General features: G+C 49.3%; 9 protein-coding genes and 1 pseudogene across 19 annotated transcripts in view; 6 read left to right on the forward strand and 4 right to left on the reverse strand.

The window, feature by feature from the left end:
- Positions 1 to 5,661: 5,661 nt before the first annotated feature.
- Positions 5,662 to 21,270, forward strand: EXTL1 (exostosin like glycosyltransferase 1). 5 transcript variants are annotated; one of them, XM_036351526.1, is made up of 12 exons: positions 5,662 to 5,911; positions 9,428 to 10,023; positions 14,772 to 14,862; positions 15,156 to 15,263; positions 16,323 to 16,442; positions 16,966 to 17,098; positions 17,293 to 17,399; positions 18,454 to 18,543; positions 19,111 to 19,197; positions 19,516 to 19,676; positions 20,744 to 20,915; positions 21,076 to 21,270. In XM_036351526.1, the coding sequence occupies exons 1-12, from the start codon at positions 5,852 to 5,854 to the stop codon at positions 21,238 to 21,240; spliced, it is 1,890 nt and encodes a 629-aa protein (XP_036207419.1). In that variant the 5' UTR covers positions 5,662 to 5,851; the 3' UTR covers positions 21,241 to 21,270. The 5 variants fall into 5 exon arrangements, 4 of the variants coding, with proteins under 4 accessions (XP_036207419.1, XP_036207416.1, XP_036207417.1 ...); XR_004974250.1 differs by lacking the exon at positions 5,662 to 5,911 and having other exon boundaries at positions 8,780 to 10,023; positions 20,781 to 20,915; positions 21,076 to 21,089; XM_036351523.1 differs by lacking the exon at positions 5,662 to 5,911 and having other exon boundaries at positions 8,780 to 10,023.
- Positions 21,271 to 24,543: 3,273 nt separating this feature from the next.
- SLC30A2 (solute carrier family 30 member 2) lies at positions 24,544 to 32,408 on the reverse strand. Its single transcript, XM_036352420.1, has 8 exons — positions 32,188 to 32,408; positions 31,309 to 31,529; positions 30,156 to 30,302; positions 29,515 to 29,668; positions 27,961 to 28,159; positions 27,199 to 27,304; positions 26,077 to 26,211; positions 24,544 to 25,642 (listed from the first exon to the last, which is right to left on the reverse strand). The coding sequence occupies exons 1-8, from the start codon at positions 32,235 to 32,237 to the stop codon at positions 25,497 to 25,499; spliced, it is 1,158 nt and encodes a 385-aa protein (XP_036208313.1). The 5' UTR covers positions 32,238 to 32,408; the 3' UTR covers positions 24,544 to 25,496.
- A 4,147-nt stretch (positions 32,409 to 36,555) lies between these two features.
- TRIM63 (tripartite motif containing 63) lies at positions 36,556 to 51,546 on the reverse strand. 2 transcript variants are annotated; one of them, XM_036351158.1, is made up of 9 exons: positions 51,235 to 51,546; positions 50,162 to 50,334; positions 46,301 to 46,466; positions 45,403 to 45,498; positions 43,371 to 43,604; positions 42,647 to 42,669; positions 42,184 to 42,308; positions 39,413 to 39,481; positions 36,556 to 37,062 (listed from the first exon to the last, which is right to left on the reverse strand). In XM_036351158.1, the coding sequence occupies exons 1-9, from the start codon at positions 51,391 to 51,393 to the stop codon at positions 37,052 to 37,054; spliced, it is 1,056 nt and encodes a 351-aa protein (XP_036207051.1). In that variant the 5' UTR covers positions 51,394 to 51,546; the 3' UTR covers positions 36,556 to 37,051. The 2 variants fall into 2 exon arrangements, with proteins under 2 accessions (XP_036207051.1, XP_036207050.1); XM_036351157.1 differs by having other exon boundaries at positions 46,301 to 46,469; positions 51,235 to 51,544.
- A 3,256-nt stretch (positions 51,547 to 54,802) lies between these two features.
- Positions 54,803 to 70,006, forward strand: LOC118674997 (annotated as a pseudogene).
- LOC118675003 (translation initiation factor IF-2-like) lies at positions 59,126 to 85,177 on the reverse strand. The gene is made up of 5 exons (XM_036347126.1): positions 84,983 to 85,177; positions 84,594 to 84,677; positions 83,522 to 84,512; positions 79,216 to 79,269; positions 59,126 to 59,401 (listed from the first exon to the last, which is right to left on the reverse strand). The coding sequence occupies exons 1-4, from the start codon at positions 85,175 to 85,177 to the stop codon at positions 79,253 to 79,255; spliced, it is 1,287 nt and encodes a 428-aa protein (XP_036203019.1). The 3' UTR covers positions 59,126 to 59,401; positions 79,216 to 79,252.
- On the forward strand, positions 84,066 to 94,185 carry PDIK1L (PDLIM1 interacting kinase 1 like). 3 transcript variants are annotated; one of them, XM_036349753.1, is made up of 3 exons: positions 84,066 to 84,190; positions 86,956 to 87,257; positions 92,760 to 94,185. In XM_036349753.1, the coding sequence occupies exons 2-3, from the start codon at positions 86,973 to 86,975 to the stop codon at positions 93,498 to 93,500; spliced, it is 1,026 nt and encodes a 341-aa protein (XP_036205646.1). In that variant the 5' UTR covers positions 84,066 to 84,190; positions 86,956 to 86,972; the 3' UTR covers positions 93,501 to 94,185. The 3 variants fall into 3 exon arrangements, with proteins under 3 accessions (XP_036205646.1, XP_036205645.1, XP_036205647.1); XM_036349752.1 differs by lacking the exon at positions 84,066 to 84,190 and adding an exon at positions 84,530 to 84,682; XM_036349754.1 differs by lacking the exon at positions 84,066 to 84,190 and adding an exon at positions 84,698 to 85,160.
- Positions 94,186 to 117,245: 23,060 nt separating this feature from the next.
- FAM110D (family with sequence similarity 110 member D) lies at positions 117,246 to 120,475 on the forward strand. 2 transcript variants are annotated; one of them, XM_036352678.1, is made up of 2 exons: positions 117,246 to 117,381; positions 119,232 to 120,475. In XM_036352678.1, exon 2 carries the CDS (start codon positions 119,325 to 119,327, stop codon positions 120,144 to 120,146), a length of 822 nt encoding a protein of 273 aa, XP_036208571.1. In that variant the 5' UTR covers positions 117,246 to 117,381; positions 119,232 to 119,324; the 3' UTR covers positions 120,147 to 120,475. The 2 variants fall into 2 exon arrangements, with proteins under 2 accessions (XP_036208571.1, XP_036208572.1); XM_036352679.1 differs by lacking the exon at positions 117,246 to 117,381 and adding an exon at positions 118,876 to 119,092.
- A 1,084-nt stretch (positions 120,476 to 121,559) lies between these two features.
- On the reverse strand, positions 121,560 to 125,564 carry CUNH1orf232 (chromosome unknown C1orf232 homolog). Its single transcript, XM_036351274.1, has 4 exons — positions 125,096 to 125,564; positions 123,522 to 123,605; positions 123,313 to 123,410; positions 121,560 to 121,923 (listed from the first exon to the last, which is right to left on the reverse strand). Exons 1-4 carry the CDS (start codon positions 125,177 to 125,179, stop codon positions 121,608 to 121,610), a joined length of 582 nt encoding a protein of 193 aa, XP_036207167.1. The 5' UTR covers positions 125,180 to 125,564; the 3' UTR covers positions 121,560 to 121,607.
- Positions 125,565 to 126,842: 1,278 nt separating this feature from the next.
- On the forward strand, positions 126,843 to 127,769 carry ZNF593 (zinc finger protein 593). The gene is made up of 3 exons (XM_036349658.1): positions 126,843 to 127,119; positions 127,320 to 127,382; positions 127,474 to 127,769. Exons 1-3 carry the CDS (start codon positions 126,920 to 126,922, stop codon positions 127,613 to 127,615), a joined length of 405 nt encoding a protein of 134 aa, XP_036205551.1. The 5' UTR covers positions 126,843 to 126,919; the 3' UTR covers positions 127,616 to 127,769.
- A 4,512-nt stretch (positions 127,770 to 132,281) lies between these two features.
- Positions 132,282 to 136,744, forward strand: part of CNKSR1 (connector enhancer of kinase suppressor of Ras 1) — a 12,701-nt gene continuing 8,238 nt past the window's right edge. Inside the window, exons 1-8 of one of the 3 annotated variants that reach the window (XM_036349654.1) lie at positions 132,293 to 132,415; positions 132,762 to 132,885; positions 133,578 to 133,582; positions 135,082 to 135,239; positions 135,352 to 135,533; positions 136,108 to 136,192; positions 136,601 to 136,642; positions 136,738 to 136,744. The exon at positions 136,738 to 136,744 is cut by the window's right edge and continues 98 nt beyond it. In XM_036349654.1, the coding sequence (XP_036205547.1) occupies positions 132,364 to 132,415; positions 132,762 to 132,885; positions 133,578 to 133,582; positions 135,082 to 135,239; positions 135,352 to 135,533; positions 136,108 to 136,192; positions 136,601 to 136,642; positions 136,738 to 136,744 (655 nt within the window). In that variant the 5' untranslated portion in view covers positions 132,293 to 132,363. Of the gene's footprint in view, positions 132,416 to 132,724; positions 132,886 to 133,577; positions 133,583 to 135,081; positions 135,240 to 135,351; positions 135,534 to 136,107; positions 136,193 to 136,600; positions 136,643 to 136,737 lie in introns of all 3 variants that reach the window. The other 2 variants (XM_036349656.1, XM_036349655.1) reach the window with 2 other exon arrangements.

Below are 136,744 nucleotides of genomic sequence, written 5' to 3' on the forward strand. Positions count from 1 at the left end.
TTCCATCTGCATTCCAAGCTCACTGACTCAGCCCCTAGACCAGCAGTTCTCAACCTGTGGGTGGCGACCCCTTTGGTGGTCGAACGACCCTTTCACAGGGGTTGCCTAAGACCATCCTGATATCAGATATTTACATTATGATTCATAACAGCAGCAACATGACAGTTATGAAGTAGCAACAAAAATAATTTTATGGTTGAGTCACAACATGAGGAACTGTATTTAAAGGGCCAGAAGGTTGAGAACCACTGCCCTAGACCCACTGACGACAAGAGCTTCCGGTCAGTGACTGCATAGAAGGATGAAACTTCAGCCATCATCCACCCAGTGTTTCCTTGGCTCGGTGCTGTGCAGCTCTTCCCTTTGGATATCCCATCCCTCATCCCCTTTCCTTAAATAAATTCAATTTTCTTTATCCACCATCTGAGATGGCTATTTAGCCTGCCCCGGGACCACCATGTTAACCTTTCACCTGGCACAGCGGGTTAAAAGAATGAGGGAATGTGTGAGAGGCACCCAGAGCAGGGGTTGCAAACACAAATGCCTTCAGGGTCCAACTAAGTCAGGAAAATGGTGTAAGAGGATAAGGGGGCAGTGAGTGATTTGCATAAAGGAGTTCAGATTTGGTTAGAGAAAATGGGTGGGTGGAATCCAGCCTCTGTTCAATACGATGTAATAAAAATAATAATTATTTTAGCCCAGCCTGTGTGGCTCGGTGGCTGAGCGTTGACCTACAAACCAGAAAGTCAAGGTTGGATTCCTGGTCAGGGCACATGCCTGGGTTTCAAACTCGAATCCCAATAGGAGGGCGTGCAGGAGGCAGCCAATCAATGATTCCTTCTCATCATTGATGTTTCTCTCTCTCTCCCTCTCCCTTCCTCTCTCTGAAATCAATGAAAACATTTTTAAAAAACAAATGAAAGAATAATTATTTTAAACTTACTCTGCCCCAGGAGATCAGGCGTAGTGATTCAGAGTGTGGACTGGAAGTGAGCTGCTGGGTTTGCATCCCAGCTCTCCCACCTCTTAGCTGTGGGACTTTGGTCACATCACTTAACCTCTCTGAGCCTCAGTTTCTTATTATTGTTTCTGGAAGTAATAAGACTAATACCTACCTCATAGGGTTGTTGTGAGGATTCAAAGAGTGAACACATGGAAAGTCCATAAAAGGGTGCCTGACACATGGAAAACACCCAAAAGCTGCTAGCTGTTACTTACTGTTCCTGGATGGTGAGCGCTCAGAGCAGGCCTCTCGGAGAAGAGGACATGCCAACTGAGCCCTAGATGTGAATAAGGAGCCACGATACTGGGCTCTGGGAGAAGCCTGTGCCTTGGCAAGGGAACAGCCAGGTCCTGAGGTGGAAACTGCTTTGCTGGGTCTGAGAAATAGAGAGAAGGCGGTGGGGCTGGAAGAGCCGGGGAGAGGAAAGGAGACAATGTCTGGAGGGCAGGCAGGGGCCAGATCCTGGAGGGCCTTCTAGGCCGTGGAAAGAAGCCTGGGCTTTATTCTGTATGATGGAAACCACTGGGGAGTTTGTTTTAAAATATAGATTTTATTATTATTTAGGTATGATGAGAACAGGAGATAATGCCATTGGAAAGACAGTTCGCAATACTCAGAGGTCCTAAGAGGAGGAGTCACGCCATGCTGCAGGGGCCACGGGGGCGGGGGGAGCGGGTGGGGGAGGCACCAGGTTGGTCAGGGGGCAGAGAAAACAAGGGGTAACTTGGGCCAGAGTCTTTTTTTTTTTTTAATATATTTTATTGAGTTTTTACAGAGAGGAAAGGAGATAGAGAGTTAGAAACATCGATGAGAGAGAAACATCAACCAGCTGCCTCCTGCACACTCCCCACTGGGGATGTGCCTGCAACCAAGGTACATGCCCTTGACCGGAATCGAACCTGGGACCTTTCAGTCCACAGGCCGACGCTCTATCCGCTGAGCCAAACCGGTTTCGGCGGGCCAGAGTCTTTATTGTGGTTTCCATGGTGAGAATGGATGAGGCAGGGTAAGCAGGCTTAGGATGGGCTAGTATGCATAATTTCAGTGGGCTCTGAGGCATGGGGGCCGTTTGGAGGTGAAACCGACAGGACCTCATGGGCCTCTGATGAGGACCCTGGTTGAGGCCCATCTCTTCTTCTTTCTGGGATTGGCTCCTGTGTTTCCTCCCCCGTTATGGACTGTACTATCTCACTCTTCTGAGGTTAATGGCATAGGAAAGGGATCCTAGGAAATGCTACTCCCAGGTTAGAGGAAGAAGTAAAGTGTCCAACATAGTGCCCGGCACACAGTAGATACTCAACAGATCAACAGCCTTTTCTTCCATGAGGTAAAGTAGAAAGTCTGGCAGGTCTGATGTCAGACAGACCGTGGCTTGGTCTACCACCCACTAGCTGGGTTACCCTAGACGTGTGAGTTCACCTCTCTGCATCTCCCTTCCCCAGTCTGTTCTTTACAAAAATATATTTGCATTGATTTATTGATTTCAGAGAGGAAAGGAGAGGGAGAGGGAGATAGAAACATCAATGATGAGAGAGAATCATTGATTGGCTGCCTCCTGCACGCCCCCCACTGGGGATCAAGCCCACAACCCGGCATGTGCCCTGACCAGAATCGGACTGTGACCTCCTGGTGAACCAAGCCACTGGCTGGGCCCTTCCCCAATCTGGAAGCAGAGTTAAGAGCACCTTGCCCCCTCGCCTAGTAGCTCAGTTGGTTAGAGGATCATCCTGATACACCAAGGTTGTGGGTTTGATCCCGTCAGGGGATTCAAGAGCAAACAATGAATGCATAAATAAGTGGAACAACAAATATCTCCCTCTCTCTCTCTCCCCCTCCCCCCCGCCCCCCCAAGAAAAAAAGAGCACCTAGCACTTCTGGTGGTTTTGAGAATTAAATGAGGGGCCAGGCTCCCAAGGTGGAGCCCAGAGTTCAAGAGAAATGGGACTGAGCCCCCTGCACCTCCTCCTGGGAGCCCACCTCCAAACCCAATCCCTCCCCTCAGCTCCCACCTCTCAGCTGGGTAGCTCCTCAAAGAGCCAGCAGAAAGCTGTGTTTATTCCGCCAAGTGGCACCTTCAGGGAGGGAGGAGAGGAGAAATGAATCTTTCTGCCTCTGCTTTGGAAAGCAGGCTGATCATTGTCTGCCTGCTCGTAAACATTTGTCAGCTGGCCCCACTGATTAACCCCTGGGCCCCCAGGGCTGAGGTGAAGTTGTCTGCGTGTGGTTTGCTTGGGAGGGTCCGGAAACTTAGAGGAGCCTTCAGAGAAGCACTAATTCAGGAGGAGCTAAACGGTCAGGAGGATGAGACAGAATAACTTCAAAACCAGGGTTTGAAATGGACTCTACTTGGCCTGCTGTTCGCCAGACACCTGTCTCAGCAATTCAGGCCCCAAAGGAATGGCTAGGGCTGAAACTGTTCTGCAGGTTCCAGCAGGGATGGTGTCCTGTGTGTGAGGGGCTGGACCAGCGATGCCTACTCACCTCAGACCACAGAAACCCACCCCACAGGAAGCAGAGATCTGCTTCCCACGGGAGGGGAGCCCAGATCCTGGGCCAGGTCTAGATGTGGCTGGCTAGGAGGTTGCCTCGGGCCGTCTGTAACTGTTCACATGTGAGCATACCTATCTAGCTTGCCGAGCACCTTCCCACCTGTGTTCTCATTCATCCAGCCCCACAGAAGCAGGAATTAGCCCCCTGTGACGCAGTGGTTCAAAGACAGACTTTGTTTCTCACTGGCTGTGCAGCTTTGGGGCAATCACTTCCCCTCTCTGAGCCTCACTCACCTCACCTGTAAAATGGGGAGAATCGCCATCACCCCGGCCCTGCAGTTTTGCTGCGAAGCTTAAATGAAATCGTGGATCTCAGGAACTCAGTTGTGCCTGGTGCAGGGTCGGCAAATTTGTCAGCTCCTCCTCTGAATTCCCCACTTTACAGAGGAGGAAAATGAGGCTCAGTGAGTCACCAAATTATACTTATCTGAATGTTTTTAAAAATTATCATACAAACGCATCGTGAGCACAAGTTAAAGTTGTATTTCACTTAATCATGAGGAAACTATCAGGATGATAAAGCTAGTTCAGAGGACTGACGGGTATAATCAAAGAAGCACGGAGAACACTGGAAAAAGATCACCAGTCAGATTCCAGCCCAAACGCCCTGCAGTGCGTGACCTATGACCTTTGGGTTATAACCTATAATCTCTACTGGTCAGAAATCATTTGTATCACTCTTTTTTTAAAAAAGTATATTTTATTGATTTTCTTTTTACAGAGAGGAAGGGAGAGGGATAGAGAGTTAGAGACATTGATGAGAGAGAAACATCGATCAGCTGCCTCCTGCACACTCCCCACTGGGGATATGCCCGCAACCCAGGTACATCCCCTTGACCAGAATCGAACCTGGGACCCTTCAGTCTGCAGGCCGATGCTCCATCCACTGAGCCAAACCAGGTAGGGCTGTATCACTCTTGGATATCTGTTTTCTACAAATTAGTATCTTAGTTCTCGGACCTATAAAATGTCTGGGCCTGAATCCATAGGGAGCCAGGACCCTTGGGGACTTGTTTGATGATGCCCCCTGGGGACCACAGTTTGGACTCATCTGTGCTCAAGCAAGTGAGCTGAGACCCCGGAGGCTCCTGCAGCCTCCAGCCCCTGCACTGGTTAATTCTGCAGTGAGACACCCAGACAGCTCAGAGCTGGAGGAACAAGCAGCAGCGAAGAAGCAACAGATGGGTTTCCATGGTGATTGCCTCCTAGAGCTCTAAGTGTCTTCTTTCTGAACTGAGATGGCGGTGCGGCAGGAAGAACATGGGTGCGGGAGGGAGAACCTGGTCCTGATCGACCCCAGATGGAAGCTCAGTGTCCCTTGGGCAAGTCATCTCACCTCCCTCGGGGTCTGAGGAGGAACAAAGGACACCATTTGTTAGGTGCCTGCTCTGTGCCAGGCATTGTCTCATTTAATTCTCTCCCCAGCTAGCCTTTGAGAAAGAAGCTATTATCAGCATTTTATAGATGAGGAAACAGAAGCACAGAGAGGTGCAGTAACTTGCACAGGAACACACAGCTTGTTAAGAGCACCTGAGCTGTGCTCGGAACCACAGCCCTATCTAGTGCTCCAGGCCCCTTTCTCCTAGAAGACTAGACACGTTCCTTCTGGAGATTTCATGCCCATCTCAGAAAAGGAAGGGTGGTGGGGAAGCAGAATCAGGGTGCAAAGAGGGAACACTTCTGATCAAACACGGTGAAGTTAGCTTCCATTTTCTGCCTGGGCACCTTGACCAATATGATACCTGGCACCTCAGGCAGGAAGCAGCTCCAAGCTCAGGCAGCCCTCAGACCCGCGCCCCTCCCTGTACCCGCCCCAGGCAGCATGACACCACCACAGCCACAGCCACGGAGCAAACACTGCTGAGCTCTGGGACGCCATCCAGAGCATCTCCTTATCTGCAAACCCACTTAGAGGCCTGCTTCAAACTGCCCTGCAGGAAACCAACAAGCCTTCTGCCTCCTCCCAGAAGCCTCACTTTGTTGAACTAGAGCCCGGTGCTGCCTCCTCCTCCTCCTCCTCCTCCTCCTCCTCCTCCTCCTCCTCCTCCTCCTCCTCCTCCTCTTCACTGTTGTCCTCATCTCTCCTGCCCTGTCCCACTCTCATCACCCCAAAGTGTTGGCCTCTGTTCCAGTGATCAGAGCCCAGGTATAGGACAGGCACTCCTGGTGGCTGTGATGGAGGCCCAGAGCCCTTAGCAGAGCCCGGAGATGTATTTTTAGGATGAGCCCGGCTCAGTCCTGCCTGCCAGAATGCCCTGCCTTCTCCCTTTTTCATCCAAGTCCCAAGGCAAGAATGTGAATGGCAGTTCAGACAAGCCCAGACCCAGCTGGCCTGAGAGCCTCCGCTGCAAGGATGAAGGTAGGAGAAGGTGTGTGCGGGTACTCAAGTGTGGGCGTGGGCCTGAGCCAGCCAGGGGCCCGGAGCTGGAGTAGGTGCCCCCCACCATCCTCTCAACAGCTGGCCTTGGCCTCCTAGCTCTCCCAACTTTGTCCATCCATCCATCCATCCTCTCGTTCAACAAGCTTTGGTTGGACATTTATTATGCTGGTACTGGGGATGAGAAGGATGAATTCCCAGCCTAAGAACCTGACTATCGACGTAAGAAATGTCCAAACCTGTAGAGAATTTTTGAGTTTATGTGAATCAAACTGATGACAATTGCCAGGAAGCAAAACTCAACAAATTGAGAAAATGCTCCAGAGAATGGCAGTTTTGCATCTTATTTTGCACACCAGAATCAAAGGAGAAAATGTAAGGAGGGTGACATGTAGTCCATGGGTGGTAGATTAAGGGGGCAGGAGAAGCAGAGCGGGGAAATCTCTGGGATTGGATAGAGAGTAAAAGGAAGAGACACATAACTTCTTTTACATTGGCAGGTGCAGGATAACTAATAATATTTACAGCACATGGAGATGGCATTTGGGGAACAAGAGTAACAGTGAGGGGTCTGTGGTCTCTGCTCTGGTGCAGCAGTTATGCCCTGAGGGGTCTGGAAAAGGAGATTACTCTGACATTTCAAAGGTGTGTTATCCTAGATGCAAAAAAGGCAACAGACAGGCTCACTTAAGGTAGAGATTGACCTTCGTCAAGGAAGCTACAGGCGTCGGATGTGACTGGATGTGACTATCGCCATGACCTGCTATTAGTTAGGCATTTTAACATTCAGACCATCCTCTGTGGTTACTTCCAGTCTCTGAGTTTGCAGGCCCACCATGCAAGCCTCCCCCGAGCTTGTCAGGGTTAACAGGTGGCTGCTTTTCAGTCCACATGACCTTTTCCCCAAGTCGCCCCCCCTTCCCTCCAAGTTTTCCCCATCACCCTGCCTGGGGCTCAGGCCACACCTCATGTCCCACCCATCAACAATCCCGTCATTTTGCCCTGGCTCAAAATATAGCCAGAATCTGACTACATCTCACCCCTTTCACTGTTCCCACACAGGTAGCGGCAGTGATTGTTCTAAAAAACACACATGGTCATCCTTTAGGTCTTAGGGAAGGTGTTACTGCCTCAGACGCCTCCTCTGGCCCCCTCCTTCCCTAATGGCCTGGTTACTGGTCTCTCTTTCCCGGGGACAGTGACCTAGGGCCAGGTCTGTCTTCTGCAGGAGCCAGAATGGTACGGTGGCTAAGGGAATGGGCTGTAGATTCTGGCTAAGCGATGGGAATTTAGGCAAGTTACATAAAGCTCCCTGGGCCTCCATTTCTGCATCTGTAAAATGGAATAATAATAGTATCTCCTTCATAGCCCCCATAGGGAAGGATTAAATGAAAAAAACATAGTAATATGAATGTTAGCTATTACTGTTCTCCAATGGTGTCTTCCCAGTGCCTGGCACAAAGTTTGGCCAACATTTAGTACTCAGTAAGTATTGGTTGGATGAATGAATCGATGAATGAATGTGTCTGGGTATAGAGAGATGAAGTGATGGCATGAGAAGCTAGAAGAGGGCCCAAACTCAGTTGGAGGAGAGTCAGGGAGGCTTCCCTTAGGAAGGGAGCTGATTCCTATAGGGCAAGCTTGTCAAACTTGCGGCCCTCGGGCCAAATGCCTCGTTTATCTGGCCTGTGTTAGCCTTTGAGTTTGACATGCTTGCTGTAGGGTGAGGAGTTAGCCCAGCAAACGGAGGGACGACTTGCAGGCAGGAGCAGTAAGAGCGTGTGCAAAAGCTTCTCACTTCAGAGAGAACCTGACCCATGCAGGGAATGTCTGTCCATCACTCAGTGACTGACCCTGTAATGCAAAGAGGCCAGATTCCCCCTTTGTTTGCCATCTGGAGGACGTTTTTGGGGGTAATGATAAGAAAAAGATCTGAGATGTTCTAAATTAAAATGACAGTGTCTGGGGAGTTAAAGAAAGAGAACAGTTAGCCGGTAAGAGCTGACTGTGGGCGGGCTCTGACCTGCTGCACCGATCTCAGAATTGGCCCTGCTTCCCCTCCTCCCCTCCCCTCTGTCTGTGGCTAATGTAATCCCTTCAGAGGGCTTATATCTACCTCCACTTTCCACTTGATGCATAAAAAAGGTTTGCAAAACTCCGGGATGACTAACATGCCGGGCTATCGTACCCAGCCACGCTTCTGGCGCTTTAAGCTCCATGCCTCTAAGGGTTGATGTGAGAATTCAGAGACACAGGCTGTGGTAGCTTGTGGCAAACTGAGGTGTGGTCCCTGCTGGTTATTTTTAGCAATCAAGGAAACTGGTTTGGAAGGGGTTAAGGGGAGACCCTGCCTCCCAGCCAGGAACGAATCAAGGCTGGCAGGGGAGGAGCCAGGCTGCCACTAGGAGAGAAATCTAGACTGGCCAGATGTTGCCTGGAGAGGGAAGGGAGAAGACACATAGGAAGGGCTAGGGGCCATGGGGCAGAGCCTTGGTGCAGGGTCGCTGGCCTCTGCAAGGTGATAGCTCCAAGCCAGAGGGTGCAGGGTCAGCTTCTAGGGGTTGGAGGAGGAGGGGCTGAGCTGCCTGAGCCGGGAGACAGCGGTAGGGTGGGAGGGGACCAAGACCTAGAGCCCTCCTGGCCCCCCAGGCAGGGAGCACCGGCTGCACCCAGGCCTTGAACTCAGCTGACCCTGATAGCCCACATGGGGCACAGGGTCTAATTTTAGCTCAGCCACAGGGCCCGGAGCCCAGGAGTGCCGGTCAACTGGCACAGGGGTGGCCAGGGCTACTCCGGGACTGCTCAGGCGGGTGTGTGGGGGGTGGTGAGGAGGGGGAAGGGGGCGGGGAGGTGATTGGGGAGACCAGCCCTGCATCCTGGCCATAAGCTGCCTCTTGTGGGAGCCCTGACCGGTCCCCCATGGCCTGGCAGACAGTCATTTCCATTGAGGGCCAGGTCAGGGGGTTCAGCCAGAAGGGCAGAAGGACACAGCCTAGCAGTCTGGGCAGAGGTTGCATCAGCCTGAATAGTGCCTGGAGGCAGGGGGCCCTGCTGGGAGGGCAAAGGCTGGCTCACTTGTCCAAAGACCAAGGAAGCAGAGCCCTGACCACAGGAACGCAAGGTCAGAAAGCTGGGCCCTTGCTGGCCTCCTCGTGCCTGGGTGCTGACTTGCTGTTGGACCCTACGCAGGCAGCCTGTTCTTGATGAGCCTCAGTCTTCCTATCTGTACAATGAGGGCGCTGAACTAGGTTGATCCCAGCTCCAGCGGCCCACCCTCAGGCCCCTGCTCCTCCTGCTTCCCCGGCCCTGGCTGTGGGTGGCCACATGCAGTCGTGCAGAAGGAAGTCCCTTTGGCTGGCACTGTTGGCCTCCTGGCTCCTCGGCCTCCTGGGAATCTTACCCCTTCTCCGCCTGGCGGTACCCACCGGACCTCGGGCGGGGGCCCCCCAAGGCTGGCCCCGCTGGCTGGATGCAGAGCTCCTGCAGAGTTTCTTGCAGCCTGGGGAGCTCCCAGAAGATGCCCCTCAACTTCGTCGAGCCCCCCGGGGTGGCAGCTGCGACTGGGGAGCTTGCTTTGATACCTCGAAGTGCAGGAGTGGTGGCTTCAAGGTGTTCGTGTACCCAGCGGCTGAACCCACCTCTGAGATGCAGCACAAGATCCTGGCTTCCATCGAGGGATCCCGCTACCACACAGTCAGCCCTACCGAGGCCTGCCTCCACCTCCTCACCCTGGACGCCCCGGCTGGAGCATGCAGCCTGGTGCCCCCGAAATGGAACGGGGGCAAGAACCATCTGGTCCTGCGGCTCCACCCGGCCTCCTGCTCTGGGACCTTCCAGCTGGGATGGGCAATGGTGGCCGAGGCCAGCCCCACGGTGGACACCTTCCGGCCTGGCTTCGACGTGGCCCTCCCGCTTCTCCCTGAAGCCCACCCGGTTCGAGGCGGAGCTCCTGGCCAGCTGCGGCAGCACAGCCCCCACCCCGGGGCGGCGCTGCTGGCCCTGGCGGAGGAGAGGGGCGGCTGGCGCGTGGCAGCCACCGACTCCTCGGCCTGCCCCTGGGATGGGCACTGTGAGCAGGACCATGGACCAGAGCAGTAAGTGGACCTTTCCCTTCGGGGGCTGGATGGGAGGGACTGTAATGGGAGCGAGCCCCGAGGCCAAGGTAGAGGGCAGGAGTGAGATGGGAGAACCAGCTACAGCAGGCGGGAGTCAGGTTAGACGGCAGAGAGCACTACCACCAACATGGCGACTTGCTGCAAGAGGTGTCCCAGGCAGGTTTTGGAGTCTCCCTCGGGGATCTTTAAAAACGAAAACCATGACTCGCTCTTACTCTTTTTATCTTATTCCAATTTAGTATTTTATTTGACATAAAATTCTATCGTGTGTGCTCTGTGCTAAGCACTTTCATAAATGATGATTCTAATAAGATAATACTGATTGCGATCATTGTTTGTGTACCAGCCTCTGAAGCTCAGAGAGGTCAAGTCATTTGTCTGAAGCCACCCAGCCAGAAAGAGAACAGCCAGTATTTTCATTCAGAATTGCCTTCAGCATTAGAATTCTGAGTTTTAAGGAAGAGTTTATGATCAAGCCCTCAGAGCCACAGAGATTAGTCGCAGATGGAAGCTGCTCTTATGTCTAATTTTGGGGATTAACCTCTCAGGAAACAGCCTTTGGTTGTAACAAGTATGAACTAGGCTAGGCTTGCAGAACTTCCTGCTAGTGAGAGTCCTAATACACATAAGGAGCACCAGAGCCCAAGGGTCGTGGCGGGCTCTTTAGAAACTTCTCTCTACCTGGGCTATTTGGGGTGACATACCTTAGGTCAGTGGTCGGCAAACTGCAGCTCGGCAAACCGCGGCTCGCGAGCCACACGCGGCTCTTGGGCCCCTTGAGTGTGGCTCTTCCACAAAATACCGGCTCTTCCCCAAAATACCGACTTCTGCGCATGGGCCACGAAGTTTCAATCGCACTGTACGTGCGCGCCCGCACGTGGTATTTTGTGGAAGAGCCATACTCAAGGGACCAAAGAGCTGCATGTGGCTCGCGAGCCGCGGTTTGCCGACCACGGCCTTAGGTGATAGAGCAATGAGCACCTAAATACCCTAACCCCTCTGCACCCCCAGTAAGCCAGCAGTATCCAAAGGCTGACTGGGCAGGCAAGAATATTTTCATATATAATATGAATATGTTCATTTTCATATCAATCCTGAAGTTGTCCAGGGCCCCCAAAGCAGAGGATTCCCTCTCCTTTGCTCCCTCTCCCAGGCACCTCCCTGTCCTCTCCTGGAACAACATGTGCTATTCTGAGCTCCACTTCCCTCCCAGGAATTGCTCACGTGGCCACACTCCACTTTTGCCCCTCCTTGGGGCTTTTGGGGCTTCTCTCAGCCAAAGGACACTTGTAGGAATGAATCCCTCCACCTCCTCTAGGGAGCATCCTGGCCGCCAGAATTTGCCCCATCAGCTCAGCTCCCACAGCCTTTCCTGCCAGGAGCCACCCCTGCAGTTACCTGAAAAGTCAGGATTCCCCCAGGTACCTCCAGCCCAGGTGTCACCTTTGGTGACAAGGTTCTCCAATCACCATGCCTCATGTCACTCTTCTGACTCAGCACTTAGCTACTCTTGCTTACAGAAAGTTCTAGCGGACGTCAGTTGCTGCTGAAGGCAATTGGTTATTGGTGAGTCTGAAAGCTATTGCAGCCTCAACTCTGAGAAACGGAAAGTTAGGGAACTGCACACAGTGGGTAAGTGCTCACTAAATGTTTCCCGATTGATCCAAAATTGGCCAGAACTGGCCAGCGTTTTCTAATCAGCTTTCTAACCCTCTGAATAGCATTTTTGATAAGCTTATTTCCAAGGTATGACGCCTGGCAGGCTCCAATACTGTCCTCTGAATGTCAGGAAGATCTGTCTTTGGCTTCAGCCCACCTGTAGGCAGCAGGAGTTCTAATCTCTGGGGTAGTTTGAGCCTCAGTTTCCCTGAAGTGCCGGACAGGAGAGGGACAGAGTCACAGAGAGAGGCCTACAGCCCTGGTTCAGCCCCTGGAAGGCAGCCTGAGTAAACAACCACCGGCCAGAGAAAGAGGCGACTCACAGTCCCTGCCACTGTCCCACTTTCGCTCAGCTGGCAGGAGCGAGGAGGAGGGGAAGAAGCGAGTATTTGGGGAAAGCTCGCTCTGGGCTTGGTGCTATGGGTAAGTCATGCCCAACCCTCTGAGGCACCCTCAAGGGAGGCATTCGTATTCCCATTTCCAGGAACAGGAAACTGAGGCTCAGAGAGGTGGAGGGAGCCAGCCAAGGGCCCTTGGTGACACGCTCCTTGATCCACCACGGCCTCCCTCCTGTTCTGACCAGGCGCTTGGCACTGGGATGAAACCCTGCACTCTGGCCCCAAAGCCCGTGTTTTTCCACCTTTGTCCAACAGGCTCCTGTTGCCGGGGAATAAGCCTCTACCCACTGAAATTGTTATTTACTTTATGAATAGGGAATTCATTCGCATGGCACAAAATTCCAAAGGCACAAAGGGGCATACAGTAAAAACTCCCTCCGCCCCGACGCCGGCCACCTTCCTGGAACCAAACACCGCTGCTCCTCTCGTGTCTTTTCTGAGGTGCTCTGTGTGGGTACAAGCAACATATGTCCATGCTCTCCCTGTTTTTTATTTATTTACAAGTTCAGTGCAGGTTTTAAAGTCCCCTGGGCACAGGGGGTGCAGTGCCCAGGGCCCATGATACTTTTGGGAGCCCGTGAAAAAAATTTTTTTTTTCAAAATCAGGAGAAAATGAACTTGAGGGCATCTCAAAGTAGGTAGAGCCACACTGACTCCAGCCTTGGGCACTAAGGCCCTGAGACCCTGACAAGCACTTACATGGTCACAGAACCCTAAGATTTAATTGGCAGTTACCACGATGACCCTTCCATCACACACACACACACACACACACACACACACACACACACACACACGCGCATCTAGCCTCTGCTTGTTTACCTCTATTGATGAGGAACTCACCACCTCCCAAGGCCACCCACTACTGGCTACTTACAAGCAGCTCCGTTACTAGAATTTGTGTTGAAACTGACTTTTCAGACATTGGATCCATTGGTCCCGGGTCTAGCCTTATGGCACACTGGGAATTCATTCATTTAGCACCTCCTGAGTGCCCACTCTCTGCCAGGCACTCTGCTAGGTCCCGGAGATACTGAGATGAGGGAGGCACAGCCCTGTCCTCATGCAGTTCGGTCTTGTAGGAGAGATAGACAAGCCTCTGGTTATAACACATTGTTATGCAGAGAGAAGCTATGCAAGCTGCCTGCCTGGCTCCTGTACTTCAGAGCTATGTGACCTCTGTGGGCCTCAGTTTCCTCATCTGTAAAATGGGATACTAACATCACATACCTACCATCTCATAGGGTTGCTGTGAGAATGAACTGAGATAATGAATGTAAAGCACAAAGTATGTGCTCAATAAAGGTTAGCTTGGCTTATTACTACTCCAGTGCACACGGAGGCTGTGAGGCAGAGAGGAGGGAGCCATCTCTAGAGGGATCAGGAAGGCTTCCTAGAAGAGGTGATGTCTTTGCTTAGATATTAAGATCAAGGAGGATTCCTTGGGCTGCCAGGCAGTGGAGGGGTGCTCCAGGCTGAGGGAGAAGGACATGCAGAGAGGGAACTGCTGCGGCTGATGAGGATTGAGGGGTGTAGTTCATTCTGCAGGCTCTCGGTTTCTGGGTTCTCTGAAGCCTTGACCTCAGGCATTTTCAATCCCTTAAGGCTTCACTGGGGGGTGGGGGGTGGCTATAGCTGTCTGGTGCTGCCCCTTTTAATGAGGTGGAGGGTGTTCTGTTCTTTAACTTGTGGCTTCTTCCAGGGAAAGCCTGGCGGACACCTTAGCACTGGAGGAAGAGGGCTGGGGTCTCTAGCAGCAGCTCTGAGTAGTTCAAACAACCAGGGCCCAGAGTTAGCACCTTGATTCTAGTTCCAGCTCTGCCCAACTCTCGCTGAGACCCCGAGCTCCTCTGAGTCTGACTCAGTCTCCCCATCTGTGCAATGAGAGTGGGTCCAGAGACTACGACCCCCAGGACTGCTTCTTGGAGGCTCAGACTCAGGACCAGCTAGGCTGGACGGAGGAGGATCCTGGGACCTCTGGGCCCAGCCATCAGTCCTACTCTGAGCAGGCCTATGAGCCGAGTCCTGCCTGCCCGCCGCCCCTTCCCTCCCAGCAGCTAGGTCGTGGGCACTTCCCTGGGTGGGCTGTGGCCGCCCCCTGCCCCACAGGCACTCACAGCCCGAGTGTGGCCCTGGAGCTGGGGGAGGAGGTGGGAGGAACAGAGGAGGCCTGTCCTCTGGGCTAGGAGGCCTCTGGCAGCAGCTTCCTGTGTGGTTCCAGGCTGGGGGCCCGGCCCACCTCGGGACAGAGGAGCCTTTCATGGGGCTGGTTCTCAGGAAGGGGGGGCAGTATGGGAGCCACTCAGGTGAGGGCTGCCTGAGAGTCTGCGTGGGGCAGAGCCGTGGGAGGGCTAACACGTGTATGTCCAAGTCAGCCTGGGCCTTGGAAAGTCAGGCACCACAGCCTCCCATTTTGCAAATGAGGAAACTGAGGCCCAGAGAAGAGAAGGGAGGTGACTAAGACCAGCCAGGGCAGAGGCGGAGCTAGAACCCTGGGCTCCAGGTGTGGGCGAGGGGTGAGTGTGCGTCAGTGTGTAGCTGAGTGTTTGTTAGCCTATGAGAGCATGTGTTCGTTCATGATGAATTTGGGAGTGTTGGTGTGGGGCTGGGTGTCATGAGGGAGCCAGGTGGGGGAAGGGCAGTTGTCTCAGGCCTCCTGTGCCTCCTTAGGACCCACCCTGGGGCAGCGCTGCCCAATGCCACCTTCTGCCTCATCCCGGGCCGCCGTGCTGATGCCTTGCGCTTCCTCCAAGCCCTGCAGGTACAGCCCCAACTTGAGCATTCCCCATCTCTTCCCCCCACACTCCTGAGCTGCCTGGGTCTCTGGGCCCCGGGCCAATGGTAGGGGAGGTGAGCTGCTCTTTACTCTGGGGCTCAGGTGTGCCTGTGTCCATAGTCATCTCACCCTCTGCACAGCACTCACACTCCCCAAAAAACACTTTTCTCCTCTTTGCTTCTTGCCCCCAGTAGCAGCAGCTGCTGACTTGGAACTGGGAGGCGGGTGAGGGTGTGCAGGGTGGGGCTGGGCCCTCCAGTGACACCCCTGCCCTCCAGGCTGGCTGCATCCCTGTGCTTCTCAGCCCTCGCTGGGAGCTGCCCTTCTCCGAGGTTATCGACTGGACCAAGGCGGCCATTGTAGCAGACAAGAGGCTCCCACTGCAGGTAGCTGAGGGCCCTGCCCATGGGGTGGGGACTGGACCCCGGACATGGGAGGGACCCCAGGATCCCAGCCCCCAGGCTAGCCTCAGTCCTCATCTAATGTGATATACTGACGATTCCCCTTCCCCCCCTCCCCGCCCCAACAACAAGCCTCTGGGATTCCATAGGATCAGAAGGAGGCAGACTCCTGAGGGTTCTGAGAGCAAGTCCTGAGCTGCTGTCTGCCTCAGTTTCCCCATATGTACAATGGGATAAGTTAGACCAGGTGATTTCCATGGGCTCAGCCCCACTGGTCCATGACTATTTAAATACCCAATTTAAGGGAAGACCGCATACACACACACACACACACATCAGAATCGGAGCGCCTCCATGTGGCTTTGGGTGGCAAAGGAAAAGACAGTGACTTTTCCATCGGATGAAGCTAATTTTGCCCAACTCTGAAAAACGCGTGTGAGCCTTGAATCTGCTGAGAAGTGAGAATGGTGTAGAGCAGGGGTCCTCAAACTTTTTAAACAGGGGCCAGTTCGCTGCCCCTCAGACCGCTGGAGGGCCGGACTATAGTTTAAAATAAAACTAGGAACAAATTCCTATGCACACTGCACATATCTTATTTTGAAGTAAAAAAAAACAAAACGGGAACAAATACAATATTTGTATTTGCATGTGGCCCGCGGGCCGTAGTTCGAGGACCCCTGGTGTAGAGAGTTAATAACTTCTACTCTTCACTGAGCCTCTGCTTTGTGCTCATTTAATCCTCACAACCATCCTATGAGGCAGGTACAGCTATCCCCCCCACTTTACAGATGAGGAAATAGGCTCCGAGAGGTTAAGTAAGGTGTCCACCGTCAGTTATTAAACGGCATGCACACTCAGCTCTCTGTGACCCTTGAACTCTGTATGCCGTTACCGGGGACTTGACCACGGGTGGCCGTGGCTAACGGGAGACCCACGGAGAGAGGGCTCAGGTTCCCTGACCGCCACCCCAGGCTGTCCCCACCCGAGGGTCAGCAGGGCCTGACGAGGCCCCATGCCGGCTCCTTTGCTCCCTCTGTGGCCCAGGTGCTGGCTGCCCTCCAGGAGATGCCCCCCACGCGGGTCCTCGCCCTGCGTCAGCAGACCCAGTTTCTGTGGGACACCTACTTCTCCTCAGTGGAGAAGGTCATCCGTACCGCCCTCGAGGTAAGGGGGACTCCCCTGGTAGGGGCTCCTGCCTCACCCCTCTCGGGGCACCTCCTCTGCCTTGTCAGGGCTTCCCCCTTAAAGATGCTCCTGGGATGAAGCTGGGACTGGAGCTCTTGGATACGGTCCTTCCCTGATGTTGGCCTCAGTTTCCCCCTCTGTACAGGGACAGCTGTGGCATGTACCAACTCCAGCTGATAGGTCCTGGCTGCCGGGTGCTGTGTTGGGAGGGGTTTTGGGGCTGGAGAGAATGTCAGGAGCTGTTAGTGATGTCGGTCATGAGTGAGGAAGGAGAGGGAGGCAAGCTCGCCGGCATCTGCCAACTGTGGATACCATCCCCGAGTGCCCCCTACTCTGGACCTCTGCATCTGAACCCTCCTGTCCCCAGGGATCAGGTGATGCAACTGCCACCCCCACCCCCAGCCTTAAAGGGGAGGAGAGGGAAGGCCAGGTCCTCACTTCCTCAGACCCCGCCCCTGCCGCCCCGGCCACGCCCTCTGCAGAGCCTGCGTTCCTTCTGCAGATCATTCAGGACCGGATCCTCGGAGCATCCGCTCACCCATCGCTGTTGTGGAACAGCCCCCCAGGGGCACTCCTGGCCCTGCCCACGTTCTCCACGAGTCCCCTGGACTTCCCCTTCTATTACCTACAGCAGGGTAGGTCCTGGGGGCGGGACAACCTGAAGTCCCCTTGTCAACTCTCCCCCAGTACCTCCCAGTCTCAACCACAGAGCCCCACCAGGGCCCTCCCCAAGTCCCCAGCATCTCCTGGCTCCCAGGGTCCCTAACCCAGGTCACTCTCCAGGGCATTCTGTCCCCTCCCACCCTAATAGCCTGTGTCCTTCCCCCAGGCTCTCGCCCTGCAGGCAGGTTCAGCGCCCTCATCTGGGTGGGGGCCACAGGCCAGCCCCCCCTGAAGCTCATCCAGGCAGTGGCAGGCTCCCAGCACTGTGCCCAGGTCTGCCCCCTTGCCAGCTGGGGTCCTGGGATCCAGGGTGGGGGGAAAGGGCAGGGCCCTTGAGGATACCTAGACCCCAAAGATAACCACCATTTTGGGAAGAGGAGGCACGGGGAGGACTTTCAAGTGCCCTTGCTGCCTTTTTCTGTACGCCCCAAGTTTCTTTTTTTTTTTTTTTTTTTTTAGTTTTTATTGATTTTTAGAGAGAGAGGAAGGGAGAGACAGAAACATCAATGATGAGAGAGAATCATCGATCAATGGGCTGCCTCCTGCACCCCCCTCCCTACTGGGGATCAAGCTCACAACCTGGGCATGTACCCTGATGGGGATTCAAACCGGTGACCTTTTGGTTCATGAGTCGATGCTCAACCACTGAGCCACACCGCCAGGCAAGTCCCAGGCCTCTTACACTTTCCCCCCACCCTCTTTTCTACCTCCCCATGGAAACTGATGACTTTATCTAAAAAGAGGTGCCTCTTGAGGAGGCTGGAGAAATAAACACACCTGTGTTCACTCCATTATTCACCCAGCAGTCACTTTCTGAGCACCAAGCCCTGGACTTGATGTTGAGGATACAGAGAAAAAGCAGGAAAGTGTTCGGCCCTGAGGTTCAGGTTCACTTAGCATTTCCTAGTACACTCACTGTCAAACGTCACTTCCAGAGACGCCAGATAAACTCCCTGAGTACTTGCAGAGCAGGGAAGCCGTGAGCTCAGCCAGGGCAGATGGAGTGGCAACAAAGAGGGGACACTGAGCTGGGCTGGGAATGGTAATGGAGCAGGACAATGAAAATCTTCGAGAAGATGGGGGTGGAAATGGGGTTAGGACCCCGGCCAGGGGCTACCACCGCCTGAGTTCTAATGCCACAGGCAGCTACCTCCATGTCCCTGGAATTCCTGCCCTCCAGAAGCCCAGAGGCAAGAACAGGGCAGTAAGGACAAGACCTTGGCTGCAACTAAGCTCTTCCCAAACTCACATATTTCTTCCATCTGAGAAAGGTGGCTCCTGGGACCTTACTGCCCCGGACTTCAGTAACACCCCCCTTTCCGCCTAGATCTTGGTTCTCTGGAGCAATGACAAGCCACCCCCACCCAGTTGGCCTGAGACAGCAGTGCCCTTGCTAGTCATCGAGGGGCACAGGAAGGTACAGGATGGGGAGGGGCACGGAAGAGGTGGGCTCGCCCAGCAGGAAGGCTGGGAACTGGGGAAGGCTGGACTTCACGAAGAAATCAGACAGGAGGTTTTGGCTACAGACCTAACAGGCCTGATTCTCTTCCATCCCTGGCCTTGTGAATTGTGTTTCCAGAGAACTGGGGTTTTATGAGTTGGGAGTATGTTGGATGTTTCAGATGAGGGATAGAGGAGAAGCCTGGGGTCCTGAGGAAACAGCCAGATGGCAGCAAATGGGCCAGAGCGGGTGAACCTGGGATGGTCTGAGTCACCTGCTTGCGGTGTGGTTCTGGGCAAGTCCCTTCATCTCTGGACCTGTTTCTTTCAAACAAAGGCGGTTTGACAACCCGGCTGGAGTTGAGGTCAGCCTCCAATGAGACAAGGGAGGAATTCTGAGGTGTCCAAACTGAAAGGGCCCCCAGACACCACTGTCCCCAGAGAGGAAACAACTCCAGAGGTGGAAGGAGTCTCAGGTCCGAGTGCTGCTGCGCAGGATTGTTTTCACTGCCCGCCCTTCACACCCCGCCCGCCCCCCCTGCAGGTCAGTGCCCGCTTCTTCCCGCACAGCGCCATCAGCACCGATGCCATCCTCAGCCTGGATGCCCACAGCAGCCTTTCCACCAGCGAGGTGAGGACTGGGCCCCAGAAGAGCCCAGTGTGGGTGGGGACTGAGGGCCCTGGTGGCTCCTCAGATTCCCTGAGCGGGGAGGGCCAGATGTCAAGAGGCCCAGCCTTTTGCTTTGAAACCACCCCAGCAAGTCACTCAGCCTCCACCTTAGAAACCGAATAGCTTTCCACAGACTCTTTCAAAAACATTATTTTCAGCTCCCAGCTGAAAAAGTTCCCCTAAGCATCCCCCCCCCCCCCCCCCCCCCATCAGCCAGCCTGGCTTTGCCTCCATCTCTCTGGCTGTTCCTGCTCACACCTCACTCACATATCTCCCCAGGTGGACTTTGCTTTCGTGGTGTGGCAGAGCTTCCCGGAGCGGATGGTGGGCTTTCTGACATGGAGCCACTTCTGGGATGAGGCCCAGGGGCGCTGGGGCTATACCGCTGAGAGGGTCAACGAATTCTCCATGGTCCTCACCTCGGCGGCCTTCTACCACAGGTACAGGTGGTAGCCCTGGCACCGGGATCAGAGGCTCTTTACACCAGGAGCAGGGGGGCATGGGAGCGGACACAGCAGTCAGCCTGGAGCCCAGAGATCCAGGTTCAAGGCCCAGATCTGCCATGTCCAAGCTGCGTGATGGGCGAGTCTCCTCACATCTCTCTCTCTTTTTAAAATATATTTTTATTGATTTCAGACAGGAAGGGAGAGGGAGAGAGATAGAAACATCAGTGATGAGAGAGCATCATTGATCGCCTGCCTCCTGCACACCCTGCACTGGGGATCGAGTTCGCAACCCAGGCATGTGCCCAGGACCCTTCAGTCTGCAGGCCGACGCTCTATCCACTGAGCCAAACGGGCCAGGGTCCCCTCACTTCTCTTGAGGTTCAGCTTCCTCATCTCTATAATGTATTCACCTCACAGGGCTGCTGTGATAATCACATGATAAAAGAAATTTTAATAAATTTTTTACAAAGTGTGTGTGATGAGCTGGGGAACTGCGCTGGCACCCAGTCTTGGGGCAGGGACTGAACTCTGAAGGGCTTCTTTAGAGGAGTTCCTTACACGTGTTTAAACCAAACATGGACCGTCTTGCAGGGGATTCTCAGGAAGTGAAGAATACCCCTACTGGCTGTAGGGCCGGTAGGTCCCTGGAGCGTGGGAGGGCTCATCTGGAGCCGCCTTAGCCTAGTTAGTCCACATCCTTCCAGAAGCTGGCTTTGGGCTGCCATGTTTGATGTCCTTGGAATTAGCTGCCCCCCCCCCACCCCCCAATTTGGCTGAGTTCATTCCTGGGGTGGGGGCCCAGGGAGCTGGGAGGGAGGGGCAGGAACTACATACACCACTGGCTGCAGACCAGCCACAGAGCACAGAACAGTGGAGAGCGGCTGGTACTTGGGGCGGGACCCTCTGCAGGGGCCAGGGCTCGGGGAAGGGAGCGGGGGTGGGGGGCGTTTAGCCAGAGGCTGGGAGACTGGGGTCAAAGGGAGAGTGACGTCAGGACGGGAAAAACAGAATTGGGGCGGTGGCCTCGGCTCCAGCCTCTCCCTGCCTCCCCCCGCGCCCAGGTACTACCACACCCTCTTCACCCACTCCCTGCCCAAGGCTCTGAGGCGCCTGGCGGAGGCCGCACCCCACTGTGTGGACGTCCTGATGAACTTCCTGGTAGCAGCAGCCACCAAGCTGCCCCCCATCAAGGTGCCCTCTGGGAGGCGGCACGAGGACGCCAGCCCACCGCGGGTGAGGATGGAGGGGGCCGGTCGGCACCGGGGGGAGGCGGGAGGGAGGGCTCCCTCTCACCGGCCAACAGGAACTCTTTCTGCTGCGGGGTGCGGGGTGCGGGGGAGAGGCTGGGTCCGGAAGGACGGGAAACTCCGACGCATTTCTCCTCGCATCTTAGGTGCCTGGGGACCTGGGGCCCGCAGCCCGGGACTGCATCGACCGGGTGGCGGCGGGGTTCGGCCACATGCCCCTGGTGTCCTCTCGCCTCCGTCTGGACCCAGTGCTCTTTAAGGACCCGGTGTCGGTGCTGCGCAAGAAGTACCGGGGCCTGGAGAAGCCCTAAGGGGGGCGCACCGGACCCCGCCCCGACACCGGGAGCGCCGAGTCTGCTCGGAGGCGGCGGCTCGGCTCAGGTGTCCCCTCCCTGGAGACATCCAGGGACCCAATCAGGACGCTCAGCGGCCAAACGTCAGCCCCCGATTGGCCTATCATAGAGCCGGGGGCGGGACCTCGGCCCACCCTCCAGCGTGCAGCCAGCTTCTGTTCGCAGGTGCAAGGCATTAGCTTGTGTTAGTGCCTTTGCCCGGCAGGCTCTCTGCCGAGCTGACGTCTTGTCTTCAAATCCTCGCCTCCCCCGGGGTTTGCCCGACCCCCATCCCCTCTCCGGATCGGTTGGTCTCCTCTGCGCGTTCACAGCCCGGTGTTCCTTGCCGCGTACACCGCCAGCCCTTGGACGGTCTGGACGCCCCGGACGTGTGCTCCTCTCCCTGGCCTTGCAGGTAGCGCTACGAATATTTGACAAACAGGTAACTGGAAGAGACATCAATTGCGGGCCTGCCCTCTGAGGACGGTGATGGGAGTGTGGACAGGATGTGCCGAGTGAGAAGACAAAACTCCGTGCCCACCCCCATGGTGCCTAGTCCGGCGGGAAGGCCGCTATCCGCAGACGCCGGGGTTGCCAGGCGCAATCCTCGCGTCCCAGCGATGGAACAAAGAGGCGCCGGGAAGCCCGTTTCTGGGCTTCTTTCCCGACCGGCGGAGCAAATGGGGAGGGGAAGAAAGGGACGAGAACGCAGGCGATCCGCCCCGCGGGCCCGGGACCCTCGGCTGGAGCTCGGTCGTCGCCCTGCATTACCAGCTCGGGCCACTAGAGGTCAGCGCCGCTCCGCGCTCCCTCCTCGGGGAAAGGGCTGTAGTTCTCAGCACCCGTCTGGTCCGAGAGCGAGCCCGGGCACTAGGCGGCTTGGGGTGTGCAGCCCGAAGTCTGAACACCCAGGGAGGGGGACTAGCTGGAAGAGTGGGCCTACGCTTTGGCCCACACGCTTAGGACTAAGCAGGGCCATCTCTAGGTGGGAGCAGAAACTGGAGTGCCTGTAGGTGAAAGTGCAGCGGGGAGGGGACGCTGAGTTTTCCGGGATTCATCCACCTGGAACAGGAATTACCGCTTCCGAAATACAGCGCCTGTCCTTGCCCCCTCAAGCCGAGGCTATAAATACCCCTGCAGCAGCTGCACGAGGGAGGAGACTGGGGAGGTTTGGCCGGGGGTGGGGGGGGGGTGGGGGGGAACGGCTCTAGAGAGGTGGGGGCAATGGGTCCAGCCCAGGTCCAGGGTGTCAGGTGTTTTTCTGCTTTGATGACCTCGCCGCTTTGGAAACTCCCGTGACTAGCTCGCAGGCCAGAACACGCTGTCCCCCAGGGCCTCTCCAAGGCTTCCCATCCCCACCTTCCAGCCTGACCTCTGCTCCCTGGGGCCAGTCAGTCACAGCTGGGGGTGCTGAGAAGGCTCTCCCTTGGAAGGCATGGGGCTGCTAGATTCTTGAGGTGGAGGGGGAACTGGGAGTGAGGCAGCCTGGCTCAGGATCAAGATCAGCTGCTGAGAGTGGGAGAGGGAGCACACAGCTGCAGCCCAGGCAGCCTTCCCAGGGTGGAGGGCTCTGAGTGCCAGGCCAGCCAGGGGAAAGAGTCACCTTTCTCCACCCCAATCACAGCTGCGGCAACCAAAACACTGAACTGCCTTGGCATAGCTTGCCCGTGGGGAGGGCACCGCAAGGCCCAAGGACTCACACTGTAACAACATGCAGCTCAGAACAGGTCTCCAGCCCCTGCTGTAGGGGGAGGCCTAGGGGAATGAGGCAGAAACCCCAGACCTGCCTCACACAGGCTGTGTGACTTAAGGCAAGTGACTCAACCTCTCTGAGTTTTCTCATCTGTAAAATTGAAGAATCCTGCCCAGCCGCGTGGCTCGGTGGTTGAGTGTCGACCAATGAACCAGGAGGTCTCGGTTTGATTCCCAGTCAGGACACATGCCCAGGTTATGGGCTTGATCCCCTGTGTGGGGTGTGCAGGAGGCAGCCGATCAATGATTCTCTCTCATCATTGATGTTTCTATCTCTCCCTCTCTGAAATCAATGGAAACATATTTTAAAAATATATAAAATAAAAAATGGAGCATCGCAATGACTGTCTTGAGAGTGGTGTAAGGACTTGCCATAGAGCAAAGCTCAGGATCCAGGTTGCTGGGGCTGTGGCTGAGAGGGAAGGGGGTCTGGATTCCCCAGAGGCCAGGGTGGAGTGGAGCACGCCATCAGTCATCCTCCCACCCCCAATTCCAAACCAACACAAAGTGACTCCCTGCTGATTTCAAGGGCAGAAGAACCCACTGGCCTAGGTAACAGGCAACCCTGGATGCCAGTGCTGGAAAGGCACAGAGATGTCATTTCACAGATGAAAGAGGCTCAGAGAGAAGGTGAGTGACCCGCCCGCCCCCCCCCCCCCCCCCCCCCCCACACACACACCATCCTGCCATGGTCAGGACAGAGTCAAGACAAACTCAGTGCTGCCCCTGGGGAGGCCCACCTGGCTCCTCACCCAGGCAGCCTCAGGCTGCATCTTTCCAGGATAAAGATCAAAGTAACCCTTCACTGACCAGGTGCTTCGCAGACTGGCTCCAGTCCCCACAACCTGTGAAGTAGGGGTTAACATTCTCAGAGAATCAGAGGCACAGCCAGGCTGACTTGCCTAAGGGCACTGGCTGGCTATGGCAGACAGACCACTAGGCCAGGGCACACGGCCTTCTCTGTGAGCCTGGGGACAGGTCTCCCCCTGCATCTTCTAAACGCAAGCCACCCCGAGTCAGGAACCTTCACACCCTCCAGGAAGCCATCGTCTCCTGTCCTGTCCCAATTGTACAGCCGCTCTGTCCTCCATCCCCAAGTTCAGAGTATGTCCTGTCACAGAGGAAACAGAGCTGGCCCAAGCAGGCCTGATTTCAGGACACTATCAGGCTGTGAAGTGGCCCAGGAGCTGCGGGGTGGTCAGGGCAGGACCCGGGGTGACATTCCTGCTCCTCCCCCAACTGTGGCCAGGGCATCTTTGTGTTGGCATAGCTTCCTGGGCTGGGGGAATAAGCAGAGAGGAACCCAGCCAGGTCCTTACCTAGCCAGAAGCCTCCTCCCTTCAGAAAGGGAACCATTTGGCTCACAGCTGAAGTGACTACCACACAGATGGCCCTTGGGTGCCCCGTGGCTCCCCTTCTCAGGGGGACACAGAGGAGAGGGCTGGGGCCTTATGTTAATGGTGGTGTTGGCAGGGAAACCACCTCAGTTCTTGAGTTTAGCAGAGAAGGATTTCAGAGCCAAGAACGCGAATTTTAAGAGAAAGTTTATTTAGAAACTTACAGAAGGGCCCTTGGAGCTTAGGAGTAAGGCGGAGGTAATGCATGGGGGGTGGGTCGGGGGGAGGCGAGGGAGAAAAGGCTCCTAAGTCCTTCATCTTGAGGGTTTTAAAGGCTGGGAATTTAGGGGAGGCCCCCAATAGAATATTAATCAGTTTATGCTGATGCACCAAAATGAGATTTATTCCCCTAACTTCACCTGTCCTTGGATGTGGTTGGTATAAATGGCACTCATTGGCTGTGTTATCTGTCTTCCTGAGATTTTAGCTCTTTATCCTCTGGTTGGGCAGACGTGCAAACCACTTACTCTTAAGCGTCCTTGGCCAGGGGAGATGGGATGCTGTGATTTACTCGATGGCTGGCTATAACCTGCCTGGCCATTTATCTGTCTCGGATTCCCTATTCCACTTGTCCTGGCTTACTAGTCTGTCTCGCAACTCCCTAGCCCCCATGGCCTCCTTAAATCAGATCGTGTTAGAGGCAGAGGGAGGGGGCTCAGTCCCAAGATTTCTTTACAGGTTTCTAAGGCAAAGAAGATGGGAAATGAGGCAGGTAGGCAGGGGGCGCTGCGGCCAGGCTCCCCTCCAGCATCCCTCACTGCCTCTCCCTGAGGCTGGTGGTAAGACAGCATTGGCGGCGGAGCAGGCCCAAACCCAGCCCCACCAGGAACTGACCCAGGAGCAGGAGTGGGCTTGTACCTGCTGAGTCCCCACCCTGGGGCTGCTATCGTCGGAGGGGAGGCCGGGGAGGAGCCCCATTCCTGGAGTGGGCAAGGCTCCTCCGCGCTGAGCATGGAGCTGAGGTCAGAAGAGGGATCTGGTTTATGACACAGTCAGGGTAAACAGAGTCCTGGCTGGGCCTGGGGGACACGGGGCCCCACCGTCTGCAGGTCCTGTCCGTGCTCCAGTGGGCACCTGGCCAGGCCGTCAGTCCGAGGGGCCCTGGCACGCCTGACAGTCCTTCATGTCCTCAGAGTAGTGCTCGACCTGGATGGTCATGGTGTGGAAGTTGAACTTCCCCTGCAGGCGGGCGCTGGCTGCCTTCAGCACAGCCTGGGCATCTGTGTTCTGAGCTGGGAGACAAGAGGACACACCAGAAAAGCATTTCCTCACTCGTGGGCCCTTAGAAACAATCAGGAGCCCAACTCTCATGCCCTGCCCACAGCAGAACAGGATGCCTGACCATGAACACTAAGATTCCACCCCTGCGCCAGATACCCGCCCCCACCCCCAGCCCCAGGTCCTGCCACATCCTGGAAGAACACGAAGGGCACTTTTAGGCCTTCCTCTACCCCGCCCCCCCCCCCCCCCGCCCCGGCTCCACTCCCCCAGCCTCAGTTCCTTCATGTATAAATGGGACTGTGATGATCAAATGAAATAATGCACACCAAGCACTCCGCATGGGGCCGGGTTCCAAGCATGGGCACCAGCAGCATCTGGGAGGGATGCCCAGGTCTCTCTGGCTGCCCCTTCCCCTCCCCTCACCCCCAGTGTCCCCACCACTCACCAATGGCGATGTGGACAGACAGCACAGGCTGGGTCACAGTCAGTGCCCAGATATGCAGGCTGTGCAAGGCTTCCACCCCCTCCACTGACAGCAGCAGGTCCCGCACAGCTGTGAAGTCCACGCCCTTGGGGGTACCTGGGGACAGCCAGGGCAGGGCTGAGGGGAACTGCTCCCTTCCACCCATGCTGGTTCCCGCTCCTCCAAGGTCATCTCAGAAGAGCGCCTCGGCCAGCAGACCTGCTGTTACCCCACCGTCCATGTGGTCGCCATCATATCACCTGTTGTGCTTTCCTCTTAACACTTAACACTGAAATTCTGTTTGTTGGTTTCTCGTCTGTCTCCCCCTCTAAAATGGAAGCTCCATGAAAGCAGGATAGTCTTTATTTTTTATTTACCACCCTATCCTCCCCAGTGTCTAGAACAGTGCCTAGCCCATAGTAGGTGCTCAATAAAAAGAGGTTTTTCTTTTTTCCTGGGAAGCTGCCCCTACGTTCCTGCTGACCACAAACCAGAATCCAGGTGACCCTCCCACACAGAGACCCATGACCCCAAGACCTGGAGCACAAGAAAGCCGGACGAATAGTGTGGTAACTCAGGGCAGACCATTTGCCACTCGCTACCTAGCACCCCTCCGAGTTCAGTCACATCCTCCTGATGCCGGGGCCTCGGAAAAGATGGCCCGGACTGCTCCACATGCTCAGCAGCCTTGTTCAACACTAACCGTCTTTTTCTGAGCCTCAGTCTGTCCCCCTGTGCAATGGGAAGCATGATCCTCGACCCTCTCTCTGCCTGAGGAAGGCAAATTGAGACTGAGGAAGTGTATGGGGAGGGGCTAGAGTGCCAGGGGCTAACCCAGAAACCGCCTGATTAGGCAAGAAGGACGCACCTCAGCAGGGAGGCGGCACCCTGTGCCTAGGGGGAAGGGAAGGCACAGTCCAGGGGACATTTCCAGGAATGGCCACCCTGAGGGCCCAGCTCCGTGCCAAGACCGGCCTAGGGCCCTAGGCTACACCGGCTCCAGACCCTGGCTCCCCACCAATGTGCTGGGATCCAACCCCCACCCTGGAACTTCCATGAGAGCTGGAGAGCCAAGAGCAAAAACGGAGCCCCACGCCGGGTTACCTTCCATTAGCACCAGGATCACATCTCTCAGGATGGTCAAGGTTGTCCCCAGGACCAGGATGGAGAAGATGAAGGTGCAGATGGGGTCTACGTACTTGTACTCTGGCTGCAGGAAAAAGGGAAGGCAGAGCTAGGGTTCAACATCCACACCTCGGCCTCACAGTGCGTAGGGAGGAGGGGCTCTCTCTGTACCAGGGTGGGCATGAGCCTTACCCTGGCCCTGCCTCCCAGTTTATTCCACACCCAGAAGGACAGGCATGCCAGACCACAGTTCAGATAAGGCATAGTCCCTTCCCACCTCCTTGCCACGGGGCTGAAACATGGACAGATCTGAGTGGAATCTTAGGCACCATCTAGTCCATCACCCCTATTTTGTAGCTCGGGAAATTGAGGCTCAGTTAGAGCAAGGGACTCACTCTTTGTCACACAGCTGGCAAGGGGTGGAGCCAGACTTCAAACCCAATGCCCAGCCCTTTCCAATATACTGCACTGCCTCTGTGTGATGGGCAATGCCCAGGCTTCCGCAGCACACAGTGCTGGGTTTGAATCTGGCTCCACCACTTACTAGCTATGTGACGCTGTGCAAGTCACTGAACCTTTCTGAGCTGCAGAAAACACCAGAAGTTAGAGAAATGCTCCTTCCCTCTCCCCACTCTTTTGCCAGGAGCTAGAAAGGGGGCTAGAATCTGGAAACGGTCCTGTGCAGGAGGGTCCCCTCCTACCCCACTCCCCAGCCCACTTCCCTCTGTCCCCAGCTCTGACCTTGAAGTATAAAATATAGGCTGCCACCAGGACGCCCAAACTCTGCAGCAAGTCTCCGATCACATGGATAAAGGCAGCTCGGACACTGGGGTTCTCCTGCTGCTGGGTGGTGTCTTGGCTGTGCCCTTGGCCGTGGCTGTGTCCGTGCCCTTGGCCGTGGCTGTGTCCATGGCCAGACTGGTGAAGAGTCAATCCCATTCTACGGAAGTGGAGACAACGCCAAAGGGCTCACTGAGATAGAGGGCAGAGGCTTCAGATCAGCCAGGTAAAGGCTACTCATTAGGGCTGGCCTCCCTGTGGGGCTAAAAGCCCAAAGCCCCAGACTGCATGACCCCTTTGACTATGTGAGCAGCCTGACCCAGACCCACGAGGCCTTGGTTCAGAGTGCCATAGAGAAAGGGCTCAACTCCAATGCCAGGCTGAATCTGGGCACAAAGATGCCCCAGTGCCATGTCTCAGAGCAGAACACCATGCAGTCATCAGTTCCCCCCGCTGTGCCCCAGACAGGGGAGCCGAGTCGTAGAGGAGTGGCTCACTCTAGGCCACTGAACAAGGGAGAGAGAACCCAAATAAGACTGACGCGCTACACACCCTGCCCCTCACTGAGACCAACTTCAACCACATCCACTCGAAAAAGAACTTGGACTCTTCCCCGAGGGACATCTGCTCCTGCAAGAACTAGACTAACCCCTTCCCACTTCAGGTATGAAGCCTCCCAGGTTATTCACCAACATGTGTGGGGTGGGGTGGAGTTGATGCTGCCCCAGATTTACAGTTCCTGATGGTCTGGGCCCAGGCCTAAGGCAGAACCCAGGTGTTCCAGATGCTAGAGCTCAGACCGTTAGGAAAATTCTGTTCCTGTAGCTCAAGCAGGTCAAACTTTCGGCCCACAACGAATATTTTTGCAGCCCAGCCAATATAACGGTATGTCAGAAACGTTTTAATAAAAATTCCGTAACTTAATTTTTACAATATCCTGTTATACATCATTATTAATAACGAACGAACTACAACGTTCGCTAATGACTGATTACTATAATCGTGTTTCATTCATTTCCTTTATGTGCCTTATGCACAGGCGCACCATTTCTCTCTACTAACACTAGCAGCAAATATTTTAGCAGCCAATTGCCATGTCATTACTCTTGGACTGACTTGTTTGGTGTGCGCAACAGGAAATATTTCGCTTTCGGAGAATAAGAAAAAATAGGTTTATTTGCATTATGCTTATTAATTTGTGCAGTTTCTCAGTGTCTGGTAAGTTAATGTTCAAGAAAAAAATATTAATTTTTATTAAAATGTTCTATTATTTTATGTAAACGATGACTCATTTATTTCAGCCCTTTGTGTTCAGCATGTCTCTATCGAAATGAACCTACGTTTCTCTGAAAAGTGAAGCTGTTGTTTTGTTGCAGCCCACATAAACTGAAACCTTGCTTATTTGGCCCATGTTAGCCTTTGAGTTTGAACTCCTGTACCAGAGTTCCGGCTGCCCTGTTTCCACCAGAAGGCACACAGGTACGCACGTGAGAAGTGGGAGGAGGGAGGACTCACATGATGTTCACGGCCACGGCGCAGCCCGCTGTTATCAGCATAGTCTTCCCCTCGATCTCATAGTTCCCGGAGATGAGCCGCTCTGTCGCCAGGTACACCAGCACCCCAGTCACCACCCAGATGGACAGCACAGACAGCAGGGCTCCCAGGATCTCTGAGGAAGAGCCAACCCCAACACCAATCTTAGTGTGGAGCCCGAAGGCTGAGGAGACCCCTGTCCCAAGTCTGGGCTGGGTCTGCACCTTAGCCCACCACTCAAACGTCTGACAATATCAGAGCTAGAAGGAGTTTAAGTCATTTAGCTCAAGACTTTGTTTTACATGTAATGAAAATGCCTTTTTTAAATGTATACCTGTTTAAAGCCTGTATCCTCCAGAAAGCTTTGCTGACCTTTCCTGCACCCCTCCCCCCGCCTTCCTACCCCCCCGATTTGTTCTTGAAGTTTGCCCACTTCATTTCATTGGAAGGTGAACTCTCCTTCCCTCCCAGATTGGGAGTTCCCAGAGGACAGAAGCCAAGTTTGACATTATCCTCCCCCATGAAAGTTGCTCTCCTGGCCTCACTCAGGGGATCCACCTAAGAAACCATATCTGGACCTGTCATTCTTCCAACCCCAACTCCATTCAGATCAGGGCCCTCACCAGCTCGCTGCCAGCCGAAGTTCATGGTCTTGGTGGCTGGCCGGGAGGACATCCAGAGAGAGAAGAGGCTGATGAGCATGCTGGCAAAGTCAGTGAGCAGATGGGCTGCATCAGTCATGATTGCCAAGCTGTGTGCTAGGTACCCACCTGCAGGGGGTGATAAGAATGGAGGGTCCTCGTCGGCTCCCCAAGGAGACACTGATACTCACTGCAAGTACTTTATCCGAGCCTCAATTTCTACCATCTGTGAAATGGGACGAACATCTACTTACAGGGTGAATGTGAAAATCAAGTTCAAATAGGGCCTGGGAAACATAGTAAACATTCAGTAAATGCTCTTTCCTTTCTAGGCATTCAGCCCTTCCCTTACCTACTAGTTTTGTGTAATCTTGGGCAAATTACATAACCTAAATGTACCTGTTTCAAAATCTATAAAATCAGGAGACTAACAGCACCCATGTGACAGCACAAGGTTGTTTTGAGGGTTGCATGAGATACATGTATTTAAAAGACTTAACAAAGCCTAGGAAATATAATCCATAATATTGTCCATAATAACTATACATGGTGTCAGATGGGTTCTAGACTTATCGGAGTGATCACTTTGTAAGAGATATAAATGTCTAATTACTAGGTCATATACCTGAAACTAATATAATATTGTATGTCTATAGTAATTGAAAAATAAAGTTCTTTAAAAAAAATTTAAAAGGAACAGAGTCTTCAGTCTTCAACTATGCCCTTGAACAACACAGGTTTGAGCTGCAGGGGTCCACTCCTATGTGAAATTTTTTCAATAAACACAATTAGCCCTTCATATCCACTGATTTCCCACCTGTTAATTCAACCATCCCCGTGGAAAACTCTACTTTCACATCCCCAAACACGGTTTTCTAAACACGGCTTTCCATCTGTGGTTGGTTGAATCCATGGATGAGAAGGAGCCAACTGTTGCTAAGTTTTTAGGGAGTCAAAAGTTACACCTGGATTTTTCAACTGTGTGGGTTGACGCCCCTAACCTCCCCCCTCCCGCCCCCCCGCACTGTTCAAGTGTCAACTGTATTAATATTGCTGGAACATTCAGGAGAAAAGCCTTTGGATCATCCAGAGTATCCACGTGCCAATTTCACTTAATTAGCACAAAAGTCCTTACCAACGACTTCCCCAACCATGAACACCAGGCAGATGGCAGAGGCCACATAGAGCTGGCGCCGGGCCCGCTCCTTCTCGGGGTCACAGCGGCTGCCAGGACCCTGCTGGGAGTGGCAGTAGTGACTGTTCTCCACGTTCAGCTCAATGGATGGCAAGTCCAGCTCAGGTCGTGACACAGAAATCCAGCCAGCCTCATTCTGCCACCGAGATCCCATGTAAGACCTAGCCAGAGAGGAGAGGGTAGACTCAGCTCTGCGATGGGGATGAGGAGGGCTGACCCCAATCCCCTCTCTCCGTGGGGCCTGGGCGTTCCCATGTGGACAATTAGGGGACTAGCTAGGGACACTCCAAGCTCCAAGGTCCCCAAGGGGCGACCAGAGGCCCATGTCCGCAGGTGGGTGCTGGGGGAATGACCAGTCTCCGGGAGTCTAAGGGCCGTGCCCCAGATGTTCACTTCTCCCCCATCCCTCCCAGGGCCTGGAGGAGGCCAAGACCTTGGGAAGTGGCCAAGGGGCGGAACCAGGCCAGTCGAGCACGGAGAAGGAACAGAGCTCAGGCCCTGGCAGCTGGGCAAACCCCCATCTCTGCACCTGGGGACACGGGTCCTCCCTGGGCCAGGTTGCCCCGGGGCAAAGTTCCTGGCGGTGGGCGGGGCTCTAGGCCAAGCTCTCCGAACCCCGGGGCCGTGGTTAGGTTCTGTGCTCGGCCGCCAAGGGGGGCTGATCCCCGCGCCACGCTGGGTTTCCCCTCTCCTTCACCTCGCTCCACCCCTCCTGTGTGCACAAACCATCCAGTGCCGCTCAAACCATCCGGGACGGCAAACCAGGAGGTGCGTCTGCAGCTGCTCAAATCCCCACTCCTGCCCAGGCTCTCGCCTTACCGCGCTCCGGACCCGGCGTCCAACAGACGCTGCTTGTCCATGGTCTTCATGCGGCGCCGCGCTGGGGCGGGAAGCCGCGCGCCGACTCCCGCACTGAGACCCGCTCACCTGCGGGGAGAGCCCAGCCGGACTCTCGCGTCGCCCCGCGCGCCTCTCCCGTCGCCGCCCGCTGCGCCCCTCTCACGCCCGCTCCGCCGCGCTGGGGCCGTCCCGCTGCCGAAGCCGCTCCGCTGCAGCCCAGCTCCGCGCGCGAGCCCTTTATTCGGCCCTCGCCGCCCCGTGTGAAGCGGCCCGCCGGGCGTCGTGTGCAAAAGCCCTCGGGGAAGGGGGATGGGGTGGCCGAGTGCAAAGGATGCCCAGGAGCTGCCGCCCCCTCCCCGCCCTCCCCCCCATCACCCGTCCCCGCGTCCCTGGGACCCCGGGAGCCCGCGTAGCTGGCGACGAAAAGCCGAACCGCCGCTACTGAGCTGGGACCGCGCGACGGCTGCGTGCGCTCTTCCCCGCGGGGCGTGGGCAGCCGAGAAGTTCTCGATCTTGGTTCGTAGGAATTAGCTTTGGATCCGGGGAGGGAGGGAATGTGGCTCCTGAGGCTAGGAGACAGGCGAAGACAGGGTTGTTTCTGCCCTCGGGCGGCAGCCACCTGCGGCGGGCTGCGCTCCGCCAGGCTCGGGAGGGGTTCCTGGAGGCCGGAGCTGCCTCCCTCCGGGCGGGCAGTGGCCCTCGTTAGGACTGATTGGGACTGGCCCACCCATCCTCGCCAGCGGAGCAACTCCGGTTCCTCGCTCGGCTTACAATCTGGAGTGACCGGCTTATCTCCCTTCCCTTAGGGCAGCGTCGCACTTGGGCGTCGGTCTCCATTTGGGCAGAGCTACCACCACCATCACCACCACCACCACCATCTCTTTTCCCCTGCCCGCAGCAGCTCACAGGAGCCCCAGCGAGGTGCCACGCATGGTGTTCGCCTCTCGCTTTCTGGCCTCACATTCCTTCAGGCTTCTGTGGAGGGATACTATCTTCTATTGTTTTTGTTTTTAATCCTCACCCGACGATATTTTTCCATTGATTTCTTAGAGAGAGTGGAAGAGAGAGGGGAAGACAGAGAGAAATATTGATTGCCTCCTGCACACGCCCTGACCAGGGTCCGCATGCCCCCGGGAGGATCCTGCAACCACGGTATGTGCCCTTGACCGGAATCGAACCCGGGACCCTTCAGTCCGCAGTCCGATGCTCTATCCACTGAGCCAACCCGGCTAAGGCTACTATTTTATTTTTATTGAATTTTAGAGAGAGAGGAAAGGGGGGGGGGAGAGAAATATGTGAGTTGATGTGCCACCAGCACACCCCTACCAGGGAATCGAACCCCCAAATCTGGGCACGTACCCTGAAGGGGAATCGAACCAGCAACATTTTGGTGCACCAGTTGACTCCCAACCAACTGAGCCACACTAGACAAAACTATGTGAGGATACTTTAGAGCAGTGGTTCTCAACCTTCCTAATGCCGCGACCCTTTCATACAGTTCTTCATGTTGTGGTGACCCCCAACCATAAAATTATTTTCGTTGCTACTTCATAACTGTCATGTTGCTACTGTTATGAATCGTCATGTAAATATCTGATATGCAGGATGTATTTTCATTGTTACAAATTGAACATAATTAAAGCATAGTGATTAATCACAAAAACAATATGTAATTATATATGTGTTTTCCGATGGTCTTAGGTGACCCCTGTGAAAGGGTCGTTTGACCCCCAAAGGGGTCGTGACCCACAGGTTGAGAACCGCTGCTTTAGAGTGTAAACCTATAACCCTAGCTGGTTTGGTTCAGTGAACAGAGCAGACTGAAAGATCCTGGGTTCAATTCCTGTCAAGGGCACATGCCTGGGTTGCAGGCTCAACCCCCAGTAGGGGGTGTGCAGGAGGCAGCCTATCAATGATTCTCTCTCATCATTGATGTTTCTCTCCCTCTCCTTTCCGCTCTGAAATCAATAAAAATATATTTTAAAAAAGAAAGTAAAACTATAAAGAAATTTAAGTGTATGATTATCAAAAAAGACAGGATAGTGGCTACTTCTTGACCTGCATAGTAGCAACACAAGAATTCATTTTACAATAGTTTATTAAACTCTATAACTGGTTTTGTATATTTGTATGTCTGTAATATATTACACAATTTTAAAAGAAATTTAAAAAAAAAAATGATTCAGAACAGCCCTAGCTGGTTTAGCTCAGTGGATAGAAGGGCACGCGTACTTTGGTTGCAAGCGGGATCTGCAGCCCTGGTCAGGTGAGCGTGGGAGGCAACCAATCAACATGTCTCACATTGATGTTTCTCTCTCTCCGTCTCCCTCCCTTCAGTGGGCCTGGTGGGCATGACTCGGTGCTTGAGCATCAACCATGAACCAGGGTTCCGTTCCTGGTCAGGGCGCATGCCTGGGTTGCAGAGTCGATCCCCAGTAGGGGGCGTGCAGGAGGCAGGCAATCAATGATTCTCTCATCATTGATGTTTTTATCTCTCTCCTTGTTTCCTCTCTGAAATCAATAAAAAAATATTTTTAAAAATAAATAAAAATCAATGGAAAAATATCCTCGGGTGAGGATTAGCAAGAAAAAAAAATGCTTCAGAACTTGAGGAAGAACTAGAATTGAGAACAAAAATCTGATTCCCTGAAATTCAAAGTTAGGGACTGAGTTAGCCTTGGGAAAACCAGAAGTGAAAGTGGGCCAAGGTGTGAGGGTTTCAAGCACTTTCATAAAATGAGTTCCATAGAACATTAGTTCTGGAGGATGTCACATAAATGGATAAGTTGGGAAATGGATAAATTTTTTAAAAATTATTCAGAACAGCCCTAGCTGGTTAAATATTCAATCCACCAAAACCTTACGAGCCTGCCCTAGCTCGTTTGGCTCAGTGGATAGAGTGTCAGCCTGCGGACTGAAGTGTCCCGGGTTCGATTCCGGTGAAGAGCACATGCCCGGGGTTGCGGGCTCGATCCCCAGTGGGGGGGGGCGTGTAGGAGGCAGCCGATCAATGACTCTCATCATTGATGTTTCTATCTCTCTCTCCCTCTCCCTTCCTTTCCGAAATCAATAAAAATATATTTTTAAAAAACAACAAAAAACTATTAAGAGCCTTAAAGATCAAGCAGTAGTCCAAACACCATAAACTTGATGGGCCAGTCATTGTCTAAAGTCAAATCGCTTTGTTTATGGCAGGACTACTCAGAGCCCTTAACTTTCTACTATGTTCTGAATGTCGAAATGGTGGGACAGACTCTGCAGTGTTCCTCAAATTTATAAGTCCAAGGTGTCTCAGACCCAGTTAATGCACCATCTTTTTAAAAAATATTTTATTGATTTTTTACAGAGAGGAAGGGAGAGGGATAGAGAGTTAGAAACATCAATGAGAGAGAAACATCGATCAGCTGCCTCCTACACACCTCCTACTGGGGATGTGCCCGCAACCGAGGTACATGCCCTTGACCAGAATCAAACCTGGGACGCTTCACAGCAGGCCGATGCTCTATCCACTGAGCCAAACCGGTGAGGGCTAATGCACCATCTTTGATTCAGTCAGTTTCATCTCTCTCCTAGCCCCTTGGTTCCTTGTTCATGGAAAGCCTTGGAACTACTTTGGCCTTGGCCATCGCCTCATCCCCTAGAACTGGTGGCTGTCTTGACCTCCCCTGGAGTAAATTTGGGAACCAGCAGAGCATCCATTGTGCAACTCCAGCACCCATGCCCAACCCTCTGGACCACAGAGGGTCTACTCCTCCCACCTCCCACATAGGCAATTGATGGTGTGCCATCTGGTTTAGCTTCCCCAGCAGCTGCCAAAAGGGGCCAAGTGATGCAGCCTGGAAGTATAAGAGAATTAACACTCTGGGAGACAAGCTTCAATTCTGAGACAAGAGATGAAAGGAGCCAGCAGATAAAAAATCTCCCTTCTTCCCTCTGAGGAACTGCTTTGGGGTGGCTGTGTTCTTCATGACCGGCCAAAAATATCTCATGTGACGGAGCAAAGAGCCGGGTCTCTCCGACACTTTGCTTCTCTCCTATCCTGCCTTGCCTCCACTTTCCCTCATCTGACTGCCCTGGGATTGTATCTAGACTAAAACATTGAAGTTTTGCCCCAGGTTCTGTTTTCCAGAGAGCCCGAGAACAGGGCATTACCCCCGTGTCTTGAGGATCATCTCAGGGCCAGTTTTCCATGGAGCTCTCATTGGGAAATGCTGGTGTAAAGAGCTCTTCTTTGGTGGGACAGAAGCCTAGCCTTGCCATTACTGGCTCCCTCCTGCCACACACTTCCTCTCAGGCCTCTGTCCATCTGAAGTCTCCAGAAACAAAGGCTGAATGAAACCCCAACTCTTTTGGCAATAACAGGAAGAGAGCACTGTGCATTTATTAAAACAACATATAACAAACTCAGTTACCATCCCCTCTGTCAGGGATAGACTCTGAAATACAGGACATTACCCTCTATCTAAGATCGCCAGTCACACAATGACCGGGCATTATCATACAAAAGTTCCTTTACAAAAAGCACCAAATTGGCATACATATACAAGTTTATACAAAAATCACATTTTAAAAATGTACAAAATATTCCATTTTGCACCAATGTAGAAAAGTATCCTGTGTGGTTGTTTCAAGCACATTTCCAACTCTGCTTCAGTGACTGCTGGACACAGCGGTGGGGGTCCTACTCCTAGTCTCTGCTCTTCACGCAGAGGGAAGACACACCTCCCCATTGTCCCTCAGGGGCCCCGACCCCTCCCACCCTGGGCCTGTCACCAAGGCAGCTGGGCCCATCCCACCCTTCCCAGCCTCTCTGCATTCAGAGGTCTCTTCCTCATCCAGCTCCTTACTGGTGTCCTGAAAGAAAAAGAAGAAACACCAAGTGAGACGGGGACTCGGGGATAAGCTGTAGTGACAAATGATCAAACTCCAATTCCTGCCTGGCCTCTTCCTTTTCTTTATAATATATATATTTTTATTGATTTCAGAGAGGAAGGGAGAAGGATATATAGAAACATCAATGATGAGAGAGAATCATCGATCGATTGGCTGTCTCCTACACACCCGCTACTGAGGATCAAGCCCACAACCAGCCCACGTGCCCTTGACTGGAATCAAACCTGAGACCCTTCAGCCCACAGGCTGATGCTCTATCCACTGAGCCAAACTGGCCAGGGCGACTCTTTCGTTTTAAAGAAAAATAGAATTTAGTTGCCAAAACAAAATTGGATTGCGCATTCAATACAAAATACCAAAAGACTACTCTGTATGTTTCAACTGGATTGGAATTTAGTTCCAATAATAACTTGGCTTTTAAGATAATTAGATTAGCCCAGCCGGTGTGGCTTAGTAGTTGAACATCCACCCAGGCAGCAAGAAGTCACCAGTTCAATTTCCCAGTCAGGGCACATGGGTTACAGCTCGATATCTGGTATCTGGTGAGGGGCATGTGGGAAACAGCCAATCGATGTCATGTCCTCTCTCACTGATGTTTCTATCTCCCTTCCCCTTCCTCTCTCTCGCTAAAAAAAAAACAAAAACCCAATAAAAATATGTTTAAAAATAATAATAGTAACATTAGGAAGCATGTTAATTAGCAAACATGTCCTTCCTATGTACAGACACTGTGTTAAAAGATTCTCTAATGTACTCTACATTATAATCTTTTGAGGTCAGTACTATTATGCCCACATGCCTAAATGAGTAGCCCAGAAAAGTGGTGATCTACCCAAGATCACACCACCAGCCTGTAAGAAAGCTGCAATTCAGAACTCTTAACTGTAGTCTTCCAGGTTGGCAAACTCAGATGCCGACAGGGGCCAGCAGATGACATGCATAAGAGCAGGAAGGCTGACAGTGGTGGGTCTGGGAAAATTGGCAAGCGTATGTCCCATGCAAAGGGGGCAGCCACCGCCCATCGCCAACCCTTAGAATGAGAGAGAAGGGCAAGCCCAACACTGTTAGCTCTTTCCAAAATTTTACAAGAAGGTGGACATCCAGATTCTCAGTTGAAATTTCTTTAAAAAAAAAATCTTTATTGTTGAAAGCATTACATTTGTCCCCTTTATTGATCTCTTCTAGCCCCATCTCCACCCCCAGCCCAGTCCTTCACCACCGTACTGTCTGTGTCCATGGGTTATGCATGTATGCATACAAGTTCATTGGTTGATCTCATCCCACCCACCAACCCTCCCCTGCCTTGAAATCTCCTTTTAAAAAATCCTTTAAGCCCTGGCTGGTGTGGCTCAGTTGGTTGAAGGGTCCTCCGGTACATCAAAAGGTGGGGGGCTTGGGGGGCAGGGGCAGGCTGAGAGAGGACAATGGGGGCGAGGGAGGGACATATGTAATACTTTCAACAATAAATAATTTTTTTTAAAAAAGGTGGTGGGTTCAATTCCCAGTCAGGGAACATACCAGGGTTATGGGTTCAATCCCAGGTTAGGGTGCATGTGGAAGGCAACCAATCGATGTTTCTCTCTATATTTCTCCCCCTCCCTTCCACTCTCTCTAAAAATCAATGGAAAAAATATCCTTGGGTGAGGATTCATGAAAATAAATAAATAAATAATAAAATAAAATACTCCTTTAAAATAATCTCCTAATGTTTTAAATGTTGGCAACTGATTTAAAAAAATTTTAAACATTGTGCTGGCCAAACAAAATACCTCAGTGGACCAAGCTTGGCTCATGAGTGCTCTGTCATTTATGTCTGTTATGCTACACTGCTTTCCATATAGATATAGGTCATTTATTTAATTAATTAATTTATTTATTTATTTTATAATATATTTTCATTGATTTCAGAGAAGAAAGGAGAGGGAGAGGGAGAAACATCAATGATGAGAGAGAATCATTGATTTGGCTGCCTCCTGCACACCCCACACTGGGAATCGAGCCCAAAACTCGGGCATGTGCCCTGACCAGGAATCAAACTATGACCTACTGGTTCAGAGGTCGACACTCAACTACTGAGCCACACTGGCCAGGCTAGATATAGGTCATTTAGATATAAAAAATGGGAGCTTTTTATTATAAATGGTTTAGAGTTTTTTCTCTAAGGGTATAGGGAGCAGGACTTTATCCTTAGAAGGTTTACACATATTGGGAACATCATCATATTATTGGCATCATCCCCAATGTCCAGCACAGCACTTTGCACACAGTAAACATCTCATGTTGAATGAATGAATGAAGATGGATTTCTTACCTTCTTCCTTTCCCTCTGTGGACTCTTCCTCTTCCTGATCATCTTCAGTGAACTCTTCCTCTTCCTCATCTGTGTGTGACAAAGAACAACAGTGTTAGGATAGGCTGGTTTCTCAGAGGAGCTGCTCAGAGGGGGACTGGCTGGAGACAACACTGATCCTAATCCTTTCTTTAAAAAAAGAAAAAATATAGTTTTAATTGATTTCAGAGAGGAAGGGAGAGGGAGAGATAGAAACATCAATGATAGAAAATCATTGATTGGCTGCCTCCTGCATGCCCCCGACTGGGGGTTGAGCCTGCAACCAGGGCATGTGCCCTTGATCAGAATCGAACCCAGGACTCTAGTCTACAGCCAACGCTCTATCCACTGAGCCAAACCAGGTAGGGCCATCCCAATCCTTTCTGATGCCCACTCAGGGTCAACTGGCCATGCAATGACATCAGTAGCCCAGGAGGTGATGGGTTTGCCAAACCCCAGCTGCACAGAGGCGGGCTTCCTCCTGTCTCTTCCCGCCCCTTCCCTCCTGCACCTCCATGGAGGGAGGTTCAAGAGGCTCCTTTGTTCCAACAGCTGCAGCAGCTGCTGTCACCTGATCTGCCTGTGACCAAAGGGGACTTTGGTAGGCACACTGTACTTCTGTCCACCTCTCAGTTAGACAGGTAAACATCACCCGTGGAGATGGGACAAGAGCACCTGAATTCTCAGCAATCAGAGTCCTTGTCTTGAAGGAATTTACCAACCTTTGGAATCTGCTAGCCTAGCACTCCCTGTCCATCTTTCCTCATTCCTCAGCCTACTGGGAGTGGCTGGGGGTGGGGAACACTTCTGGGGCCTCCTGCTCCTTGGCTCTCTGAAGCTGAGCCCAGACAGACTGACTGAGCTGCAACCTGTGTCCTCACTTTCCTCTCCTGGGATATCACCTTCAAGCTCTGCCAGCAAGGAACATGGCTCTTGCCTGTCCCCTCTCCAAAGCCATTCCTTAACCCTTTGGGGCTGTGAGGGGGTCACCACAGAGTCAGAGTATTTGTCCAGAGTGTCTGGGAAGAGGCTGGAAGGAGGAAATGCCTCCAAAATGACAGCTCAAAATTTCAGCCACCTACCTGGGACCTATGCACAACTACTCATAGCAGCTTGCGGAGGACTTACTATGTGCCAAAAATTGTGCTAAGCGCTGGACAGGCATTGTCTCATATAATCCTCATGAGGGCCTCGTGAGCCAGATGGCCCTTGGTGGCATCCACGTGGGCTACTTACTAACTAGCTGTGTGGCCTCCAGGAGACCTTACCCTGCCTTGGCTTTCACAGTGGAGATGACAACAGAACTACCTCATGAAGTTGCACTAAATGATAGAATTTATGTCAATGGCTTAGTGCCTGGGACATAGAAAGTGCTTAATAAATGGTAGCTGTTGGTGTGGTTCTCTCCCCGTTTTCCTCTCAGGAAACTGAGGCTTGGGGAGATGATAGAAGGCAGTGAAGGTCTTCACAAAGCCATGCTGTTCACACAGCATGATCCCCTCTTGAATATCTTAGCTTCGGGAGGGAAGAGCGGAACAGGTGATCTACAGCAATGGCTATACCCAAGTCTGCCAACATTTCAGCTTTGGGACGCATTTTTGTCCTCACCCACAAACGAGGTGCATCTGGTGCTCTGAGAATAGATGCAACACCAGATTCTGCAAGCTTGTGGGAGAGCCAAGCTTTCTCATGCCAGCCCATGTACAATTCTTCCCTATTCCTGTCACCTCTCTGTCCTGGTCATTGAAGCATCACCTATCAGAACAATGCAACATTTGGCAGAATTGGATCCCATTCTCTCTTTCTCTATCGCAAAATAGCTACCTTTCACTTGTGATCTTGAGCTAATTATTAACATCTTTGTTCTTCATTGGGTTGCCTGAGTTTCCCCTTATTACTATTATGGTTACATTGTTACAATTATTATAGGTACTCTATGGAAGAGTAATTATAAACAGAAGTGAGGACATGGTACAGATAAATTAAGGTACCTGAGTATTCATAGATGATAGCATGAAAAAGCTGAAGCTAAGGCTGGCTTTAGGCACTAACTATAACTAGTATGTGTTTAGTACTCTATAAACTCTTTCCTATCAATGTCTTACAGTAGTTGTTGCAATAGCACCAAGAGGTAGTCATTATTAGCAGGCCCACTTCTAACCTTATTTTCTTTAATCCTCACCTGAGGACATTTTTCCATTGATTTTTAGAGAGACTGGAAAAGAGAGGGAAAGACAGAGAGAAACACTGATGTGAGAGAAACACATCCATTGGTTGCTTCCTTCACGAGCCCCAGCCAAGGCCTGGGCCAGGGAGGAGCCTGCAACCAAGGTATGTGCCCTTGACCAGAACTGAACCTGGGACCCTTTGGGCCACAGGCTGATGCTCTATCCACTGAGCCAAACTGGCTAGGGCTATCCTAATTTTTAAAGTTAGAAAAATGAAGCTCAGAGAGGTGGAGGGGTTCGCCAAAGGTCACACAGATAACAAACGGCAGCTCCAGATTCAAACTTGGGTGTGCCTGTCTCCAGACGCCATGCTCTTCCTACAGCCCAAGACACCTCCCTGCAAGGATAATTCACTGAGCAACAATTATGCACCAGGCATTGTGCTCAGCTCTCAGCTCATCCAGAAGTTGGCTGATACCTGGGCATCTTTGCTAGTGTATCTGTTTCCACATGGGATGCAGTGGAAGGGAAGCTGATTTCCAGGGGTCGAGCAGGGAAATAGACAAGTGCACCTCTCCCCCTTACCTGTCCCGAAGTCGATGGTCCTCAGGGTGTCTGCTATGTGCTCTAAATCCAAAGTGAAGTAGTCCATGTTTTCAAAGCCCTGCTCTGTCTTCCCCAGCTGGCAACCCTTGGAAGCTTCCACAATGCTGTAGGGGACGTGGGGTGGAGGGGGTGGGGGGAGAAAGAGAGCGATATGAGGGGGAGTGAGATCTCTGGGGTTTAGTGCAGGGATGGGGTGTTTTAGCTCCAAGCACACCAGTGCACATGCTCATGCCCACACCCAGGCCTTGCACCTAGAGGCTCCCCCTGGGGTGTGGAGTATTTCCTCTCCAGTCACAAGCAAGTACAGGTCCAAGAAAGCAGGGAATGATACAAAGGCCAGGAAAGCCAGCCTGGGCTGAAACCCTCCCAGCAGCCTGAATGTAAAGCGGGAGGCCCTGGTGGGAGCGAGGGCCTTGGATCACAGCCCTGGGGAGACACTGACCTTTTGATGAGTTTCTTGGCACTCTGTGGGGGAGAGAGAGCAAAGGGTTAGGATTGCATTAGGGGCAGTTCCAGGAAATCAGCAAAACCAGAGACTGGCTGCTGCAGATGGGCCCTTGGTGCCATTCCCTAGCCTAGTCGTGACCTGCTCCCCACCCTGAGCTGAACAGAACTTGGATCTTTCCTCTGTCCATGGTCTGCACAGGTCTTGGTGATCACTCTAGGCCCGTGGTTGCCAACCTTTCGGACCTCATGGACCACCTGTGGTCCGCGGACCACCGGTTGGCGACCGCTGCTCTAGGCCCCTCCCATTGTCCTGGCAGGAAGCTGGGATTTTAGGGATATCAGTCTAAACACCTAATCTCTGGACCCTCCAAGATGAGACTCTTACCTAATCACTTTTTTATAGCCGATGCCTAGCACAAAGCCTGGCCTACAGTAGGTGTTTAGGAAATTTTTACAAAAGAACTGAACTGTAGGGCAGGGCTGCGACTCATACATCTTTGTGTCTCTACCTCAGTGGCTGACCTACAGTAGGTGCTCAATTAATAGGTTTAAGTAGGGATTGTCTCAGGCTCCTTTTACAGAAGAGGAAAATGGGCCTAGGGAGGTTTCAGCGACTTGCCCAAGGGTATATGGATGGTCAGTGGAGGAGCATGACCTGAACTGTAGACAGAGCGGTTGAGTTGAAGTGATTCTGCCCACACCCTCCTAGTCCTGCTCACCAAGAGGAAGATGGCTCCACCAGGCTCGTCCAGAGACTGGATGGCTGTCTCCACCAGCTTGGTGGACTTGTCCAGCTGCTCCCGGTACTGCTGGATGAGGGCCTCAATGAAGCTGAGCTTCTCCTCCTGCTCCTGCGTGATCCGCTGCAGCAACTCACTCTTCTTCTCATCCAGGATGGCGTACAGCACGTCAAACTTCTGGCTCAGCTCTTCCTTCACCTGGTGGCTGTTTTCCTGGGGACACACATCTGGGAGTCACACCCTGTGGGGCCCTCCCTATCCCCAACACTTCCTTTCTAGGATGGATGTATTAGGAACAAAGGCTCTAAAGGCAGAAGAGGTCTGCCCTGGCTGGTGTGGCTCAGTGGTTGAGCATAGGCCTGTGAACCAGGAGGTCACCGTTCAATTCCTGGTCAGGACACATGCCCGGGTTGTGGGCTCCATCCTCAGCAGCGGGACGTGCAGGAGGCAGCCGATCGATGTTTGTCTCTCTCTAAAAATTAATTTAAAATTTTATTTTTTAAAAGCTGGAAAAGCGCCGAAACCGGTTTGGCTCAGTGGATAGAGCGTTGGCCTGCGGACTGAAGGGTCCCAGGTTCGATTCCGGTCGGGGGCATGTACCTGGGTTGCGGGCACATCCCCAGTGGGGAGTGTGCAGGAGGCAGCTGGTCGATGTTTCTCTCTCATCGATGTTTCTAACTCTCTATCTCTCTCCTTTCCTCTCTGTAAAAACTCAATAAAATATATTTAAAAAAAAAAAAAAAAAAAGCTGGAAAAGGTCTTACTATACCTTCATTGTACACACGATGAAATGAAGGCTTAGTAAGAAGAAAGCCCTTGCTAAGTTTTCATAGCTACTCGGTACATGTTTGGAGTCTGGTGTCATGGAGAAAGCAATCCCCTTCCTCAAAAAACAGAGACTCTAGGGTCAAATGAAATAATATATATTCTGGCCCTCCTGTGTGTCTCCAAATCACGCTCTTCCCCCCATTTTAGGACCAAGACTGGATTCAAGAAGCTCTGCATCATTTGGTCCTCAGTTTCTTATCTGTAAAATGGGTATAATAATAGCATCTCATCAGACTCGGGTTCTAGCATTACTTATCAGTCTGGGAGTCCCATCACGGGTGGTAATAATGTCCCCTTCCTTCCTTCGAACCTATCTAGCACATACTTTTTGTCTATCAACAATACAATGATCCCTCCCCCCGTGTGATTTCCAGGGCCCCATCCCAAGTGAAGAAAAATCATAGATGCTTTTGCAGAAATAGAAGCTCCCTTCTGCCTCTACAGTCTTGCTACTCAAAGTGTGGTCCATGGACCAGCAACTTGGGCAAACCCTGAGAACTTGTTAGAAAAGCAGAATCGCATGCCTCATTCCAGACCTACTGAATCAAAACTTAAATTTTAACAAGACCCCAGGGTGATCTGTACATACTTTAAGGTCTGAAGCCTTGGTCTATAGCACACCAGAGAACAATGGCCTAAACACTACCAATGCTGACCCTGGCAGGTGGGGATCGGCTGCTTGGGCGTCGTCTCATGCTTAGTACAGTTGCTGGTTCCATTCCTGGCCAGGGCACATGCCCGGCTGCAGGCTTGATGCCCAGTAGGGGGCATGTAGGAGGCAACTGACCCATGTTTCTCTCTCACATCGATGTTTCTCTCTCTCGCTCCCTTTCTCTTTAAAAATCAATTAAAAAAATAAAAACTACCAATGCTAACAAAAGACTACTGAGAATTATTGATGGGATGGGGGTCTGTCTTATTCACCACCCCATCCCCAGAGCCTTTGGAAGGGGCTGACACAGCTGTGCTCAAGAAACATTTGTTGAATGAGTAGATTAATGGGTCAATGTATAATGAATTAATGGATTAGTGAATTAAGTGGATTAGTCCATCCCTCCTCACCATTCCTGCTTGAACACCCTACTCCAGGCCCCAACCTTGAGTCACAAGCCATGGGTGAGCCTTTGCCCCAGGTTGCACTGGAGGCTTCAAACCCCCAGGCAGAGCTACTCTGTCCCCTCACCTTGGTCACTCGACTGGAGTCCTCCAGCTGCGTGATGATGGTCTGCACTCGGTCGTTGCCCGCCACCAGCATGGAGATACAGTTACTCAGTTCAGTCTAGATGGGAGGAGGGGTGGGGGTCAGGAGAGGAGAGGAGAGACAGAAATAGTCTCAGGGCCTGCCCTCTTGGGATTTGGCAGCACAATGGCACCCTCACTCCCTCTCTGCTAGAAAGAGCCTGCAGTAGCTGTCTGGCCCCTCTTTCTGAGGTCCAGAGCAGGGAATATCAGATACTGTTTCCTTTATTTTATAGATGAAGCACAGAGAGGGGAAGTGAGCTGCTTAAAATACACAGCAAGGTACTGTTAAGAGGAGTGGCTTGTTTCTAAGAAGGGAGGGATGAAGAAAAGAAATACAGTTGGGAGTTCTAAAAGAGAGAGATCAGATGTGAGGGCTATCTGGCTGCGACATCTGTCACCCCATTGATCGCCAGTGTTGATTCGGCTGATCTGGCTGGCTAGACGGGTGTCCCCCTCCTCCCTGACCGATCCATGTGCATCCCTCCCGAAGCTCGGTCCTAGAGGACGGCCTCAGTCCAGAGGAGGGGACCGGGACCCAGAGCACACTGGGATGTAGAATTCATGGCCCGAGACGTTCCCTGGTGGCCTGGCCCTGGGGTCTGGTCTCTCCCCTGTGGCCACACCCAGGTGCTCTCAAGTGGCTCTAAGTATAACCCATGAGCTCAGCCGCCTCCCCCAGGAAGGCAAGAACTGCTGTCCCCGCAGCCTGGGAAGTCCCTTTGGAGGGACCATTATTGAAAGGCCGGCTCAGCAGATCTGCAGGGATCAGATCCACAGCCTGAATCATGGGGTCATGCCACCAGGCCCAGGCTGGGGGTGGAAGTGGCTGTGGCCAGTACCTTTTGTCCCTGGAAGACACTCTGCAGTGGGGCCACCTCACAGGCCTGGTGGGCTCCAAACACCTTGCACATGGAGCATGTGGGCATCTCACACGTGAGGCAGTAGATGTTGATCTTCTCATCTTCATGCTCCTTGCACATGGGGTGGCTGCCCTTCTGCAGGGGCCTACTGAAGTGGAAGAGTCACTAGTCATCAGGGGGCGCCCGAGTCACTGCCTCCTCCCTCAGCTCCAATCACAGCTCCACCTCAGATCTATGGCCCAAGTTCTCAGTGGTTAGATGTCCTTAATCCTTTTTGTTTAATCCTCTGGGGACCCAGGACCGGGGAAGCCAATGACCCCAAGGCTGTCTCTGTAGACTGGGGCTCAAACCCTGGTGATGGAGTTGGCCTGGACATGGGAAGGGTGGTAGAATCCCCAAGTCATCAGGTCTAGAGACATTTTCAAGAAGAGGAAACTGGGCCTCAGAAAGGTGAATTGACTTGCCCAAGGTCACTCAGCAAGTCAGGGTAGGGGAGGCTAAAGCGCATTTGCTCTAATTATAGTCACCGTAGCTCTCGGTTTCTGCAGGCTGGGCTCTAAGTGAAGCAATTTATTCTCGTGGCCTCATTGAATTCTATATTTAACCCACCAGACTGTAACCGCCATTAAAGCAGTTACGCTCTTCACTCCTGAATCTGCAGTGTACAGCGCCTTGCACAGAGGAGGGAGTAGATAAGCAAGCATGCCAGGAGGGTGTCCTGAGGCTCAGAGAAGATAGCAGTGTGTGTGCCCCAAGTCACACAGCCATTACATGGGCAGCTCAGGGCTGTCCAACAGCCCAGCACAAGCCTGACTTCTAGCCCAGAGATTGTTTCCAGGGTAGTCTCTTCCTTCTCTTTCTTCCCAAACATCCATTCTTAGAATATCTTTCTTCCTTTTTCTCTCTCTCCACTCAGGGTCTCTGGCATGTTATTTATGCCTCTCAGGAAATTGGTTACCTCATACCCAAGATTCATTTGAGGAGAGTCTAGCTCTTACCTCTCCAGCTAGACTACACACTCATTTAGTCAACACTGTGTCTGTACTACCTCTGATTTCCCAGCCCCTAGCACAGCAGGCACCTCCCAAGCCCGAGCTTCCGCGTCTGGGTTTGAATCCATATTGTCCTGAATGTATTCATTCTGGGACCTTGGACAAGTGCTTTCACTTCTCTGAGCTTTGGTTTCCTCCCAGAGCTTCTGGGATCATGGCAGAAGTTGTCTGTAACGAATGTGTAGTGCCGGGCACAGGGCAGACCCCCCCACCAAGAGCAGCTATCATGGTCATCCAACTATGCAGAAAGGCCTCGAAGGGTTCAAACACAGCATGATCTTCATCGGTCAACACTGGGTGGGCTAATATTTTGGTACAATGTTGATTTTATCTATATATATAAAAGGCTAACATGCAAAGTGACCCCTTGGGAGTTCGACCAGGAGACTGGGAGTTCGATCGCTCGCTATGATGTGCACTGACCACCAGGGGGCGGCGCGGAACGAAGAGAGGCCCAGGCCAGCAGCCAGAAGGCCCGATTGGCCCTGATGGCTGGCCAGGCCTAGGGACCCTACCCATGCACAAATTTTGTGCACTGGGCCTCTAGTTATGATTATAATGATCAAAAATATATTTGCATTTTTATAGTGTTGAGCCCTAGCAATGTGAGAGACAATAGCAGTTAGAAGTATTCATCATGGAACACTCCCTCTCAGCTTCACCACTTGCAAGCTTGAACAAATCTCTGAACCTCTCTGAGCCCCCTCATTGTAAAATGAGGGTAAGAATGTCTTACAGGATTATTGTAAGAATTAAATAGTGATAATGCATGGGACATACTTCGTACAGAGCCTACACACAGTAGGTGCTCAATAAATATTTGATATTTGTAACATTTCCCATCAAAATGCTATTCAGTTGCCCTAACCGGTTTGGCTAAATGGATAGAGCGTTGGCCTACGGACTGAAAGGTCCGAGGTTCGATTCCAGTCTAGGGCATGTACCTTGGCTGCGGGCACATCCCCAGTGGGGGGTGTGCAGGAGGCAGCTGATCGATGTTTCTCTCTCATCGATGTTTCTAACTCTATCTCTCTCCCTTCCTCTCTGTAAAAAATTAATAAAATCTTTTTAAAAAAAGAAAAAAAAGAAAATTAAAAATGCTATACAATTACAAAACAAATCTTACTGTTCCTTCTGCAAGCAGGGGAAATGAAGGCCCAAAGACTTACCCAGGATCCTACAATGCGTTAGTAACAGAGTCAGACTAGCAAACACAGTTCCCCAGGCCTGGCTTTTTTCAGTAGGACTGGTCTGCCACCTTTTCTTGGGCAGGACACTGCCTGCAAGCAAGCACTTGATGACAATTTTGGATCATAAGGGCTGTGAGGTCAGCAGCCGGGAAGCCTTGTCAGGATGTCCTGATTTGTAAAGATCTCCCTGGTAGCTGTGTCTCTCTCTCCAATTTGAGGCCCAACACTGCACAACCTCCACCACTCACAAATTCTGCCTGAGAAAGAACCGCTATTCTAAAATTAGGGAGACATAGAGCTCCATCACTGGTCCCACTCCCAGTTCTTACACATCCCAGCGGGACAACCTTGGGCAACTGACTTCACCTCTTTGAACCTCAGCTTCTTCATCTGTGAAATAGTCTTGCCTGATCCATAGGGGTGCTGTGAAGCAGCAGGAAGAAGCATTCCCAGCCCTAACCAGTTTGGCTCAGTGGATAGAGCGTCAGCCTGCAGACGAAAGGGTCCCAGGTTTGATTCCAGTCAAGGGCATGTATCTTGGTTGTGGCCACATTCCCAGTAGGGGGATATGTAGGAGGCAGCTGAATTGATGTTTCTAACTCTATATCCCTCTCCCTTCTTCTCTGTAAAAAATAAATAAAATATATTTTTTTAAAAAGAAAAAAAAAAGAAGAAGCATTCCCAGTGCCTGGTGCTGTGCCTCCCAGCACATGGAACCTTAGCTGTTGCTATCACTATAGAGCAATGATTTCAACCTTTTTCATATATATATATATATATATATATATATATATATATAAAATTTTTTTTTTTTAGAGAGAGAGGAAGGGAGACAGGTAAGAGATGGAAACTGCCTCCTGCCCGCCCCCCACTGGGAATCGAGCCCAAACTGGGAATCGAACGGGGAACCTCTTGGTTCATAGGTAGATACTCAACCACTGAGCCACACTGGCTGAGTGATTTCAGCCGTTTTCATCTCATGGCACATACAAATTAATTACTAAAATTCTGTGGCACATCAAAAATATATATTTTTTGACAATCTGACCCAAAAAAAGGGTATACTTTTGATTCATTAATACCAGATGGCTATTGTTGTGTTGGCTCTTGTCACCTTTTATTTGACAGTCTAAGGGAAAAGAGGTCAGGGCCCCTGACTAAGTAGTCAGGTACTGCATGTCTTAAAAATTCTTGTGGCACATCAGTGTGCCATGGCACAGCAGTTAAAAATCGCTGCTATAGACAGACTGACTACGTTCTCACTGGGGCTTTCTCTGCTTATCAGGGCCAGTTAGCTGGCCCTAGTGCCCCTCTCTGTCCCTCTCACAGCTTGTCTTGCCTCTGGTTCCTACCGTATCTTTCAGGAGGACAGCCTGGGCCCCTTCCCATTCGCTGAGTGACACGGAGAACCAGGGTTGGGGGAGAGAGTAAGCCTCTGCTCCTGCCTGAGGGTGAGGGACACGCTCTCTGGACTGGCTAGTTAACTCATCCACCCAGGGGACTGGATCCGGAGCAAATGAAGGAGGAAGGAGCCTGGGAGAGCTGGGCACAGAGCGGCTAGGGGAGGAGGCCGGCCTCCCAGCAGCGGGCGAACTGACCTTGAGCACTCCTGCTTGTAGATGTCAATGATGTTCTCCACCAGCAGATTCCTCTGGAGGCCGTACACGCCGTGGCGGTCCATGATCACCTCATGGCGGCAGGTCGGGCAGCGGAAACGGCCTCCAGACATGGACATCGAGCCACCCCGGCTGGACCAGTAGGGGTTTGCGGCCTGTGGGTGGCAAGGGCAGAGGTGAGGCCTGGGCTCGCTCCTCAGCCCCTGCCCTTTCTCATCTCCAGGTTATCCTCCACACTGCTTACATCAACCATTCTCTTGTCAAACCATGAACTGCAGTCCCCTTTCCTGCGATGAGAGACGGCTCACTGACACAAGGAGCACCTGGTAAGCACTAAGCCATCAGCAGGTTTGAGAGTCAGCAGGCCTGGGTTCAAGTCACGGTATTGTCCGAGTGACTTTGGGCAAGCAGCCTTATCCCTCCAAGCCTCAGTTTGCCCATTCATCAAATGGGCATTTTAATTAGAGCTAGTGATTAGGGCCGCTACTTTAAAGATAAAATAGTGAGAGAACATTTATCACGTGCTTCTGGGAAACCTTGAGTCCTGCTTCCCAGCCAGGACATCCATTCTCATTCCTTTCTTAGGAGAGGAAGCCCCTCCTGCCCTATATCTGAGGGCACAGCCTCGAAAGGGAAAATGCCTCTACTGCTCAGTGCCTCCCACCCTCCCTCCTCCTAGAGCTCTGGGCCCCCTTCCACCAGGGAGCTGGCTCCAGCCCCCGGGTCTGGTTTCTTTCTCCTCTCCCCTGCTTCCCCCACTTATCACTTGTGGTATTTGACTCCTGATTGAAGAGTCAACTGCGGTGCTCAGGACAGAGGTGGCGGGTGGCAGAGCTGCCGGCAGGGTGGGGAGGGGAAACATGCGTCATGGAAATGGAATTGGGCAGCCAGAGCCACCGCCCCAGCCCCCTCAGCCCAGTCCAGAGGCCTTTGCAGGGGAAAGAACCTGCCCGGCCCTGGCTTAGGAGCGTCCTGGGCTAAGAGAGAAGAGCTTTCATCACAGGAAAGCTGAGGCGCCCCCTGAGCCCCCGGACTAGGCCATGCCCAGCACTGACCTGGAAGATGTCATTGGCACACTTCCGGCAGAGGTTGTGCTGACAGGGCAAGATGACCACCGGCTTGGTAAACATCTCCAGGCAGATGGGACAGATCAGCTGCTTCTCCAGGTTCTCCAGGGGGTTCCCATCCTGGATCAGGCTTGATTTATAATCCATACTGTCCAGCAGTGTGGGGCCCACCTGGCTGCCTCCTTTACCTGCCTCGCTCTAAGCAGACCTGGGGTCTTGCCTTTGTCACAAAACACCCGCCCGGAGCCTCTTGGCCTTCTTCTCCTGGCGCCCAAATTCTGTCTTGGTCTGAGGCCCCTCTGATATTTATAGCTGGACCCTGGTCACATGAGCCCCAGGAGGGGACCAGCTGAGCATTCCGGTGCCAGCACGGCTGGCGGGGCTTGAGTTTCCTCCAGGCCTGCAAAAGCGGCCTCTCAAATCACATGTGGGGATGAGCAATCACTGTTCCCCTGAGATGGGGGTCGTAAACAAGAACAGCTTGTTCGTGGGCAGACTTGGGGGAGGACTGGGGAAACAGAGTTTCCTCCAGAAATTAGTCGCCTCCCGCATCAGGCTGGTGAGCCAGGGATGGGACCCAGAGAATGGGCCACTGGGATTTTCGGAGTTAAGAGACAGTGCCCCCTCACCAATCATAATCAGGTCCATTCCTCCTCTGGAGTCCTGGGCGGCTCCCAGGACAGGGGCAGGGCAGCCCCTCTCTCTGAGCCCATCCCTCTGCCTCAGATCTGAGATATGTGGGGAGGGACATGGAACTTCCATGCCCTCTCCAGGGGCACTATTCTCCTGAAAGGGGGCAGAAATAGAATGTTGGGGAACCAGCTAGTATTGTAAGAAATATTAATCATGCTGATAACTGTGATTGTTTTATTCTGATTAAAGAAAGCACATTATAACTTGGCTGGCAGCTGCACTCAGGACCTGGGAGCTTCACCTGGAAATGCAGCCCACCCTGCCCATTTGGAGCTGCCCATTATCATGGAAAGATTAACAATTTTTAAAAATATTTTTTAATTGATTTCAGAGAGGAAGGGAAAGGGAGAGAGAAAGAAACATCACTGATGAGAGAGAATCATTGATTGGCTGCCCCCTACTGGGGATTGAGCCCACAACCCAGCATGTGCCCTTGACTGGAATCGAACCCGGGACCCTTCAGTCTGTAGGCTGACGCTCTATCCCCTGAGCCAAACCAGCTAGAGCAGTGGTTCTCAACCTTCCTAATCCCTTGACCCTTTAATACAGTTCCTCATGTTGTGGTGACCCCCAATTTCATTGTTACAAATTGAACATAATTAAAGCATAGTGATTAATCACAAAAACAATATGTCATTATATATGTTTTCCGATGGTCTTAGGCGACTCCTGTGAAAGGGGTCGCGACCCACAGGTTGAGAACCGCTGAGCTAGAGTAAGATGAACAATTTTGTTGTAGAAGTCAGAGCCAGGAGCCAGAATCACTAAGATCCCCCAGCCCTTTTTGCATACCTGCGGGCCTTTGCAAATCTCCAGGCGGCTTACCTGTTAACTGTCCCTTTGGCCTACCCTTTGGCTATTTCCCCAGGAAACCCCAGCCCTTGCCTATCACTAAGCCCTTTTGCATATCTGTAAACTGACCATTTGCCTGTTTGCCTACTTTCCTTTGTACTTCTACCTGTATAAGCAGCTGGCTTATTGGGGGGCTGCAGAGCAGATTTTTGTGGATGGCCTACTGCTCTCCCATATTGCTGGCAGTATTGGAATAAACGCTCATATATGATTCAACCCTGTCTCTGCTTAATTGGCTTGAGTAGTGACAGGCAGCATGGACCCACTGTTTGTCCCGTTACACTCCCAGGACCTCCACCTGTTCATAAATCTGGAAGCTCTCCAAACCCCATCCTCTTGAGTTTTTATGGAAGCTTTATTATGTAAGTACATTGATTAAATCATTAACAATTGGTGATTCGGTCAACCTCCAGCTCCCTTCCTCTGCCCAGAGTGGGAGGTAGAGGGTACTGAAAGTTCCAACCCTCTAATCCCATGGTGGATTCTCCTGGCAACCAGCCCCCATGCTTTGGTGCTTCCAAGTCAAGTCACCTCATTCACATCACAAAACACACCTCCATCACTCTCAGCACTTGGGAAATTCCAAGGGTTTAGGGAGCTGTGAGCCAGAAACAGGGCAAAGACCAAACACACATTTCTTATTATAAATCACAACATCACAAATCCTCATTCCACAGATGAGGAAACTCAGGCACAGAAGAGTAAAATAACTTGTATTATTCACACAGCTTGCCAGAAGTGGCTCTAGGACATGAACCCAGATATGCTTGACTCAGGAGCCCAACAGTGCCAGCTTCTTCCTTGCTCACACGGCCTCAGTTTTGTTCAGTCTTGCAACCAAGACAGGACAAGTCTCAGGAAGAAATCAGTTCCCTGAGAAGGACAAAGAAGGACTAGGGAAAGCAATGGTGTCATTGTGTGGCCAGGTTACCCACCCCTAGAACTGCCCACTTCTTGGTTATTTAAGATGTAACTTAACAAATGTCATCATAGCATAATTATTCTGTTGCAGCAGAGAACACTCTATATACATTCATGATTCCAACTATTACATGTTAATGATCCTCAGATTCCAGTTCATACTGCTCTCTCACGTAAACTGAAGATTTTTTGGAGCTCTCTACTGGGATGTCCCAATAGCACCTCAAACTCATCATGTCCCAAGCAGAACACACCATCTCCCCCCACACTAAGCTCCTCCTCCCCTTTTTCTTGTTTCATGTCTCAGGACCCATACACCCATTTGTACAGACCAGGTGTCTGGGAGCCATCCTGGAGCTCCCCTCTCTCCCACTGCGCACTCAGTCAATCTCAGCATCAAGCATGGGTCCATCTTTTTTTTTTTTGAGGTTTGTTTTTTTTCATTGTTTTATTGCTTAAAGTATTACAAAGGGTATTACATATGTCTCCTTTTCCCCCGCCCTTGACAATCCCCTGGCCTCCCCTACCCCCCAGTGTCTTATGTCCATTGGTTATACTTATATGCATGCATATAAGTCCTTCAGTTGATCTCTTACCACCTCCCTTCTGCCCCCCTACCCTCCCCGGCCTTCCCACTGCAGTTTGATAGTCTGTTTGAGGCAGCTCTGCCTCTGTATCTATTTTTGTTCATAAGTTTATAATGGTCTTTATTATCCATGAATGAGTGAGATCATGTGGTATTTTTCCTTCATTGACTGGCTTATTTCACTTAGCATAATGCTCTCCAGTCCCATCCATGCATGGGTCCATCTTTACATCTCGTTTGTCATCCTCCCATCTGTGAGTCTGACTCTCCCTTGGACTTTGAAGACTTTAAGGGCAAAAACTGCCTCTATTCATCTCTTTGCCTCCAGTGCCTGGCACATAATAAACACTTAACAAATGTTTCTTAAATGGGTGAACAAGTGAACATGTGAATTAAACAAGGGAGCAGCAGGGTCACTGTCAGACTTGGGAGAGATCAAGGTACTTGACCAAGTGTGTGTGTGTGTGTGTGTGTGTGTGTGTGTGTGTGTGTGTGTTGTCTGAGATGGTGCAGCCAGTGGAGAGGAAGTACTGGAAGATTGAGGAGAGGGTGATGGAGTAAATTCTGAAGCCTTCGGAAGAAGAAGGACAATCTGATTGTTGAGATGGGAGGATAAGAGAGAGGAAAAGATGGAGGTGAGAATCAGAGATGTTGGAAAGTTGAGAGAAAGGTGCTCATGTTGACGACTTCAGTCCAGAGATTTGAGGTCAACTTTTGAGGCAGAGGCAAGCAGAAGGGTAGCATGAGTGGGTGGTGGAAAAAGTTTGGAGCAGACAGTGTGAAACACAGGAGGAAGTGCCCTGGGGGTGGGAGGGCTGTCTGGAAGCAGAAGAGCCTCGCTGATGTTTCCCAACACGCATTTGCCAGTTGTGAGGAGCCATTCACATGATTCTGTTGACTCTCCAGCCACACTTGGCAGCCCAGGTGCAAAAGCCAAGCAAATGGACAGTGGGATCAACTCCAGCCTGGGAGCTGGCAAGGCTGGCACTGCTGAAAGTCAAGGGGTGGGAAAGGGAAATTCCCACATGGGCCATGCTGGGCATCAAAACATGTCCTGTCATTTAATCCTCACAACAGGCCTGCAAGGGAGGTATTATGATCTTCGTTTTTCCCAGGAGGAAACGAGATTCAGAGAATTAATGGCTTGGCCAAAGTCACAACTGGCAGAGTCGAGCTGGGGTTCACATCCAAGGTAGCCTGACTCCTAAACCTGTACTCCTTACACTGAAGCATTTATTGAGTGCTTATTGCATTCCAGGCACTGTGCAAAGCTTTTTTCCATTCATCCTCTTGTTCAGTCCTCAAAATAGTTCAGCAAGACAGGGATGGTCATGAATTTCCCTGTTTTATAGCTGAGCTACAGAAGCTCAGAGAGGTTAAGTTACTTGGCCAAAGTCCCCCAGCCAGTGAGTGACAGAGCCAGCATCAGAAGCAGGAAGTTATAAACCAGTATCATTACCAGTTATTAGAACCTTCTATCAAATTATATACTGACAGATGAAGAGACAAATTCAGAATCTCAGTGGTATGTCTGAGCCCAAAGCTTTTAACTACTACATCTTACTTCTTCCTTTTCTGCAAGTCTTATTTATTCACTGTACTGTTTATTAGTAAAACTTTCAACCATACAAAAGTAGAGAGAATAGTATAATGAACTCATGTAATCAAACCCAGCTTTCACCCTTAATGTTTCCTCAATCTTATTTTATCTATAATTCCCCACACATACTTCTTTTTTTCTGGAATATTTTAAAGCCAGTCATAGTCATTAAGTCATTTCACTCATAAATACTTCAGTAAGCATTTCCAACTGATAATCATTGACTTTCATAATTACCATGCCATTATCATACCTAGTAAAAATAACAATTATTTCTCCCCTCCCCCAAGAGTTTATTTGAGCCAAACTGACACCATATGCCAGGGAGCAAGATCTCAAATGCTCTGGAGAATAACAGTTTTGCAGTTTCTTTTTTAATTTGTATTTTATTGATTTTTCGAGAGGAGAGAGAGAGAGAGAGAGAGAGGGGGAGAAGGAGGAACAGTGATTTGTTGTTCCACTTATTTATGTATTCCTTGGCTTATTCTTGTATGTGCCCTGACCAGGGATCAAACCCTTAACCGTGGCATATCAGGACAATGTTCTAACCAACTGAGCTATCTGGCCAGAGCACAATAATTTATTTTTTTTTTAAATTTTTATTGATTTCAGAGAGGAAGGGAGAGAGAGATAGAAATATCAATGATGAGAGAGAATCATGGATCCGCTGCCTCCTGCACGCCCCACACTGGGGATCAAGCCCATAACCTGGGCATACGCCCTGACTGGGAATCGAACCGTGACCTCTTGGTTCATAGGTCAGCACTCAACTAGTGAGCCACACTGGCTGGGCAATAATTTCTTAATATTATCTAAATCCCAAACCATTTCCAGAGGTTGTTGATTGTCTCACATATCTTTAAAGTTAGTTTGCCAAATCTGATCCAAATAAGGTCTGAGACAGGGCATATTGTTGATTCTGTCTCATCAGTCTCTTTTAATCTATAACAATCGCCTTCCCTCCCATCCTTCTATGCCATTGATTTGTCAGAAAGGCTAAGTAACTTGTGGAACATCACACAGCTAAGAGACAGACTTCTTATTTGCTACTGTCCCAAAAAGTCTGTGTTACTAATGGGAGGAGCTTTACTGTCTGAGACAGGTCTCAGCTGATTAAGGGGGCAAGAAAAGCAGCAGGGAAAATGGTCTGGCTTGGCAAGGAAAAGAGAGAGATGGAAGGTAACAGCAATTACAGTACAGCATTATTTTTTGATTTAATGCTTGCAAGTGGCTGGGCATCCTGGCACTATTTCAGTCAGTTGTCACAACAAACATGAGTAAGTCATACTTATCTCCACTTTAGAGCTAAGGAAACTGAGGCACAGATTGGCATATGGAGTTGCCCAAGTCTCACGGCTAGTATAGGCAGAGCTGGAATAAGCCGATTTAACCCCAAAGTCTATCCCCAAAGTCAATGTTCTTTTTGATTGTCACTAGAGAGGGGACTTTTTAGAAACCTGAGATCTTGAGGCCTCTTGGTTGGGGGAAAGAACCATGGCCTGGGGCCTGGACACCTGGGCTCCATCTTTAGCTCTGCCAAAGACCAGCAATGTGACGCCCGGCAAGCCACACCCACCTTCAGTTTCTTCATCTGCCAAATGGAGCAACTGAAAGGGATGATCCCTGAGTGTCCTTCCCCATCCCCAGTGGCAGGGTTCTTGGAGGAGCTCTTCCCCGTAATGACACAGGCCTGGGGGATGTGCTGCAGGAGAGGAACCACACTCCGTCTCCCCTTTCATTTCCGCATAGTTTGGGCTTGCTTACATGTTTCCTTGGTACATCACGGTGTTCCTTTCCACATGTGTGCTGTTCTCCCTCCAGGCCCCATGACCTCCCTCGGAGGGTGGGGCCCACTGTGCCTCTTCCTCTGGATTTCCCCTCGAGCCTCTGCAGTGCCTCAGAAAGGTGGGGGGAGATCTTATTTCCTTATAGTTTGAGATCAAAGTCATCCTCATAGAAGAATCAGCCCTAATCAAGAGATCAAACCAATAGGTCATTTGATCCAGAGGCTAAAGCCACAGCAGTTGGCAGAAGTAGGTCCATGGGGTCTGGGACATGATGTCGTGCCCCAGATGCCAGGGCAAAGTCCCCTGGGCCTGGCCCATATGCCATGGAAGGAGAACATAGAGTCCTGGGACTCAGCACTCAGGACTGGAAGCCCCACAGGCCTCCTCTCTCTGTCCCCTGGTCTAGACAATTGTTGTGGACAGCTTCAAGGGCTCTGGGGAATAGATGGCCTTAGAGAATGGGACTGTCCAGGGAACATGGGGTGTCAAGAGGGTCTGGAGGGGGCTCTACAAGGATGATCCTGAAACAGAGTATTGAAAGTGCTTTATAGACTGAGATATAATAAACCATTACCATAAGGCCCCGAGAGTGCAAAGCAACAACAAAGAGGCTGCCCAGGTACTAATGAATCCAAGTTCAAGTTTAGGCTCCTCTACATAACAGTTCTGTTACCTTGGGAAGGTTACCTAGCTGTGTCTAGTTTCCTCACCTATAAATGAGAGTTGGCTAGAGTAATGATATCTCTGGACCTTTCTAGCCCTGAGAGTCTTGGGTTTTGAGTGACTGCCCCCAACACTCTATCCCAGCCGTGGGCAAACTACGGCCCACGGGCCGGATCCGGACCGTTTGAAATGAATAAAACTAAAAAAAAAAAAAAAGACCGTACCCTTTTATGTAATGATGTTTACTTTGAATTTATATTAGTTCACACAAACACTCCATCCATGCTTTTGTTCTGGCCCTCCGGTCCAGTTTAAGAACCCATTGTGGCCCTCGAGTCAAAAAGTTTGCCCACCCCCGCTCTATCCCTTGCAGAAAATCGATGGTAGAGGTGGGAGTCCACTTGCCAAGGCACATGGCACATATCTGGCACATGACAGACACTCAGCAAACATTGTTGTTAATATTTTCACAGTCAGATCAGCCGGCATGGCTCAGTGGTTGAGCATTGACCTATGAACCAGGAGGTTGAGGTTCGATTCCCAGTCAGGGCACAGGCCTGAGTTTCTAGCTCGATCCCCAGTGTGGAGCGTGCAGGAGGCAGCCAATTGATGATTATCTCTCATCATTGATGTTTCTCTCTCTCTCTCTCTCTCTCTCTCCCCCACCCCTTCTTCTTTGAAATAAATAAAATATATTTAAAAAGATATTTTTCACACCCAGGGGAATAATACAGGCTGGCATTTACTAAACAGTTACTATGGATAACTCCATGACCTGTGTATTAGCTATTGCTGCATAATAGATTTCCCCAAAACTTAGCAGCTTAAAACAATAATAAACATTTATGATCTCACCCCATTTCTGTGGGTTTCTCAGTTCAGTATCTCCAAGGAGGCTGTAGTGAAGATGTTGCCTGGGGCAGCAGGCAGTTCGTCTCAAGGCTTCACTTCCAAGGTGGCTCACTCACATGGTGGGCAGTTGGTGGGAGGCGTCAGTTCCTCAGCACACATACCTCTCCCCAGAGCTGCTTGAGCATCCTCATAGCATGGTGGCTGGAGAGTGACCCACAAAAGCAAGACAGAAGTGGCAATGTCTTTTATGACCTCGCCTCAGACACCACACACTATCACTCCCATTGTATTCTACTGGTTACATAGAACAACCCTGATACAGTGTGGAGGGGAGCACACAGGAGCATGAATAACAGGAGGCAAGAATTATTGAGGTCCATCTTGGAGGCCAGCTATCACAGTCTGCCCTAAGTGTTTTAGAGCTATTGATTTATTTATTAATTCATGAGGTCAATATTTCTTTCTTTCTTAAATATGTTTTTTATTGATTTTTAGAGAGACAGGAAGGGAGTGAGATAGAGGGACAAAAACATCAATGAGAGAGAAACATATTCAAACAGCTGCCTCCTGCACACCCACCACTGGGGATCAAGCCCACAACCAGGGCACATGTCCTGAAAATCAAATCCATGACCTCTTGGTTCCTGGGTTCATGCTCAACCACTGAGCAACACTGGCTGGGCAATATTTCCATCATCCTTATTTCACAGATTGAGTCACAAAGATATTAGGTAATTTGGCTAAGGTTATATTTCTAGGAAATGGGCATTGTTTTGAACTGAATTGTGTCTCCCCAAAATGTTGAAGCTCTAAACCAGGGGTGGGCAAACTTTTTGACTCGAGGGCCACAATGGGTTCTTAAACTGGACTGGAGGGCCGGAACAAAAGCATGGATGGAGTGTTTGTGTGAACTAATATAAATTCAAAGTAAACATCATTACATAAAAGGATACGGTCTTTTTTTTTTTTTTAGTTTTATTCATTTCAAACTGGCCAAATCCGGCCCGCGGGCCGTAGTTTGCCCACGGCTGCTCTAAACCCTAAAGAGATAATATTTGGAGATGGGGGCCTTTGGAGGTAACTCAGTGATAAGGTCATGACGTAGGGCCCTCATCTGATGGGACTAGTGTCCTTAGAGACACAAGAGAGCCTACTCTTTCTCTCTTCGTGCACATTTGCTGAGGAAAGGCCATGTGAGCACACAGGAGGTGACAACCATGTGCAAGCCAAGAGAAAAAGGGTAAGAATGAAACCTGCCAGCACCTTGATCTTGGACTTCCAGCCCCCAGAGCTGTGAGAAATAAGTTCCTGTTGTTTAAGCCTCAAGCCTGTAGTATTTTGTTATGACAGCCTGAGCAGACTGAGACAGGCCTTGAACTCAGAGAGTTGGGCATCTTAGCTCTCACTCTTTTTTTTTTTTTTTTAAATATTTTATTGATTTTTCACAGAGAGGAAGGGAGAGAGATAGAGAGCTAGAAACATTGATTAGAGAGAAACATCGATCAGCTGCCTCCCGCACACCCCCTACTGGGGATGTGCCCGCAACCAAGGTACATGCCCTCGACCGGAATCAAACCTGGGACCCCTCAGTCCGCAGGCCGACGCTCTATCCACTGAGCCAAACCGGTTTCGGCATCTTAGCTCTCACTCTTAAATTTTCCTTCCCTCTACGGCCCTAAGAACAGTGGTCCTGACTCAGCTGTCTGGTCCTTGGGCTCTGGGGAGAGACTCTTAATAACATGGGGCCAGTCAGCACTGGGAAACTTAGAAAAGAAACTGGATGCCCGGCTGGCGAGGCTCAGTGATCGAGCGTCTACCTGTGAACCAGGAGGTCACGGTTTGATTCCCCGTCATGGGACATGCCTGGATTGGGGGCTCAATCCCCAGTGTGGGGCGTGCAGAAGGCAGCTTATCAATGATTCTCTCTCATCATTGATGTTTCTCTCTCTCTCTCTCTCTCTCTCCTTTACCCTTTCTCTCTGAAATCAATAAAAATATATTTCAAAAACACAAAAGAAACTGGAGGAAGCCTCATGGCAAACTCAAAGCCCCGGGCTCAGTACTGACCCAGAGGTTCAGGTGCTTGTATCCTAGAGAGACAGTCTTGGGGGTCAACTGCCCACTCCACCTGGCCTGCTATTCCCCACCCCCACCAGCTTGAACCTCAGGTTTACCACCACACACACACACACACACACACACACACACTGGATGATCCAGATCATACGCAGTAAGCAGGAGGAAAACAAACTATATTTAAACTGGCAGTTGCTCCATACACAAAGCTAAAAGACAAGTAAGTGACCCTTGGGAGAAAACAGTAGAAACACTGGTAAAGACCAAGTGTCAAGCCCCACAATACACTAAAATTTTAAAAACAAGCAAAGGATACAGAAAAGGAGATTCACAAAAAAGAATAAATGCCAGTGCCTCCTACCCCCAAAACAAAACAAACAAAACAAAGGTGCTTGTCCTCACTAATGTTAAAAAATCTCATTAAAACCACAATAAGATCTGATTTTTCTTCTATCAGATTGACAAAAATACGAAACAGTAATAATAGCCAAGGATGGTGAAGGTATAGGGCAATGGACACTGCTACTCACTTGACCTTGGGAGGGTGCAATTTGACAAAATCAAAATGTAAAATATTAATACATGTGCCTTAGTAGTTTAGTCTGAGAAATCTATCTTATCAAAAAACTAGAGCCCTGGCCGGTGTGGTTTAGTGGGTTGGGCATCATCCCATGCACCAAAAGGTTGCTGGTTTGATCCCGGTCAGGGCATATGCCTGGGATGCAGACTTGATCCAGAGTAGGAGGTATGCAGGAGGCAGCTGATCAATGTTTCTCTTTCCCTCTCCTTTCCTCTCTCTTTCTAAAAATCAATAAAAATATATTTAAGTATATACATATTTATTTTTTAAACTAGAAATATGACAGAAAGAAATAGCTAGCTAGATATTCAGATCTATAGATTATTTTTATAATTTTTAAAATTTTTCAACTACAGTTGACATACCATATTACATTAGTTTCAGGTGTACAACATAGATCTATTCACATACAAAGATGTTTTTTGCAATATTGTTGGTAGTAGCAAAACCCTGGAAACAACCCCAACATCCATCAGTGAAACAAATAAATGGTCCTGTGGTCACATAGTGAATACTATACAGCAATGAGAATGAGTAAGTATGGCCACATGCAACAACATAGATGAATCTCATAAAGAATGTTGAACAAAACTGTACGTATTAAGTAATTCTGTCATTATAAAGTTCACAAAAAGCTCACACTAACCTAAGCTGGTAGAAGTCAGGATCCTGTTAACTCAGTAGAGAGCAGGAAGGGGGAACAAGCGGGATACGGGCTTGCTGGTAATGATCTGTTCTCCTTAAAATATGTACTTTTTTAAAAAATTGATTTCAGAAAGGAAGGGAGAGGAAGAGAGAGATAGAAATATCAATGATGAGAGAATCGTTGATTGGCTGCCTCCCGCACCTCCCAACTGGGGATTGACTCTGCTCCAACTCAGGCATGTGTCTTGACCAGGATTGAACCGTGCATGACCTCCTGGCTCATAAGTTGACGTTCAACCACTGAGCCACACCAGCTGGGCAATAATGATCTGTTCTTGACTTGGGTTCGGGTTTTGCAGGCATATCACTTTGTGAAAATGCCTTGAACTGTGCACTTATGAATCGTGCCCTGTTCTGAATGCATATTACACTTAAAAAAAAAAGTTTACTAAAAAATAAAGCAAAAATGTACCCCAATAAGCATTTCAACTGTCTATAGCAGTGGTTCTCAACCTTGGCTGCACATTAGAATCGCCTGGGAATCTTTTTAAAATCCTGATTTCTGGGCCTCATCCTCCAGAACTACTGTTTCTTTGTTACTAATGTTGTGGCCTCACTCCACAACAGATGTGTGTATGTAAATAAATTTATATATTAAAAATTTTGTACTGGCATAGAAAATGGCTGGGGGAAAATCCCCATGTTAAAAGTCACTGTTTTTGCCCTGGTTGGTTTGGCTCAGTGGATAGAGCGTCGGCCTGCGTACTGAAGGGTCCCAGGTTCGATGCCAGCCAAAGGCACATGCCTGGGTTGTGGGCTCGATCCCCAGTAGGGGGCGTGCAGGAGGCAGCCAATCAATGATTCTCTCTTATCATTGATGTTTCTCTCTCTCCCTCACCCTTCCTCTCTGAAATCAATAAAAATACATTTTAAAAAATACATTAAAAAAAAAAAGTCACTGTTTTTTTTGCCCAACTGGCATGGCTCAGTGGTTGAGCGTCAACGTATGAACCAGAAGGTTACAGTTCGATTCCCAGTCAGGGCACATGCCCAGTCCAGTGTGGGGCATGCAGGAGGCAGCTGATCAACGATTCTCTCTCATCGTTGATGTTTCTATCTCTCTCTCCCTCTCCCTTGCTCTCTGAAATCAATAAAACTATATATATATATATTAGTATTTTTTTAAATATACATTTTTTATTGATTTCAGAGAGGAAGGGAGAGAGGAACATCAATGATGAGAGTCATTGTTGGCTGCCTCCTGCACGCCCCACACTGGGGATCGAGCCTACAACCTGGGCATGTGCCCTGACCAGGAATTGAACTCATGACCTCCTGGTTCATAGGTCAACACTCAACTACTAAGCCATGCCGGCCAGTCCATTTTTTAAAAGTCACTGTTTTGTATGGAGCTTTCTCAAAAAAACTAAACATGGAACTCCCATTTGACCCAGTGATCCCACTTCTAGGAATATATCCCAAGAAACCAGAAACACCAATCAGAAAGGAAATATGCACCCCTATGTTCATAGCAGCACAATTCACCATAGCTAAGATTTGGAAACAGCCTAAGTGTCCATCAGCAGATGAGTGGATTAAAAAATTGTGGTACATCTACACAATGGAATACTATGCTGTGGTAAAAAAGAAGGAACTCTTGCCTTTTGCAACAGCATGGATGCAACTGGAGAGCATTATGCTAAGTGAAATAAGCCAGTCAGAGAAAGATAAATACCACATGATCTCACTCATTTGTGGATTATAGAGAACAACATAGACTGATGAACAGGGACAGATCCAAAGACAGAGAAACAGCGATCAGACTATCAATCCCCAGAAGGAAAGTAGGGGAGGGAGGGGGTAAGAGGAAGAGATCAACCAAAGGACTTGTATGCATGCATATAAGCCAAACCAATGGACATGGACAACAAGGGGATGAGAGCATGCGGGGGGGGTGGGGGGGGGGGGGGCTGGGGATTAATGGGGGGGATGAGGACACATTTGTAATACCTTAACTAATAAGGAATTTAAAAAAAAAATAAAAGTCACTGTTTTTATGGATTAGAACTCAAAGAGCTGAGGTTCCTTACTGGGGCCCTCTACCAAAGCCCAAGAGGAAATTTAAGCTACAGCTGAGTGAGCTGGGCCTTCACCTGTGTCAGAGCCTAGTCCTGGCCAATAGGCCAGAGAGGATTTAGGACCAGGGTTTCTGGAAACACTGTGAGAGGTGAGCAGACTCAGGATCCCTGAATAGCCAGGTCAACACCTGAGGGAGTGCATTTAAAGGCCCCTGCAGAGCAGGGGAGGACGGCCCTGCCTTCATGGGCCCCCGTGGTGGTGCTGGAGGGGCAGAAAAGGGAACACAGCCCTACCAGGGACCCCATTTAATTATCACAGCCCTATAAGGTTGTTATGACTCTCCATTTCTAGATCAGGATGCCAAGGTTGAGTATGTTGTCCAAGGTCACACAGGTAGTAAATGGAACAGCCAGACCTTGAATCCATATCTGTCTGAACCTCTATTTAGGGGCTCTGCACTGGGCTGGGGAGGGAGAGGATGAAGATTGCAGGGAACAAAAGGCTGCCCTAAGTAAAGACTCAGAAACCCAGTCCACAGGACTCAGAGCCTCAGGAGCCCCAGCCTACCAGGAATCACAAAAGCAGGTTCTACCCTGTGCCTGCAGCCAGGCCACCCTCTGGGGTCAGGTCTCAACCACTAAATCTGGCTCCTGGGGCCGCTCTGTTAACTCAGCACCGACACCTCGGGTTCCAGCTGCTGGCAGCCTAGAGGCGGGCACCATCCAAAATAGATCCCAGGAGTGAGCGCCTGGTCAGTCCACTGTGCCTCAGCGCACATCCACCAAGCCTAATCCTCCAACACCCCCTCCACCCCTCACTTTCGCAGCTGCCTCCCTCCCCCGTCAGCCCTTGGGTTCTGAGTCACTATGGATATGCAGCCTGGCCATTGGAAAAAAACAAAGCGGGGCGGGAGGGAGGGCAGCAGGCAGTGTGGCAGGAATAGCCTGGGTCCTGGATTCAAGTCTCTGAAGTTTGAGCCAGTTGTGACTTGTGACTTAGCTGATTGTCTTAAGCAGCGTAGACTAAGCTAACTCACTGATTGTTGGGGGTCAGGGGCAGCAGTGGCTGAGAGCCCACCGGGTACCAGTTTTAATCAGTCCTCACAACTGTGAAAGGTGCGTACAGTGGGGCCTTGACTTACGAGTTTAATTCGTTCCGTGACGGAGCTCATAACTCAAATTACAAATCACTGTGATGTTCGCTGCGCCAACTAGCGGTGGGGTATCTGAAGCTGGCTTGTAACCCGAATTTTTTTGAGCTTGCAACTCAAAGCAAAAAATCATTAGTCGGGACACTCGTAAGTCTCCGTTTTACAGATAAAGAAACTGAAGATCAGAAAGGGAAGGAACTTGCTCAAGGTTGCCCACAGTTTGGACTGTGGAACCAAGGAAGGCCTAGATTTTTAACCTAGACCTGTATGAGCTGTGTGGTCTTGGGCAAGTTACTTTACCTCTCTGAGCCACAGTTTCCTTATTTATAAAAAATCATACTAAATTAACATCCAATTTATAAAATTGTGAGGATTTAAAAGGTAATGTTGCCCTGGCCAGTTTGGCTCAGTGGATAGAGCATTGGCCTATAGACTGAAGGGTCCCGGGTTTGATTCCGGTCAGGGGCACATGCCTGGTTTGTGGGCTTGGTTCCCAGTGGGGGGTCTTGCAGGAGGCAGCCAATCAATGATTCTCTCACATCATTGATGTTTCCATCTCCCTCTCCCTCTCCCTTCTTCTCTGAAATCAATAAAAATATATTTTAAAAAAAGATAGTGGGGCTACAGAAAGTTTTTAAACTTCTCAGATCAACCCAAGAGGTATTCCTGAGAAAAGCAGCATTTCTGTCCCATTTTAGCCTGAGACCGTGAGTTCATTGGGTGTGTGTGTGTGGTTGTGGTGGGGGCTGGTGCATGGGTGGGGTGGTATTTGGGAGAAGATGGGACAACTGGGGTAGGGAGAGTTCTTTCAGCCGGGGTGGGGCAATGAGGGGGGAGGGTGGGGCAATGAGGGGGGAGGGCGGGTCAGGTCAGGTCTAAACATGGGCAGTCTTTCAGACCTCCTTCTCAGAGGATGTCCCAACAGCCTTTTGGGCACCTTGGATGATAAACAAGTTGTCACCCTGCAAGCCCCGAATAAACCTGATAAATCCTGGCAAAGCTGAGGAGAGGAGGGGAGGCTCATCTATAAATACTCCATGACTCACTCAAGCTCAATGTTTATGACTCTGTTGCTCTGGGAGGAAGGTCTGGGCCGGTCTGAGGTCTCAGGCCTCCTAGTTTGCTCTTCGGGAGCAAGTTTGGGGTCTGTGGCAGGCCCACCACAGCCTGGCTTAGGGTCCAGCCCATTACAGGACTCCCCTCTCTGGCCTTCCTGTCATCCAGGAAATGAACCATGTTGCTAATGGGCTGCGAGGCAGGATGGCCTGCCTGTGGGGCGCACACACAGGTTTGTGGTACCAGAAAAACATAGGCTCAAGTCTCAATTTCATTTCTTATCTAGCTGTGTGACTTTAAGCCAATCACTTCACTTTTCTTTTTTTTAAATTAAATCTTTATTGTTCAGATTATTACATTTGTTCCTCTTTTTTCCCCCATAACTCCCCTCCTCCCAATTCCCACCCCACCCTCCGCCCTCACTCCCCACCCACTGTCCTCATCCATAGGTGCACGATTTTTGTCCAGTCTCTTCCCGCATCTCCCACACCCCTTTCCCCCCCAAGAATAGTCAGTCCATTCCCTTTCTATGTCCCTGATTCTATTATGATCACCAGATTATTTGTTCACTTGATTCTTAGATTCACTTGTTGATAGATGCATGTTTGTTGTTCATAATTTGTATCTTTACCTTTTTCTTCTTCTTCCTCTTCTTAAAGGATACCTTTCAGCATTTCATATAATACTGGTTTGGCGGTGATGAACTCCTTTAGCTTTTCCTTATCTGTGAAGCTCTTTATCTGACCTTCAATTCTGAATGATAGCTTTGCTGGGTAAAGTAATCTTGGTTGTAGGTTCTTGGTATTCATCACTTTGAATATTTCTTGCCACTCCCTTCTGGCCTGCAAAGTTTCTGTTGAGAAATCAGCTGACAGTCGTATGGGTATTCCCTGGTAGGTAACTGAGTTTCTTTCTCTTGCTGCTTTTAAGATTCTCTCTTTGTCTTTTGCTCTTGGCATTTTAATTATGATGTGTCTTGGTGTGGTCCTCTTTGGATTCCTTTTGTTTGGGGTTCTCTGCGCTTCCTGGACCTGTAAGTCTATTTCTTTCACCAGGTGGGGGAAGTTTTCTGTCATTATTTCTTCAAATAGGTTTTCAATATCTTGCTCTCTCTCATCTTCTGGCACCCCTATAATTCTGATGTTGGTACGCTTGAAGCTGTCCCAGAGGCTCCTTACACTATTTTCGTATTCTTTTTTCATTTTTCTTTTCCAGTTGGGTGTTTTTTGCTTCTTCGCATTTTGAATCTTTGACTTGATTCTTGCGCTCCTCTGGTCTGCTGTTGGGTGTCTGTATAATATTCTTTATTTCAGTCAGTGTATGCTTAATTTCTAGTTGGTTCTTTATCACAACATCGAGGGTCTCATTAGATTTCTTGAGGATCTCACTACATTTATCGGCAGTTTCTAGCAAATTATTGAAAGACCTTAAAATTGCGGTTTTTAGCTCTATATCCTCCATTTCTGTCATGTTTCTTTGTCTCCGCATTTTTTATGCTTTCTTGGTGCACCCCCTTGTGGTCTTTGTGCGCAGTCTTGTTGTAGTTAAGCCTTGATTGTTGTCGGCAATACTGGGGGTGATTTGACCTCCAGGCCAACTGGCTATGAGAGTCAGCTGTGTCTGCAGTGGGAGAACTTCTGTGCTGGATCTCTAGGGCGGTGCTAATCTAGCTTTTGCCTGAGGCTATCCGGCAAATGGCTCTGCGCAGGGCTTGGGCAGGGCGGGTCCCCGGGGATCTACAGGGCGGGCCGAGCAAGCAGTTATGGCTGCTCTCAGTTCTGCCTCTAGGGGCTCTGCCTCACAGAGTCCCAACAACCACTGCAAACCTCGGAGAGAAAGCTGCCTTCGAGTTCCTCCCGAAGCCAGACAGTCCCGCTTCTCCCGTTTGAGTCTGGGTCCCTAGAGACTCGCCCGGATCTGGAGCTCAGAGTCTGAAACTCCCTCCCGATTGAAAACAACAACCACGCCCTCGCCGCCAGCCCGCTCCGCGCGCACTCCGCACCTGAGTATTTCACTTCAGCACTGCGCCTCCTCTGAGTCTGAGTATGATATTCTCTTTCCTCCTAGTTGTAGAATTTCCACTCAGCCAGCCTTCCTGTGGTTCTGGATGATGTCCGTTCCGTCTTTTAGTTGTGTTTTTGATTGGTTGTTCGAGGCAGCAATCTCCGGCATTAACCTATGCTGCCATCTTGGTTTCTCCCCACTTCACTTTTCTGAATCTGTTTCCTGAACTATAAAATGGGGTAACAATGGAAATACCTTCACAGGATTGTCATAAAGAGAGCGCATATAAGGCACTTCCGCAGTAACCAGCATGCAGTAGACCCCTAGGTAATGATCGGTATTATGATTACAAATCAAAGTCTGTTTAAAATACTATAAGGTTCTCATGTTAATGACAGGTGGAGGCTGCTGAATGGGACGCAGATAACCGCTGTTCGCACAGGGAAAGTCGCCCTGCCTCACCCCTTTCTGCTGGCTTCCAGTACTTGCCAACTTGTCATGGTGCCACCCAAACGCTCACAGACCAGCTGGCCCAGGGGGAATGGGGTGGGGGAGGACAGAGGGGTCTCAACCAGTTTGGCAACAAGTACGTCCCACAAACCAAGCCCCTCACCTTGGAGCGAACCATCCCCTGTGCCCTCTTACCCATTATACTTTTGGTACAAAGAGCCCTGAGGACAGCTCTGTTGCAGCCAGGTTTCAATGCATGAGGGAGGAATTTGATAAAATTGGGATAAGAAGGACTATAGAAGGGGTTCTGGTTGTACATGAGCGCCGGCTACCCCATGTGTTACTGCTACAGCTGGGAACACCGTTCTTCACACTACCTGACGGTGAATTCAACCCAGAAGATGAAGTGGAAGGACTAAAATGCTTAATGACAGAGACACTTGATCATCAAGGCGGAGTCCCACAGGACTGGATCATTGATAACTGGTGGAAACCAAATTTTGAATTTCCTCGGTATCTATATATTCCTGCACATATTACAAAACCAAAGGAACATAAGAAGTTGTTTTCGGTTCAACTTCAAGGGAAAGCCTTGTTTGCAAACCCTAAAAATTACAAGCTGGTAGCCACACCACTGTTAGAATTGTATGACAATACACCAGGACACAGATCCATCATTTCTGGTCTCCTTCTGCTTTTGAGCAGGTTCAATGGAGAAGTCAAAGAAGCCGTCTCTGTGAGCACAGCTCTACACTGTATAGAATAAACATGGTAGAAAAGTTTTGTCTTATCTCTCTCCCAACCCCTAAATTGCCACCTGTTGCTATTGTTTGAATAGTAACGTTGATATGAAGAACTAGATAGTGGTGTAAACAAATATGATAATGTTTAACTTGCTTTTGTTTCCACTCGTACGGTTTTGTACATTAAAGAAAGTGGATTTTGTAAGGGGATACTTGAGAATTTGGTTCCCTCCAGAAAGGTATTTAGGGAGCCAGTGGTTACCCCAGAACTTTACCAACTCTCTGTTTCCCAAATATGAGGAGCCAAGGTATGAAAATAAGAGTTCCCAAGATTGGTAGGGCAAAGGTAAAACACTGTCATTTATCAAATACCTACTATGTGCTAGCTACTGTCACTAACATCATCATCTCATTTGACTCCCTAGCTACCAGCTAGGTATAACTCCCCTTTGGAGACCAGTAAACCAAGACCCAATGAAGTTAACTAAATGACAAAGCTGGGATTTGAACCCAGATCTGTGTGTTTCCAAAGTGCTTGCTATGCGTGGCCCACTGGACCACAGAATCTGGCTGCTCTCCTGGACTAGGAAGGTGACCAAAGACAAGACAGAAGTGAGAGAATGAAAAAGGAAGCATTAAGGAGCTTGGCAACAGCCTGGGACACTGTAGAGCAGAGGTCCTCAAACTACGGCCCGCGGGCCACATGCGGCCCACCGAAAACATTCATCCAGCCCGCCGGGTATTTTTGCTGCTGCTGCCTGTCCTGCTTAGCAGCCGACTCATCCCGGGCCCGCAGTGCACATGTGTGGAATGTCTGAGGGACAGTGAACTGGCCTCCTGTTTAAAAAGTTTGAGGACCCCTGGTGTAGAGAAATAGAAGGACCACTGGAACTACGAAGCTGGTTGGGGAAGACACATGACTTTGAGGTGACCACTTTGTGGCATCCACCAGCAGACAGGTGGAAAAGTGCAGCTGAATTTAGAAGAAAAATCAGCCTGAGATGGAGGGAAGAGTCCACTGCTCAAGACTGTCTGAAATGGCTGTCTGAACTTACAACCCCTGAAGACCCTTTTCTGCCAGGTTTTTTTTTGGGTTTTTTTTTTTTTTTGCAGGCAAATATCTTTACCTCTACATAGAAGGGTGCGCACACATCTTCTGCCAGGTTTTGAAAGCCCTCTTTGTAGTACCCACCTCAGGACCTTTGCACATGCTGTGTGCTCTGCCTAGAATAGTCTTCCCCTTCTCAACTGAGATGTTAACTCTTCAAAGACACCTTCTAAACCACTCTGTCATCGAGGCTTGACTGTACTTAGAGTGCTGGTAATGGGTGGCCAATGTTACTTGCTCTTGTTTTGTGGCCTTTGTGCTAAGCACTTTGCATGTATTATTTTTATTTACTCCTCACAGTACCCTATGAGGTAGGCACTAATATTACCTTAATTTCAAATAAAGAAACCTAGATTCAGAGAAGTTAAATATACTGGCCAACACCAAAATTAGTAAATGACAGAGGTGAGAGAGGAACCCAAGTCTTTTGCCAAAACTTTCTTCCCAAGTCCTTTGATATACTGATTCCTCAAGAGGTCTATTGCAGCATCAACTAATAAGGTAAAAAATTGGTTATTCAATGACCAACTTGGAAAAAACTCTGGTCTTCTGAATTCTTGAGTTAATTAAATACTAGAGGCCTGGTGCACGAATTCATGCACAGGTGCCATGGGAGGTTGGCTGTGGGAGCGCACTGACCGCCAGGAGGCAGCTCCTGAATTAAGCATCTGCACCCTGGTGGTCTATGCAAGTCATAGCGACCAGTTAACTGGTCATGTGGTTGCTTAGGCTTTTATATAAGTATTCACTGAATACCTACTACATGCCAGGCACTATTGTAGGTACTGGAGATACAGAGCAAGAGAGCTTATGTTCTGGTGGGAGAAGACAGACACAGACATAAATAAAGATAATTTCTAGTTGGTCCGACGGTTGTGGGTTATTGTTAAGCTGATTAACATTGAAAGATAATTTCTGATAGTAATAAATGCTATCAAGAAAAGAAAGCAGGCCCAGCCAGTGTGCCTCAGTGGTCAAGCATTGACCTGTGAACCAGGAGGTCATGGTTCAATTCCCAGTTAGGATACATTCCCAGGTTGTAGGCTCGATCCCCAGTAGAGGGTGTGCAAGAAGCAGCTGATCAATGATTCTCTTTCATCATTGATGTTTCTATCTCTCTCTCCCTTTCCCTTCCTCTCTGAAATCAATAAAAATATATTTAAAAGATAAGAAAGCAGGATAATGGGATGGAGAGAAACTTGCAATCAGGGGGACTGCTTTAGATATGACATTCAAGGAAGCCTCACTCCCTCGGGAGGTGACCTGAATGATGTGGAGAAGCCAGTCAGTCCTGTGGCAGCTAGTGGGAAAGCCAGGCAATAAGCTCGGCATGTTTAAGGAACAGATAGAATATTATGCAGCCATTCTAAAATATCACTTTGAAAGCTAAAACCTGGAAAAAAGTAAAATAAAAAAGGACAAGATATACTAGGATAGCCCTAACCGGTCTGGCTCAGTGGATAGAGGGCCGGCCTGCAGACTCAATGGCCCCAGGCTTGATTCCGGACAAGGGCATATACCTTGGTTGCGGGCACATACCCAGTAGGGAGTGTGCAGGAGGAAGCTGATCGATGTTTCTCTCTCATCGATGTTTCTAACTCTATCCCTCTCCCTTCCTCTGTAAAAAAATCAATAGAATATATTTTTTTTTTAAAAAGATACACTAGGATAACTATTCTAGTGCCTGCGCACACCTTGTCCCAACCTTTGCTAAATAGACAAAATTCTCAGAAAAGTGACAGTTATTTTATTGAAGTGGAGTAATTGTCGGTGGTTTTTAGATATTTTCCTTTTTAAAAATCTTCTGTTATCACATTATTGATTCTATAATTTTTTAAAAGTAAAAAATAAGAAAAAACATTATTTTTTTAAAGTAGCACAAAAAGAAACATTGAGTCATTAATAAAAATAATTAAAGAGAATAAGACGACAAGTCACACACTGGGAGAAAATATTTGCAAGACACATATTTGATAGAGTACTGGTATCCAACATATACAAAAAACCCTTAAAACTCAACAAGAGCTTGGCAGGTGTGGCTCAGTGGTTGAGCATCGACCCATGAACCAGGAGGTCACTGTTCTATTCCTGGTCTGGACGCATGCACAGGTTGCTGGCTTGATCCCCAGGAAAAGGCATGCAGGAGGCAGCAGATCAATGACTCTCTCTCAGCATTGATATTTTTATTGCTCTCTCCCTTTTCCTTCCTGAAATCAATAAAAACATTAAAAAAAAAAACTCGACAAGGAAATTAACAACCCAATTAAAACATGAGCAAAAGATCTGGACAGCTCACCAGAAAAGATATAAAACTGGCAAATGAGCATATGAAAAGATGCTCAACATCGTATGTCTAAGGGAATTGCAAAGTAAAACAATCAGATACCACTATACACCCATTAGAATGACCCAAAATCTGCCTTAGCCAGTTTGGCTCAGTGGATAAAGCATCAGCCTGTGGACTGAGGGGTCCCGGGTTTAATTCTGGTCAAGGACACATGCCCAGGTTGTGGGCTCGATCCCCAGTAGGGAGTGTGCAGGAGGCAGCCAATTGGTGATTCTCTCTCATCATTGATGTTTCTCTCTCTCCCTCTCCCTTCCTCTCTGAAATCAATAAAAATATATATATTTTTAAAAAGAATGACCCAAATTCTAAGCACTGACAACCAAATGCTGGCAAGGATGTGGAGCAACAGGCACTCTCATTCACTGAGAACACAAAATGGTACAGCCACTTAGGAAGGCAGTTTGGCAATTTCTTATAAAACTAAACATACTCTTAGTATACAAAACAGCAATCGTGTTTGTTAGGTTAGGTGGCTCAGGAGGCGGCGCAAGAAATAAAGTCCAGTGAATCAGAAAAGAAAGGAAAGGAAAAGGTTTATTCTGCGTCCCCGGGAGACCCACGTACCCCAAGGACAGGGCACGTGGATTCATGCCAACAAGGAGGGGGGTGCTTTTTTTATACTGCGGTTGGGTGAGGGGCGGGGACATGAGCTGAGGAATTCTCTGCTGCAGGGAATGGGCGGAATATTCAGGACGAAGTTCTTATCTGTGTGGGGGTATGTGAATTCAAGGAGAAGAAGCTGGTATCTGTGTCTGGCACCTTGATCTGTGAGAAATTCCAGGGGAAGTCCATTATCTTGTCATGTCTGCATGTATCCGATCCTGGGCTCTCTCCGACCTAATAGTGTTCTTTGGTATTTGCTCAAATGAAGTGAAAACTTATGTCCACGCAAAAACCTGCACATGAATGTTTATAGCAGCTTCATTCATAATTGCCAAAACTTGGAAGCAACCAAAATGTCCTTCACTAGGTGAATGGGTAAGTAAACTATGGTACAGAACATTATTCAGCGCTAAAAAAAAGCCCACAACCTACTCAAGTCACATAAAGACAAGGAGGAAATTTAAAGGCATATTACCAAGTGGAAAATAATCACTCTGGCCCTGGTCAAATAGCTCAGTTGGTTAAAGCATCTTCCCGATACACCAAGGTTGTGGGTTCAATCCCCAGTCAGGGCACATATAAGAATCAACTAAGAATGCATAAATAAGTGGAACAATAAGTCAGTGTTTCTCTCTTTCTCTCTAAGAGCAGTAAGAAGAAAAATAATCAATCTGAAAAGGCTACCTAATGTATGATTTTAACCATATGACATCCTGAAAAAGGCAAAAATATGGAGACAGTAAAAGGTTCAGTGGTTGCGAGGGGTTTAGGGGAGAGGGAGCGATCAGCAGGTGAAGCACAGGGAATTTTTAGGGCAGTGAAAGTATTCTGTACGAAAATTTACTGGTAGCTGCATGTCATTATACACTTGTCAAAACCCATACACACAAAGAGTGACCCCTAATGTAAATTACGGACTTTGGGTGAAAATGACCTGTCAATGCTGGATTGTTGATTGTAACAAATGTACCATTCTGGTGCAGATGTTGATAGTGGGGGGAGCATGGGGGTGGAGAGTGGTAAGGAATTGGGGGGGGGGACGTTATTATATGGGGACTCTCCGTACTTTCTGCTCAATTTTGCTATGAACCTCAAATGCTCTAAAAAATGAAGGTTATTTATTTTGAAAAAAATCAACATAAGAAAACAAAGAAGTATTGTCTGGTATGATTGTTAGCTCTGGTAGCGAATGGGAATGAGTTCTGCCACCACTCACCTGGGAAAACAAGAAAGAAGTCCTGTGTGACATGAAGAGATTGGGCTACAGTGCTAAGCCCTGTGCTTTACATAAATCATTTCATTTCTTCTTTCAGCAGCCAAATGAAAATGTTTGTATTACACGAAGGGTTGAAAATTCTTTTTTTTTTTTAATTAGATTTATTTTTTTTTTGTAAAAAGGAATACTTTATTTTTTTTAGAGAGAGGGGAGAGAAGAGGGAGGGAGTGCAGCATTGATCAGCTAGCTGCCTCCTGCATGCCCCCTTCTGGGGATTGAGCCCAAAACCCTGAAACCCCTGGCATGTGCCCTTGACCGGAATTGAACTGACAACCTCCTGGTGCACAGGACAACACCCAACCGACACACACCAGCCAGGGCAAAATTATTATTATTATTATTATTATTATTATTATTATTATACAGCTGGGAAACTGAGGCTGAGGGATATAGATTTTCCCAGTTACCTGTCTATCTGAACCCAGAGGCTGAGCTCTAAACCACTAGGGGAGGTTGGGGGTTCTCTCAGCCCCCTTCTACGTTCAATAGCCCACAATTCCATGAATTGTTTTGTCTCTTCTGTGGGCCCAGTTGAGGGGCCCTGCTTACTTGGGCATTGGATCCCTGGAAGGACAGTGCTGTGCCCTTAGGGGACTGAGAATCTGACTGCCTGGAGCTTGACTTCATGGAGGAATTTCACACCTTCCCAGACCCTAGCCTGCAGGTGGAGAGTGTCTGGCAGAGAAGCAGCCTTTGAGGCTGGGAAGGGTTGTTCCCACGGAGAGGGAGGGCTCCTCCTCCAGCCCTCAGCCACCTGTTCCAGCCTCACCCTCTCCACCTCTCCACCTCCTTTTTGGAATGCTAAAGCCAATAGCTGGTGGGACCAGTGGGGTATTAATAACCAGACTCTAATGTTTGTGCTGGGGAAAGAGTGAAGAGATAAAATGGAGTCACTATAGTCGAGCTGCTAAATTATAAAATCAAGTAGGTTGAGGTTGTTTTTTTGTTTTATTTTGTAAACATATTTTTATTGATTTTAGAGAGAAGGGAGAGGGAAGGAGACATAGAAACAACAATGATGAGAGAGAATCATCAATCAGCTGCCTCCTGCACACCCCCAAGTGGCGATCCAGCCTATAACCAGGGCATGTGCCCTGACCAGGAATCGAACCATGACCTCCTGGTTCATAGGTCAATGCTCAACTATGGAGCCACGCCAGCCGGGCATCTATTCTTGTTTTAACTAGCCTGGGAACTGAATTTTTTGAACTGTTCGGTCCTGTATCAATGCCTGGATATAGGTTAAACCTCCAGATAACCATCTGATTACCCCCTGAAGGACTGAGGTATCCACACCACCTGACATCCATCATCTAGACTAAGCATGTCCACCTCAAAGGCTAACACAGGCCAAATACTAGTAAATGAGTTTGACATGCTTGATCTAGACCAGCGTTTCTCAACCTGTGGGTCGCGACCCCTTTGGGGGTCAAACGACCCTTTCACAGGGGTCGCCTAAGACCATCGGAAAACACATATATAATGACATATTGTTTTTGTGATTAATCACTATGTTTTAATTATGTTCAATTTGTAACAATGAAATTGGGGGTCACCACAGCATGAGGAACTGTATTAAAGGGTCGCGGCATTAGGAAGGTTGAGAACCACTGACCTAGACTGTCATCTAGAGGATCACCATCTTGGTCCAACCCAGAGACTACGAACACAAGGCTGATCTTCCCAACAATGTACTTTTCATTATAAGAACGCTTAGCTTTTCTTTTCCCTTCAGAACACTCTAGGTATTACCAAGTTGTGCCTCCAATTGGCACACCCTAAGGCCTTGGAATAAATCTTTATTATTTATTTCTAGCCAAAGCCTCCTGACTCTTTTTGAGTTCCTTCGACAGGGCTAATTAGAAAGGCATTCTCTCCTGGCAGCCAAGACATATGAATGCCTTTTCAGCCCATCACTCCAAGCCTTTCATGGCCTTGAAGAGGATGAGGGTGGCAGGATAACAATCATCCTAACTACCCTGCTTTGAGTGCGGTAGGGTGCCAGGTCAGGGTGCCAAATGTGTCGCTCACATTGTTGCATTCAATCCCTTCAGAGACTTCTAGCATCTGTTTTATATATAAGGAAATCGAGGCCGTGAGAAGTCAAATAACTTGCCCAAAATCACACAGCAGGTGGATGGCTAGGCAGGAACTGAAATCCCATCTGCCAGCAGCGCTGAACCCTCCCGTGGGGAGTAAGAGCCAATGACAGGCTTCCTGCTCAGGCCACAGTAAACATTGCAGCCCAGTTCCTTTAACTTCCAGGAACAGAGTTGTCTGGGATGGGGCAGGGGAGGGGGAGGAACTTCTAGGAATCCACCTTTCCCGTGGACAGCAGGACCCCACCTGTGGGCCCAGGCCTCAGGACAGCCACAGGGGGCAAAAATAGGGCCAGCCTGGGACAGGGGCCCTCCCCAGGCTTCTGGAGTGGGGAATCGGGTGACAGGAACAGCTGCTCCTACCCAGGGACACACGGTTTTGCTTGGAGCAGGTCTTGACTCCTCTGCTCACCTCTTCTCTTCTGGTTTGGTCCTCCACCCTCACTCACCTCTTCACTCCTTTGAGGTGCTTGACTATTGGGGGCATCCCAGGAGACAGGGTCAATCACAGGGAGAGGAGAACTATTTGTCCAGAGGCTATGGCCACAAAGGCCTTGAATTTAGGCTTTTGACATTAGCTTTTGAGGGGCAGTGTTCCCTCCTGGTTAAACCTGCAGCCTCTGGAGCCAGGCTCTGGCTAGGCCTCCCTCCCAGGTCACTTAGGGCTGTGTAGCTTTGGTGAGGTTCCTTAACCTCTCTGTGCCTCAGTTTCCCCATCACAGACAGAATGGAAAGAAGTCATTTATCAAAGAAACTTTAAAGAATCATCTCCTATCATCCACTATTCAACACGACCACCAACACCATTTTACTCCATTTCCTTCTGATTTTTCTCCTGTTCATCATTTTTACATTGTAACCATGGTGTACTTAAGTGCTGCACAACTTTTGAGACTTTTTTCATTTAACATTTTATCCTAAGCATTTTCTATAATCATTCAATAGAGAAAGATATGGGTTTTATTATTGATAACATTGGGCTGGAGACAAGGCTTGCGCCTATAGCCACAACAGAGCTTCCTAATACCTGCCTCCATCCATTGCCTTCCCCCAAATCCTGATTTAACTTTCAGCTCAGGCTTTGGTAGAGCAGCTGGGCACGTAAATTCCCTCGACCTAGGATGCTCTTCCCTCCACAGCTTGCTTGGCTATTTACTACTCATCAGCCATTTCTTAGTATAAATGTGACTCAAAAGACCCATCTTACCTCCAGTCCCTGCCTACTAGTCTTGTGGTACCTAGAGCTACTTCTTCCTAACACTTTCCACAACTGTATATTAGTGTCTCTTTCCATGAGAAGGTAAGCTCCCTGAGAAGAGGTCCTCTACATGTTTTGTTCACTGGCCTCTGTACTGTAGGATGTTTAGCAGTATCCTTGGTCTCTACCTACTGGATGCTTGTAGCATCTCCTAGTTGTGATAACCAAAAATGTCTCCAGACATTGACAGATGTCCCTTGAGAAGCAAATTGCCCTATTTGAGAACCACTGACTTAACTGTATGTTTAAGCGGCTAAGAGGGTATGATGTAGATTCCACTGAAAGAATAGAAGAGATAAGAATATAAGGAGCTACCTTTGAAAGGAAGGAAGGAAGGAAGGAAGGAAGGAAGGAAGGAAGAAAGAGAGAAGAAAAAGGAAGAAAGGAAGGAAGGAAGGAAGGAAGGAAGGAAGGAAGGAAGGAAGGAAGGAAGGAAGGAAGGAAGGAAAGAAGGAAGGAAGAGGAAAGAGAAAGAAAGAAAGAACCATTAGAGGGAAGAGGGATGATTAGCACTGGTCAGAACTGTGAATTTTGACCTTACCTGTCCACCTTCCCTTTCTTGACCAGTTTCTTCTCTTTCATGATTCCATTCTTACTTAGAAAAAAAAAGTAATAAAATATCCATGAAGAATTAATATTTGTATTCATTCTAAAGTAAGACAAGCAGTATACAATAGTTACTATAGATCAAAACTGAAGCATATGTAAGCATTTCACTATGTGTAAATTATATCTCAAAAAATTATTTAAAGAACTCAGGCATTATAGTCAGACCTGGGTTCAAGTTCCAATTCAGATATTTCCTAGCTATGTAACTTTGGACAAGTCCTCTCATCTCTTAGGACCTCTTTTTCCTCAGTTGTAAAGGGGGAGAAGTGAAAGTGTGTACCTCCCAGGATAACTGCGGAGTAAATGGAATTGTGCATAGACAGGCACTTTGCACTGTGCCTGACTTATATATATTACCTATTTACCTTTACTTATCTATTGTTCATAGGTGATATGCTTCCTATGGATCCATTCTCATTAGGGGCATCTCCACTTGCCTTTTCCCATGTGACCCTTTGCTCGAGTAGAAAAAGTAAGATCCAGAAGCACCAATCTATGGAACTTAGAACATGGAATCTTGGCTCCACTGACTTTTTAAAAAATATATTTTTATTGATTTTTTACAGAGAGGAAGGAAGAGGGATAGAGTTAGAAACACCCATAAGAGAGAAACATTCATCAGCTGCCTCCTGCACACCCCCTACTGGGGATGTGCACCCAACCAAGGTACATGCCCTTGACCTGAAGCGAATCTGGGACTCCTCAGTCCGCAGGCTGATGCTCTATCCACTGAGCCAAACCGATTAGGGCTCCACTGACTTATTAGGAACCGAAATTATTGAGTCCTGCCCAGCTGGTGTGGCTCAGTGGTTGAGCATCAACCTATGAACCAGGAGGTCAACGTTCAATTCCTGGTCAGGGCACATGCCAGGGTTTTGGGCTCAATCCCCAGGAGGAAGTGTGCAGGAGGTAGTCGATTAATGATTCTCTCTCATCATTGATGTTTCTCTCTCCCTCTTCCTTCCTCTCTGAAATCAATAAAAGCCTATTTCTTAAAATACAATAAATTACAGAGTCCCTCTGAGTCTGTTTCCCCAGCTGTAAAATGGTATGCTAATACTATCCATTTTGTAGGATTCTTGTAAGATTTATAAATACTGGTAAAGTTTCTCCTCTAAACAGGTCTGGGAATTCAGTGACTGGGGCAGTAGCTGTGCTAACAGAATCTGCCAGCAGGGGGCTAGAACACTACATCCAAGTTCCTAGTTAACACATTCATTTTTTGAGCATGGTTTTCTAACTTTTTATGAAAAAACTCAAACGTACACAAAAGTTGAGTAGTATACAAACCCTATGTTACCAGCACCAGGTTTCAACAATTACCAACCTTCTACCAATCTCCTCCTCTTTTGGTTTGCTATGCTGCCTGTGGGGTATTTTTAAAGCATATCCCAGATCACACTTTTACTTTATCCATTATTGCCAGAAGCCGGTCCATCCTTGCTGCTTGACACAGTCGCTGCAGGAAAGAAACATCTGCACAGCATATGTTTCAAGGGACCTGGCGTATATAGCATACTGTTCTCAATATGTTTGCTCCCCTTAGCGCTATGTGTTTTAACCAAGGTCACCTCTCCGAGAAAGGTTTCCCCAGGTAAGGATTTTTCCCTGAAGTTAGGGAGGGAATAAAACTCCTTAACTAAGTGCCAGGCGGGTAGTTAATCACTTTACAAACAATCACGTTTAAGCTACATAATCTTTACTCCCTGGAATGGAGATAAGAAACACCCTAACCTTTGCAATAGAAATTGACAGGATTAAAATCAACTAGTATAAATACAGATGTAACAAGACAATAAACAGCAGAACTTCGCTGGAGATCCTGGCTAGGCTGCTGATCAACTGAATGCTGTCTCCATGTCATTCCTTCTTAATCTAAAGATCAATACAGAGTCTTCTTTCTTTGGACTCAGTATGGCACATCTTCTCAATCTAAGTTCTGTACTATCCACCTTCTTACCCTACTTATCCTCTATAGGGGGGTCTGCAGTACCCTGGTGGAGTCCTATCTGTCCCGAGTGTGGGGTTCTCAATGGGGGGGCTTACCTAGGGGAATCCTGTTCCAGGGGTTCCCAAAGGTGTGGACGGAGTCGGCGAAGACTATCCACCCTCTTCCTACGGTGGAGTCCTATCCATCCCGAGAGTGGGGCTTACCTAGGGGTCCCTGTTCGGGCGCCAGATGCTGGGGTCCAACCCCAGCAGGTCCAGGGGTCCCCAAAGGTGTGGACGGAGTCGGCGAAGAAGGAATGACATGGAGACAGCGTTCAGTTGATCAGCAGCCTAGCCAGGATCTCTAGCCAGGATCTCCAGCCAAGTTCTGTTCAGGATCTCCAGCGAAGTTCTGCTGTTTATTGTCTTGTTACATCTGTATTTATACTAGTTGATTTTAATCCTGTCAATTTCTATTGCAAAGGTTAGGGTGTTTCTTATCTCCATTCCAGGGAGTAAAGATTATGTAGCTTGCCGAAACCGGTTTGGCTCAGTGGATAGAGCGTCAGCCTGTGGACTGAAAGGTCCCAGGTTTGATTCCGGTCAAGGGCATGTACCTGGGTTGCGGGCATATCCCCAGTAGGAGATGTGCAGGAGGCAGCTGATCGATGTTTCTCTCTCATCGATGTTTCTAACTCTCTATCTCTCTCCCTTCCTCTCTGTAAAAAATCAATAAAATATATTTAAAAAAAAAAAAAAAGATTATGTAGCTTAAACGTGATTGTTTGTAAAGTGATTAACTACCCGCCATCATACCTAACCAAGAGAAATGAAAAGTCCTTAATTTATCAGTTCATATAAAGAACGCAGATTGTATCAAAGATGCATTTTGACAGTTGGCTCACATGAATCAGGATCCAAATGTTTTTGCCTTTGGTAAAGTCTTGACTTTTATGCTTTAATATTCTACCTTCCCTTTTTATTTTCATGCCATGAATTTGTTGCAGAAACCAGGTCACTTGTCCTGTTGAATGTCCCACATTTTGAGTTTGGCTGATTGTGGTGATAGCCTGTCCCCCATATTTATGGTAACCTAGCTAAGTAATTGAATCTTGACTTAATTAGGCTTAGATTATTTTCTTTCTTTTTTTTTTCCCTGCAAGAATATTCCATGAAGAGCACTAAGTGATTTTAAGACAGGTTAGTGGGTTTAGGCTGTGTCAGCCTAAGCTCTCCATTTCAAAGTTACCCAACAATTTTTCACCCAAATGTTTTAGCATCATTACATGGTCTTTGCCTAGATGCAGTATCTCATTAGCGTTTGCAAAATCATACTTTTCTTATGCTATAATCTCTTCGGTGTTTATTAGTTGGAATTCTATAAAAATAACTTTTCTTTGCCGGGCTGATGTGGCTCAGTGGCTGAACGGCGATCTGTAAACCAGGTCACAGTTTAATTCCCCATCAGAGCACATACCCAGGTAGGAGGTGTGCAGGGGGCAGCTGATCAATGATTCTCTCTCATCATTGATGTTTCTCTCTCCCTCTCTCTGAGATCAATAAAAATATATATATTTATAAAAAAATGAAACCGTTTCCAAGGCCCCAGCAATGTTTACAGGGCCAATTTGTAATCTTTTTCCTAAAGAGGACACCCTAAATTGTTTAAGTTTAAGCTCCACAGTCCTGAATCCACCTCACAGACTAGACTCAGCTGTGCTTTGGGGATTGAGGGGGGTGGATTTCAAGTCTGTTCTGCCGCCAGCTTGAAAGGAGGGGTTCCTATAGTTAATGACTGAGACAAACAAAAGACGCGTCCTCTGGCCTAGAGATATCCATCCCCGGATTCAGATCAATTATCGATACAGGTAGCTAGCTGTCCACAGAGCCTTCCTTATTTCCTTCTACTTTCAAGAAGAGCAGAAACCAAGCCTCGGCCGACCTCAGTAGTCCCAGTAGAAAGGTGAAGACTGGTGCATGGCACTCAGGACAAAAGCCTGGCACAGATTACAGAAGTTTTTTGGGGGGGCGGGATGGAGGGAAGGGAGGTGTCACACTAGGGGTGTGAGTATTCAAAGCAGGCACCCTCCCTCCAAGAAACAGACACCTTCAGATCAAATAAGTCGGAGGCCTGTCTCCTCGTTTTTGTAAAAATAGCGTTAACAATAAAGCCTGTGGGGTTTGGTTAGGTTTAGGGGAGATAATTTAGACCTTCTCTCACACCGCACTGGGAGGAGGACCGACCGCCTATTGACAAACAGGAGGTGCACAATAGGTGCAGAAGGAATGGACGCTTCGGCGATGCTCACTCATCTCGGTAACTGACTGAATGACGGACGGTTCTGGTCCCCGAGGAACTGACAGCCCCGCGCTGGCCAGGCGAGCGCGCGCTGAGAGCTGACCGCCGGCTGTCGCTGGCCCAACGACTGGGCTGACCGCCGGCCCGAGGGCGCCGCTGCGTTCTCCGCCAATCCCGGCCCCGCCGGCTCCGCCCGCCGCCTCCCGCCCCGCGCCCGCTGGGTCTGGACTCTCCACGAGCTCGCGGCTGCGGCCGTCAAGCAGGACACGCGCGGGTGACAGCGGCCAGGTGCGGGCGCCACCGTCCCTTTCTCCACGCGCTGGGCTGGGCGCCCCCGACTCCCGGCGGCCGCGGTCCCGGAACAATGAGGCGCCGGCTGCTTTAAGGGAGATACCACCGCGCCGGCGGGGCAGGGGACGGCGTCTTCCCAGATGAGCGCACCCAGCCCGGCGCCGCGGCCGCCTCGGCAACTGCACCGCCCGCAGACATGGCTCGGAGACTCTGACAAAAGGGGCCGCCTCTCTCCCGGCGGGGCCGACGCCAGGCCTCCCAGTTCGGGCCGCGCCTCCCCGCGGGCCCGCCGAGGCGCTCCGCTTCCCGCACGCACCCTCGGCCCGCACCAAGGAAGATGCACCGGGCGTCCGACCCCAGCGACCCTCGCACACCTGCCCGCCGCTGGGTAGGTCGGCAGGGGGGCGAAAGGGAGAGGGGTGGCCGCGCCGAGCGCGTGCGCCCCGCGCCCAGACCCGCTTCTGAGGACCAGCCCGGGGCCCGGGCCGTGCTCGCCCGCTGCGGCCGCAGCCGACCGAGTCCCCAGCGTGGGGTGGCCTCCTCGCTCCCGGGCCCGGCCTCCCCTGCGTGGAGGGACCGGAGTGGTGCGTGCCGGAGCGCGCACACCTTCCCGGCTCCCGGCTCCTGGAAGCGAGGGGAGCGGGGAGCGCGGAGGTGGCCGGGAGCGCGGGGCGCGCGCCCAATGGGGACCGCGCTGCGTCCGGCTCGCGCTACGGCAAGCCGGAGGGGGCGGGGCCCGCGGCGTCGGGGTGTGAGTCCGCGCAGCACGGGGGCGCGCGCCGGCCTCTGACGGGAGGCCGCGGCGGCGGAGGCGCGAGCTGCCCGATAATGGCGGCCTGCAGAGCCCGTGAGAGGGAGAAGCGGCGGCGGCGGCCCTGAGGTAAATCCGGCCCGTCAGCCCGGCGGAGAGGCCCTGCTGCAGAGCCCGGGGCCCCGCAGGTGCCCGCCCCTCCGGGGGGCCTGTCACAGCCCTGTCAGCGGAGTCCTCCTGGGGAGGGCCTCGCGCCCCTCCGGCCTCCGGCCCGCACTCCTCAGGCCCCCGGCCTCCTCTGGGCCTGTGGCCTCTGCCCCGGGCCCCCGGCCTCAGCCGCCAGCCCCCGGGGGTTGGGGCCGCGGCAGGACGGGCCCCTGCGGGTGCGGGGCCTGGGGAGCATTCCCTCCGGGTTTGGTCCGGACGCGCCTGGGGAGGGGGTGGGCCTGAGACTTGGCCAATGAGCTGGGCCCGCCGCTGCCGCGTCCGGCTACACCTCTGCCCGGGACCGGCCCTCCCCGGGCACCAGCAGGTGGACGGCCGGGCCGGCCCGCGACCGGGCGCCGGGTGAGCAGGGCGGGCCCGGGTGCCCGCCTCAGTCCCGCAGGTGAGCACGGGGTGCATCGCCCGGCTGTGTTTTGCTCGGATCGCGAGGGTTTCGTGCGCACCCGCCCTCCCCGCCCTGAGGTGCTCCTTCGTCCGGGGAGACGGGACGGTTCCACAGACGCCGCCGCTGGGAGGTGGGCAGCGCCGGCGGCCGTGGGAAGCCGAGGGGAAAGTCTGCTGTGCGGCCCGGGCAGAGCGCTCTGGGCCGGGAAACCGGACGCTGGGACGCACGCTGGGCTTTGCAGGGTGGGCGTCCACCCGAGGACGCGGGACTGGAGCAATCTCGGAAGCTTTCGTTTTCTCGATTCCATCGTCCCGTGGACTTAAAGTAGCTGTTCCCAATCCGTCAGCCTCAGGACCGGTGGCTTTTTGTTCCCCGAACAAAGAGAGCCCCTTGACGTGTAGGACAGTGTTTGTTGGCAGAAATGACCTAGAGCTAAATAACTATTGTTCGACAGCAGAAAGGGAATCCTATTCTAAGTAGCTGCCTTTACTTGCCGCGGTTCTCAACCTGTGGGTCGCGAACAATGAAAATACATCCTGCATATCAGATATTTACATGACGATTCATAACAGTAGCAACATGACAGTTACGAAGTAGCCACGAGAATCATTTTATGGTTGGGGGTCACCGCCACATGAGGAACGGTATGAAAGGGTCGCGGCATTCGGAAGGTTGAGAACCACTGTAAGGAACGTGTTGTGTGTGTTTTTCCTCCACAGACTTTATTCTCATTTAGTTTGCGGGAAATAAGGAAGTGACATAAAGTTAAAATAGGAACATATACATTTTGACTTACACAAGGACACGTTTTCATTTCTAAATGTGCTCTGGCTCACTTTCAGCCCCGAAGCGTAAGCCAGGTGTGTGCATTTCTCACCGTGAGGGGTGTTTGATGTGTGTGTGTCAGCTTTAAAGAGAAGCTGGCATTTGTTTTTTTCGTGATCAGTAAGAATGCTGAATGTTTTGGTTTATTTTTAACAGTGACTATTGGGGCGGTTTTTGTAAGAGGCAGTATAGTGCAGTGGTTAACACTGCGGATGTCAGAGCCAGGTGGCCTGGTTTCAAATCGCAGGACCACCAGTTACTAGCCAACTTTGGGCATGTTGCTTAAACTCTCCATGCTTCCCTTTTCTCACCTATAAAACGACAATAGTCGTATCTACTTCATAGCATTATTATGAGGATTCAGTGCGTTAACACATCTATGTTTCAAAGGGCTGATATCCAGAATACAAAGAGGGGCAAAAATAGGTTTACTGTTGTTCGTACAGAAAATAATACAATAATTAATAATAATACAAGAATAAACTTCTGCCCTGGCCTGTTTGGCTCAGTGGATAGAGCCTCAGCTTCTGGACTGAAGGGTCCCGGGTTCGGTTCCAGTCAAGGGTGTGTGCCCCCGTTGTGGGCTTGATCCCCAGTAGGGGACTTGCAGGAGGCAGCCAATCAATGATTCTCATCATTGATGTTTCTATCTCTCTCTCTCCCTCTCTCTCTGAAATCAATAAAATTATATATTAAAAAAAGAATAAACTTGTGCGTAGTCACAACTATAAACCTACTTTTGCCCCAAACTGTATTAAAAATTGCTTGAAACAGTTCCTAATAGATGGTAAGTACTACATTAATGTTAGCTGTTTTACTGTTATTAAAATGTTTAGATTTGCCCAAGGTATAGCAAATACCTTTTAAGCATTGCAAACAGAGAAATGATACCTAAATCATACATAAGAAGCAATACAAGCCAGTAGGCATGCTTAATTTGAATAAAGCATTTTGTTGATTTTTCCAGAAGCCTTGACCTTGAAGATGGTGAGTAGCCAGCCAAAGTACGATCTAATACGGGAGGTAGGCCGAGGTAGTTACGGTGTTGTGTATGAAGCAGTCATCAGAAAGACCTCTGCACGCGTGGCAGTGAAGAAAATTCGATGCCATGCTCCTGAGAATGTTGAACTAGCCCTGCGCGAGTTCTGGGCCCTAAGCAGTATCAAGAGCCAACATCCAAATGTGATTCACTTGGAGGAATGCATCCTACAAAAAGATGGGATGGTGCAAAAGATGTCCCATGGCTCTAATTCTTCCCTTTATTTACAGGTATGTGTGGTTGAACGGGAAATAGAAATGATTTGAATGTGGCATTGTTAAGCAAAAAGAGGAATGAAAGAATCAGATGAACTACTTTTAAATGCAGGTGTTCATAGGGGCGTAGATAGGGGTCTGCCAAAAATTGAATAGATGTTTGCTTTAAAACAAGGTGTTATTTAAACCGTGATGCAAATACCTAAAAATAATATAAGCCACCTGTTATGCCATGATATTTGCCAGTCTGCATAGGAATGGGGCAATATAGGAGCTAGAGAAGTGATCAAGACTAGACCCTAATAAGTTTACTTATTTGAAATCAATTTTTTAAAAACTGAAGGCAGAAGAAAGAGAAAATCTCCACAATCAGTAGCAGCACCCATAGGACACTGTTTTGAACATAAGCCTTTGCTGTTTTAGACAGTTATATAGTTTTTTAACCATTCAGTTCCACTTAATTCTCATGAAGTCTGTGGCTTAGCACCTGAATGTTATTAACAGTGCTAAGCTAACTTATTTGGGTTCCTGCTTAGTTCCATGCTGTGTGCTAAGTGCTTTAAAGGCAGTTGTTCAGAACAATACTATGAGAAAAGTACTATTATTATCTACATACAAATGAAGAAATTGGGGTTTAGATTACATTACAAAGTCACATAGCTAGCGTTTAGCAGAATTGGAACCTAAAAATTGTGTTCTCTTAACCACCAAATTATTCTTTTGCCTCCATGTTATTCTTTTGTAGACCTGGGAAAAGCATTAACAGGAAAACAGAAAACGTTAGTTTTTTTCTAGGTTGGCTTCTGCCATCGACCAGAATCTCTAGTAGCTCTATACTCACTAAAGAGAAAAGATTCTTAAGACATAGCTAGTTAAAGGCCAGAACAAAATGTCTTAAGTCCAGTCATTCTTGGAAAGGGAAACAATTTTCCATTTGTATCTGAATTCAGAATTTACCATTAGGCTAAAGTCTGTTTTTAAAACAACAAAGGCTTATGGATTAGAAACAACAAAGAAAGCAAACAATACCTGTATGTGTAATTAGTTCTACTGTATGGCGAGCAAATATCAATCTTGAGAATCTAATATACGTTGCAGTTTACCATGCTATGCCCTGAAGTTTTCTAAGGCTGAATATAAAACACAACTATTTTGCCTCTATTTGATTTATTGTTTACTTTTCTCAAAGTGCTTATTTTGTAAGTTATACTCATAGAAAATATCAGAAACATTCTTACCACCGAATTTGCTCTCAAAAGTGTATAGAACCTTCCATTGAATTTTGGAGACCAAGATATTTAAACACATAGCAGTGCTGATGGTATCCTTGAGTCCAGATCAAGCAAGCTTTATAGTAACTAGGTATTAGCTGGTCTTTCAAGGCTCTATGATATAAGTACTTCCAGACTTCATTCAGTGATTTTTTTAAAAAATTGATCTTAGAGGAAAGAATGGAGGGAGGGAGAGAGATCAATGTGAGAGAGAAACATGGTGATGGGGATCGAACTCAAAACCTGGGTATGTGCCCTGACCAGGAATCGAACTCACCACCTTTTGGTGTATGGAACAATGCTCCAACCAACTGAGCCACCCTGGCCAGGGCAGTGATGATTTTTTTTTTTTTTAATCTAAAACACCTTTTTGTTTAGTAATCTCTTTCCTTCCTCTTTTAAAGCTTGATAGACTTGTGTTTTACTTGTGGTACTTTTTGCCAGGTGTATAAGCTGGAATAAATAATTTAACTTTTCCCAGCATCTACCTCTTGTATGTAAAATAGGAATAATAATTTCTACCTTCCATGGAAGTTGTCAAAATTAGAAGTGATGCAGATACAGTACTTAACATATAGGAGTACTCAATGCTAGGTAGCCCTACTAAAATTGTCTTTTCTATAGATTTGTTTAGTTAACCAGATATTCATCAACACATTTAGTTTATCTAAATTTATATCTAGTAAAGACTACCAATATTTATATCTGGTAAAGATAATTAAATCTAAAGAGTGGCCACAGAGTCCCTATGCGTAGTCTTCTCAATTCTCTATACAAATCTTTTATTTTTCTCCTTGTTTTTCCAGATAACTTCTTTGTTGTCTGTTGTAATCATTAAATCAGTTCCCGACCTGGCCGGTTGCTCAGTGGTTAGAGCATCCGCCAGAGGACAGAAGGGTTGCAGGTTTGAGTCCCAGTCAAAGGCACATACCTCAGTTGCAGGTTCGATAACCAGCCCTGGTTGGTTGGAGCGACTGTGGGAGGCAAATAGTCGGTGTGTGTCTCTCCCATCAATGTTCCTCTCTCTTTCTTTCCCTCCCTCCCCCTACCACTCTTTCTCTAAAGATCAATGAAAAAATCTTTGGCCCTAGCTGGTTTGACTCAGTGGATAGAGTGTCGGCCTGCGGACTCAAGGGTCCCAGGTTTGATTCCGGTCAAGGGCATGTACCTTGCTGCGGGCACATCCCCAGTAGGGAGTGTGCAGAAGGCGGCTCATCGATGTTTCTCTCTCATCGATGTTTCTAACTCTCTATCCCTCTCCCTTCCTCTCTGTAAAAAATCAATAAAATATATTTTAAAAAAGAAAAAAAGAAAGAAAAAATATCTTTGGGTGAGGATTTAAAAAAAAAAAAGTCAGTTCCTGATATCTAAACACCTCACCTAGAAGAAAATGTAAAACAAGTAATTAACAGAGGGCACAATCTCATGCATAAGAACTTAGTGGCCACTCTGCCTACTTGTGATAAGTGTCATGAGTGAGAAGTACAGGATGGCATAGGAACATATAATAGGGAAACTGACATCCTGGGGTTCAGTAAGTACTAACTGCTTTAACTAAACTTATAGGGTGAAGAGGCATTAGCCAGGTGAGTAAGAAAACTTCCTAGGCAGAAAGAACTATGCATACAAATCTATTGGAGCAAAAAGTATGACACATTCTAAGAACTGAAAGGAGATAGTAAGACTTTAGTGTAAAGAAAGAGTTATTTTTTTTAAATATATTTCTGTTGATTTCAGAGAGGAAGGGAGAGGAAGAGAGAGATAGAAACATCAATGATGAGAGAGAATCATTGATCGGCTGCCTCCTGCATGCCCTACATTGGAAATTGAGCCTGCAACCCAGCCTGACCAGGAATATTGGTTCCTGGATCAACGCTCAACCACTGAGTCACACCGACTGGGCTAGGATGAGTTATTTTATTTTATTTTTTTAATATTTTACTGATTTTTTTTACAGAGAGGAAGGGAGAGGGATAGAGAGTTAGAAACGTCCATGAGAGAGAAACATCGATCAGCTGCCTCCTGCACACCCCCCACTGGGGATGTGCCCGCAACCAAGGTACATGCCCTTGACCAGAATCGAACCTGGGACCCTTGAGTCTGCAGGCCAACACTCTAACCACTGAGCAAAACCAGGTAGGGCAGGATGAGTTATTTTAGATGAGGCTAGAAAGCTCAGCAGGGGTCAGAGCACACAGGAGCCCTTAGCCCTTATTAAAGAGCCTACTAGACTATATCCTAAGAAAACAGGAAAGCTATTGAAGGATTTTAGGCAAGAGAGCCAGTGACTAACATCCTCTACACATAAAAATAAGCAAATTGGGCTCTGTATTGCTATAGCTCTCAATTTTTATAGCTCTCAAACTATAGCCCTAGACCAGTTTTTGTATGGCCTAAATGCTAAAAATAGTTTTTACATTTTTTAAGAATTTAAAAAAAAATGAAAGGACAACATGGAACAGAGAGAGCTTATGTGGCTTGTAAGCCTAAAATATGTATTTACTATCTGGTCTTACTCTAAACCAGCGGTTCTCAACCTATGGGTCGCGACCCCTTTGGGGGGTCAAACGACCCTTTCACAGGGGTCGCCTAAGACCATCGGAAAACACATATGTAATTACATATTGTTTTTGTGATTAATCACTATGCTTTAATTATGTTCATTTTGTAACAATGAAATTGGGGGTCACCACAACATGAGGAACTGTATTAAAGGGTCGAAGCATTAGGAAGGTTGAGAACCACTGCTCTAAACCATTCTTTGAATGCTGGGACTTCACATTGCTTAAACTGTTTAGGAAGTTTGCTTTTGAGAGTAAAGGCAGAAAAAGAGAGTGAAGTAAGAGTGATGGTATTGGTCTTTACTCTCAGCATATTTAGTAATAGTGCACCTGGTAAATAACTATGATATAGTCTTTCATTTTCTGTCTTCACTGGCAAACACTTGCAACAAAGAAAATACAGGCCAAAAGGACATTAGCAGACCTTTGCAATTACTGTTGTTTGCCATGGGGGGAAATGGCACGGAGAATTGTTCTTTGCTTCTGCCCGCCAAAGTGATAAGAGGAAGTACCCGTAGATTTGAATGTGAAGTTAGCAGTTTACTTACTCTTCAACAACGCTTCGGCTTCCCTACTGAGTTTCTTTTAAACCCATGGTTCTAAAGAGGACACCATAGGACATATGTTTTCAAAGCACTATATGCCTGTATTTTATTTATTTTTTAAATATTTTTTTATTAATTTCAGAGAGGAAGGGAGAGGGAGAAGGAGATAGAAACATCAATGATGAGAGAGTATCATGGATTGGCTGCCTTCTGCATGCCCCACACTGGGAATCCAGCCCACAACCCGGCCATGTGCCCTGACTGGGAATCGAACCCAGGACCTCATGGTTCATAGGTCAATGCTCAACCACTGAGCCACGCCAGCCAGGGCTATATACCTGTATTTTAAAATGGTAGTTCATGTTCAGTAAAATAATTAATACTCTTGAATTTCAGATAATAGGAGAATTATAATTAGATAATAACAAATAAAACAGTGATTTATTCCAGATTTTCAGCTTGTATCAAAGAAATATACAAACTCCAATTTGAATTTTTATATCAAAATGCAAATATAATTTTTATAAATTGGATTTTTAGAAACCATCCTGTGATACAAAGAGCCAACATTTGCATTCTGGTTGTAGAAGTGTATAGAATAATGTCAGTCTTTTTTCATCAGTGACTACAGGAGCCCTTTATTTCTGTAATAACAAGTTGTTCCTTGATCATTTTTTTTTTTTCGATTTTTTAGATGATGTTGATAGTCTATGTGCAATGAGGAAGAAGAGTATTTCAGGCAGTTTCATTTAATATCATTTCCTAATTGATGTTTATATGCCAGCTGGCAATCTCCCAGGATCTAACTGCTAAACATCAATCTTTTCATGAAGCTATTAGCTAAGTGGGTAGAGTTCAACTCCATTGACACATGCAGTTAGACACTTTTTAAAATAAAGCTATTTGTAAATAAGTTTTTAGCTCTTGACTTGGAGATTTGGTGTTTGTACTCATTAGGGACAAAGTGACAGTTTCAAGTACTGAAGTTTAAAATAACATGCACATATGAAAACACTGACCAAATAAAATATTTACAGAATATCCACATAAAATTGGAGACTAACTTAACCGGTTACTCTTTTTATAGCTGAATTATATAAACTATGCAGATGATTATAAACTGTTTTCTTTTCCTTATAGCTCGTAGAGACTTCATTAAAAGGAGAAATTGCCTTTGATCCCAGAAGCGCCTATTACTTGTGGTTTGTAATGGATTTTTGTGATGGAGGAGATATGAATGAGTATCTGTTGTCCAGGAAACCCAATCGTAAAACTAACACCAGCTTCATGCTTCAGCTGAGCAGTGCCCTGGCTTTCTTGCATAAAAACCAGATCATCCATCGCGATCTTAAACCTGATAACATCTTGATTTCTCAAAGCAGGTTGGATACCAGTGACTTGGAACCCACACTGAAAGTGGCTGATTTTGGTCTAAGTAAAGTGTGTTCAGCCTCTGGGCAGAACCCAGAAGAACCTGTCAGTGTAAACAAGTGTTTCCTTTCCACAGCCTGTGGAACAGATTTCTACATGGCTCCTGAAGTATGGGAGGGACATTACACAGCAAAGGCTGACATCTTTGCTCTGGGGATTATCATCTGGGCGATGCTGGAAAGGATCACATTCATAGACACAGAGACAAAGAAGGAACTCTTGGGGAGTTATGTGAAACAAGGAACTGAGATTGTGCCTGTTGGGGAGGCACTTCTGGAAAATCCCAAAATGGAACTTCTTATTCCTGTGAAGAAAAAGTCTATGAATGGGCGAATGAAACAACTGATTAAGGAAATGCTGGCTGCAAACCCTCAGGATCGTCCAGATGCTTTTGAACTAGAACTCAGATTAGTACAAATTGCATTTAAAGATAGCAGCTGGGAAACGTGACACATACATTATTTGCAAATATCTTGGATGATATGCTGCTTCTGTTTTCACAGTAATGCAACATAATGTGGCTGAAAAAGAATATAAAAAGCTGAACCTCACCTTCTAAGGGTTTAGAATTTATTGTGGGATATTTTTTTCCTCATTTTTCTTAAGTCTGAGCTGGCCACTTTGTCGTATGTTTTAAATGTATTACCAATGTGGGTGTAAATTTTTTTTTTTTTTAATGATCATTGGTAGAAGTTTGGCAGGAAAATTCTCTTAAGAGCCAAGAAGAAAAGAGAATCCAGTTTTCTGGAAATATGTCTCTAAGTATTTTAGACATTCCTTGTCAGTATTAGCAATTTCCATGGAAGAAGAGGTTTGCGTGCTGGTAATGCAACCTTTGAAGCTTTGTAAAGGAAGCATATATGTATATATTTATGTATATGTAAGTATGTGAATGTGTGCATTTTGCATTCCATATGAAGAAAATGCCACTTCTGTTTAAATTATTTGATGTAGGTTTGGGTTTTTGAGATTTGCTGGTGAAATCAGTGATGAAAAATAAAAGAATCTTCATCTTCCTACCCTATCCCTCCCTCTAATGAAATCATACTAAGTTCTTTATTTTTATAATTATACAGTTTTTTTAAAGGCATTATTTTGGAGGGCCTAAAATCTGATTAAACATAAATGAAACTAAGTGATCAAAGCTGCCGAATATGTCTGAGCTCTCCAGTGCCCTGTAGCTGCAGGAGTAGAACTAGCCATGCAGTTGTGTGGTAGCAGGTTGGCAAGGATATTGATTCAGTCATACCTTCGTTAGGTAACCAAGCATTCAATTAATCAAACCACTGCATTGGGACATGTTTGCCCTTGAGCATCTGCAATCTGAACACAGGATTCTTCTATTTCTGAAATCATTGCTATATATATGTACTATAGTACTTGATATATTACTTTTTTTATTTCAAGAATTTGTCTAAGCCTCAGCATAAAATTGAAGAAACCAAATGAGCTCTATCCTCACATTACCTACCTTGAATCGTCTCTTGTTTCATCACTGGAATTCCTTTCATTTTGTACTAATGCTGTTTTCTCTTCTAATTTGACACAGTAATGGTAGTAATATAGTTGTATTAAATATTGATCACCTTTTTCTAACGGAGATGATACCTATATAGTTTGGCAAATGGATAATATATTGTGACATCAACTATATCTTTCAAGTAGAAAAGTTATAGATTTTATACAATCATTGGTATGGTCTATGTCAAAAGCCAGTAGACCATTATTCCTCTTGAAGTCAATTTGATTTTAACTCTACATGGTTGTCTCCAGTTTTTCTGTAAAAGCAGATAGTTAATATCTAAGGAAAGAAAATTTTCCTAAAACAGAACATTAGCCTTCAAGGTTAGAGACCTTAAGACCGTATCTAGGTTGATGTTTATAAAGCACTAGAACCTTTGGTCAAAAGTATTTTTAAAAGTTAGAATATTGAAATAATGGATAGTTTGCATAATCTCTTCAGATGTTCCTTTCGAACTTACACAACTTTTGGAATATTGCTATCAATTTTTTTTCTTATTTAAAATTTGTTCAGGGGACTATGAAAGGTAAAAAAGCACAAAGAGATTAGAGTGTATAAACTTTCTGAACTATGTGTGTTACTTGATCCAGAAGTTTAAAACTTGGACTAAAAGGTTTTATTGAAATAAAGTCTTTTAAAATGAAGACAGAAAATCATTTTAACATCACTTTGACGATAAGAGGTGGAACAATACATTGGCACCTCATGATAATTGACCCTCGAGTCTAGATCATCAAATTAGTATAACACAGATCTGGCCAAGGGGATTGAGTTACTGGAAGTAAAGAGCAGCATTGTAATGTAATGTCTGTCAATAACATGACAGAGATTCATGACAGTTCAGGTGATGGTAAGCTCTTCAAATATCTATGTGCTTGGAGCCATCCTTTCCTAAGTACAAAGTTTTTGGTCCTGCTTCATTTAAAAAGTTAATGATTATAATTTATTTCGAAAGATTTAACCTGTGAGGTAAAATTCTTTTCTTTCATTGGTGGTAAGGGTGTGAGGTGGTCAGGAAGTTTCTTCTGGAATTTTCTCAAGTCTTTGTATCCTAAAATAGCCTTAGATACCAAGCAAAATGACAGTAAATTCTTTGTCATTATTCTTTCAATCAGGAGGTATTTATTAAGTACCTACTGTGTGCTCAGCACTAAAGATCAGTTGATAAAATGACAATTTTAAAATGGTGTATAGCCATAGGTCTTTTCCAGCCTGGAGTAAGAAATACAAGAGATTAGCAATACTTGAAAATTCTTGGATATTTGCTATAGGAAAAATGAAAGAAAGAATTTGTGCACAGTGCCTTGCCCATAATAGGTACTCAATAAACAATTATTCTTCATAGATTCTCTTGCCATGATTTTATAGTGTTTTATGAAATCTGTCTTAATTGAAAAAAGACCAAATATTTAAAATAAGCTTGTAGGCAGCTGTGACCAGTTAAAATATGGAGTTGTACAGTTAGTTCCTAGAATGTTATTTTGCACTAGTTGTCACTTAGAAAGATGGGGTTCCTGTAGATTTTTTGGTGCTAAGGGATACTTTGTCATTATGATGAAGTAAGTGTTAAGTGTCAGATAAATAGCACACTGAATAGTTTTTCTCCTGGTCTGTTTTTTCCTCTTTGTTGTTGTTTTTAACTGTAAAATGTTTATCAAACTATTGTAGCAGCTACAAAATAATTCACCAGCATGACAAAATGGTCAAAAAATAAGTCATCAGCACTTCAAAAATGAAAGCAACTTTTGAAATTTTCTTTTAAAATTGTCAAATATATTTTATGAAGAATTTATAAAAGGGGGGGAAATGATTGTAATTTATTGTTCATGACTTTTTTTTTTTTTTAATAAAGTGAGTTTCAACAAAAAAACAACCCTGAATATTCTACATTACTGGTTTGGTGGCTAAGTAGTTCCATAGTGCTTTACTTAATGAATGTAATACAGGGTATAAAATTTGAAATGATGTCATTTTCAGCCTTACCTATTAATTAAACTTTCTATAATAGAAGCTATTGCTGAAGGAAATATGATTGAGTTATAAAAGTTCTTTTCAGCATTTCAACTTACCTAAAATTTTAGTGCTTTCTATTTTGCAGAATTTGTCAGAAGAACTTGTATATATATGTATATTATGTGTGTATATATATATTTTTTTAATTTTTTTATTGATTTCAGAGAGGAAGGGAAAGGGAGAGAGAGAGAGAAACATCAATGATTAGAGAGAATTATTGATTGGCTGCCTCCTGCATGCCCCCTACTGGGGATCAAGCCTGCAACCAGGCATGTGCCCTTGTCCAGAATTAAACCCAGGACCCTTCAGTCCGCAGGCCAACACTCTCGCCACTGAGCCAAACCAGCATGGCTATATATTTTTAATCCTCACCCAAGGACATGCTTAGAGAGAGGAAGGGAGAGAGAGAGAAACATCATCGGTTGCCTTCTGTATACTACCTAACTGGGGATGAAACCTGATGCTCAGGTTTCATCTGATCCACTTGGGGCTGAAAAAAAATTTTTTTTCATTTATCTTTCTATTTTATTAAGCTGAGGATGCATTCCAGACTCAATGAAGGAAAGAAAATGCAGTTTTTCTGTCTATAACTTGAGACCATGGTTTCATTTCCATAAAGTCATCTGGTCTACTTTTTCCTTTCCTTTATAGGTTTTATTATGTATGTCTTCTCCAGAATAAGCAAAGTACTGAGGATACAGTGTACTTGGTGTCCAATGGAACAGCACAGGGAAAATGGGAGACAGGAACATTAACTTTACATGTGATTAGTGATGAGTAGGAAAGAAGGCATCAGGAATTGTGGCTGCTTCTGACTCTGCCACTCTTTCCTGGTATAGACAAGCAAATTTTGCTTTCTATTTAAAGATTAATACTTTAAATTGACTCTTAAACTATAAATATTTGTATTACTAGCCTTTTTGTAATCCTTTGCAGTTTACACAATGACTTCACAAGGTTTTGCATATCTTTTCAATAGGTTTTACTTAAAATAAGGGCTGATTTGATGAAGAATGTGTTAGTAATAACACCAGTTACGAGGTAATAGTTTTACCCTACTACAGGGCTTTAGTGCCTAATCTCTGACCCCGGTTTAAGTTTCCTCTAACAACAAAGCTTTACCTTTCTCACTGAAGTAATAACCTGTAGTTATTTGGATCTTTAAATTCAAATGCTGCTCTCTGTTGGCCAATCATAGGTGTCTGCTAAAGTGCAGTGTAATGATAGACAGTTGGTTTGTGGTTAGATAATAACTCCTACTTGAGGAAGCCTACCGGCCACACCTCCTGAGGGCAAAGTGCGTCTTTTAAAGGCAGTACTTTCCCTTTTGCAATGAGTTTTCATTGGTTAGAAGGGAGTTGTGTGCTTTTTCTCGAGTGTGTGGTTTTTTTAAAAGATGCCTGGGCTTTTGTTTGACTTCACAATTTCATTTCCTGTTCAGCCCTAGTATTTCAAGCTTAGCTTGTCCTGAACAGACGTTAGGCAACTTGCTATTGCCAAAGGCATCATGCTTAGTAGCAATAGCACATGTTTTGTTGTAGCAAATCTCATATTGAATACTAGCTTTTTCAGACACCTACATAATTAATGTGTGGTGTTGGACAAGTCACTTGATTCTGAGCCTTAGTTCCCCTACCTGTGAAATGGAGATATTTACATTTTGGGGCTTTCGTAAGAGTCAGAGATAATATATATGTCAATGTGAGAAACGTCAAACCTGTAAAATTTTTATGAGTTTATTTGAGCCAAACTGGACATATGCTGAGGAGCAAGATCTTAAATGTGCCAGAGAGTAAGGCTTGCAGATTCTTCTTTTTTTAATATATGTATGTGTGTGTGTATGTGTGTGTGTGTGTGTGTGTGTGTATAGATAGATAGATTGATTGATTTCAGAGAGGAAGGGAAAGGGAGAGAGAGAGAGAAAAACATTAATGATGAGAGAGGGAACCATTGATCAGCTGCCTCCTGCACGCCCCACACTGGGGATCGAGCCCGCAATCCAGGCATGTGCCCTGACTGGGAATTGAACCATGACCTTGTGGTTCATAAGTCAACATTCTACCACTGAGCCACACCTGTCAGGCTTGTTTTGTTTTTTGATCTGGGGGCTGGTTAGACAGGTATATTTATATTGTAAAAATTCATCAAGCTGCACTAACAATTTATACATTTTCCTGCAGGTATGTATACTTCAGTAAAACTTTATTTTAAAAAAAACATGTATGCACATTGGAGCTGAAGACTACCTCGACACTTGTTTCAGAGGCAGAGGGAAAGGACACAGACTTTGAAATCAGATACTACCTTTCTGTTATTCGCTGTGTGACTTTCATGAGTTTCCTAACCTCTCAAATTCATAGTTCCCACATGTATAAAAGAGAGATAAGGCCCGGTTGTTGTGGCTCAGTGGACTGAGTGTCGTTCCACGGACCAAGAGGTCCTGGATTTGATTCCAGCCAGGGCACATGCACAGGTTGCAGGCTTGATCCCCAGTAGGGGTATGCAGGAGGCAGCCAACCACTAATTCTCATCATTGATGTTTTTATCTCTCTCCCTCTCCCTTCCTCTCTCAAATCAATAAAAAATATATTTTAAAAGAGAGGTAATACCTGATTCAGCACTATGAAGATGAAATAAGACGATGCATGTAGAAATGCATGGCACACTTAAATGATTGCTTCTCATTCTCTTTGGAAGACTCATAGGAAATGACTCTGAGCTGCCTTTACTGGTAATTTACACCCCTGATAGGTAGTAGGTCTGCTTGTTTTTAATTTAAATTAGCTTCTATTTTTTCCACAATTATTTGAAAAATATATTTCCTATATAATAAAAAGGTAATATGCACATCAACCAAACAGCAGAACAACTGGTCGCTATGACACACACTGACCACCAGGGGGGCAGACACTCAACGCAGGTGCTGCCCCTGGTGGTCAGTGCCCACAGAGTGAGCACGGCTCAGCCACAAGCTGGGCTGATGGCTAGCGAGCACAGGGGCCTGCCTCCAAGGCAGTGCTAAGAATATCCTACTGCAGCTTAGGCCCCCTCCCCACAACACCCCGCCCCCCCTCCCCCCAGGGCTCCCAGACTGTGAAAGGGCGCAGGCCAGGCTGAGGGACCCCACACCGGGCCTCCGGGCACCGGGCCTCTAGTATTATTATAAAGTCCTGCCTGGCTCTCTGCCCTGTAGCCCTACACAGGTATAGTTCTTTTTTTTTTTATATAATATATTTTATTGATTTTTTACAGAGAGGAAGGGAGAGGGATAGAGAGTTAGAAACATCGATGAGAGAGAAACATCGATCAGCTGCCTCCTGCACACCCCCTACTGGGTATGTGCCCGCAACCAAGATACATGCTCTTGACCGGAATCGAACCTAGGACCCTTGAGTATGCAGGCCGATGCTCTATCCACTGAGCCAAACCGATTAGGACACAGGTATAGTTCTTAACTAACAATCTTCTTAGCCCAATTTTCTTTCCTTTTCCTATTTTCTGAAAACATGATTGATAATAATTCAGAATGTCTTCCATTCAGCCAGATTTCAAGTGGTTCTGAATGATGTTTGTTCTGTATTTTAGTTGTAATTTTGATGTGGTTGTGGGAGGCAGTAAGTACAGGTGTTTACTTACACTGCCATCTTGGTTCTCTTGCCAAGAACAACATCTTTCAAATACTTAGAGAAAAAAATAATTAATCTAGAACTTTACACCCAGAAAAAAAATGAAGATGAACCCTGGCCTAGTAGCTCAGTTGGTTGGAGTATTGTCCCAATGTTCCAAGGTTGTGGGTTTGATCCCTGGTCAGGGCACATATAATAGGCAACCAGTGAATGCATAAATGAGTAGAACAGAAAATTGATGTTTAGCCCTAGCCGGCTTGGCTCAGTGGATAGAGCGTCAGCCTGCGGACTGAAGGGTCCCAGGTTCGATTCCAGCCAAGGGCACATGCCTGGGTTGCGGGCTCAGTCTCTAGTGGGATGTGTGCAGGAGGCAGCCGATCAGTGATTCTCTCACATCATTGATGTTTCTGTCTCTCTCTCCTTCTCCCTTCCTCTCTGAAACCAATAAAGAAATATTTTTTTTTAAAAAAATTGATGTTTAAAAGAAAAGAAGAAGATGAACCCAGCTGGTGTGGCTCAGTGGTTGAGCATCATCCCATGGACCAAGATGTCCCTGGTTCACACTTCAACTCAGAAGGGTTAATTGGTCTTTGAGGATGACAGGAGCTTTGCATTTGGAACTCTCCCAGACTATGTCTTATGTGTGTCTGCCTCTGCTTACAATTCTAGATCTGGTTTTCATTTGTATTCTTTTGCTATAATAAAAATGTAATCGCCAAAACCGGTTTGGCTCAGTGGATAGAGCGTCGGCCTGCGGACTGGGGGGTCCCAGGTTCGGTTCCGGTCAAGGGCATGTACCTGGGTTGCAGGCATATCCCCAGCGGGGGATGTGCGGGAGGCAGCTGATCGATGTTTCTCTCTCATCGATGTTTCTGACTATCTCTCTCCCTTTCTCTTTGTAAAAAATCAATAAAATATATTTTTAAAAAAATAAATTAAATAAAAATAAAAATGTAATCGTAAAAACAGTATCATTGAAGGTTCTTAGATTTTGTGACTATAAGGGAAACTATGCATAACAAAACCAATTTTATCACAGGCTAATTGGTATGAACAAGAGTTAAGTTCCTGCAGCACATTTCTGGTTAATGACCCAAAACACTTCTAATATTAAATATTGAAATAAATGAGAGTCTCATATATATTTAAGAAAGATGAATAAAACAAGTAAGGTCATTCTTTTCCAACCCACTTATTCTAATTTAGGGTCACAGGTGACCAGAGCCTCTCCAGGCAGCTCAGGGCACAAGGTGGAACCTACCCTGGAGCAGATGCCCTTCTATCACAGCGTGCAGTCCCACACACACTCACTCCGACAGGGACGATGTAGACACGCCCATTCACCTCACAGGCAAAGCTTTGGGATCCCCAGGAAAAAACTCACGCAGACGTGGGGAGACTATGCAAACTCCATGCAGACAGTGGTCCCCCAGTCATGAGCTGTGGCTCTTTTTCCCCCTCATCAATGTTATAATGAAACAACATTATTCAAGGACCTTCTGTGTAGCACTTCCCTGTGTTCAATGTGTTGTTTAAGCAAATTATTGAACCTGAGAGTGGTCATGTCATGGGAACTCCTGAATGCGTAGCTAGCTCCTCCCAAGAGAGGGAGACCCTGGGAGTCTCTGAAGTGGCCTCTGATGTCTAGAATAAGGTCAGTCTTATGGGGAGTGTTCCCCAGACTGTGACATTTGCGTAAGCTCCCTTATAACTATTCGGCAATGAAAAGGTGCAAACTCTTGATAACTGCATCTTTAATGACACTGTAAAAGAAACCAGCCCCCTCCCCCCAAAGTACATACTGTATGGTTACATTAACATGAAATTCTGTAATTAATATGACAGAAACCAGATCAGTGGCTGCCTAGGGATGGAGGGGGATAGGTGGTAGGAGGATGGACTAACATGGAGCATGAGGAAACTTTGGGGGATGATAAGTAAGTTCGTGGGTTTCATACATATATCAGAATTCACCAAACTATGCACTTAAATTTATGCATTTTACTTTACATCAATTATACTTCAACAAAGCCATTTAAATTTTTTAAAGATGCCCTGGGTCCATCTCATAATAAGTAAATGAGAATTTCAGTAGGTAGGGCCCTCGCATTAATATTTTTCAGTGTTAGTGATTCTAAGGTGAAAACAGGAATCAAAACAGCATTGGCCGAAACCGGTTTGGCTCAGTGGATAGAGCATCGGCTTGCGGACTGAAGGGTCCCAGGTTCGATTCCGGTCAAGGGCATGTGCCTGGGTTGCGGGCACATCCCCAGTGGGAGATGTGCAGGAGGCAGCTGATCGATGTTTCTCTCTCATCGATGTTTCTAACTCTCTATCTCTCTCCCTTCCTCTCTGTAAAAAAATCAATAAAATATATTTAAGAAATAAAATAAAATAAAAAAATTAAAAAACAGCATTGGTCAGACTGTGGAATAGGTAGAAAAGGTCATAGTGTAGTGTCTTTTAGATTTGCTTGCCTCCTACCGTCCAGCACCCCACTCAAGGCCCAAACTCAAGGCCCTATTTTTACCCTCAGACTCCTACCTCATGTTAGAACTTAGCTGTGTCTCTGAGAAACAGAAAGAAGAGGCAATGTATTATATCACTACCAGGTATTTTACTCCAGGGCAAGGCTCCTTAAGCCAGAATTCAACAAAGTAATTCAGGATTATCAGTGGACAGACTAGAATTATTATAAGCAAAGTTTTACATGCCTATGCATTTTTCCATGGAGTCAGTTCACAACTTTTCTCAGATTCTCTTTTTTAAATATATTTTTATTGATTTCAGAGAGGAAGGGAGAGGGAGAGAGAGATAGAAACATCAATGATGAGAGAGAATCATTGATCAGCTGCCTCCTGCACGCCCCCTATTGGGGATCGAGCCCACAACCTGGGCACGTGCCCTTGGTCGGAATTGAACCTGGGACCCCTCAGTACAAAGACAGATGCTCTATCCACTGAGCCAAACTGGCTAGGGCTTTTCTCAGATTCTTGAAAAGGTCCAAAAGACCTTTGAACCACTATTTCCACCATTTTAACAACCACTATTACAGTTGCATAAGGAACCATTGCATGAAAACTTTGGGTACGGGGTAAATGGAGCAGATGTTGAAAAGTAAAGAATGAACACCAAAGGGATTCAGAAGCTAAATCAGAGATTAGCCCAAGGTAGGCTGCCGTGGACTGGTTGTCTACTGGAAAGTACCCATTCTTGTCTAGGTCTACATGTCAGAACACAGCTACGTGTGTTTGCAGGGGCTCTGGTCCTTCTCCAGCTGGCCCACAAACTAACCAGTCTGCTCCAGAGGTTTGACTTGGCCTGTGTCTTCCAGTTTAGCAGACAGGATTTCCTGAAGCTATAAGAGATCTGGTGGGCCCTCAACTCCTCTGACCATATTAGTACCAGTGGATGGGGGGAAACACTTGGTTCTTCTAGTCCTTCCCAAAGGAATGGCGGTACCTGTGGGCTGCAAAGGGCTGTGGAGAAAAAAATATTCTTTGGAGTTAAATTACATGTTTATTTGGGCCTTTCTTTTATCTTAGACCCAGTCCTTAGAGGAGAAACTTCTGACTTCAGGATTTCTTTCAAGGACATAGGACCAAAAGGGTTCAATAGACTTATGTCTTTGATTTTCATATAATTAATTACTGTCAGCACTAAGTATAATTTCCAAGAGTCCTTCCACCTCTAAAATTCATTAATTCTGCCTGGTCAGTGTGGCTCAGTGGTTGAATGTTAACCTATGAACCAGAAGGTCATGGTTCAATTCCCAGTCATGGCCCATGCCTGGGTTTCAAGCTCAATCCCCAGTAGGGGGGATGTAGGGGACAGCTGATCAATGATGTTTCTCTCTCTCTCTCCCTCTCTTTCTTGGTTTCTTTCTCTCTCTCTCTCTCTCTCTCTCTCTCTCTCTCTCTCTGTTACTCTCTCAAATCAATAAAAACGTATTTTTTAAAATACCCAAACATATCTATATATATCTATATATAACTATATATCTATATATAACTATATATATCTATATATATATCTATATATCTATATATATAGATATATATATATAGATATATAGATATATATATAAGCCAAAGCGACCAGATGACCAGTCGACCGGTCGCTATGATGCACACTGACTACCAGGGGGCAGACACTCAATGCAGGAGCTGCCCCCTGGTGGTCAGTGCACTTCCACAGCGGGAGTGCTGCTCAGCGAGCTTACCGAGCAGTGGTGGCAGCAGTCACAGTGGGGCCAGGATGAGTGAAGCGGCTCCGGCTCCTCCCGGGCCACCTGCTGCTTCACCCACTACTGCATCCCTCAGGGGATGTCGGACTGCCAGTTTTGGCCCGATCCCCGAGGGATCCCACATTGCAAGAGGGTGCAGGCCAGGCTAAGGGACCCCACTGGTGCACGAATCCACGCACCAGGCCTCTAGTAAGGTAACAAGGCACCATGAGGGAGAACAAGTAGAACTGAGAGACGGTGGAAATAGGCCTTCAAAAATACAGGAATTACCAGACATACAATATAAAATAACCTTGTCTAATAAGTTTAAAGAAATGAAGAGAAACTTAACACATGTGGGAACTAGTAAATTTGAAAAAGAACCAAATACAATTTCTTTTTTGCATTTGGAAATGAAAAGATAGGCTAATTGAAATTGAAAACTCAGTAGACAAACTAATCAGTAGGTTAGAATTGCTGAGGTAACCATTAGAAGACAGAGCTTATAACTTCCAAATGAATGAGGGGTGGGGGAGAGAAATAAATGTTTTAAATGTTTAAAATGCCAGGCCCGTGTGGTTCAGTGGTTGAGTGTTGACCTGTGAACCAGGAGACCACAGTTCCAATCCCAGTCAGGGCACATGCCTGGATTTTGTGCTCAGACCCCAGTAGGGGGCGTGCAAGAGGCAGCCAATTGATGATTCTCAATCATCATTGATGTTTCTATCTCTCCCTCTCCCTTCCTCTCTGAAATCAATAAAAAATATTTCTTAAATTTTTCTAAAAGAGGGGCAGAAAAGTACAGCAAACATAAAGCACATTGTGATGACAGAAATAAATAAAAACGTATTGATCTCAATGAATGAGTCAATTCTCCAATTCAAAGCTAAAGGTTGTCAGATCGAATAAAATCCAGTGATGTTTTGTTCACAAAGACCAATCTAAATTGTAGGAACACAGATGGACAAGGTTTGGGAAAAGAGCCACTGCGAGGGGAGGAGGATGAAATCGCTGTGTTAAAGCAAAAAGCATCGTTGGAGAGAAAGAGGGTCACTATACGATGATAAGGTCAGTTCACCAGAGAGAGAACATGTCTAGGTTAGTATGCATCAAATAACACAGCCTCAAAACGCCAGAGAGAAATGGACGAATCTGCCATGCCACCCTGGGATATTTTGACACACCTCTCCTCGTAATTGATAGATCAAATAAGCAAACAAAACTTCAGTAAGGACACAGGAGATTTGAACCTTACAATTAATAACCTCTATATGTTCCAGTCACCTATGTCTATCCCTGTATAAATACGTCACTGTCTTAATTACTGCGAAATTAAATAAATTAACCCTTAGCATCACCCGTGGCCCATGGTAAGTACTTAACAGATGTCAGTGACTGCAGCAGCGGAACTTACCATGTGATTTTGGTGGAGCCACTTCACCTCTGTGAGCCTCAGTTACCTCTTCTAAAAAATGGCCATAATTATCTTTCCAAGTTGCTTTGCAAACCAAATGAGAATAACGAACCGGAAGATATTTCGTAAACTAACAAGAAAAAAATAGAAATGTGTGGGGAAGCACAGGACTTGGTTGGAATGTCCGTAAGAAGGATTCTCTGAAAGGCCGGGGACCTCTCAGGGGACCTTGCTGAAGGCGGTAGCCCCTACCTTGACTTTTCCAATCAAGTCTGAGCCCCTGGGGTGTTTTGCTAGAATCTCTGTTTAGTCTTTTAGACCCGACCTTGTAAAAGCATATACTTTCTCAAGAATGCTTACCCTCGCCGAAACCGGTTTGGCTCAGTGGATAGAGCGTCGTCGGCCTGCGGACTGAAAGGTCCCAGGTTCGATTCCGGTCAAGGGCATGTACTTGGGTTGCAGGCACATCCCCAGTGGGAGATGTGCAGGAGGCAGCTGATCGATGTTTCTCTCTCATAGATGTTTCTAACTCTCTATCTCTCTCCCTTCCTCTCTGTAAAAAATCAATAAAATATATTTAAAAAAAAAAAAAAAAAAGAATGCTTACCCTGCTGGTTGTATCTAAAGGTCGATTTTAGTTCAAGCTATTATGACAATAAAAGCCAAAGAAGGCAGACAAATAAAACTACTTGGCAACAATAGCCAAGTAATGCCTTAGCCGTCTCTTTCACAAAAATACATGTTAGAACAATCTGTTCATCCGTCACTCAGGGGCTGCTGGTCAGCCCCGCCAAGTAAATGAAAGGATGTACTGCTCTTACGGGTTAACTGGTATTAATTACCAAGCACCCAGTGTCAACGTAAATAACCATGGGAGTGGTCACCAGGTGGAACCACAGAGCTAGGTTGGGCTACTAGAGCTGAGGAAAGAGAGCCAGCAGATAGCCCGGATCAGGAAGGCTTCTTGAAGGATAAAGCCTGCCCTCTGGTGGGGGGGCCTGGAACACCTTACTCAAACACAATCAGACTGGCATTGTCCCTGGGCAAAGCTCTTCCCAAACTGAGTCTCTACCTCCCCTCAGTCCCACAGACTTGCTTCCTGTAGTCATGATAGGACAGGGTGGGGTAATTTGGGGAACAAAATGATCATTGTGGCCTGTGCCTCCAAGTGCCAAGTTCACCTAATCCAGTGGTTCTCAACCTTCCTAATGCCGCGACCCTTTAATACAGTTCCTCATGTTGTGGTGACCCCCAACCATAAAATGATTTTCGTGGCTACTTCATAACTGTAATTTTGCTACTGTTATGAATCGTAATGTAAATATCTGATATGCAGGATGTATTTTCATTGTTACAAATTGAACATAATTAAAGCATAGTGATTAATCACAAAAACAATATGTAATTATATATGTGTTTTCCGGTGATCTTAGGCGACCCCTGTGAAAGGGTGGTTCAACCCCCAAAGGGGTCGCGACCCACAGGTTGAGAACCGTTGGCCTAATCCCACAGTCTTGTTAGGGGAGTCTCTAAAGGGTACGTGGTTGGCCACAGATCTCACAGTATCACTAAACAAGATTTGTCCTAGGCTCCCATCTCCTGATGACCAATCCCTTGGAGATCAGTAGGGCTAGCAAGGGTGGCCCCTTTGACTAAAGCTGGAACCTCATGAGGCCAAGGGGAACAGACAACTCGGGGTCTTGACCCTTGATGGCACAAAGATTTATTCTCATTTCTCTCCTGAAGGCACTTAAAAATTACGAAGTATTAAGTGGGTGCTTAGTACTTGTTTGTAGACTAAATTTTGATAGAAGCAAGTAAAAAAGGGTGTCTAAATTTCAAAATAGAGTATAAAAGCAATGAAAGTGATATATAAAAACATGAATAAAGCCTATGGAACACACAGGAAATTGAGGAGGAAGGAGGAGAGCTCCAGGGAAAAGAAACAGTATGAGGAAAGAAAAAGAAACACAGCCAGTCATGAAATATTTAGAGGTTGGCAAAGACAGAGATACATGCGGAGGGAATTCAGCATGTTGATAAACGGGATTGCGAAGAATCCTGAAAGCCCAACTCAGGGCATGAGGTCAAGCTCACAAGGGGTTCAATTGCCTGGGTTTCAATCCCAGCTTCACCATTTACAAGCATGTGAGAACTCAGGCATGTTGCTTACCTTCTTTGGGCCTCAACTTCCCCACTTATAAAGTAGGAGCAAGAAGAGTACCTACCTTACAGGAATAAATGAGAGATTCTACATAAAATGTTGAACATAGAATCTGATACATTAGCTATTATTGTTATTGTTATTGCTGATAATACTCTCTACATAATGAGAACAAGGGAATACAGCTTTCAAGAAATAAAAATAAATAAGTTTCAAATAAAGTAGAAAGAGATGTGTTGAAGGAGCTGCTAAGATGCCCCTACCCCACTTCAGAAGACCTTGGGGTATCTGAATGGGATCTCAGAAGAACAGTTATTGGGAGGCTGAATTGTTCCCGGGGGCTGGGGATGTAATCCAGGCAAGAGATGATTATGGTTGGGACCAGGTTGGTAGGGTGAGTAGAAGTCATCTAAATCTTATGTATTCTGAAGCTAGAGCCAAAAGATGTTGCTAATGATTAGAAGTGGAATGTGAAAGGAGATGCATCCAAGATTACTCCGAGGTTTTGACCTGAGCAATTGGAAGGATGCTGAGATGAAAGATCACCTGAAATGAGGACAGCGATGGTCCAGGAGTTGTGGAGGGACGGGAGACAGGTCATTAGTTTAGCTTTGGACTTGCTGAATCTTTGGTTCCCAGACAGTAGCCTCAATTCAAACTCAATGTCTAATAATTTCTAAAATGCCCGGACTTTCCTTTCTCCCTTCCTTGGAGGAAGATGTACTGTATATGGTGATGGCAGTGCTGCAAGGTTCTCCCCTAAGGGATCTGGCCTCCTATTCCATTAAGACTTCAGGTCTGTGAACTGGCTTAGATCTGGAAATTAGCCCAAAAGCCTGAGATGCTCCCCTGTGACAATCATTCAAGATAGGCTTCTGGCCATAAGACATGGAGGTTTTCTGGTAATATGCCTCAATAATATTTCATAAGTTGCTCATCTGTTTCATTCTTAGAGACACTCTGATCAAAGATCCCCGGAAGTCAAAACATTCTGATTGTCACTTCATTCCCCTGCCTGGACTCTGGCAGTACAGCTCTGCCACTGGGCCTCTACTCCTCTAAGACTCCATCACCCCCAATGATACAGGGAACCCATCTGGGAGGTGCCTCTCCCACTAGACCCCTGCTACGGAGGACATCCGCCAGAAAAATGTTCAAAGATACTGAGGCTGCTTTCACTAATGCTTATCGAAACACCTAGGTGAGGAACTAACTTCTGAGCCTTCTTGGGGAATGTACTTGGTGGGATTAGGGAGTATAGGCAATTTCATGTGGTAAGTCTTCTCCAACGTTCTTATATTCTTAGGCATGAGACAGATTAACCGAGGAAATGCTGGCATGTCAACCTCATTGACAATATACAGATCACGTTGAGTACTAGTTTTGGTCAACCGAATGAGCAAACTATTAGTTACTTTGGCTGCAAGAGGTGACACATTAACTCTAGAATCTCTAGTAAGGGCCCTTATATTAATGAAATCAGTATGATCCCGTGTTATCTTCTTTCCTCCTTGACTCCACCCAAGATTTGCTAAATAAGGTTCTCGGAAGTGGAGTCCTGACATCTGTCTTGTTAACAAGCCCTGCAGGTAAATTTTATGTCCAGGCCACCTGGAATGGCATTTGGGAACCACGGGTCTAATCAGTGACTTGCTCCAGTCCAAGGATGAGCTCCTAGCAAGGTCAGGACCAGAACCTTGGTCTCCTGACTCCATATAGGAACATCTACTGCTCTTCCAGGTCAGCTTGACAACAAACCTCAGGGAATCTGGTCAGCATACCTGAGCCATCAGTGTGGAGATGGGTTCGAATGGTGAGCAAACCTAGGCTGCACATGCTCGGTGCTGCCGGCACTGTGGTGAAGGTGACCCTCGTTTGGAGAGAATGGTGTGTTTCCTCCTGGTGTATTTTGGTGTAAGTGACTGAAAAATCAACCCAACAGGGTTAAGCTAAAAGGAAATGTATTTATCCAACTGTGAGGAGCATGTATAGTTCTGCTTCAGACATGACTAGATACAGAGACCCCACCCCTCAGGGTTGGTTTTCACTCTCTCCTCTCTGTTGACACAGTTCTGCAGCAGGCTGTCCTCTCAACGCTCTTTATTCCCAGGTTCTTGCACAGCAAGGACGAGAGAAGCTTTTTCTCAGAGGTCCCAGCAAGCCTCATGGGCTATCATTTGAGTTGCATGTTCATCTTTAAATGAAGTAGTGGAGCCCTGCTGGCGTGGCTCAGCAGTTGAGCGTTGACCTAGGAACCAGGAGGTCATGGTTCAATTCCCGGTCAGGACATATGCCCAGGTTGTGGGCTCAATCCTCAGTGTGGGGTGTAATGTTTCTATCTTTCTTTTCCTTTCTCTCTGAAATCAATAATTTTAAAAATATACATTTAAAATATAAATAAAATAAATTAAGTAGTGGGGAAAAAATAAATGAAGTAGTGGGACCAGAGAATTGTGATAGGCTTTTGACCCAGGCCTAGATCAAGTGCCCCACTCGGAGTCAACTTACCTCACTCTGGGAGCACAAGGTGGCCAAGGTCAGGGTAAAATGCCAGAAGAAAGGGGAGCATTGCTGAATGGCAGAACTGCAGGTGTGCAGTGTGGAACGATGGGGTAGCTGGCAATGACTGTGAAGAAGGTGACAGTTCGAATCCAGGGGTAGGATCCAGGTGCTAGTTATAATTCTGTGATGATGTCAGGAATGGTGGTTATAATACCACCGTTGCCCACCCCTTAACCTCCACCTTCTGTGGGAATTGCCCTCCTCACATACAAAAGTGTAGGTCCCCACATTCAGGTAGCTTCAGTGTGATACAACACCTCTATGGCCATAGCTCAGTGCCACCCTTAGAACTTGCTAAAAGGACTGCTGCCCTTTAAATGGCCCCCTGCCGAAACCGGTTTGGCTCAGTGGATAGAGCGTCGGCCTGCGGACTGAAAGGTCCCAGGTTCGATTCCGGTCAAGGGCATGTACCTGGGTTGCGGGCATATCTCCAGTAGGAGATGTGCAGGAGGCAGCTGATCGATGTTTCTCTCTCATCGATGTTTCTAACTCTCTATCTCTCTCCCTTCCTCTCTGTAAAAAATCAATAAAATATATTTTTTTTAAAAAATGGCCCCTAATATACAAAACACCCCAAAAGTCATTTATTGAAGACCACATGGACACCTGTGACTCGGGCCCCAGTGCTCAAAACTGCCCTGTATAAGCCGTACCCTCAACACCTGCTCTCAGACCTAACACTGTTCAGCCCCAGCCAAACAAACACGTCTCCCCATCTCTTGCCCTATATCCTTGAAATAAGATGACTGCATACAAATGTCATGAAGGTTCGCCTTCATGCAGACAGCCACTGTGTGGAGTGCGGGGAAGACTCAGTGGTGAAGGCACTTAGGTAAGAGAAACGACAAATTAATTAATTTGTCAAATCCTTCTTCTCAGAGAGCATGAATGCCATAGATTGAGGCACAAGGAACTATTGTTCCCCAGCAAGTGCCGAGTGTCCATTTTCTTGCTTCATTTCATGTTCCAATGTGCAGCATAGCATTTGCAATAGTAGCAGGTGATGGCTGAGGATCATGCTGCATTATTAAACAATATATTTTATTTTAAAATTTGTAACTTCAGGTGCAATATGCAAGAAGCATGGTGCCAATTGCTTTAGGAGATGGTGAAAATGGTGAGATAAGAAGTAGGGATTTACATGATGCCATTAAAATATATTGAAATATTTTCTGTTGTTAATGATAACTTATCATATACACCCCATTTAAATGTTTGAACATGTTATGTAACATTCATAGTTCATCTCTAATGTGAATATTGCTTTAAGAATTTTATTTTCCATTCTAGTTGCTACCACCTCAGCAGAGTAAAGTTTCACTACACTGAAATTTTAAAAAACTAAAAATAAGCCCAAACCAGTTTGGCTCAGTGGATAGAGCGTTGGCCTGTGAACTCAAAAGTCCCAGGTTCGATTCCGGTCAAGGGCACATGCCTGGGTTGTAGGCTCGATCCCCAGTGGGGGACTTGCAGGAGGCAGCCGATCCATGATTCTCTCTCATCATGGATGTTTCTATCTCTCTCTCCCTCTTCCTTCCTCTCTGAAATCAATAAGAATATATCTTAAAAAATAAATAAAATAAAAACAAAAAAAACTGAAAATAAAAAAACACACAGACTGAAGAGAGGTTATTTAATTAGGCATTTCTATCAGTAGAATACAAATTATGTGAAGCCTTAATTATAGGAAAGAATTTCAGCCACAACAATTGCCTGGCTCCACTTCTCCCTCTGACAGTTAGCAATTTTGCTGAAATCAAGGAAGAAAAATAGATTTGATGAGATAATGATGTAGTCATTTATGAATTATTCACATCTTTATTTTCTTACTCATTCAACATTGTTGGTCCTTTAATAAAACACCCATGTGTGCTTAATAATAAGTAGGTTGAGTCATCTTTGGTATTTTGACGACTTTCTGTGTGTGAAAAAGCTAAACATTTTTCAGCACCTCAATATGAAAGTGTAGCTGTCAAGACAGGAGGAAGACTCCTTGCCCCTGCATTCCAGGAAAAATCCTCGTGTCTTCTCCAGATGTTTCCCTGTTTTACTAAGTCTAGATTGGATGTTTTTTGTTCCTTGTACTCAATCTAAAGGCACGTTGATGAAGACAGTGGTGGAAAGTGGAGATGATGGCGATGACGAAGATGTGGTGACAGAGGTGTAGGTGACAAGGACTGGAGCGAGGACTGCATTGAGGTTACTCTTGTTCCAAACCTTGCTTCCATCCAGCACGGGGAGCCAACAGAGCAAGCAAGGCAGGAAGGGCAGCGGGTAGTGAGAGGGGGCTTGCTCCTGCCAGGCCTGTGGTACAGTCGAGGCGGCAGGTGATTCATTGGCTAAGAGCCAAGCCCGGAGTCCCAGCGGCCCTCGGTGAGTCACTCCACCCTTCTCTGCCTGTTTCCTCACCCACCTCACGTAGAATTTTGTCAGAAGTGAGTGAGGTACTGAGCAGAACGCGCTTAGCAAAGTGCCTAGCACACAGTAAGCAAGAGATGTAGTTGGTTTTGTTATTGAAACACTAGAAAGCCTATCTATTTTTTAAATCTGTTTCAATGATTTTTTTAGAGAGAGAAAGGGAGAGGAACAGAGAGATAGAAATATCCATCAGAGAGAAACAACATCTATCGGCTGCCTCCTGCATGCCCACCCCTGGGGACTGAGCCCACAGCCCGGGCATGTGCCCTGACCTGGGAATCGAACCAGCAACTTCTCGGTTCATGGGACAACGTTCAACCTCTGAGCCACACCAGCTGGGCAGCCCTATCTATTTTATTCATACTGTTCACTAGGTGCTCAGGGGAAAAATGGTTAATGACATCTGCCTCTTCTCCACCCCACAGCCCCTCCTCTCTCTGGCCACCCCTGTCCCTCCCCGCTCCCCCAGTGGCTACTGGGCAGTGGGTGCTGGGCACCTGGCTCTGCCCCAGGCCGCCCCTCAGAGGGAGAGTGGAGCCAGGCTATTGTTGCAGCTGAAATTCTTTCCGAAACGGAAAGCCCTGGCTGAGAGGATGGCTGTTCTAATCTCTCAGGAGACACACACATGGCCAGCGAGGGGCTCCTCCTCAGGCCCTGGGGCAGCACAGAAGCCCAGCGCTGAGCCCCTCCCTCTCTCTGAACCGCTGGCCTTGAGCCCCCTTCTCTCATTCGGAGCCTTTTCTCAGGCTCCCCATCGCCTCACTGAACTCATCTCCTCACAAACCCCTCCCTTCTCTGTACCCCATCTTCTCTCTAATCCCTCCTGAGCCCCTACCCCAGCAGCGCCTTCCCAGCCTCTTGCCCTCACTGACAGCCTGGCTCCTGCTGTCCCCGCTAGGCCTATTGCTCTCACTATCCCTCCCACAATTCCCCTACCCTCTGCCCTCCAACCCCCCAAAGCCCCACCCTTATCCCACCCCCATGATACCCCCATCAGAAATCCTTTCCAGGCCCAGATACCCTCTCCTCTTTGAAAGCTTCCCTCCTCACCCGACAGAGTAAATACCCGCGCCCCATGTCACCGCAGCACTGCTCTCACTTGAGTTGTGATCAGTCCTTCACACCTCTGCCCGCCCCACCTCCACCCCCAAGCTGGCTGAGCTCCCTGGGAACAAAACCCATCTGCTGACCCCAGGCCACAGAGCTGTATTCAAAATGATTTGTTGCCGAAACCGGTTTGGCTCAGTGGATAGAGCGTCGGCCTGCAGACTGAAAGGTCCCAGGTTCGATTCCGGTCAAGGGCATGTACCTGGGTTGTGGGCATATCCCCAGTAGGAGGTGTGCAGGAGGCAGCTGATCGATGTTTCTAACTCTCTATCTCTCTCCCTTCCTCTCTGTAAAAAATCAATAAAATATATTTTAAAAAAAACAAAAACAAAATGATTTGTTGACAGCAGCTGAGAGTGAGACTGTGGGAATAGAAAAAAAAGTTTAAAAAGATTTAGGCCAGAATTGTCCAGAAGGTGTTGGTGGAGGGCAAGAGCTAAGAGTCAGATACATCTAACATTGTTTTTAGCATTTTTTCTTTATTTAAAAATTTTTTTTATTGATTTCAGAGAGGAAGAGAGAGGGAGAGAGAGACAGAAACATCAATGATGAGAGAGATTCATTGATCAGCTGCCTCCTGCACGCCCCAGACTGGGGATTGAGCCCGCAAGCTGGGCATGTGCCCCGGCCGGGAATCGAACCATGACCTCCTAGTTCATAGGTTGACATTAACCTCTGAGCCACGCTGGCCCGGCTCATCGAACGTTTTGAGCCCCTGAAGCGCCAGGTGCTTTCCCTTCTCTGCCATTCTGCACGGAAGGAAATTCAGAGCGGTTCAGTTCTTGCTCAAGGCCACACAGGATTAGAACCAAAGGTGGGCAGAGGTGTGGATGGCAATGGCAAGGGTGGCTGACTGGTGAGCGGGTTGACACGTTTCTCCTCTGTGACAATGTGGGTCTGGGGTCTGAGCTGGATCTGAAGGGCCTCCCTGACCCACCAACCTCTCCTAGAAGGAGCCAGTTCTGACTCAGGCCTCTTCCCATGGATCCTCAGAGTGATTCGGGAATGAGCTCCAAAACAGGAAGGAAACATCTCTCAGATTTGCCCCCCCCCCTTCCCATCCCCCTCCGCCCCAGGCCCTGGCTCTAGGGCCGGAAGGAGCCACTTTAAGGATCTCCCTGGGGAACCATGACCAGAAAGACAGATGATCCGGTCACAGCCAGTGTGGCCAAGACAGGCCAGCAGGCCGCTGCAGCTCCACCTCCTTACCCCCCATCTCCGGCTCACTCTTTCAAGCCTGTCTCACCAGGAAGCCAACCAATTTGACCTTTCCACCAGGACCCATGATAGAGGGTCAGTGCGCCCTGGCATCCCGGACAGAGTGCTGTGGCCCCTCAGAGAACTCCTGAAAGACTCCTTGACCACCCTCCCCCTGGGGCTCCTGAGGGCAGAGCGGCTCTCCCCCCTCGGCCTGGAGACCCTCAGGGTTGAGTGGGTGCCTCCCCCGACCCCTGACAGAACACTCAGGCTGGGAGATGGGAGACGGGTCACTTCTAGTCACCTCATCAGACTCGGGGCTGCCCCAGGGCAGCACCTGCGTCCCCCATTCTGTCGTCCAGCATCTGCCTTTGGTCCCTGGAAAAGAGAAGAGAAAGGGGCCTCCTGCCCTTCTCCCCAACCCGGATGCTCCTTTAAGACCAAAGGGATGGGGGTGGTATCAGGAGTCAGACACACAGCCCCATCCTCCCCCTCCCTCACAGGCCAGGTTTCCTGCCATTGACAGCATCCCAGCTGGGCCCTGCCCAGCCTCCAAGCTTAACCCCTTCGTGACCAGATCTCAGGACTACTTCATCTATAAAATTAGGAGATGAAAGTACCCATTTCATTTGGTTGTTCTGAGGATTAAATGTGCTAATCATTTGTTTGAAATACACAGAATAGTGCCTAGTATTTACTGATCTCTCAATAAAAGTCAACTATTATTCCTAATTGTGTGAGCTTGGATCAGTCATTTCCCCTCTCTGAGAGGCAGTCTCTTCCGCTGTCAAATGGGAAGAATAATAAAACCTACCCGCCTAACATTGTCCTGGGGATGGACTGTGATAAAGTACATGGAAGCATTTTGTACAGTAACAACACCATATGAAACTATCATGGACAAAATAATAATAATCCTAACTAGGTAATAAAAATCTCTTACCAGGAGGTGGGCCTTCTGGTTTTCAGACCCATTATCTTACTTGACAGGCAGAGGGTGCAGTGGCAGGAGTGGATTTGGGGTTGGGCTTGGGCAAGCCTCTCCCCTCTCCGATCCAGTTTCCTTACCCTGCTGGTCACGCTGTCTAGGGTCCTTGGGAGGGACAAAGGAGATTGGAGAGCACAGGGGTGAATGTGCTTTGCAGGGGCCAGGTAGAGGAGGGCAAGCCCCTTGGCAGGGAAATTGTCTTTGAACTCTGGGCACTATAGAGTTTACCTGCGGGGGAGTGGGACGGAGCCCTCCTGGCACCAGCACTGTGGGGACTGGGCTCCTCTTCACAAGAAACCGTGCCAGCTCTAGAAGTTCCCAAGTTGGGGCAGAGGAGAAAGGAGGCCAAAGGACCTAGACTTGACCTCAAACCATCCCTTCATCTTCCTCTTCCCAGTCAATCCCCGTTGCCATCGGAGGACTTTGGGCACAGGCACCTCCAATGGGCTCCCAGGTGACCTTCACGCCAAGACTTGCTGGGACAGGCTCACCCTGAACGTCCGAAGCACCACTGCCCCACCCTCGGGCTGCAGATTGCTGGCCTCACCCATGGAGAGCAGCTTGATGCCCACACCTGGGCCAGGACAGGTCTCAGCCTGCTACTGAGCGGGAAGGCACAGTTACCAGAACGCTGCTCTGCCTTCCTATTCCAACCAAAGGATTTGCCAAGGCCCAGAGCAGGCTGACCCCACGTGAACAGCATGTCCCCACCCCAAGCCTCTGAAGGAAGCCTGGGAATCAGGAGAGCTTGCTTGGGGTCCTGGCTGTACCCCAAGCTCACTGTGCCTCCAGCCAAATCGCTTAACCTATCAGGGCCAGTGTGACCACCTATAAAATAAAGGAGCTGGGCCCGCTCCATAGGCCTCACCAACACAGACTGTGACCAGGAAGGAGTTAATGGAGGCCAGGCGCTGGGTCAGGAAGGCGAGGGTTAATCTGGGGGGGGGGGGGGTGGCGAGGGTGGAGGCTCTCTCAGCTTTTCCTGTGGAGAGTGAGGTTTGGCTGCCACCAAAGTTACTTCTAGTCCCTGCTGTCCCTCCTGCCCTCAGTCTGGACCTGCCTTCGGACCCCTGCATTCAGCCTCCCCACACAGAGGTGAGTGCATCCCGAGCCCAGTGCTCAGATGGGGGGGGGGGGGCACCCAGGGACCCAAAGGCGGGCAGCCTGGCTCCAAGCAAATGAGCACAGTTCCCCAGCCCTCATTGGGAGCAGAAGCCCTGGACAAAGTTCGGACCACTAACCCCAGGACTGGGAGAAAGTGGGCGAAGGGATGTCTGCCAGGCATCTAGGGAGGGACGTCTGCGGTTGGGCAAGGCCAGCCCCGCAGGCAGGGAAGAGGCAGTGGACGGCAGCCTATTTTGGTCCCTGTGTTTAGGGACTTTTTATAGCCTCTGCACTTGGGGCTGGGAAGAGGCGGAGGGGCTGAGGGGATGTGAGGGTATCCATGAGGTCAGATAAGTGCAATGCCCTCCTGAGACCTTGGAATCTGACCCATTGTCTGGGATAGTCCTTCGGAGCCAGGAAGAGAGGCACTGTCAGCCTCTCCTGCTTCCTGGGATCCCAGTCACCTACGGACTGATTTACTAGACACTGGCAGTGTGTATGAGTGTGTGTGTGTGTGTGTGTGTATGAGTGTGTGTGTGTGTGTGTGTGTGTGTGTGTGTGTGTGTGTGTGTGTGTGTATGAGTATGTGTGTGTGTGTGTAAAGCTGAACAAGTTGCACTGGGGTGAGTGGGGTTGGCAGGGTCTCTGCCTCATGGCTCATCACCAGGGCTCCCCTCCCCCCATCCCTGACAAGTTCTATTGCTTTGCTGCCTCCAGACTTGAGGTCCTCTAAGCCCCCAGAACTGATGTGTCCCTCTCAGCTGAATGGAGGATGGAGGGCATAAGGGGGCAGGGATGGGGTGGGGTGTGCTGAGCTGTGTGGGTGGCCCATTCTGTGGCTGCCAAGGAAACTGTCAACCTTTGATTTACAGCCCCTCCGGCCCCTTTCCCTGCAGAGGGAGGTGGAGGAGAAGGGTCATGGGGTCTCAGGATGAGGAGGAGGCAGGGACCCTGAGGGCAGGTTTCTAGGAGTGCAGGTTTGGGGAAGAATCAATGGCAGGAACATTTTAAATGAGGCAAGGGGCCCATCTCTAAGGGAAATTGCTTGGTTGTATATCAGCGGGAATACAAGAAAGAAAAAAAGGGATGTTCTGACAGGCAAGTGAGAGATCCAATCTGAACCAGTTCTGGAATGCAAGGCAAGAGACCTAGTTCCAGTCCGAGGCCCTCGTTCTCAGTAAGCCCTGAGCAAGCCCCCTCCTCCCTGGGCCAGGGTCACATTCTACAGAATGGAAATGCAGAGGTAGGTAAGGTGATATTTACTGTTGGGCATGCTGGGATTCCCTTGGCAGGAGCACAGAGTGGGTGGGTAGCAGGCAGCCAGCTGACATGACCTGGTGACCACCGCCCTCTCCTTCTCAATGGCCCTCCTGGGCCTGGGCAGGGCAGTTGGCCGCAATTACGGGAGACTCCTACACTGTGGTTATATCCCTGACCTCTGTGCTTGGGGGTGGGAAGGGTGGGCCCCCCTGGAGCCAGCCTATGGCTGCGAAGCGTCCTTGTCTTGGACTCCAAGTTGCTGGTTTGGGAAGAGGTATTTTTTCCGGTCGAGGCCACTTTCGGGAATTGGGCCGGGACCGGCCCCATTTCCTTTCCCAAGTGTCCTGCTTGCTGATGCCTGCTTGGCATGGTCCTGTGCCCAGATCGGGGCAACCTCCATGTGGCATAGGGAGCCCCTGCCCCATGTCTTTGAGGAATGGAGGTAAGGGACAGCCAGAGCCTCTGCCCCCTAGACAGGGCACCGGGGCCTTGGATGGGGGAGGAGTGACTGGCTGATCCTATTCCCAGGAATGCCTGCAGGAATATCTACTCTCCCCCTGACCATTCCTCTTTCCCTGCAGGTCCCAGGAAGCCCCAGCCAGCTGCTCTCAGCAACTCACTAGCTGCCTAACTGCGGTGGCTTATGGGGCACTGTCCCGCCCAGCTCTGCTAAGATGCTCCTAGCCTCTCCCTCCACCCCATCCAGGGCACGGACCCCCAGCGCGGTGGAGAGGCTGGAGGCCGACAAAGCTAAGTATGTCAAGACGCACCAGGTGATAGCGCGACGCCAGGAGCCCGCCCTGCGCGGGGGTCCGGGGCCGCTCATGCCGCACCCCTGCAATGAGCTGGGGGCCCCTGCATCTCCCAGGACGCCCAGGCCGGCCCGCCGGGGTAGCGGCAGGCGGCTGCCAAGGCCGGACTCCCTCATCTTCTACCGCCAGAAGCGGGACTGCAAGGCTTTGGTGAACAAAGAGAACGCCAAGGGCCAGGGGCTGGTGCGACGCCTCTTCCTGGGCACCCCCCGAGACGCCTCCTCGAGCAGCCCGGGCCCAACGGAGCGACCTGCGGCTACAGGAGGTTGGACCGCACCCCAAGAGGCCCCGGAAGCGGCGGGCAAGCGGGCGCTGTGCCCCACGTGCTCGCTGCCCCTGTCGGAAAAGGAGCGCTTCTTCAACTACTGCGGCCTGGAACGCGCGCTGGTGGAGGTGCTGGGTGCCGAGCGCTTCTCTCCGCAGAGCTGGGGCGCGGACGCCAGCCCCCAGCCCGGAACGTCGCCGCCGCCTGGCTCCGGGGACACCAGCGACTGGACATCCAGCGATGGTGGCGCGGATCGCTCAGATCACGCAGGCGGCGGCGGCGGCGGCGACTCGGAGGCAGCGGGATCGGCGCGGGACGGGCGCCCCCCGGTGTCGGTGGTGGAGCGCAACGCGCGCGTCATCCAGTGGTTGTACGGCTGCCAGCGCGCCCGCAGCCCGCCGCGCGAGTCTGCAGTGTGACCGCGGCCGCTCGGGAGCGGGCTCCCGAGGAGTCTGGTATCTGGGGAAGGGCAGGGGGTGAGCGCTGGGCTGGACCCGGGCGCGGGCAGGGACGCCCTGCCTCTGGCGCGCAGGTGGCCTTTTGGCGAGCCCCTCCTCCCCGCTCTGGATCTTGGCTTCCCCAAGGAACCGTGGGGGGCGTGGGACGAGATGATTCCTAAGGCCCTTCCCAGTGCGGACGGCGGAGGCGGAGGAGGCCTCCGCGTGGCCCCGGTGGAGGCCGGGTCTGGGGAATGAGATTGGGCTGAGAATTCAGGGAACCTGCTGAATAAAGGCAAAACGTTAAGCGAGTCGTGAGATCGATGTTCAGGAAGGGGGCGGCGCGGGTTTGCGGGTGTGTTTTGCGAGGGTTTTGGAGTATGGGTGCAAGGCTGACTGTGTGACTCTCCCTGGGCGAGCACTTTCCCTCTCTGGACTGCAGGTGCACCCCTCGGTGATCATAATATTTTTGAAGTAGTTGTAAAGCTCATGGCAATGTTCCCCGCACATAGAAGCGCTCAATGAAGGCAAGCTGCTATAACCACTACCGAATTAGTACCTACTCACACTACTCATTTCCTCCACGACCCCCAGGTCGGTCCACACTACTGCGGGGGAGAAAGAATAGAGAGTTTAGGGGGTTTCTGGGGAGGGCCTGCTTTAGAAATCTGGGGGCCACCCGTGCCTGAAAGGTCCCCATTCCTGGAGTTTTACTGCCTGCTTTTGGTTGCAAGGTATGAAGGGCTGGAGCCGAATTGAGGATAATAAAGGCAAGGACCCTCCAAACAAGGATTTTGCCAACCTGCAGCCTCACATCCTGCCCTTTCCCTCAAAGACCACCAGGTCACCTGTCTTCCTCACACGTTTGCATCTTTAAGTCTTGGTTCACGGTCCGCCCTTTGCCTGGGTTACCCTTCCCTTTCTCTCCACTCATCCTTCTAAGATTGGATATGTTCATTCTCCCTCAGGAATTCCTGAGCTCTCCAGTCGGCCTCACCTCTGAGCTCCCAAGTACAGCCTTGTATTTTGAGCCTCGATTTGTCACCTTGTGTGGGACCCGCTGATAGTCTGACTTCTCTTGTTAGTCTGTGGCCTCCTAGTACAAGGACAAAGCACATAGTAGGACCACAGACAACGTTTGCCAAATTAGAGGAGGCTGGGCAGAGCGATGGAGCCTGTCCTCAGGGGTTCCCCAGCTTCTTGGAAAGTTGTACCCTAACTCTAACACAATCTATCCTGATACCCTGGCTGTCCCTGGTCATTTTCTCCCAGTATGTTTGTGGGATAAGGAAGAATTCCTCCAGCCGGACCCCCACCCTGAGGCTGCCCACCAAAAAGCAGCCTTCCCGACTGTCCAGACAAAAAAACACGCGGTGAAACGGGCTGTGGGACCAGGGTTTTTATGTTGGAAAGGAGGCGTGGGCGCCCAGTTCGGCCGTCCGGCTAGTCACCTTTGGGCGCAGCCTTCGCCCTCATCTCGGCCAGTTTGTGGGTCAGGAAGCCCCACTTGAAGTCGGCCGCCGCGTCGGTCCCCCGCGGTTCGGGTTGCTCCGCGGCCTCCTCCGTGGCCTCCTCCCCGGCTTCGGGGTCCCGCTCCGGGGCGGGCTCGGCGCCGCGCAGCATGGACGCCGCCGCCGCCTGCTGCTGCTGCCACCTGCTGGCGAACGCGTCCCAGAACCCGAGCCCCCGGGGCTGGGGCTCCGCCGCCGCCTCCGCCGCCGCCGCCGCCGCCCGCGCGGAGGCCTGCGCCGCCAGCGGGCTGCGAGAGAGCGACGGATCAGAGGGTCAGAGGCGGGGCTGGAGGCCCGGCGGGGGGCGAAGAAGAGGAGGCGGGTCAGGCACCGCCGACGGAGCCAGGGGAGCCCGGGGATTTCTGCGGACTTGGGGGGCGGAGGGGCGGAAGACACGGGGCAGGTCAGGATGTGGAGGCAGGGGGAGGGCTCAGACGTGCGGGGGAGCGGGGCTGGGTGGGACAGGGTGTAGGGATTAGGAAAGTGACTTGGGGCGAGGCCAGCGTAGGAAAGCCGGAGAGAGGCGCCAGGTCCGGGAGGATGGGGACGGTGCCCTGCGAAAGGGCAGGACCAAGGATTCCAGCGAGTGGCTCGGGACCGGGAAGGGCGAGATCCCGGGAAAGGAACGGGTTCAGGAGGCGGTGGTCAGGAAAGCCGGGGGGGGGGGGGGGGGTCCTGGGAAAGAAGCGGGGTGGGGACTGGGGTCCGGTTCTGGGATGGGAGTCAAGGGCGACCAGAAAAATGAGGGGACACGGGAGAAGGACGGGTGGAGAGGCCCCTAGGGAAGGAGAAAGGTCTAAATCAGAGGCTCAGGGGAGGGGGGACTTTGGAGGTAGCCGGGAAATGTGGGGGAAGAGCAATCGAGGAGCGGTGGTGCGGCTTGAGGTGGGATCTCAGGTCTGAGGGGAGCCCCTACCAGAGCTGGGAAGCAGAGGAGGTAAGTGTGGGGACAAGAGAGGGGTGGGCCAGGGGCCCTAGCGGAGAAAGGAATATGGGAGTGTCAAAGAGAGGGGGGGAATGGGACTGGGCTGGAGGAAGGGGCAGAGATGGAGGGTGTGCCCGAGATAGAGCTAGGAGGAAGACTGAGGCCCTGGGTCCTGCCCCCTAACCCGCCGGCATCCTAGATCTACAAGGCTGGCTGCTAAACTAGTGTGCCCCAGATCCTTTCCACTTGCTGAAATCTAGATCCCAGGCCTCAGCCCACACCTATTGAAGCAGAATCTTTGAAGAGTCTGGGAAATGGTGTTTGTCATAAGTACCCTGGGAGGATGAGTTTAGACCCGTATTTGGGAATCACTGGTCTGGATCACCCTCTGTTCCAAACATCCAAAGGTTCTCTGCTCAGCTCCCTGATTCTAGGGAGAGGACCCCTCCCACGTGGATGGAGAGAGAGCACCCATAATACCTTCTAGCACCTCAATCCCAACATTTGGTAAATTCCTCCTGTAATCTACCCTAATCTCCCAGATATGCTGATTTGGCCTCTTTCCTGCTAAGAGAAACAGAAAGAGCAGAGGCTGGCCCATCCCAACCCTCCGTGGCCAGAAAGACAAACTGACCATATGGAAAGGCCGTGGACAAGGCGACCCCAGGCCCATCCCTGAGCCTCCCCCTCCCCCTCACACACACACACATACTGGTCAGCACAGGACTCTGGTGGCAGCAGCTTATCTTCATCTTCTTTGTTAAACAGAGATGACATTGTCAGCCAACCTTTCACTCCGACTCCCTGAACCTGGGAGGAAGGGCCTGGGAGTCATTGAGGGGCCACAGCACCACCTCCCAGGACTCCACAGCAGCCTCTTGCAGGCTCCCCAGGGCCGGGTTGGAAGGAGGGAGAACTCACCTGGCGGACCAGCTGTGACATGGGGTTGAAGGCCTCTGAGGTCGGTTCTGCTGTCTCAGACTCCACTAAAGCTGGGTTCTCCCTCTGAGACACAAGACCCCCCACCCAGCATGAGAGAGGCCCCAAAGGCATAGGAACTCCCTCCCCCACTGCTAGCCTGGTACACACAGACCAGGCACCCCAAATTCCACAGAACTAAACATACACCTAGTCTTCTCACACCCTTCCCAGATGCATAAACGTATTCCTCTAAACCAGTGGTCGGCAAACTATGGCTCACGAGCCACTTGCGGCTCTTTGGCTCCTTGAGTGTGGCTCTTCCACAAAATACCACGTGCGGGCGCGCATGTACAGTGCGATTGAAACTTCGTGGCCCATGCACAGAAGTCGGTATTTTGTGGAAGAGCCACACTCAAGGGGCCCAAGAGCCGCATGTGGCTTGCGAGCCGCAGTTTGCAGGCCACTGCTCTAAACAAAGCTACCAGTCACATACATTACCTGTACAGAAAAATTCCTCCACAAACACATATGTGCCCACCTACAGACACGTCCATATATACCCAAAAAACATGTGGACATGGGCATGCACACTGATGTAGACACACCTGTGCAGGAGCATGCCTCCACATGGCTATAGCTCTTCCCCTCTACATGGCTATGTGCACTTGAGGCACTTATACAAGGGCACATACACAGTTATACCATTCACATTTGTGCACCTGTATAACTGCAGACAGCTGCACAGAGGCCCACCCACAGCACACATACCTTTCCACCCATCCCCAGACACCAAGATATAGATGTACACACAACACACACAAACAGAACACCTGCCAAACCTGCACAGAGCTAGGCAGGCATAGACTTCTGCCCAAATGTACACATCTGAAAATACCTATACCTAGTTCACACCTGCACATACACCTTCCCTGGGGATACCACACAGACACCAATCCTGACACTGACCCACAAATACTTCCACACATGCCCAGCCCTGTCTAGACATTCACTAATTCACATACACACATACCACAGACCGTGTTCCTGGCCCTGCCATGTCTATTTGTGCAATTGCCACTTATCACAGCCGCTAGATGTAAGACTGTTTCAGAGCCTTTTCAGTTTGTTTGTTTTTTTAACGTCAGGATAAACATGGTCCAAGTGTGGCTCTGATCTGATGCTGTCAGTGACCCTCAGAATAAAAGTGTCACTGTTCCTACCTCCGGTACCAGGGGGCTCCACTTCTGTTCCGCTCTGCCCAGTAGTAAGTAAGCTGAGTGTACCTGTGTGGCCACTGCACACTGGACCTAGAAGGATCTTCTCCCTGTGGCAATCCTGGAGACCCATGGATATGGTGACCGCTCCCCCAAGGTCCCCCAAGTCTTTTCTTCTTGAACCTCCTGTCTTTCTGACCCTGTGCCATGCCATTGTCATCCTTCAGTGGGCTGATGACTTCTGCACAAATGTACCCCGCCCTCTCATTCTCTCTAGCCTGCCCCTTGCCCTTCTCTGTACCTTTCACTCCTGCTTCCCCTCTGCCCCTGCCCCACCCAGCAAACATGGATGGTACTCACCTCCTCTGCCAGATCCTCCTCAGGTTCCCCACTCAGGGTCTGTAGCACTTTGGATTTGTAGGTTTTCCAGAAGGCCTGGCTCATAGCTGCAGGGGAAACGGGCCTGGTGCCCAGGTACAGGAGGCAGTGGCTCAGAGGGCATCCAGTGGGTCTGGCTTAGGAACTTGGTGAGACCGAGAGCCTGTCCCAGGGATCTGGTGACTTCATTAAAGATGCACCAGCTTCCCCAGCTGGCACGGTGCCCGGCAAGTGAACAGATCCAAAGGAGTCTAGGGTGGGGGTGGGACAGAGCGGGCTTCTGCCACCTCGGCCCCTTGCCGTGACCCACATTGGCCAAGAATAATAGCGACATCTCTCCCCACAGAGGCCTCCTTCCCAGGAGTACTTGAATTTGATCTCTTGGAATGGCTCCAGAAAAGTCCTCTTCCTTTCACAAAGTCCATTTCCAAAGTCCTTGTCCCCCGGACCCACATTGGCGCCCCGGTGACTATAGCCATAACTGCTGCCCTCAGCAGGGCCCTGCCCTCTGTCCCCACTTAGCCTCTGTGAATTGGAGTGGGAAGGTCCCAAGTCCCCCAGTCAGTGCCCTGGGCTTACATTTCACTGCTTTGTCTGGGCTGGAAACTGATTCCTCTCCCCAGGGATGCACGTGCCTGTCTCCCTGTTTCCTGGCAACAGGTTCCAAAGAGCTGGAGCCCCTGAATTATTGCTGAGCTCCTCTGGTCGGCCTGGAAGGCATCAGGCCCAGGTGAGTGGGAAAAGGCTTCTCGGCCCTCTCCCTATTCTGAGCACACAACACCTAGGCTGTATCTCTCTCTGCCTTTGTTGCCAGCCCACACAGGGCAGTCCAGGGCTCAGAGATGGGAGGCCCGCCTGTGAGCACCTCTTCTTGTGGAAGGAGCTGATCGCTCTTAAGTCTGACACTGCGTGAGCACTGTGATCTCTGGGGAGGAACCCCCCTTCCAGTCTCCCATGTGGATTTGTCTGGGGTGGGGGTGGGGGGTGGATAAGGAATGGACACCGGAGGCAGTAACTGAGGAGCAGTGAGAGGGGCAAGGATTTGTCAGGGAATGGAGGTATCTCGGGAAGCCTTATGGGGACCAGAATCCCAAACTTATTCAATTTATTCACATCACAGATATTTTTCAGTGCCTCCCGGAGATATTTAAAACATGCCCATCCGCCCTAACCGGTTTGGCTCAGTGGATAGAGCCTCGGCCTGCGGACTGAAAGGTCCCAGGTTCGATTCCGGCCAAGGGAATGTATCTTGGTTGCGGGCACATGGGGGGGGGGGGGGGGGAGTGGTGCAGGAGGCAGCTGATCGATGTTTCTCTCTCATAGATATTTCTGACTCTCTGTCCCTCTCCTTTCCTCTCTGTGAAAAATCAATAAAATATATTTTAAAAAACCAAAAACAAAACATGCCCATCCTCCACCGCGGAGTCTAAGATGTGGGAACCAGGGAGGAGAGACGGGGCCAGAGGATAGCGCTGAGAGGTGGTGCAAGGAGGGGTAGGCAGGGCAGCGGGACGCCCAGGAACCCCCCAAGGGCATGCACCACCCCACCCCTCTCCAGCGGCACCCGCCAGGCCTCCTGCGCCCTCTGGTTGGGACACTCCCTTGGCCTCTGCCCCGGGCTCCGTCACTGACACACTTGGCCGCCTGGGGTCGCTCAAGGAGCGGTCCGCGCCAGTGACGTCATCAGCGGCAGTCCGTCCGAGCCGGCCCGCCCCGGGCGTCATGTGACGTCATTTAGAGTCCGGAAGCGCGCGCGCACGTGAGCTTCCTCCTCGGCGCCGGCCTCGGGCTCCGCTGCCGCCGGCCATGGGTCGCTCCCGCCGGACGGGCGCGCACCGGGCGCACTCCCTGGCCCGCCAGATGAAGGCGAAGCGGCGGCGGCCGGACCTGGATGAGATCCACCGCGAGCTGCGGCCCCAGGTTCTCCCACGGCCCCGGCCGGACGCGGGTGCCCAGCCAGACCCGGACCTGCCGGGGGGCGGCCTGCATCGCTGCCTGGCCTGCTCGTAAGTCCCGCGGGCCTCCTCGGGAGGAGTAGGGTCCGTGCTCTGGGCCGGGGCTGTGGGGTCCGGTCCCCCCCGGGCGCGCGGGGTCTGCGGGCCTCCTGTCCCTTCCGACTCGAAGTGAATGGGCGGTGGTCAGGGAGTTAGACGTCCCCGAGAGACATCCGGTACCTGCTCACCCTCCTTTACCCGCACCCCTGTAGGAGGTACTTCATCGACTCCGCCAACCTGAAGACCCACCTCCGATCCAAAGACCACAAGAAAAGGTATGGAGGAGTAAGGCGGGGGCCGAGGATGGGTGTCTGGTTGACAGGGCGCCCATCTGGCAGCTCCCACCTCCTTTTTCCTCTCCCCCAGGCTAAAGCAGCTGAGCGTGGAGCCCTACACTCAGGAAGAGGCCGAGAGGGCAGCGGGTATGGGCTCCTATGTGCCCCCCCAGCGGCTGGCAGTGCCCACCGAAGTATCCACTGAGGTCCCTGAGATGGACACATCTACCTGACATGGCCTGCAGGTGCGGGGCAGAGCCGCCGCCCATGGACGGTGACGCAGGGCTAGGCCTGGAGAGACTGGGCCATCCTTTTTTGGCCCTGAGTTTGCAAGTGGATGGCGTCTTCTGGGTGCCCTCCGCTCAAATAAAGGAACTGGATAAAGAGTGCCTGCTTCTGACTCCCTAGCCTCCAGGCCTCCCCCGAACTCCTGCCCTTAAGGATTTCTCTGCCACTCTTGTGTGCCGGAGTCAGGGTGTCTGTTCCCTACTTGGTCCAGCTGTGGAACCTGCATCCTTGCCTGGAGCCACCAGGCAGAGCCCAGGTACAGTGGGGGGAGTGTGGGGGGTGGGGGGCGTGTAGAATCAGGTTTATACGGCTCTGCTTCCAACGACGGCAGAAATGAAGTGGGACCCCAAGATTGCAGTCCCTGCTGAGTTGCCTACTGCCGGGGCCCAGGCGACAGGCTGCCCACTTTGTCATGGGGCGGTGGCTGTTGTCCCACCATCTTCCAGACAGCATAGCAGGAGCCACCCAGTCCAAGGACAGCCAGCAGTGTAGCCACAACCCCAGCCAGCGGACTTCGGGGCTCTGCCTTCAGCTCCCCGGCTACCTGCATCTGGGGATGTACAGAGGGTCCACCTGAAGGGTCAGTTGAGCCTTCTAGGAAGGGAAGGGGCTGAGGAGGCACAGCTGGGTGAAGGAGAGATGGCCGCCATTGCTGCCCCAGGAAGAGTCCACCCTAGTTCCTCTCGCTTCAGTGCCCATCTGGGTCCTGGCTGCTCAGGCGGCAGGAAACGTGACAACATTCCCTGGCTGTTGGGGCCCACAACCCAGTCACAATATGGGGAGGGAGGGGTCGGTTCCAGAAACCATGAGTTAGAGGTACTTACCTGTAGCACCCGGAAGTAGCCAGGGGTCAGGCGTCGCAGTCGCATGGTGGGTGCCACTCGTCTCCCTGGCAGCCTGCGGGGTGTAAGCAGAAATGAGGACCAGTGGCACTCTTGGTATGAAGAAGTGGAAATATGAGGGCAGAGAGGTTCCTGACTTCTCATAGCCATGGCCTCAGAAGATGCTCACCAGAGTCTGCCCTCCCAGGTCTGTCAGGGTGTGGGGCAGCTGGACCTTTAAATCTGGTCCCTTCCCCCGCCTGCCTGCCTGCCCTGCCAGCCTTAGGAGCAGCTGTCAGGAGAGATCAGCATCAGGCCTGAGCAGCACCTCCCCCACCCACCGGGTGTGCAGGCTGGGTAGGCGGGAGAGGCCTTGCCTGACAGCGCTCAGGCATCTTAGGCCTAAACCAGGTACTGGGAGGACCTCTGCAGCCCTGGTCCTGGCCCTTGCCTACCCCAGATGATTGGATGTCACCTGTCAGCTCTCAGCAAAGGTGGGAAAGGGCACCTTACCCCCCGTCACAACAGTGACTCTTCCATTTCGTTTGGGTTAGATCAGCCACACCTTGGGAGAGGGCACACGTCACCCCTTTCCCCAAGATGGAGTTCCTGCAAGGACTTTTCTACCCTCAGCTTGAAAATAAAAGATTTGTATATACTGATTTAAAAAGCTATTATTTTTTAGCACATTATAGAAAGCAGTATTCTAAGTAGTTTGCATATATTATTTGGCATTAATTATCTCAGAAAATGAAAAAGGCTTATTTACAAAATAGTATATAGATTGATTATCTACATATATAGAGAAGGGAAGAACACCCAGCAAATTTAACAGTGGCCCCCACTGTGTAATGGGCTAAGGATATGCTGGGGAAAAGGTTCTCCTTTTACTTCATGACCTACTGTTATGTAATGACCTTTGAAATTTTTACAGCAAGTGTGTAGAAAGAACGTTTGTTAAACTCATAAACTAACTTCAAAATAGAAGCTGCTGCCCTAGCTGGTTTGGCTCAGTGGATGGAGCGTTGGCCTATGGACTGAAGGATCCCAGGCTTGATTCTGGTCAAGGGCACATGCCCAGGTTTCGGGCTTGATCCCCAGTAGGGGATATGCAGGAGGCATCCAATCAAAGATTCTTTTTTTTTTTTTTTTTTTTTTTAAATTTTATTGATTTTTTACAGAGAGGAAGGGAGAGAGATAGAGAGCTAGAAACATCGATGAGAGAGAAACATCGATCAGCTGCCTCCTGCACACCCCCTACTGGGGATGTGCCCGCAACCCAGGCACATGCCCCTGACCGGAATCGAACCTGGGACCCTTCAGTCCGCAGGCCGACGCTCTATCCACTGAGCCAAACCGGTTTCGGCCCAATCAAAGATTCTTATCATTGATGTTTCTATCTCTCTTTCCCTCCCCCTTCCTCTCCGAAATCAATCGTGTGTGTGTGTGTGTGTGTATATATATACTTATTTTTTTAAAAAACTGCCCTTTATTATGCCCCTAACTGTCTACTCCTGCCAGGTGCTAGGGGCACAGAGTATAGACACTATTGTGATTATTAGGCCCCCAGTACTTCTAGGAGAATATGTGGATACAAGTGGTGAGTTCTTGTCTGTTTCTCCCCTACAGGATTGTGAGTTCAGGGAGGGCAGAGGCTGGCTGGCTTCTCACTTCTATGTCTTTTGCTATCTCAGGGTAGGTGTTTGATAACATCAGGATGGTGGAGATGGGTCTGTTTATTGGGCTTTCCCAGACTGCCATAGGGAGACTATTGTAGGAAGAAAGAGGGGGAAAACGCAACATTAAAGTGGGACTCGGCATGGAGGAGGGTTGGAGGGGACACATAGTGCAGGGTGTGAGAATGTGAATTGAAGGACAAAGTCAGAGAGGTGAGGGCCATGTTGCAAATCTGAAGCCTACTGGTTCACAAATGAGGGAGCTAGACCTGCGGGGACCTCATGAGATGGGTGTAGAGGACTGTTATTGAACCCATTTTCAGAAGCGGAAACTGATCCTGTGAAGGAAGCAATTGACTGGTCTGTACTTGTGTTTGATGCCACATATGAAGATGGGATGGGATCAGAAGAGCTGCCCAAGTTCCAGAGAACTCCATTTGTATGTGAAATTATTACATGGCCCTGACTGGTTTGGCTCAGTGGATAGTGTCGGCCTCTGGACTGAAGGGTCCCGGGTTCGATTCTGCTCAAGGGCACATGCCTGGGTTGCAGGCTCAATCCCCAGTCGGGGGCGGGCAGGAGGCAGCTGATCAACGATTCTCTCTCGTCATTGATGTTTCTGTCTCTCTCTCCCTCTCCCTTCCTCTCTGAAATCAATAAAAATATATTTTTAAAAAATTATTAAATGATGGCAATGAACACACACAGACTACATGGACCAAATTCAGACTTAAGGTCTTGTTAACAGGCAAAATAGTAATAGGCTTTGAAGGCTGGGTTGTGGGGCACTGGTAGAGATTTCAATTAGGTGGCACAATCAAAGGGGTAGGCTCTAAGAAGGCCTCCTCGTAAAATTAAAGCTCTACTTCAGTGGTTCTCAACCTTCGTAATGCCGCAACCCTTTAATACAGTTCCTCATGTTGTGGTGACCCCCAATTTCATTGTTCCAAATTGAACATAATTAAAGCATAGTGACTAATCACAAAAACAATATGTAATTATATATGTGTTTTCCGATGGTCTTAGGCGACCCCTGTGAAAGGGTCGTTCAGCCCTCAAAGGGGTCGGGACTCACAGGTTGAGAACCACTGCTCTACTTCATGTTACAGATTTCAAAATACTTAAAGAACCCCTCACAGCACTAAGACCTAGGTGTCCCCCTTTTAGAGAAGAAGAAACAAGTTCAGAGATGGGTAGAGTGGAACTGATTCTGATTCCAAAGTCCTGGGAGTCTCTGGCTGGCTGTGCTGGTAAAGGTAACTGCAAACATTTAGTACGTTTCAGATGTTGTTCTAAGAGGAAGGCTCTTAACCTGGGCTTCAGAATCCAGGGATCCCAGAAACTCGGAGAGAAAAAAAATATATATTTATTTTCACTAACATCTAATCAAAATTTGGCATTTCCTTCCATATGGATTAAAGTGTTAGCAGTATCTGTAGCTTTGTCACCAATAGAAATCACATATATTTTTATATTGAATTGTAGTTATTGGAAGTATCTCAAAATATTTATGCTCATAACTACTTCAAAATCATGATAGTTACCCTGGCTGGTGTGGCTCTGTTGGTTGGGCGTCATTCCATGCACACTGAAAGGTTGCCAGTTTGATTCCTGGTCAGGGCACATGGCTGGATTTTGGACTCAAACCCTGATAGGAGGGTATGCAGGAGGCAGCCAGTCAATGTTTCATTCTCACATCGGTGTTTCTCTCTCTAAAAAAAATCAATAAAAATATATTTTAAATCATGATAGTTATTAACCCACCGTTAAATCACACTGTTTCAGAGACACCTGCAACGTAGCTGCCATAGATTGGGCACCACTGAGCCACATCGCCCGGCTTCAGCCCCTTTTTGAGGAGCCTAAAGGTCAGAGTCCCTCCTTGTGAAGCCAGTTTGGGGCTGGACCCCAGGCTGACTCTGAGGTCACATGGGTTACACACCAGTGGCACCGCCCCCCATCAAGCCGCCCAGCAGCCCTGGCACGCCTGAAGGGCGGGCAGGAGGCAGACAGGCGGTGCGCCAATGGCTGTCTCTGCGCCTCACCTGGCCAACCACGTGGGCCCAGGTATGCTGGTGGCTCCGCCCCGGGCCCAGCCCAGCCCCGCCCCACCCCAGGCCTCCGGGAGCGGAAATTCCTGCGCCCGCAGGACGGAGCGGACGCCGATCCCTTCGGGCGGGCGGACTGGACTCCACCATGGAGCCAGTGGAGACCTGGACCCCCGGGAAGGTGGCAGCCTGGCTGAGAGGTGGGTGGGGCCGGGGCAGAGTCGGGCTTGAGGGGCACTGGGCCCAGGAGAGGTAAATAAAGAAAAGGGCCCGCTGGGGCTGTCAGTTGGTTAGTCTGTCACAGGGTGTTTATTAGCGTCTGCCTGTCTGGAACTGTGCGAGGCAGAGATGAGCCGGGAGGCCGAGGAACCAGAAGGGGTCTCCCATTGCCCCATCATCCCAGGAGGCTGCCAGGGTGGCGATGGCGAGGCGGTGGGTAATGAAAACAGAGGGGATGGCCCAGCGCGGCCCACACCCAGGGTATCGCCTTAATCTTCCCTCCGCCCCAGGGCGTAGAGGGCTGTTATTAAACCCATTTTTCTGAAGCGGAAACTGACGCACTGAGCCAGGAAGTGATTTGCTCTGGCTTTGGAATAGAAGCCTGCCCGACTTCCCTTCTCTCCATCCTGAGGCTCCCAGTGTGCGAAGCAGAGCCCCAACCAGATGAAAGGTTGGCACAGCCCCCACCCCCACCCCCGCTTGTGCCCAGGGGTCTCTAAGGGAGATACCCCACAGGCTCAGTGAGCCCAAATGGATGGGAAAGGTCCCAGATGGCCCACAGACTCAGAGAAGTGGAGACCTCTGACATGCAGGTGGGAGGGGCAGGTGAGTCAGGGCAGGTGAGTTTCTCCTAGAGGGGCAGCATGAGTTCAGTAGGCCCAGGCTCAGGGTGACTAACCCTATAACAGCAGGATTCAGGGTTGAATTCAGACTCCCACACTGGGTTTCAGGCCCAGCCCGTCCACTCACCAGTTCTGTGACCATAGGTCTCAGTTTCCCTCTCCACAAAATGAGAAAGGCAACTCGGGTGTCAAGAAACGCACAGAATGAGACTATCGCACAAGTGCCTGGGATGTGTTTGAGGCTCAGTGTGGGAGGCAGCACAGCACATTCATTGTACATGGGAATTTGCTCAAGGGCCCATAGCTATGGAGTAACAGGTTCATGGACTCCTGTCCAGTGCTCTAAATGTCACACAGGGAACGAGGGAGAGCTGCTGATCACACACAGGTTCTCCAGGGAAGGAATCTGGCTCACTTGGAATGGGAGGAATTCCTTCAAAGAGTGAGCAAACTGTTAACCTCTATTCGTATCCGTTTTCCCACCTGTGAAATGGGAGTCACAGTAGTCTCTGCCTTCTAGATTCGGTGAGGATCAAATTCTGAATATGTTTATTTTTAATTAATTAATTATTCATTTCTTTTTAACCCTTGATCGAAAAATGGTCCTCTCCTCTGTTGGGGAAGGTCATCCTCTTCCACTGAGCATGCAGCTTTGGGAGGGATGCACATGGAGTGGTGAGGGAGGGAGGGGACACCTGCTAGCCAGCCAGATCAGCTGAGTCAGCCCTGGGGATCAGTGGGGTGGCAGATGTCGCAGCCAGATCGCCTTCACATCCCGAATGTGTTTACAGCCCTTAAAATTTTGCCCAGCTCATAGGAAGCAGTCAGTAGATAGTCTTCTTATTTTTTAAAAAATATATTTTATTGATTTTTTACAGAGAGGAATGGAGAGGAATAGAGAGTTAGAAACATCGACGAGAGAGAAACTTCGATCAGCTGCCTCCTGCACACCCCCCACTGGGGATGTGCCCACAACCAAGGTACATGCCCTTGACCAGAATCAAACCTGGGACCCTTGAATCAGCAGGCTGACGCTCTATCCACTGAGCCAAACCGGTTAGGGCAGTCTTCTTATTTTTTGAGGGTCTACTTTGTGCCAGGCAAAGGCTGGAATTAGAGATGAACGGTTATTTGAAGAGCTCTTGATAAAGTAGGAGAGGCTGATGCTCAATTGCAGGTGTTTCTGGAGGCACAGGAAGCAGTGGGAGCACAAGAGGCGCCCGCCCCAACCTGGAGAGTGTGGAGCACTTCCTGCAGGGAGTTCAATGAAAAAGGGAGGGAAGGAGCTGGAAGAGCAGTCCAGGCAGGAGTAGGAGCACCTGCAAGGACCCTGGGACAGAAGAACATTCCAGGGCGTTAGTGCTCTGCATCTGAAGTGTTGAGTTTGAGGGGCTGTGTCAAGTGATGAGACTGGAGAGGCACAGGGCAGCCCGATCATCCCGGGCCTTGTAGACCATGGTGAGAACTCTGGCGATGATAATACAGTGCTGTTACTGGTGATCTACCACAAACCAGGAAATGGGCCAAGTGTTTGACATGTGTCATGTCATTTACACATGATTAGAAGGTAGATGCTTTTATTGTCACCATTTACAGGTGAGGAAACTGAGGCACAGAGCAATTAAATTATTTGCTCAAGTACTGACATTCAGGCCTTCCTGATTCCAAAGCTCCATCCATGTTCTTACTCCCCATTTAGTTGACAAGCAAGCATCAGAACAACTGGAGGATTTGTTAAAACCAGAACTGCTGGGCCTACCCCTGAGTTATTTAGCAGGTGCAGGATAGGGCCAAAAATTTGCATTTCTAACTAGCTCTCCAGTGAGGCTGCTGCTGGTCTGGGGAAACTATCCTACTTCCCAACTCAGTAGCCTCATCTGTGAAATGGGCAGAACACAGCCTAGGTCTCAGTGTTGTTATTAGGAACAGATGGGAGGGGAAGGGGCTTTATGGGAGTGAAGAAATGGCCGGAAAGGCCATGCCACCCCCTGCCTCCCCCTTACTGACCCCTGCTGTCCCTCCAGGCCTCGATGATTCCCTGCAGGATTACTGCTTTGAGGACTGGGAGCTGCCTGGCAAGTACCTGCTGCAGCTCTGCCCCCGTAGTCTTGAGGCTCTGACCGTGCGCCCTCTGGGCCACCAGGAGCTCATCCTGGAAGGGGTGGAACAGCTGCGGGCCCTGGTGAGTGAATGGTGGCCACACTGGCTGCAGCTTCCACCCGCCTGGGGGTGTCTGATGGGCTGGCCACTGCCGGGGGGAGGGGAGGGGGTGACCAGCTCCCTCTCTGGCACAGAGTTCCGGGCTACAGACAGAGAACCTGCAGAGCCTGACGGAGAGGCTGCTGGAGGGGACCCATGTCTTCCAGAGCTTAGTCCAAGGCCGCCTGGGGGGCTGTGCCGAGCCCCCTGCTGATGTCCTCAGTGCGGCTGTGGAGCTGGTGCGTGAGGCCCGTACCCTCCTCTTCTGGCTCAACAGGTACCTCAGGCTCCTCCTAACGTACGGGGTTGGGGTGACTTCTCATCCTTGGCCTCCTCGGGGCCCAGGAAAGAAAAACAGAACTTGGCTCTTGCTCAGATGTGGTGGGGCAGGGGAAAGAGGTTAGTTGGTCTGCTTGGGGGCACTGGGTCACTTGGATTCCTACCCACCCCACCCCACCCCGCTTGTAATCACAGCGGTCATTAACATAGAGAGCTCCTCCCCCTCCACTGGTTGCTGCTTGTCACACAGGTCCCAGCATAAGTGTCACCTCCTCAGGGAAGCCTTCCCTGTTAGATATTCTCAGAGCTCCCTGCGCTTCACAGCAGTTGAAGTTAAATCATTATTGATGGAATTATGTACTTAACTTCTGACTCCCCAGTGCCTAAACAGAGCCTGACAGTATTGGGTGCTGTGCTAAGCTGTTGAGCTTTATCAATCATCTTTACCCCAAATCAAACCCATCAGAGTAGGTAATTATCCCGTCTCAGATGAGTCATCGGCTCTGAGTGGTTCTGTGACTTGACTGTTAAGCACAGTGTGCTAACCACTGTTCCATCCTTCCCCCTGCCAGGCACCTCTTCACCCACTTGAATGACTTCTCGGCCTGCCAGGAGATTGGGGAGTTGTGTCGGAAGCTGGGCCTGGCCTTGCAGGAGGTAGGAGAACCAGGGGCCAGGTTTGGCCCAGGCTGTAGAGACAGGTCAGGCAAGAGCTTTTTATAACCTGTGAATCAGCACAAGATCGGGTGTGAGGGCAGGAAGAGGCAAGAGCAGGAAGAGAGGTGCCCAGCCACTGGGTAGGCGGGAATGGGGGCAGGGGGTCTCCTACCTGGCCAGGGCACCCCCAGGAGTTTGAATCTCAGGATGGGGAAAGGAGAGGGCCTATGTGTTGACTTCTGGAGGCCTGGTGTAAGGGGGAGACCTTGGGGACGGAGCTCTATGGCCTGTAGTTCTGGAAAGGTGGCCAGGGAGTGGAGGCAGGGAGGGACTGCTGGGAACCCACCCTGCCCTCTGGAGAAGGCAGTGCCCCGACTCAGGGAAGGCCCCTGCTCTCACTGCTTCCAGGACTGCCCAGCAGCGGAGAGGGAGAGCCGAGTCCTGAGGATTGTAAGTGTGTGTGTGTGTTTCGGGGGTAGGGAGTGATGGGGACAGGGTGCAGTGGATGGGGCTGCTCAGACTGGGCATTGTGCTCCCCGTCCCAGTGCAGCC

Source organism: Myotis myotis, unplaced genomic scaffold (assembly GCF_014108235.1).
Source record: "Myotis myotis isolate mMyoMyo1 unplaced genomic scaffold, mMyoMyo1.p scaffold_m19_p_2, whole genome shotgun sequence".
In the NCBI taxonomy this organism is placed as follows: Eukaryota; Metazoa; Chordata; class Mammalia; order Chiroptera; family Vespertilionidae; genus Myotis; species Myotis myotis.

Coding starts and splice junctions, on each gene's coding strand:
- LOC118675003 (XM_036347126.1), bottom strand. CDS start 85,177: ATGCACCCCGTGCTCACCTGCGGGACTGAGGCGGGCACCCGGGCCCGC. Junction 84,678..84,982: donor CAGGCCCACCCCCTCCCCAG/GCGCGTCCGGAC, acceptor GATTTACCTCAG/GGCCGCCGCCGCCGCTTCTC. Junction 84,513..84,593: donor CTCCGCCGCCGCGGCCTCCC/GTCAGAGGCCGG, acceptor GGCTTGCCGTAG/CGCGAGCCGGACGCAGCGCG.
- FAM110D (XM_036352678.1), top strand. CDS start 119,325: ATGCTCCTAGCCTCTCCCTCCACCCCATCCAGGGCACGGACCCCCAGC.
- TRIM63 (XM_036351157.1), bottom strand. CDS start 51,393: ATGGATTATAAATCAAGCCTGATCCAGGATGGGAACCCCCTGGAGAAC. Junction 50,335..51,234: donor GTGCCAATGACATCTTCCAG/GTCAGTGCTGGG, acceptor TGCCACCCACAG/GCCGCAAACCCCTACTGGTC. Junction 43,605..45,402: donor ACTCCAGTCGAGTGACCAAG/GTGAGGGGACAG, acceptor GTGTGTCCCCAG/GAAAACAGCCACCAGGTGAA.
- ZNF593 (XM_036349658.1), top strand. CDS start 126,920: ATGGGTCGCTCCCGCCGGACGGGCGCGCACCGGGCGCACTCCCTGGCC. Junction 127,120..127,319: donor CATCGCTGCCTGGCCTGCTC/GTAAGTCCCGCG, acceptor GCACCCCTGTAG/GAGGTACTTCATCGACTCCG. Junction 127,383..127,473: donor TCCAAAGACCACAAGAAAAG/GTATGGAGGAGT, acceptor CCTCTCCCCCAG/GCTAAAGCAGCTGAGCGTGG.
- SLC30A2 (XM_036352420.1), bottom strand. CDS start 32,237: ATGAAGACCATGGACAAGCAGCGTCTGTTGGACGCCGGGTCCGGAGCG. Junction 30,303..31,308: donor CATGGTTGGGGAAGTCGTTG/GTAAGGACTTTT, acceptor CACCCCCTGCAG/GTGGGTACCTAGCACACAGC. Junction 29,669..30,155: donor CTTCGGCTGGCAGCGAGCTG/GTGAGGGCCCTG, acceptor GCTCTTCCTCAG/AGATCCTGGGAGCCCTGCTG.
- PDIK1L (XM_036349753.1), top strand. CDS start 86,973: ATGGTGAGTAGCCAGCCAAAGTACGATCTAATACGGGAGGTAGGCCGA. Junction 87,258..92,759: donor ATTCTTCCCTTTATTTACAG/GTATGTGTGGTT, acceptor TTTTCCTTATAG/CTCGTAGAGACTTCATTAAA.
- EXTL1 (XM_036351523.1), top strand. CDS start 9,254: ATGCAGTCGTGCAGAAGGAAGTCCCTTTGGCTGGCACTGTTGGCCTCC. Junction 10,024..14,771: donor CAGGACCATGGACCAGAGCA/GTAAGTGGACCT, acceptor GTGCCTCCTTAG/GACCCACCCTGGGGCAGCGC. Junction 17,099..17,292: donor CTTCTATTACCTACAGCAGG/GTAGGTCCTGGG, acceptor TCCTTCCCCCAG/GCTCTCGCCCTGCAGGCAGG.
- CUNH1orf232 (XM_036351274.1), bottom strand. CDS start 125,179: ATGAGCCAGGCCTTCTGGAAAACCTACAAATCCAAAGTGCTACAGACC. Junction 123,411..123,521: donor TGTCACAGCTGGTCCGCCAG/GTGAGTTCTCCC, acceptor CCTTCCTCCCAG/GTTCAGGGAGTCGGAGTGAA. Junction 121,924..123,312: donor CCAGAGTCCTGTGCTGACCA/GTATGTGTGTGT, acceptor GCTCTCTCGCAG/CCCGCTGGCGGCGCAGGCCT.